At 40.2% G+C, this 124,445-nt stretch overlaps 1 protein-coding gene across 1 annotated transcript; it reads right to left on the reverse strand.

Annotated features, from left to right (window-relative positions):
- Window positions 1–46,995: 46,995 nt before the first annotated feature.
- On the reverse strand, window positions 46,996–97,845 carry CDH17 (cadherin 17). Its single transcript, XM_037803023.1, has 17 exons — window positions 97,795–97,845; window positions 92,239–92,337; window positions 81,220–81,354; window positions 80,192–80,330; window positions 78,126–78,284; window positions 77,819–78,018; window positions 73,264–73,395; window positions 72,812–72,962; window positions 70,303–70,518; window positions 69,785–69,861; window positions 68,364–68,555; window positions 60,468–60,712; window positions 56,324–56,454; window positions 53,757–53,996; window positions 50,150–50,266; window positions 49,900–50,013; window positions 46,996–47,917 (listed from the first exon to the last, which is right to left on the reverse strand). Exons 1-17 carry the CDS (start codon window positions 97,843–97,845, stop codon window positions 47,817–47,819), a joined length of 2,499 nt encoding a protein of 832 aa, XP_037658951.1. The 3' UTR covers window positions 46,996–47,816.
- Window positions 97,846–124,445: the final 26,600 nt, after the last annotated feature.

Genomic DNA, 124,445 nt, shown 5'->3' on the forward strand with positions numbered 1-124,445 from the left:
ATGATATTACATGTCATAGTGAAGAACCCACTATATATTATTTGTTGAATGAAACAATCACCTCTTTGGAGTTTCTTTTTACTAACATATTAATTGGGAAATTTTGTTGTTTGCTTTTGCTAAATACTAATCAATATAATATGAAAAGTAATAATTTCCTATAATTCCAATACCCAGACATATCTACTGTTAACTATTGGTGTAATATAGTTGCGTTCATATGATTTGTTTTTTTTTCTTTCTTTATTCAAAAATATACTATAGTATACTCAAGGTAAATAAAAATTTGTTGTAACATCATTTTAAGGTCTTCATAATATCCTATAATCTACGTAACATTCCTTTGCTATTGTACATGTAGTTTTTCCTAAAACTTTGCTATTATAAATAGTGCTGGCACTGAAGATATTGGGGATAAAATGTTATATTAGCAACTTACTTTCAAATATGGTAAAAATTGTTATCAATAGTTGAATCTAGGTGGGTGGTTCATTGTTAACTTTTCTGAATGTTTGAAATTTTTCATAATAAAACATTGAAAATAATATTGCAACGATGAACCCTTTTGTACAAAAATTTTTGTCTGCTTCTCTGAATTTATCCTTGGATTTTAGGCTTATAATAAATTCCTAAAATAGAACCATTGGGTCAAAAGTTATGAATATTTTTAAGAATCCTAATACACATTTCTAAATTGCCCTCTTGAAGGGTTGTACCAACAGTGTATGGGACTGTTCATTTCATTCAATACATGTCAACATTAAATAATGTTTAATGTTTTTAAACATTAAAAGTACACCATTGGATTCCTTCGATTACTAATGTGCTTGAAGACTTTTTTTCTTATTTTCATTAGCTCTCTGTATTTATATTTTTAATCACAACTTTGACCCTTCTTCTATCAAAAGAATGTTTTCTCATGTCCTTGAATGAATTTTTTAAATTTAATGTTTATCTTCTCTGGTGTGCGGGTTTGAATCTATTATGTACCCCAGAAAAACCATGTTCTTTTAATTCAGTCTTGTGGGGGCAGACGTATTGTGGGTGGGAACTTCTGATTAGATCAATTCCATGGAGATGTGATCCCGCCCATTCAAAGTGGGTCTTAATCCTTCACTAGAGTCCTTTAAGAGAGCTCCAGAGAAAGAGAGTTCAGAGAAGCTGAGAGACATTTTGGAGAGAAGCTAAGATATGTAATCCAGAGTTTGCCCCTGCCAGAAGCTAAGAGAGAAGCTAAGACAGAAGCCCAGAGACGTTTTGGAGAAAGCCATGGAAACCAGAAGCTAAACCCAGGAGAGGATCAGCAGACTCTGGCCATGTGCCTTCCCATGTGACAGAGAACCCCAGAAGCCATCAGCCTTTCCTCAGAGAAGGTATCTTACTCTTGATGCCTTAATTGGGACATTTTCTTGGCCTTGGAACTGTAAATTTGTGAACTAACAAACCCCGATTGTAAAAGCCAATCCATTTCTGGTATATTGCATTTTGGCAGCTTTAGCAAGCCAGAATATCTGGGTAATAATTGAACATAATTTAAACATTCAAAGATGTATAATGTGAAATAGTAGCCCCTGCCCTACTTCTCCCCATCTCCAGAAATGACTTCTTTAAAGAGGCTTCTTTAGAGAGCTTCTAGTGTTTTCTCTAAATCATTTGCTTTTACCAATATTTCTTGCTTTTTTTTTTCTTCAGTTTTATGCACATTATCTATTGGCTTCATACTTTGGAAAATAAGCCTTATTATACTCCTCTGCCATCTCAATTTCCCCTTAATACTGTCCTCCCAGTATATTTATATCCCAAGTTTTGTTTAAATTACTATTTCGTGTTTATATTTTTATGATCACACAGACATTGGTTACTTAATTTCCTTTCCAGTAGAACATTTTGTTCTTCCTGGAATTAACGATTGTGCTATTTTTGCCCCCCTTGATTTTTTATGCACTTATTAATTATTCCCAGGCGCACTTCCAAAGCTGTAAAATTACCTGCACCATGGTCGAACACATCAGGTCACCTCTCAGTCCCACTTTTCCCCTGGAGACAGCCTCTGTCCTCTTGCTCATGGCTCTGGTTGCTGTCCAGGCCTGCTGCAGAGCTATGGTCTTGGAACCTGCTCCCACCATCATGCTGATTATTCTCTTTGTCTCTTTCCTGTGTTGGGTTCCCTATTTTCTAGATCCTAAGTCTTCAATTTCTTCAGATCTTGTGATCCTTGACTGCCTGTTTATATGTAAGAATGGAAGCTATATGTCCACACTGGGGGTTGTCAATGAAAAGACTGATTGCCTATCATATCCCAGGCCCTGTAGGGTCCATGAGGCTTGAAAGAGAGATGAAACTCTAAGGGAAATAGAGACAAACATACAATTGTAAATCTAGAACTATAGATATGATTACAGTGTATTTATAAGGGATGATGGTGGCACAAAGCAAGGAGCAATCAACTCCTCTTGGACAGCCTTCCCATCTAGAATATACCAATAACGATCATGATAAGAGTGATAGCCATAGCCAGCATTATGTACAGCTCCTGTTCAGTGCATATTTAAGACCAAAGCTTTCCTTTGGTTTTTTTTGTTGTTGTTGTTGTTTTTTATTTTGAAATAAATTCAAAGTTATATGAACAGTTGCAAAAACAATACTAGCCCCATACACAGAATTCCATCATACCCTGACCCCCCTCCCCCAGTAGCTCAATCCACCAACTTTAACATGCTGTCACATCACTATTTCTTTCCCTCCCTCCCTCTCTATCATCCATCATCTATTGCTCTGTCGTCTGAACATATGAGAGTTAGCTGCACACATCCTTGAGCATTCACTATAATTAACTTATACACTTCCCATGAACAAAAACATTCTTTCAAGCAATCCCATTAAGCACAGCTAAGAAGTACAACAGATTCAACAATGATAAAAAGCTTACATTCTGTATTTCCTTTTCCTTATGTCTCAACTGTGTCCCTTTGAGCCACCTGTCCTCTATCCTCCTGTCCCATCCAAGTTCATCCTTGGCATTCAATTGTCATCTAGTTAGACTGACTTTTTTTTTTTTTTTTCAGTTGTGGAAACATATATACAGCCTAAATCTTCCCATTCCACCCGCTCCCTAGCCTTCCATTAGTGGGATTAATCACCTTTAGAATGTTGTAATGCTCTTTCCCACCATCCATTACTAGAAATTTCCCTTCACCTCAAACAGCAACCCTACACTCATTTCTTAACTTCCCATTGCCCCTTCCCCCATTTCTCTTAAACCAAACTCTACTTTTTATCTCTATGGTTATATTCTCTGATAATTTCTTTGTGTTTACTGTGGAGCTTAAAATTAACCTCTTAAATCCATATCAATCTTGTTTTTCTTTAATACCACTTTCACTTCAATAGGACACCTAAACTATGTTCCTATACTCCTTCATTCCCCCACCTTTATATAGTTGTCTAAAATTACATATTTTACATTGAGTTCAAAACCACTGATTTGTCCTTAAAGTTTGTGTATTTTATATCATGTAGGAAGTAACTAGTGGAATTACAGTTCAAAAATTATTGACTTCTGTTTGTATTCCATTGTGGTTGGAGAATGTGCTTTGAGTATATTCAATGTTTTTTTTTTAAATTTCTGGAGGCTTGTTTTATGTCCCAGCTTATGGTCCCTTCTTGAGAAAGATCTGTGATCACTAGAGAAAAGTGAGTGTCCTGGTGATTTGGGATGTAAGGTACTATATATGTCTGTTAAAATTCTCTATATCTCTTTCTCCTTTCCCTGTCTCTCCTCCAGCAGGGCTCCCCTCAGAATCTGAAGTAGGGCAGGTCTTTCATCGGCAAAGTCTCTCAGCATTTGTTTGTGAAAAATTTAAGCTCTCCCTCAAATTTGAAGGAGAGTTTTGCTGGATAAAGTATTCTTGGTTGGAAATTTTTCTGTCTCAGAATTTTAAATATGTCGTGCCACTGCCTTCTTGCCTCCATGGTTGCTGCTGAATAGTCACTACTTAATCTTATGTTGTTTGCTTTATATGTGGTGAATTGCTTTTCTCTCGCTGCTTTCAGAACTTGCTCCTTCTCTTCAGTATTTGACAGTCTGATCAGAATATGTCTTGGAGTGGGTTTATTTGGATTTATTCTATTTGGAGTTCACTGGGCATTTATGCTTTGTGTATTTATATTGTGTAGAAGGTTGGGGAAGTTTTCCCCAACAATTTCTTTGAATACTCTTTTAGACCTTTACCCTTCTCTTCCCCTTCTGGGACACCAATGAGTCTTAAGTTTGGATGTTTTATTTTATCTATTGTATCCCTGAGATCCATTTCGATTTTTTTTATTTTTTTCTCCATTCTTTCTTTTGTTCTTTCATTTTCTGTTCTGTGGGCTTCTAGGACACTGAGATGTTGTTCAGCTTCCTCTAGTCTTGTATTGTGAATACCCAGAGTCTTTTAAATTTGGCCAACAGTTTCTTTTATTTCCATAAGATCTTCTATTTTTTTATTTACTCTTGCTATGTCTTCTTTATGCTCTTCTAGGGTCTTCTTTATGTAGCTTATATCCTGGGCCATGGTCTTCTTGATGTCCTTTAAATCCTTTGCCATGTTTTTGTTCCTCGATTGTAGATCTTTGATTAATTTTGCGAGGTATACTGTATCTTCTGATATTTTGGTTTGTGTGTTTGGAGTTGGATTCTCCATATCTTCTGGTTTTATCATATGCATTAAGATTTTCTGTTGTTTTCGGCCTCTTGGCATTTGTTTTGCTTGATAGGGCTCTTTCAAATTGTAAAGAAAAAGGGATATCGATCTAATTTTTCAGGAACACAGTTTGGTGACATACACTTTCTCTAACTAACCAGCAGTTGGTGTCTGTGAGTCACCTATATCCCTCAAGTCAGTTCTCAACCTTTTTTCTGCTTTGTGTGGGGAAATGATTCTTGTGGGTTCAGTTGGAGAACTCAGTTTGGGTGTGTTGCTGGAGCTGTCTGCCCTGAATGTGGGGCGTGTGTATGGGTAGCCAGGGAGGACGGGCAGTTCTAATGATCAAATCCCCCAGGATCCCAGAGATTCAAGGCCGCCACAAGAGTCTAAGCCTTTGTTTCAGTTCAGCCCCAGCCTCTCTCTCTCACTGATCCATAAACCACCAGACTTGGCGTAGCACCCTGGGTTCTCCTAGCGGATCCCCCCTTCCAGCCGCTCTCCTCCAGTAGCTCAGCCAAGGGAAGGCTGTGCTACGTCATCAGTGCATGCCGTCCCACAAGGGAAGCCCTGGGCTGCCGGGCTGTGCAGTGGCGCACTCCCAGCCTGAAGCAAAGATGGCCGAGTGGGGTGTCTCAGCCCCCTCCTCCTCACACAGTTCCTCCTTCCCAGCTCCAGGACAACTGGCGGGGCTTTGGGCTGTGGGCACGGCCCTGGGCAGGAGTTTATCCAGCCCTCCGGGGGCCAGCTGCTAGCCCAGCCCAGCCCCCTCTTGCTGTGTTTTACTGCGTGTTTCCCACAATTGCTACTGGAGCCGCTCCTTTTTTTTTTTTTTTTTTTTAAACAGCCAGCTGGTCTCCATATGCTGAACCCTGGCTTCCCCAGCCCGCCGCGCGGCTGCGGGTCTTCCAGCCAGCTCACTTACTCGTTTCAGAATGCCGACTCCCGGTTTCACCAAGTATACGGCCCCTCTGGAGCTAGGATCCCTCATCCAGTTGGTGCATCGCTGTAACCGGTATTCTAGGTCACTTTCTGGTTTTAGCTAGTGTTTTTCATGGAGGCGTTTTTTTCACCCTGTCTCAGCTAGCCACCATCTTAGTTCCCCTCCTTTGGTTTTAAAACACCAATCTTTTCTGAAATAAAAGAATGATTTTTTTATCTTGGGAAGAAAGAATCACATGTCAATAATATTAGAAGAGTCAGCACAAGTTCGCAAGTGGTATTTTGGTATTTGAATGCCAAATGTTTCTCCTTTATTCCCTAAGCATCTTTTAAATGAGACAAAGTTACCACTTCATTAAAAGAAGAGCCTATATGCAGGGAGATATGTGTAATATGATATCATTTGTATAAAAGATGTATAGTACATATTTTGCATAAATTGCATATTTGGGAAACATTTTTCTAGGAGGACATGCAATAAAGTGTGGCAGCATCTCTGAAAGGGTTGGGACATGCATGTGTATATGAGTTGGAGGGGAGTTTTAAACTAAGTTTTATATTCTTCTGACAGTTTGAACTTTATAACCATGTACAATTATATTGCTTTTATAATTAAAAATCAATTTAAAACAAAATGAAAATCTGATCATCTGAAAATATGTGATAACCCCCTGGATGTGAGAAGAAGAATTATAATGGAATAAACCCCATCAACTTGATTCTCTGTAGTGCTATTTTTAGGGCTGAACGTCTTAAGCCGCTGTCAAGGGAGAGGTAAGGGGCCCTGAGACGGTGCTGCTTAGAGCAGGGAGGAGAAGGAGAGAGAAAATGTGATGAAATGTCATGAAGGCAGGTTTGGGGAGCGTCTCTAACTATTGATCTGCCTGCCGCCCTCTGTTCCTCGCCGACTTCCATCCTGCAGGTGGTGGTGTCACCAGGTCAGTGCCAAATCCGCCCGATTCCACCTCATCACTGTCACTGCTTTCTCCCTGACCTTCCCTCGGGAGCAGCGGTCACCACCAGGACTACAGCCAGGGCCAGCCACCTCAATGTTAGTGTCAGGCGGTCAACAGGATCAGCGATCTGAGGGACTGACTGGGCAGAAATGAACCCACCTGGCCACAAAACCAGTTGGTCAGAACCAGGAAATCAGGAGTGATCAAAGCCAAGGTCCCAGCTGCATGTCTGAAAGCAGAAATCTAAGAAAATCTAAACTAACAAACAGCAGTCCAAGGATCTCAGATGTTTATTGAGTGTTTTTCATAATAATGAGAATTAACATTTATGGAGCATTAATTAAGGGCTAAGGGCTTTACATGTATCACTCATTTAATCCTCCCAACAATTCTATGAAGTTGACATTATTCTAACCCCATTTTTATTTCTTTTTTAACAATAGATTTTTCAAATTCAGTTTTATTGAGATATATTCACATACCATACAATCATCCACAGTGTACAATCAGTTGTTCACAGTGCCATCATATAGTTGGGCATTCATCACCACAATCAATATTTGAACATTTTCCTCACTCCAAAAAAATAAAAAATAAAAATAAAAATAAAAATAAAAGTGAAAAAAGAACACCTAAAGCATTCCATCCCCCAATCCCACCCTATTTTTCATTTAATTTTTTGTCCTCATTTTTCATCTGTCCATACACAGGATAAAGAGAGTGTGAGCCACAAGGTCTAACCCCGTTTTATAGATGCAGAAACCGAGGCTTAGAGAGATGTAGTGATTCACCTAAAGTCATGCAGCTGGCAGGTGTTAGAGAAGATTTAAGTCCACTAGAGCCAGGAACTGTGCTAAGGCTAGGGATAAAACACTCATTGCATTTCCTACTTACTTACCACCACTCAGTTTGTACACACATAATTACTGACTGACGTATGCGATCCAAAGAGAAGACTACAGTTTATAACTAAAATATTTGACCCACTCTTCAGGTTTAGGTAGGGCTTTCCTGATGAAGGGAAACTTGAACTGAGATTTGAAAATTGAGTTTTCTAGGTGAAAGACTGGACAGAGGGGAGGCAGGGGAGGAAGAGGGTTCCAGAGATAGGGAAGAGCCTGTGCCAAGGTCCTGTGGCAAAAGAGAGAATATTGAATCTGAGAAAAGACAACATAGCAAGTGCTGTCTGCTTCTGGGGACTGAATGAGCCTGTGACAGGATCTTCTGGAGGTTTGTGGAAGTTAAGACTTGGATTGTTTTCACACCTAGAATTTCACTCTGGCAGGAAGGACCTCAGGCTTCCTGTGGGGATTCAAAGTGATCATGTGTGTCAGCGTCTACACTCTGCTTGCCCACTGACTGACCCAAGTCTGTTTTCTTCTTCCTCCTTGGGATCCTCTTCCTTCCGTCCTGCTAAATCTCTGATTCTGTGGCAAGGCTACAAGTGATTAATAATTCCCAGGTTGCACAAAGAACTGGGATGTGGTGGCCCAAGCTCCACTACATTCTTTGAAAGGAGGCATCCCTCCCAAGCTCACCTCCTCCCCCTGTCCAGGTGACTCACCATAGCAGAAAGGCAGACAGAGAAAGTGTCTTTGGCTGAGGCCAGTAGCACATTGTGGGGCAGGGCTCATTGGCTTTGCCTACCCTGAGCTTTCAAAATCAATTCAAATAAGATCCAGGTGCCAGAGTCCATTCATCTGTGCCTGTTAGGATTGAGGTGGATGTCAGCCGTGTCCCCATTTGGCACCGCCCTTCTCCACTCTGCCAAGAAGGCACCAGCGGGCGAATGCCTCCTGGACGTGAGATGGAAAGCTGGCTGTCTGGATCGCACACTCCCTTGGTTTATCTGGGTCTCCGCACTGCAGCATGGCCTCCATCCATTACAGAATTGCCATGCTCCGGTTGTTCAACTTTGGGAGTTTTAACTTGTTTTTCATTTCTCTGAGTAAAAGAAAATTATTCACTTAATACTAAGAGGGCAATTGGTTATTCAAGAACATTAACTGCTAACATTTATTAAGCTCTTAGCAGGAGTGAGCCACTGCACGAACCAAGCACTATCTCATTCAATCTTCAGAGCAACCCCTGCGGCAGCTTTTATTCCTCTGTCTGCTCTATAGATGAGGAATCTGAGGGTTGGCAGGTTAAATGCATTGCCCAGAGCCCCACAGGTAGGGGCAGAGCCAGGGTTGTAAGTTGGCAGAGACCCTGCTCTATACCAGGGATCAGCAAACTATGGCCCTTGAGTCCCATCCAGCCCACTGTCTGTTTTTTTTTTTTTTTTAAATAAGTTTTATTGGAATATAGCCAGGCCTATTTGTCTGCTACTGTCTGTGGCTGCTTTCCTGTTGCCATGGCAGAATTGAGTAGGGACCCAGACACCATAGGGTCCATGAAGCCTAAAATTTTTACTACCTGGCCCTTCATAGGAAAAGTTTGCTGACCCAGTGTCTCAACCACTACACTAAACAACCTCTCTTCCCATTAAACCAAAGTCTCCCGGAAAGCACCATTGCCTCATTCATCCCTGCCGCCCCCTCAGTCCCTAATCTGAGATTCCATTATCGATGGTTACACATCAATGCACTATAAAAAGCTTGCTCCATTAAATAGATTTAATCTGAATTTAAACAATGATAAGCCTCCTTCTAAAAATGTAAAACTTCAGGCAAAAATCATATTTACTGCGACCTTTATTGGGAGAGATGATGGCTAGCAGCATCACAAAGACTCTAGAATAAAGTGCAGGCTACATCTATAGCAATATCTTCTTAAAATGTGTTATTTCTGTGAACAGCTCTGCATTAAGCTGCCTGGCAAAAGAAGACCATATTTCTTTCAGCATTTTGGAAACTGGAAAGTGCACATAAGCAAAACCTCAAGAAGGCAAGAATAAATAAGAAAAGCCTACACTAAATCCCTGGCGTCTTGCAGGCAGCCCAGAAAGGAGAAGCAAAGGATGAGGGATGAAGTGGGTGCGCATTTCCAACAGTGGGAGGGGATGTAGCTTGTGGGGGTCTTGGAAGGGGTTACCCACTCCTGCATGGTGCCTCAGAATCAAGGGAGACCAATACCCCAACCCTACCCCATCTTCCATATGGGGTTTGCCCTATTTTGAGTCTTGAGAGAGGCTGCCGTGGTGTGGGAGAAGGAGCCCTGGACTGGAGTGGGAGATCTGTGCTCGCGTCCCAGCCGTTTTATCCTCTGATGGCTTCCTAGCTGTGTCATATGGCCCAGACCCTGACAAAGGAAGTGAATGAATGAATAAGTCAATGAACATGTTTTGGGTGTAATGAGATGAGCACAAGTATTGGAGTCAGAAGGACAGCCCTGTGTTTAAATCCCAGCTCTTCCTTTACTAGCTCCCATGTCTTACATAGTAATTTATAAACTAAAATTACAAACTCTTTGGATGTAGGAACTGCATCTTAATTATCCTGGCATTCCTAGTATCTTGGAAACAATAGGTACTCATTGTGGAATAAATGAATCTCTCCAAGCTTCAGTGTTACTGCAAAGATTAAATGTGACAATGAGTGTCAGGCCCAAGCATTTAGCAAATGGTCAGTAAGCAAGAGCATCATGAAAAGGACAATGAGAATGATGACAGTGATGTCAAATCAACTTTTTGGGCCTCAATTTCCTTGACTATAAAGTGGAATAATAATAATTGCTTCACAGAATCACATGGTTGTAAGAAATTAAGGATAAAATGAATACAAAACTATGTTTTCCCTCCCACAGAATTTTTTACCTCTCTCTATTATAGTAGTTGTTTTGCTACATCACAGTTACTTGTTTATAATTGCTCTCTCATTCAGCATAGTGCATGGAAAATAGTAGGTGCTCAGTAAATGTTTGCTAGATTAATAACCTTTGTAATACAGAGTAGCATAATCATGCAAATGACAGTGCAAAATGTAACTTTCAATTTTGAACATAGCGAATCTTTATAAATGCAAACAAGTGGCTTACAAATTATTATTTTATGCCAATGTAGAAATTTATAATATTGTCTTGCCCTTGCCAATGTCTGGGAGTTTACCCATCAATAGAGTCAGTATTTCAGATTGGTGTGCCTTCCAGATATTGGTTCATAGCTTTCCTGAAGTGGAAAATAACTTTTTTTTTTGGTCCAGGATTCTCACACCTTCAATTTCACTTGAATTGTTTCATTTATGTTGCTAACAATTTCCAAACTTCATAGATTTCTTAAATTCCATCCATTCATTAGTCTTCCAGGTCACAGAAGACGTTTCTAAGTTTCCCTCACAGAAGCCTACTAAGCACTCCACAGCAGTTAGGGGACTGTCATCCGTTGCCTTCTCTCACACCCAGCTAGTTGGCAAGCCCATGACATGTATTTAGCTGAGCCAGTTTAATGAGGAAATATTCCAAGAATCTTTGTGCAATTCAAGATGCAGCTAATTTACTTGACTGCATCTGTCATGTTGCTAAAAACAACAAAACAACAACAACAACAACAAAATGGTTAGGGTTCTCTCAGCTATAGGAAAAGCCTAGTAGAAAACCACAAACACACCCTCAGGCATTGACCTGGCACAGAGTAAGGGAGCCCCAAGGCACCTTGCTGGGTGATCTGCCTCAGCCAGCTCTGGCAGGCACTGTAGACCTCGCAGAAGTCTGGCTGTGATCCCGGTTAGGACCTTCCCTGGGGATCTGCTTAGCAGTACTCTGTGAAGAGTTATCTTGCCCTTGCTATCATGCAGTCTCTCAGATACTTCTGGGTGGGTCCTGTCAATGCCATACCAGAACCACAAAATATTATCATGCACTTCCAAGTTGATGTGGCTGCGCCCAGGCTGCCTAGGGCAGGCACCTGCAGAGGGGCCCTTCCCACAGTCCCTTAAAAGCAAGTATCCCTTGTCTTGGGTGCTTTGTTCAATTTATCCTGTGTGCCTCCCTCTTCAGGATGGAGCTCAGAGAAGGGAAATCAGGGGACACATGTTTCTTTCTTCTACCATCTTCCTCCTACAATTCTTGTTTCCTATCCTCCTTGCTCTCTGATTCCAGTTAAATCTTAGGGTTGGGAAGGGCCATTCCCTCTATTTCACAGAGAAGGTCTATCTGCTTGGATACATTTCCAAACAGCCTGGCTTGTAAGGCTACTGTCTTCTTGTATAATTGTACTGTTAGCATATCAGAGGCTAAAAATTACCTCCCCATTTGCTTTCCTTTTGTAACAAAGCCTACTCTCCACCACCTTCTCTCCCAGGAGATGGATGGTGGACTGCAGTAGTGCTGCTCAAGTGTGTTCCAGGGAGTAGGAGCATCCACATCACCCGGGAGTTTGTTAAAAATGCAAAGTCTCAGGCTACACCCCAGACCTACTGAATCAGAATCTTTGGAGGTGGAGCCCAGGAATCTGTGTTTTAACAGTTTCTCCAAGAGATTTTGCTACGGTTGGAGAAGCATGGAATTAGTGCATAGGGCTTATACTATACTCAAAAGTGCAAATGAGAAAAATGCAATACTTATGCAAATTAGGAAAGTTCCATAAGTCTATTAGCAGCATGGCAGCACTGCATACAGTTATTTCCACACTCTCAGGCTGCTGTTCCACTCCAACAGGAAAGAGCACTGCACCGGCAATCAGGAACCTCAGAGGCCAGCCCCTGGGTTTTGCCACTCTGTGACTTTGGCAAGTCATTTAACCTCTCTAGATCCAGTTACCTCACCCATAAAATTGGTACTTAGAATAGATCATCTCTAAAGTTTCTTCCAGCTTCATCATTCTGTGATCCTGTTCATTTATTACAGTTCTAATTAAGAATGCACCAGCTCTCCAGATGTGACCATTGCCTCTTAGCATCTATTACAAAAATATGAGGCTATATTATTTGATTGGCCTCCACCATGGTTGAAGCCTCTTGACTATATGGGAGAGCATGGGAGTCTGACATTACAGGAGCAGTGTCAGTGCTGCTAAGTCTACTATCACACACCAAACAATTGACCCTGAGGCCAAACTTGGCCAAGAGTGTTACTTAGAGGTCAAGCCCAAGCACATCACCGGTCAGCACTTTTAAGCTAGTGACTGTCATATGACTCTAAAAAGCTTTATTCTGCACCTAGCTGCTCACCCTCATTGTTCCTTCATGATTGGAGTTTGGAAAATACGGCTTTGGATTAAGTGGTCAATTTACATGTCCTCCATGGCTCCTCATCTCTGCTCCCAAACCCTAAAGCTCTTTCATCTTTACCCATTTCCAAACAATTTTTTTATCCAAGTCATGCTGCTGTGTCTCTGTGCTGACAAGCAATTCTTCAGAGACATGAGAACGAAATAAGTTGCTGTGGTAGGTGTTAGGTAAAACTCCCCACCCCCAACACATACACAACACACCCTTAGAAGCTCTCCCACAACAGACATGACTGTTTACATGAAACCCAGTCTTAGCTAATGTAACAGTCTGAGCAAGGACAAAAACAAAAATATTCCATAACGTAATAACCTCTCTAACATCAACTACTTATCTTACCCTGACATCAACTCCTTATCCTACCCTGAGCAAACCAATTCCCTGACTCAACTCCTTACTTCTCTATTTTGCCCACAATTATTCCCCCAAACCCCCTCCCAAAAAGCTATAAAACGGTACTCCCATGTTTGTTCGGGGCTGTTGCCACTCTTAGGCTTCAGCCTGCCTGCTCATGGCTACAATAAAACTTTCTCCAGTTGGGCTTTGATTTCTTCTCTTCCTGGTCAAAAAACCTAACAGTAGGCAGAATAATATCCCCCAAATGTATCCATCAATAGAACTGTGGACATGTTACCTCCATGGCAAAAGGGACTTCACAGATGTGATGAAATTACAGATCTTAAGATGGGGAGATGATGCTGGATTTTTGAGGTGTACCCAATAAAATCACAAGGGTTCTTATAAGTGAAAGAAGGAGGCAGGAGAGCCAGAGAAGGAAATGTGATGGCATAGGGAGAAGTAGGAGTGATGTGGGGCCCCAAGCCCAAGAAGGCAGGCAGCCTCTAGAAGATAGAAAAGGCAAGGAAATACAGTGTCCTCCAGAGCTTCCAGAAGGACCCTTGATTTTAGAACTTCTGGCCTCCAAAACTGTGTGTTATAATAAATGTGTGTTGTTTTTAGCCACTAAGCTTATAGTAATTTCCTACAGCAGCCCTAGGAAACTAATCCAGTTGCCTCAATTCATTATTCTTCTCTGAGTGCTTATTATGCCCAGCACCATGCAACTCACTTGACATGAATTATTTCTTTTAATCCTCAAAATAGGAGACAATAACTGTGCCAAGTCAACAGCGAAGAGGCAGCAGAGTCTGACTGACCCAGAATATAACTCAAGACCATTTACATCATCATCTATTTACTAAAGCAAATGCTTCTTGACATGGCTGGCAATCTTATAATTTTTATTATTTTTAAAGATAACACTGGAATAATTAAAAATGATTCTGTCACAGTATCTGGCATAGCACACTGCTAACAGTGCATTTGTTAGACACTCCATGTTCTCTGAGGCAGTGATCAGAGCAAAAAAAAATGAGATGCAAACCTGTTGAGGAAAGGCCACTTCTCTCACTGACTGACACAACTAAGTGGATGATTTCTTTAGTATCACTGGAGTGGGGGACTCCATTTGTTGAGATTGTAGGGTGGAGCCTAGTTTTAATTTGGTGCTTCAAAGCTTTCCATGCTTTTCTCTAAAAGACTCTGCATCTTTTGGATTGAGGAACGTTAGGGAACCTAGTAGTGACTGACCACTCCACGAATGCAGCACTTCTCAATAATTAATCCCAAAGGGCGAATGGAAAACACAAAGGAGATTGCTCTATCTTCTCTGTAATGGTCTCCATCAGGGCAAAAACCCATACAGGAAAGGGAGGCACAGTCCACTGGGTTTCTGTTTTTCAGAGAGGAGATTATGCTCACTTGACTACTAAGTTGCTCTCTTACTCTCTTATTTCTTTCATCCAAAAGCATGTATGGAAAAGGGACAAGCTGTATGGTAAGCAAGCCCGGCCCAGTGCTTATGCAGCGTGCGTGGTTCCAAGGCCCCAAGCCTGTGCGGTGGTTCTAAGCAAACCTAGTGGGAAGCAGCTGAGCCAGCACAGGGCACTCGCTCCTCAGTCAGTGCTTACTACCGGGGTCCCGTTCACCAGGAGTTAATTCTGCAGCCAGGAGCAGCTGTGCGGTTTGGGACAACCAGAGGGCAGCAGAGGGCCAGGGGTCTACGCGGAGGAGCCAGCTGGGGAGGGGTTTGCAGCCCCGGGAGGCGGGGCAAGGTCAGAGAAGGTGGCAAGGCCAAAGAAAGACGCCAAGCATGAAGCAGTGGAAACAGGCGAGAGTTGGGGCTCAGTTTCTGAAATATCATTAGAACTCAGGAGAAATTTTAGTCAAGAACAAGACCCTGTATGTGGAGAAGCCACAACGGAGGTTAAAATGCAGAGAAGATGAGATCCGTCAGCCAGAGAGACCAGGCCAGAGATAAGGGAGCAAGCTCCCATCTACGATGGTGGTGTGTAGCATGCTCACAGGGAAAGGGGGGTTGGACATTGAGGTCCAAGGGCAAGCCAGCCCCTCCCATGGCCTCCACCTCTGAATTTATTGTTTCTTGATTTTCTTTCTGACAGCAGGCTTGGCTACCACTGCGGACTTATCTATTTCTCAAGAAGAAGTCTAGGGACTATAGCACTTCTGAATGGAGTACCCGTCAGTTCCAGGCAAAGGGTTGGTGTGCCGGTTTGGAACTTGTGTACCCCAGGAAAGACTATGTTCTTTTAATCCAGTCTTGTGGGTGCAGACTTACTGTGGGCGGGATCTTCTGATTAGGCTGTTTCCATGGAGATGTGACCCTGCCCATTCAAGGTGGTCTTAATTAGTTTACTGGAGTCCTTAAGAGAGCTCAGGGAGAGAGAGAACTCAGAGCTGACACAAACCCAGACTCTTTGAGATGCACACAGGAAGAAAGACTTTTGAAGATGCTAAGTTAAGAGATGAAGCCCAGACTTTGCCCTGGAGAAACTGAGAACCCACAGATGCTTAAAGAGAAAGCCTCTGGTATCAGAAGCCAACAGATATCAGCCATGTGCCTTCCCAGCTGTCAGAGGTGTTCTGGATGCCATCCGCCTTTCTTCAGTGAAGGTATCCTGTTGTTGATGCCTTGGTTTGACATTTTTATGGCCTTAGAACTGTAAATCTGTGAACTAATAAACCCCCATTGTAAAAGCCAACCCATTTCTGGTGCTTTGCATTACAGCAGCCTTGGCAAACCAGAATAGTTGGGTACCAATGTGTCATCTTGATGAGGGGAAAGATCTCCAGGGAACAGGCCTTTGCTGTTTCAGAGTTGCTGTTCACTAGGAAAGGGGAGGATGAGAACAAGCAGGCCTGCCCAAGGATGGCAGAAGGAACAAGCCTACAGAAGAGAAATGTAAATCTCATAAAAGATGACAATGGCTGCAGCGCAGGGTGCTGCAAGCCGGCCCTTCCAGGGGTGTGGCATCGGGCGATGCAGCCATTCTGAATCTCATTCACTCCTCGGTAAAGGGTAGATGGTAACTCTCGTGGGGGCCCTAAGATGATGAAAGCTCTAGCAAACACCATCTATTGCCTTCTCTCCCACTCCGCTCAACAGCTGTCTGAATGTTGTGATGTGTAAGGGAACACCGTCTTTTACACATTGAATAATAGGAGAAAGACAAGCAAGGAAGGCGTCACCTCTGAGTTCTGCCAGGACGTCCCTTTAAAATAACCAGGAATCATTTCAGTGAGCAGAGAGAAGCCTGTCCCAGGAGGAAGCACCACGAGAAGCGACCCCTCTCCCCGCCCCAGCCTCCCTCCCCTGTCTAGCGAAGGCAGGCCGTGGACCTGACGGTAAAGATGCCCGAATATTGCAGGCGGGACCTCGGCGCCGGCCACGCCTCCACAGGGCCACGCGGGCAGCTCTGACAGCCGTTATGCAAACCTACACCAAGTACTTACCTAATATTTTTGTTTAGGTTTTTGGCTACTAAACTCTAGCCACAGAATCTCAGAGCTACTGACCAGGGAGGTTAATGTAGTAAGAAATATTAATGCCTCAGGGGAAAAAGAAACCAAACCAATTCTTTAGTAATATAATTAGGAAAAAAACTTTCCTTTTTTTTTTTTTTTACAATTTTCCAGCCAGGTTCCATGTCTTAGTTCAAAGTTATTAGAAGCGACAGCACCTACCAAAGTCAGCTTGCTTTACTTAAAAGATAAAAGTAGCTGTACCCATGGAATGGAATACTGTGCTATCGTTTTAGAGTTTAATAGTATGTTTATGGACATGGGACAGTGTTTGCTTGAATATTATTAAATGAAAAAAGCAAATCACCAAATAGTTTTGATTGTATGAATCCTATTGGGGAGAGACAGAATGATTTAGAGGAATGTGAACCGATGCATTGATTGGGCAGATGGGATTATGAGTTTCTTATTTTCTTCCTTTTGCTTGTTGATTTCTTCTAATTTTCAGGAAATTAGCATACATTCCACTTATTAAGTAAAACAAAAAAATCAGTGTATTTTTTAATAGTTGTAGGCAGGAACAGGGAAAGAGCCACTGTGATGGAATTCTCTGGAGTCATGATGCATGCCAAGCATCAACTATCAGCAGGTGTTCAGGTATCCAAAAATTATTTCTGGAACATCGGGAAAACTTCATTTAATAGACTAAAAACTCAAGGCTCCCTGAGAAGCATTTGAGAGGGAGTGATCCTACCTTCTGAGAAAATTCAGACATGAAGTATTTGCTCTGAGAAATGTCAACAAGGCGGCCCAGGGGACGTCTGGAAGGCGCTGGCCCAGCCTGCTCTTTGTCATTCCTTGGAGCCGACAGCCACTTGGTTCCCGGAACTTGCTGATGGAGCGCCTCTTCCTTGTGGTCTGTCTCTGCTTCACTGAGGAAGCGCATTCTTATTTTTTTTTTACATGGTTTTGTTTCATTTTGTTTCTACAAGTAAGTTGGATGTGGAAAGATGGGGCAACAGAACTGCGAGGCGAGAACCAAAGGCTGTGGATGCTAGGTGGGGTGTGGGCAAGGCCCCTCTCCTTACATCTGTTATTGGGCCTCCTTCTTACAGTGATCCACGGGAGCAGTGTGGTTTTTGCTTTCCCATTCTATACTCAAAGACCCTACAGAGAAATTTTTTTTTTAATTTTAATGCATTTAAAAAAATCAAACTTGCAAACTGCTGAGTGGAAAAGGCAGGATTCAAACCTAGAGTTATTTGAAGACAAGCACCTGCCTTATAAGGATGTTAGGAGAATTAAATGCTTCATATAAAGCATTTAGCATAGTGCCTGACATAAAAGAAGTGATATCGTAATAAATGCTAGCTGCTAATAATTTCTAACTCTATTTTTCCTTTTTTTAACATAAAATAAATTTGCTTACTTTCCAAATCCTGTTTATTTTGAATAGTTAAAAAGTTAGTTTAAATAATTCTTGTTATATGGAGACAAGAGTTCTCAATCAGCAAATAAAGCTTATTTTGTTTACCCAGGCATAGATTCTTTTTTGTTTTCAAATTGATTACCCGGCTTGATTTCATTCAGGGTTTGGAAGTTTGGAGAGTCCTTGCAATGCTACCTGGCTCTGCCAATCTTAAAGTGGTTCCCTTGTATGCCAGGAATCAATGAGGTTCAATCTTTACACTTTTTATTTATTTCCATTAGTGTCCTTATTCCCCCTGAGATCCAGTAGTTGTATCCTACTGGATTTTGGATGGGGTTAACTCAGGGAAGTTTGCTCCAGAAAAGGACTGTTGCTGATGATCTGCCTTCTCCTGACTGTGGCATGGTATAAGAACACAACTTCTAGAGACATCAGGGGAGGCTATAATAAAGAAAGCAAAGCAAGGACCAGAAATGTCAGTCCAGTCCAAAGATGGCTCCAAAAGATGGAGGTGAAGGATGGACATGTTTTTGTCTGTAAAGGTCTCTCTGGAGAAACATCCTTCCCTATTCTGAATCCTTGTGGTTCAGTTATCATGTGTCCCAGCTCTGTCCAAAGATCTCTACCCACCTGGAACTGTTGGGAAAGAAGCACTTCCTTCCTTCCTTCCTTCTTTCCCTCCCTCCTTTCCTCCTCCTTTGTTTCCCCTCCCTCCCTTCCTTCCTTCCTTCCTTCCTTCTCTCTTTTGCTCTTTCTCTCTTTCACCAGGATTGTTAGCTGTGAGCATTACGTAAGCCTAGAACTGCTGGTTGCTTTCTTTGCCTTTATAAGGAGTGATAGGGAAACCTTCTCAAGAATGATGCTAACAAGGAGCTGAGCAGTGGGAAGAGTTCCCTGAGAGCATCTTATGAGGTGCTGGGTCTAGCTCTGTGAGAAACAAGTTGTATCCTGGTGTTCACAGTTACAGGGGCCAATAAAAGTAAGTCTCAGTTGGTTCATGCACTTGACAAATGAATGAGACCTGTCTATTACAATGTTTATTGAGCAAATATTTATTGCTTTCCTTCTTTGTGCCAGGCTCTGTGCTGTGCTTGATGTTGAGAGGTTTTCAATCTACTTCGAGGCAAATGAAATATCAACTTTCTGCAGAGAGTCCATGGAGCCCAAAAGTATTGTTTGACCTAATCCTTGGATATTCATTGAATCTTGAAGTACGAAAGATATACTTGTCATCAGCACATCAGATTATTCGGAGTTTAACCAAAAGGAAGAGTGCATCAGAAGCTATTGCTGCTTACGTTGCAAGAGCGTCCACATCAGTGTACCACACGGTACTTTCGAGAGTTCTTAGCTGACCTTGCTCCATTACTTTGATGTGGAGTTCTCCAGAAAGCCATCGGCTTCTTGGCAGGACCAAAATTTTGGCTCAAGGAAAATCCCTTCCAGTGAGATTATTTCTCTTACATGAAACAGAAATTAAAGGTAAAAATTCTAATAGGAATGCTTTGTTTTTAGAGTGAACAAAGAGCTCTTAAAAACCAGGCCAGGAGAACTTAGGAAATGTAAGCTCCATTATATCTGCATTTACATTTAGCCATCCCAACTTCTGCCTAGCTGACGTATGGTCCTGCTTACAGATTGCGGGAGGGAAAGATCACCTTGAGAGAGATTTTCATTCAACATGAGTAGTCATCAAGGAAATTCAAATAGAAACCCCAATAAACTACTACAACACACCAAAGAGAATGGCTAAAACCAAAGACTGACAACACCAAGTGCTGGCAAGGATATGGAGTGACTAAAACTCTCAATCACTGCTTGTGGAAATGTATAATGGTACAACTGTCTTGGAAAACTGTTTAGCAGTATGTACTAAAGTTAAACATATGCCTGTCCTATGATTCAACAATTCCACCTTAGGTATATACCCAAAAGAAATTAATGTGTATGTCCACAAAAAGACTTCTACAATACTGTTCATAGCAGCTTTATTTATAATGGCTAAAGCTAGAAATGATTCACGTTTATCAATAGAATAGATAAACAAATCGTGGTGTACTCATATACAGTAGGACCTCATTTTATGCAAACTCAACATACACTAATTCAAGTTTGTATATTTTCAATATGTGTTGGCAATTGAAAAAACTAAAGGCAGAGGGAGAATTAAAATTTTAAAAAATTATTTCTATGATTAATTTTGTTTACTTATTGTTACTAGAGTGTTTTATTTATTAAAAATTCATGATAGGTGTATTTGTATAAGAAATACGTATTAAATAATGGGGTTTGCTATTATGCATGATTTTCAATTTATGCAAACGGTCTTGGAACATACTGGTTGTGTAAAATGAAGGCCCTACTCTAATGGAATACTATAAAAAATAAATTATAGCTAGAACAACAAGGATGAACCTCAAAAGCATTCTGTTGAATTAAAACAAAAAAGCCATAATCAAAAGAATATACACAATGTATGTTTCCATTTACATGACGTTTAAGAACAGGCAAAATTAATTTATGTTGATACAAGTCAGAAAAGTGGTTACCTCTGAAGCAGGGAATATTGACTGGGAAGAGACATTAAGGAAAGATAGAAAGTCCCAGCAGATGGTTAAAAGTTTGAAAAGTCCTTCGGCCTGACAGAAGTCTGTCTAATGTTTGGGACGGAAGCATGCGAGGACTTCACTCAGAAGTCTATTTTCTGATAACTTCAGTAGCTCATGATCTCAGCTGTTTAAAATCCTCTGACCCCTTGGCTTTGGTAAGTAAACCCTGTGAATTCATCAAATTAATATAATGCATATTTGGTGTTAGCTTTAGAAATAGGTGCTGTCTTGTTTTAATTTTTATGGAATCTTTGTATATTTTTGAGAATATCAGAAAGATCAAGAGAATTGGATATTTGGGTTTTATATATATATATATATATATATATATATTTATATATGGTATAAATTATTTATTGAGTAACAAATATTCGTTAATGTCTAAGTGAGCACCCCAAGGGGAATCTGTGACAAGGACTTTCAGGGCCAAGAATGTGTTCTGGATGCTGCCTTGCCTACAATGTGCTTTGGTTTTTTTTTACTATAAGTATGAAGTTTTGCTATAAACCATAGAAATAAACAGAGAAGGAGGTTTCTTGCCTCTATAACCAATACTTTTGTACAAGTTCTGAATAATGACAAGAAATGCTGTATTGCCACGTTAATCAGCCTCAGAGGTGATCTTGCCGGAATGACTTGCCAATAGAATTATTGAAAGCAAGTCCTCTCGGCAGAATTTATATTTCTTGATTGGTGTGTTGGTTTTGCTACATTTCAAAAGGAAACAACAAATTTCTGACCACCTGTGTCAGATGTAGAATAATATCTATTTAGTTTGAATGAAATTTCCAATTGATCAGGTTGAATTATACCCCTATTTTCTGTTTATCACACATCACACATGTTGGAGTAGAGACCATGGCAAAAGTAAATAACTATAAAACTAACCTTTTCCTTCAAACTTCCCGTAAATCTGAAGTGGTAGATAAAATGACTGTATAATCCAAGGCTATTCAAGAAAATTTTCCTGAAGATGAATTTTGAGCTGCATCTTGAAGGAAGGGAGGAAAAAAAATGGAAAGCAGAGAGAAAATAAAGACCCTCATAGGTAGAGAGAATAATGCAACAAAAACAATGGGACAAGAGAAAAGAGGGAAGGGGTCTAGTGTGGGTGGAGAATTCCTTCATGGGGGAATTATCATGGGATGCTGTTTTGCTTTCCCCCCAGCCGGGAAGCTCAAGGAATGTGTCTTTTTAAGAGCAGGCATTTGAGACAGATGGCCGTGTAAAAAATAACACATTTTAAACTTTGGTAATTCTGATGTGGAAACCAATACCCAAGAATGGACTATGAAAAAAACAGTATCTTTGCTATTTTTAGAAGCAACCACCCTCTCCTTCTCTGGGTAATTAAGCTTAATGCTCAGACATGTGACTCAAGGACTGCAGGCAAATAAAAACTGTTCAGATTAATATTTCCAGAATATTTTCCTTGTTGCACTCACAGTTTGGCTCATAATAAAGCTAGCAAAGAAAAAGGATAGGTAGGCCTATATTCACATGGTTTCATTTGCTGGAGAAAGTTAGCGAATAAAGCCAAGTGAGGGCTGTGTGTGGTGGCTGTGAAGGTAAAGAGCTGGCTGGCTGTTAGGCCAAACCCTTCCAGCTATAGAATAACTTCTAAGGATTTCTGCCAGGCTTTCTCCACCCCAAACACAGCAGACCATGGGGCTGCTGGATGGACACCCATAACCACTATAGGTATGTATGGGTGTGATGTGAAGGGTTTTATATCACCTCTATTTAAAAGTGTCTCCCTACAATTCTGCTTGATAACAGGAACTGCCACATTTTTGCAATGTCCCCATGACCACATAGCTGGGTTCTGAGGTAGCTGGATCCAGGATAGAAACAATTTGATGGGAGAAGGAAAAAAGAGACCACTATACTAATAGTTTGTTTATTAAGCACATACTACCTGTGCCGGTTTGCATATATTATGTCCCCCAAAAGTCATGTTCTTTAATGCAATCTTATAGGGGCAGATTTATTAGTCTTCTGATTAGGGTGGAACTTTTTGATTGAGTGTTTCCATGGAGATGGTGATATTTTTGATTAGACTTTTTCCCATGGAGTTGTGGTCCTGCTCCTTCAGGGTGGGTCTTGATTAGTTCACTGGATTATTTAAGAGAGAAACTAAGAGCTGACCCAGACTCAGATGCTTGCTGGCACATAGGGATGGTTGGAGATGTGGACAGAAGATGCTAAGCTAAGAAGTGAAGCCCAGAGTTTGTCCTAGAGAAGCTAAGAGAGACCCAGAGACATTTTGGAGAAGGTCATTTTGAAATACAACCTGGAGCAAAGGACCAGCAGATGCCAGCCATGTGCCTTCCCAGCTGACAGAGGTGTTCCAGACGCCATCGGCCGTTCTTCAGTGAAGGTATCCTCTTGTTGATGCCTTAGTCTGGACACCTTTATGCCCTTAGAACTCTAAATTTGTAACCAAAGCCCATCCATTTCTGGTATTTTGCATAACAGCAGCATTAACAAACTGGAACACTACCTTATTTCCCTTAACCTCATAACCACCCTGATAGAGGACTACCAGAAGAAACTTTTGGTTGCCCACCCAACATCCATTTTGCCCTTTCTCCTCAAAACTGAATCTCAGTTTTATTCCTTCCTAGTGCAATCTCTGGTAAGCCAAATCCATCCCCACATCTCAGAATGAGCTGAATTCATTTCAGGGTAACCCCATCCATTCACAGTGGTTGGGTCAAGAATGGGCAGGTGCAAACCTCCCATCTGCAAAGTGAGGTGAGAGGAGAGCTCTCCTGGAGAACGTCTTAGGAAAGTTTCCTCAATCTTTGATGCCTGCATTGGTTGTAGCCATACAGCTAACAGCCTGTGGGCAGAGCCAGTATGGAGATGGCAGAGAGGGAGAAAGGCTGGATTCCCTGATGGCATGGTAGAGCTGCAGAATCAAACAGCCCTGAAACCCGAATTCTTCTGGATTTCCTGTTATATAAGACAATCAGGGTCCTTAGTGCTTAAGCCAGTTTGAGTTGGATTGCTTTGCCACTGCAGCCAAAAGCATCCTAACTGATACACAACTATTTTTTTTCCTTACTTAGGAATTGAGACCCAGACAGGTAATTAACTTGCTCAAGGTCTCCAGCAAGTGAGTAGAAGGCCAGGGTTCAAAGCCAGGTCTCTCTGTCTAATACTCAGCTCTAACCTGCTGCACTAATCTGAGAATGGGTAGTTCATGCCAAGGAGGAGATCTATGGAGCCAATGATCTATACCCTCATGGAGACTGGATATCAGAAGGGAATTAATCCAATTCCTCTTTGAGTCCCTCATCAGATAGGGAGAGGGAACTGAGGCAGGATGTCCTAAGTGGCCAGGGTGACACAACATCCTTGGGACTTTTTGGATTAGTGGGTGTGGGTTGTATGGAAGAGGCCCCGACAAGTCTCTTTAGGAGTACTAAAGGAAACTTGACCAATTTCACAATATTAAAAATAACATTTTTTTACAGAACTTTTCCATGTACAAAGTGATTTGAGGACAGGGGATGGAGGACATACCAAATTACTTTATTTGAAGGGATAGCACAAATCAAAGAACTAGGTGGGTGTGGATACAACCTATAGACAAGGTAAAGGTAAGCCCGACATGCATGTATGGCCATCGTCACCACAGAAGTCACCCTGTGGCTCTGGGGAAGCCAGCCTAAGGCTGAGCTCTGGTCATCACTGTGTCCCAGGGTGAGCTTGTCAAAGATACGCTGCCAAGCCAGATTCCGGGGCAGGATGGGGGGAGCATCTTGCCCAAGTGGATTACATACTCACCCAAGTTTTTCATTGATTTCACCTGCTTATTGAGGTAATGAATCTCAATGAAGTTACGCAAGTGGTCATTTTTGTGTAGTGGCCAGTTTGTGTATTTTTTGTAGGGACTGAGTCACCTTTTTTCCTAAATGCAATGCAAACTCCATTGTGTTCTGCACGCTTTCCCCATCCTCATAATCTGGATTCCGGATATCCTGAAGGAAGAGTCTGCCACTTTGCTGAAGTTCTGCAGCTCTGCACATTTCTCAGCCTCAGCATGCTCCCTCTCCTCTCCTATTGGTGAAGAAAATATTTGGCAAAATCTTCAAGGCCACATAATCATGGTCAGTGTATTAAGACATGGACGGGTGGACATAGAGGCGACGGGCTCCAGGTTGACCTGGAGGTTGACGGTGACCTTCAAGTCCTGGATGTAGCTCTGGCGCCCCTGTGATGGGGACGCAGTGGTCAGGGCAGGAGGCCGAGAAGCAGTGGGGTGGCTGTGTGTGGGCGGCATGGGCTGAGGGTGCTGGGGGCAGGGGCAGAGGGCCCGCCACTCCAGGCACATGGGGAGCGCCAGTTCCCTTCAAGAACTGTTGAAGCAGGGAAATGTGAGCACTGTCTGAGAAGACATCTGTCCACAGGGTGATTTTTTTGATAAATGATTTTAGTTGATATGATTCTTTTACTAATCTTACCAGAACATGCATTATCCTCCACTTTATAGATGAGGAAACTGAGCCCCTGAGAGTTTAAAGGACGTGCCTCGTCTCTCAGCTAGGTGGTGGAGCTGGGGCGTGAGCCAAAGTCTGCCTGAGTCTAAATCCCATGTTCTTCCCATGTCACTGTGGTGGTCAGTGTGGCTCTTGTTCTTGTGGGTGATGGGTGCGAGGCCACATATTTTAAAAGCTTTTTGTCAACTTGGAGAATGGGGGTTCACATGGCTGAGGCAATGGCTGTACCTACCTAGAGGGAGGTCTAAGCCTCCCCTTCTAGAGGGGAGAGAGGAGCCGATGGCCCCAAGCTCTGTGCACCTGGAGTCAAGAATCCTTATGGTCTGAAAAAGAAGTCCTTCTGGGCAGGCTGGAAAGCCTCAGGCAAGGAGCCTCTTGGGCAAACCTCCTAAGGACTAGAATCCTGATGCACACATAGAGCTTCAATTGAAAAGCTCTTTGCGCTCCACTAGCTCACTTAGGTCACGAGGGAAGACAATTGTTGGAATGTGTCTAGGTACCTGGCAAAGAGGCTATGTGGAGAAAAACTGTCGTAAGTCAACGGAGAAATTCAGGTTATTGGTCTTCTAATGTTACTAGCTGGGGTTTCTCTTTGGTTATTTTTAAAGATGATTATAAATTGGGTTGCCTCAAGCAAGACGCACCCATCCAGAACTGCTCTGTTTTCCTCACAAGCAGCTGTGTGCATTGCCAAGAGATCCTAGGGTTCTGTGGGTGGCCCTTCCATGGCGTTGCCTTGGGATGGTCTTCTCATGTCCGGTGTTTTAAAATAAATTTATTGAGCACTGATGGAGCACCAGGCACTTTACATTCCTTCAATGTTCACAACCCTGTGACAGCAGGTGTTATTCCCATTAAACAGATGAAGAGACTTAGGTCCAGGCTGATTTGCTCGGAGACACACAGCTAGTTGGGGTAGAGAAGAGACTGAGTCTGTGAAGTTCTGCCTGCACTGCAGGTATGAGGCCAATTACGATGACCAGCCCGTGGTGGTCAGGTGGCAAGAGCAGGATTTCATAGCAGTCCTAGTATCTGGCTCATCAACTGTGCATACATATTACGCTAGTGCTTGGTAGCATCAGGGACTTTGGTCTCCAGTATAATGGAGACAGATATTGTGAAAGATATTTGTCTTCTTTCTCCCCTGCTTCTAAACGGATAGAATATTTAGGTGGGTGCTAAGCTAAACATTCTATTCCCCAGCCTGCCCTGCAGCCTGGAAAGGACTGGCCAACAATGAAGTCTGGCCAATGGGACGTAAGAGGAAAGGATCTGTGCAATGCCTGTGTTGTGCCTTTAAAAAGAAGCCATGTCCCCCTACCGCTTCCTCTTCTCTTCCTTCCTGCTGCTTGGAATGCAGACATGATGGGAGGAGCTGGGGGAGCCATCTAGAACCATGAGGCGGAGGCCACATACTGAGAATGGCAGAGCACCAAGATAGAAGAAGTCGGTACCTGATGATTATGAAGTTGCCATATCAGCCCTGGACCATCTCCATGGACTTTTATCTGAGGAAGAAATCAATTTTTTTCATTTAAATCACCGTTATTTAGGTCTCTTTCTTAAAGAAGTCAACTTTATATTCCAACAAATAGAAATGTGAACGTAAATACCTATAAATCAATGCTAATTATTTATTACATTTTTTTAGCTCTTATTGGTACAATAACAGGACCTAAGCAAAGTGCTCCCCAATTACTTCTGCCTACAACCAGCTTGTTACTGTGCACATTTGCTCTAGTCTTCCTTTCCTGCTCCCTCTCATCTATACTGTCTGGAAAGCCTTTCCACAGAGCCCGCCATGAGAAGTCCACACCCAGGCCAAGGGAGTCATCTCCCCCATTTCCAAACCTTCCAGGCTTCTGGATGAAAAGAAGTGCTGAAGTGCTTTGCAAAGTCCAGAAGGAACTCTTGCATTTCTGACCACTCTGTCTCCTTGGGCATCAGGGCAGCTTTACCCAAAGCCCCTCCCGACCCTGGTATCAACTTCAGGCCCTCCCTCTTGACCACTGGCCCTAGGGGAACAGACACCAAATCATCCCTTCCCTCTTCCTCCTCTTCTTCTCCATCCCTTCACCAAGACTCCTCCCCCTCCACTATTCACCAACACAAAACTGATATGAATGTGAATAAAGGTGAGTAGATGCACTGGGTGTGTGTGTAGGGGTAACACTGGCAGTAGCCAGGCAAAGTTGAACCACACACACAACCAAAGCAGATTGTTTCATGTGTTTGTGTGTGTGTATGGGTGCAGGCATATATCAGTGATGCAAAGTGCTATAGGGGCATAGAAGAGGGAGTTTCATTCTGGCAGGAGCAACCATGGAAGGCTTCATGGAGGAAGTGTTTTCTCCAGCTCCAGACCATTTAGACGGAGTTCAGAGAAGACTGCCAAACTTGATTCCCTTCAAACTCTTAGTAGGTGGCCAGGTGACAGAGCTGACAGGAAAGCTGATGGCCAAACTGAAGAGTCCTTCCTTCCTTTACTCTGTTGTCTTTGTTTATTTATCAAGAGTTCACAAAACTAAAATGTGTAGAGGGCCCGTGAAAAAAATGTCAATGAGTGAGGCAGAAAGAAAGAAGAAGGAAGGAAGGAAGGAAGGAAGGAAAGAAGGAAGGAAGGAAGGAAAGAAGGAAGGAAGGAGGGAAGGAAGGAAGGAAGGAAAGAAGGAAGGACTGACCTTAAAATTATTTCCATGGAAATTCATTTAAAGAAGAAATCTTTTTGATTGCAGGAAACATTTTTGCAAAAACGGGTACTCAGTGAAAAATTTTAAATAGGGTTGGAGGCAATACAAGTATTACAAGCTTGGCTAAAGATGAAATCAAGGGTGGGATTAGCATTAAGTACTTCCTAGGGAATGGAAAAAATGTTCTAAGAATCCAAATTAATAAAGTGGGGTTATCTGTGGGACAGAAAGATACCCTATGACTCTCTAGTTATGAGACAGAAAAACAAAAGGATAAGAACGCCTTAGATGATTTTAGGAAGGACTGGGAACGTGCCCATTGCAGGAGCACTGCTTTCCACTGTCATAACTCCCTCCGCCAGGGCAGGAACTGTGCATTTGTTCCTCACCTGGGCGTGGCTTTAGTTTTCCCTTTATGCTGTCTCCATATCTGGCTTGTTCTGGCTGTTTCTCCTCCGAAGGTCCCCAAGAAACACCTATAATGTTACTATCCCCCTAACTTGGATTTCAATAGAAAGTGTCAATGCTTTAATTTGTACCACTTTTCCACTCATGACCACCAATAGATTTCTGCAATTGTTTCTCAGGTGACAGCATCATAGATAGAAGGTGACCTGATAATAATAACAACTGGCCTTTACTATGGCACACGCTTACTAGCACCAGGCAAGAATCTCTATATTACCTCAGTCAATCCTGACAGCAGCCCTCTAGCTAATCTCTGCTGCTCTTCAGCTGTGTAACCTCAGGCAAGGTTCTTACTCTCTTCAATGTTTTCATCCTAAAATGCAATCAGTAATAACAATAGAGTCTCTGTCATTAAAGTTGTGGAGAATATTAAACATGTTTAATATATTTAAGGTATTTAAAACATAGTAATGCATGCAGTAAGCTCTCAATAAATGTTTAATGTTATTTCCATTATTATTATCATTGTCATTTTTAAGGAGAGGTCATTATTATTGTACATGTTAGGAAATTGAGGCACAGCATGTTTAAGTTACTGCCCCAGTGTCAACACAGCCAGCTAGCTAACGGATGGGTGGTGCCATGTCCTTCTTTTTGTGTAATAAGCCAGTTAGGAGGGTGACGTAGAACTCCATGCTTCAAGAAAGAGGGAAGGGAACATGGTTGTGTGGATTCCAGTCTCCTTGCTCTCCCCCCTTCAACCAGAGTGGCGAGTGACTACATCTTGCTCCATTTTTATACGTGTGTGGTTTTGCCTGGGCATTACTATGCTTTGAAATTTTGAGAGCTCCCCTTTTTTTCCAACCGGAGAGAGCAGGGCCATTTAAGGGCAAAATTCTTCACTGAAACTTGACCACTTGTCTCTGCTGAACAGGGAGTTCTGAAGACTCCTTGTGGTTCATCATGTGAAATGAAACATGGGTCATGGTTCATGCTGAGTGAATCACAGCAGCAAAGATGGATTCAGGTGATATATTGCCACAGACTTCTGTTGGAGAAAAATGGGGTGTGCTTAATGACTTCTTCCAGTCCTCTTAGGAGTTGGCTTTGTCTCAGTGTATGTGCCTCTAAACAATGTCACGGCTCTTCATATTGATGCTAAAACTGGTGCTGATTGAAGTTCTAATATGCTGTATGGAGAATCACAGCCTAGATTTAAACATGCTGATGTGTAAGGACATCCTGTGTTGCCATATCGTCTCTCCTTCTGGTGGACAAAAGAGGTTCTGAAGATGCTGCCTTTTTCCCTCTCAGCACTGTCTGATTTTAATGTAGCCACTCCGGCTTTCTCATGCTTAGTGTCTGCATGACATATAATTATCAACCCTTTTACTTGTACCACTTTTATATTTAAAAATGGCTTTTGTGTAGGCAGCACATATTTGGGTCTTATATTTTAATTCCGTCTGACACTCTTTTCATTGTACTTTTTAGATTATTTATTTTAATTTAATTATCAATGTAGTTGGGTTTAAATCTATCACCTTGCTATTTGTTTTCTATTTGTCCCATCTACATTTTATCCCTTTTTTCCTCTTTTCCTGCCTTTTTCAGATTGAGTATATTTTTAGTATTCCATTTTATCTCCACTATTGGCTTATTAGCTGTACCTCTTTGTTGTATTTTTAAAGCTTGATCTAGGATTTATGATGTGCATTGTCATCTTACAGTCTGCCTTCGAATAATACTATACCATTCCATGCATAATGTAATATCCTCTCAGCTGTGTACTTCCATTGCCCGCCTCCCATCTTTTGTACTACTTCGTCGTACATGTTACTTCTATACAACACATGGTTATTATTTTTTCTCTAGACAAATATCTTTCACAGAAAAACTTAAATGTATCTATACATTATCTATATATGTATCTTTAAATTATTCATATGTTTACCATATCTAGTACTCTTTATTTCTTTTTATATGTCCAAATTTCCATCTGGCTTCAATCTTTCTTTTGCCTGAAGAACTTCCTTTAACACTGATTGTAGAGCAGATCTGTTGGTCTCCCTCAGCTTTTGTTTGTCTGTGAAGTTGCATTTTATCTTTATTTTTAAAGAATAGTTTTGCTGGTTATGGATTCTTGATTGATGGTTTTTATTTCAGCATTTTAAAGATGTCATTTTACTGTCTTCTGGTTGATATAGTTAATTCTTATCTTTGTTCTTCTGCATTTGTTGTGTCTTTTTCTCTGGCTGCTTTTAAGATTTTATTTTAATACATTTCAGGAATTTGATCATAGTATACCTTGGTGTCTTTTGTGTATGTGTTCATCAATTTCAGAAAATTTACAGCTATTATTTGATCAAATACTTTCTCTCTCCCTCACTGCTTTTTGTCGGACTTTAATTGCACAAATATTGGACTTCTAGATATTGTCCTATGGGTAATTGAAGCTCTGTTCATTTTTTAAAATCTTTTTTCTCTGTGCTTCAGTTTGGATAAGTTCACAAATCTTTTTCCTCTGCTGGTTAGTTTGCTGTTAATAGTATCCAGTGACATTTTTATGTCAGATAATGTGATTTTCATCTCTAAACTTTTCCATTTCATCTCTAAACTTTTCATATGTTATTTACATCTTTCACTGATTTCCTCACTATACACTTTCCTTTAAATACTTGAATGTAGTGATAATAGCTGTTTTAACAACATTTTTTCTAATTCCTTTATCTAAGTCTTTTCTCATATACACATTCCTGTGTATGTATAAACTTTTTCTCCTTCTTTGGCATGTTTAATAATTTTTGATTGGATGTTGGACATTGTGAATGTTACCTTGTTGAGTGGCTGGGTTTTATGATATTCCTTTAGAGAGTATATGGGCTTTGTATTTGAAGCCAGTTTTTAAGCTTTGCTAGGGTGGGTCTAGAGCATTCTTCACCCCAAGGATGGTTCAGCCCTACTACTGTGAGGTAACTCCTCTGGGTTCTCCACCAAATGTCCTCTCTGATCAACAAGGACTCATCAGTCTGATTGGTCAAAGCTCAAACTTCTCTTTCTGTGCGAAATCTGGGAATTCTTCTTTCTAACTCCCTGGACTTTCTTTTTCTGGACCTGTAGAATTTCACATTTTATGTGTGCACAGCCTAGTACTCAGCAAAGACTTAAAATGCAAATTTTTATAGTACTTTTCCTGTGTTACTCCCTCCTTTCTGTAAATCTGTCCCACAATTTCAGCCACCTCAGCCTCCTTAATCTCTTTTCTCCATCTCTTCCAACTCAGCAAGTCTGCTGTACGCTCCTTGGATTCCCTCTCTTTGTGTTAGTAGTTTATAAATTGCCTTTGGACAGAAAGCTGGGGCATTCTCAGGGCTCACATGGTCTGTTTCCCTTCTCTGAGGGATCATAGTCATGTGCTGTCTGTAGTACATTGTCTGAAAATAATTGTTTCATATATTTTATTCAATTTCCTAGTTGTTTACAGAAGGAAGTTAAGTCTGGATCTCCTTACTCCATTATCACAAGAAGAATAAATTTCTCCACATGATTTTCAATATGCAGTCATGTCTTGGGAATCACTGATGTTAACAACTTTGGCATTATTCTTAAATTGTATCAACATTATGTGTTAATGATGTTATTATTAATTAGACCCTCCTAGGTCTAATTTAAATAGCCATTTCTGATAATAATACTGATAATACATAATATATTGTATCAGGAAGTTTTCTAAAGACTTCATATATATTATTTCATTTAATCTAAGAAATATTATTACATCCATTTTGCAAAGGAAAAAAACTGAGGCTCAAAGATATTAAATATATTTTGCCCTAAGTCATACAGCTAGCAGATGTATGACTAACCACTATTATTATAATGCATCCTGGGCAGCCTATGGGATGGCATATAAACTACACAACTGCTGTCCAGGTACATTCAAAGCTGGAAAACCACCTTCACGGAGAGTTATGTTAGTGGAAAATGCTCATTCTGAGTAAGGATGCTATGAAGTCTGCAAGGCAAAGCAATGTTAGTAAGCATAGTATGCTTCCAAGTACTTGACATTTTGGAATGGCCATACTGATAATTAGATTATCATCATGTGCCAAAAAAAAAAACCCAACTAAAAATCTTCATTTAAAAAATCACCCTGTAATATTGCAAAATTGGCATCCTTACCCTATTCATAAATTTCAACCCATCATCAAATCTTACCCAGAAACGAACATCAGAGTGGTCTAGGATGGAGGAGGGTCAGGGGGAGGGAGAGCCAGAAATATGTTGGGTACATCATTTGGTAATTTAAAAAAAGAAACAATAGTTTTTCATTTTGAGGAATCATCAAAACACTGGGATCAAAACATCTGCATCAAAATATTCCACAGATCACAATAACCATATCTAAATCTGTGTTAAATCAATTCTGTTAAAATATTTTTCTTCAAGTGTGTGTTTTTAAAAGAGAAAGTAAGATTAAAACAAATCCCATTTTAAAAGATCCCAATTTTCAGAAACATTTTGTTTTGGCCTTTCATTACCTATTTTGTCTCTTCAGTCAAATTGGATTGGAATTTTCCAAACAGACCTTGAAGCAATGGGCACAGCCATGAATTAGGAGGCTAAAGAGTAAACTGAGTGTAAGAAGACATCCATCTTCGCTGCACATTTAGGCAAGGATGTCTTCTGTGTCCATCCTTAAGTCCAAAGGACCACAGAGCATTGCTGTTACTGAGAGAATGGCTACCATGTGCTCTTTAGCAATAACACAGCAAGTCTTCTTGACATAAATGGAAGGAAGACATGTCTACTAGTGCATATTGTTAACTTTATTCTCTTTATCAGATATAATTTATTCATGTAACAATGGAACGAATGCTTACTGAGCATCTATCATGTATTAGGTTCCTGAGATTTACCACTATAATTGGCAGAACTATTTAAGGATTAAACTCCTTTGAATCTGTGGTCCAAGATTTCTATATTCACCTTATTGGCTCAGAGGTAAGGCATACTGGAGATCTCTTTGGACTCCACTCTCCTCATACTAAATTGGAAACCACCTCCATGAGCAGGTGGGGTTGGAACAGACCATTCAGCTTTACTGTTTTCCATTTTGCTTTTGGAACACATGATGTAGTTTTGAAAAGCTGCTAATGTTTATCCTGTATTTGCTCATCTGAAAATGATTTGAGTTGCGCAATTTAATGATTGGAACATTTCAGAGCTTTTCCAGAGCACCAAAACTCTAACATGGTTTATGAATTCTGCAGCACTCTCTGACTGACTGTTCCCAGCTGTTGGGGAGCCTTTACCAAATCCTCTGTAGGTCCTCAGATCTGGCCTCACAGAGATGGGTTTCTATATCTTTCATTTCCTTAAAATGTTTTCCTGTTGTTCTTAGGATCAGGCTGTGATCCTGTGAGCCTGGTGAAATACCAGACAAGAGTGGTCCAAGGTGGGCAAATATTACCATAAATATTTGCTTACTAATCATTCTGGTGGAAGAGTCCTCAAGTCTGGAGTCTGGGAACATCCGGCCTTCCTTCCATATGAAGTTCTGATGGTCTCCTCAGCAAGAAGAATAATTGAAGGAAACTATAGGAAGAAAGGCTGTAGTGGTTTTATCCTATTAAGGATAAAAAGTATTAAACAGTTATTGTGATTTAAGTGAATAAGGTATGCATTAGAAGAAACAATCCTTAGTTAAATCCAGTGTACCTTAATTCAGGGAACAAATAGCATGTCAGCCATTGAGATGACTCTTTGGATGAGGCTCTCATTGACAAAGCAGGTTTCATCATACTCTATCAGGGTGAAGGCTCACTTGCCCTTAACAAATGCTTTCTCTTTTACTTTTCTCTCTCCTTTCCTTGACCCTGATCATTTTTCTATGTTTACTTTATATTTCAGACATGATTTTATAAAGAGGCTATATGGGCATTACTAATGTTCAACTGTATTAAAGAGCTGGGCATATGTCAAGGAGAAAACCAGGCAGGCTTCCAGAAAACACATACCCAAATAACTTCATTCCTCGCTCAATCACATGGTGTTGTCTTTGGCCATAATGTGGCGATTAATATTCCTTTCAGACTCTGAAATAGCTAGAGCTTCTTAAAGGGTTGGGATTTGAGGCCAGGGGTTTTACTTAGATATTTAAACTGTTGTTTCATTATAACAGAAAGTTATTTTCAGTGAGTTCTTTATTCTTGTTCAATCACGTCTAATCTTGGGTAAAGAGAGGCTTCCCAAATAAAGTCACAAATCAGTTAAGGTTAAAACACAGATTTTGATTTGCATGGTTAATGTGTGACAACTTTGGGCTCAAGTGAATTGAGGCAACTTGTACTGCTAAAAAGACCAGGGAACTGAACTTCTAGAAGGTCTAGGAATTCTTCAGTTGTAATTCAGCATTTTCCAAGAAGCTGTTCTATTGAAGATTCTTTGCTGGCAGCAGAGTTACAGTGGTAATAAGGTAAAGTCTCCTGTCCTCAAGGAGCTTAGAGTGTGTGCTCAGTGGGGATGAGGTGGGGAACAAAACATGAGTAAATAATAAAAATAAGGATTGAACTTCCACAGAGAGACATCTAAAACTTTATCTCTGGCTCTTGTTAGGAAAGTAAGATAAATAAATGCCCATTGAACATCACTCAGGATATGTAAAAAATGGTAACAAGCCTTTACCTTTATTTGTCTTCAAAATAATATGGTACAGAAATGCATGAAATTCTAAGACACTCTCCTGCACATGGCACAAGGAATATTCAAAGTCGTGCAAGTACATAATTCAGTGAGTGAATCAAATGATGTGCTCTATTAAATATCCGTGTGGGGAAAAAACAGGAACAGCAGACTGAACACACTGTAATTGGGATGAGGCCTTTCTCCATTTCTAAAAACCTGGATGAGACTCTAAAATATGGCCATCTGAGAGCCTTTCTTTGTGTGGGAGAAGTCCTTTGTCTATGCAGAGTAAAAGTGAGGATATCCTCTGTGCTGGCCTGAAAACTGTTATGGACCCCAGAAGAGAGGCATGATCTTTCAATCCAATTTTGTTGGGTGGAAACTTTTGATTGAGTGTTTCCATGGAGATGTGACTCACCCAACTGTGGGTGAGACCTTTGATTAAATTGTTTTCATAGAGATGTGACCCCACCCATTCTGGGTGGGTCTTAATTAGATCACTGGAGTCCTTTAAGAGAGTTCATGGAGAGAAGGAGCTCCGAGAAGCTGAGAGAGACATTTTGCAGAGAAGCTAAGATATGTAATCCAGAGTTTGCCCCTGGGAGAAGCTAAGAACCGACACAGACACAGATGCTTGGAGACACTGTGAGACAGAGATGAAAGAAGTTTGAAAATGCTAAGCTAAGAGATGAAGTCCAGAGTTTACCATGGAGAAGCTAAGAGGGGACTCCCAGAGGCTTAGAGAGAAACACCCCAGGAGAACCAAGCAGAAATCTGAGAGAAGCTAAGAGAGACAGAAGCCCAGAGACATTTTGGAGAAAGCCATTTTGAAACCAGAACCCCGGAGTAAAGGACCAGCAGATGCCAGCCACGCGCCTTCCCAGATGACAGAGGTGTTCCAGACACTATCAGCTTTTCTTCAGAGAAGGTATCCTCTTGTTGCTGCCTTAGTTTGGATGCTTTTATGGCCTTAGAACTCTAAATTTGTAACCTAATAAATCTCCTTTATAAAAGCTGATCCATTTCTGGTATTTTGCATAACAACAGCATTAGCAAACTGGCATAGTTTCCTCCTAAACATCCCCATTTCACGGCTGAGGAGCCATGTGAGTTTGGTTTCAATACCAAGGGAGCCCTCCAAGGTACTTGGGAGAAAAGGCCACACTATTGGTCATTATGGCTTTAGCCTCATGTTCCAATGGGTAGAAGGTGGGGCCCAGGAAGGGAGGAAAGCTAGGGTGACTTCAGAAAAGGGAAATTTGGATGTAGGGTCAGATAGATATAAGAAAAGAGAAGAGGGCCCTGTGATAACAGAGGCAGAGATCAAACTGCTACAGCTGCAAGACAGGGGACACTAAGAATTGCCAGCAACTACCAGAAGCCAGGAAGGGGCAAGGAAGGATTCTTCCCCAGGGCCCCAGACACCTTTATTTCAGACTTCCAGCCTCCAGAACTTTCAGAGAATGAATTCCTATTGTTTCAAGCTGTCCAGTTTGTGGTCATTTGTTGCAGCAGCCCCAGGAAACTAAGACAATCATTCATTGAACATTTGGTGCCAGGCCCAGGAGTTCCTTCTGTTAGTTCCCTCAGTGCCTAGGATAGACCTTTGCTTGGCATAAACATTCAGCAAATACTTGACAGTTGAAATGACTGCAGGGTCCCAGTCCTGCACCAACACATCCAGAAGCTCCCTGCACATCAGTCATCCTGTACCTAAGTTCAATATGTGTCAGAGCTCCCAAAGGCCTCTCCTCATCTGCTACGTTTGATGGATCCAGCTCTCACTCAGGCTTCCCCCAGGAGATGGAGAGCTCAGTGGATGAGGATTTGGGGGAGCACATCTCATCATGACATTCTGAGAAGCAGTCCAGCAGACTGATTGGGGTCTGAGACTTTGGAGGCTGCTGGAGATATTTATCCTGGCTCCATTGACCACTAGCTGTGCACCATTGGGTACGTCAGTTAACCTCGGGAGCCTCAGGTTCCTTTCCTGTAAAATGGGTCTAATGAGAGTTATCTAAGAAAAACTTTCTCATAGGGTTTCTGTGAGAATTAAATGGGATGATGCATGAAAAGCCCTTAACACAGTGTCTGGCACATGGTGATCACTCAATAAATTATGAGCAATTGTTATTCTTATAATTACTGTTAGCATTAGTGTTAGCATTCACAGACCCTTAGAATACTTAGAATTTCCCAATTTCACCCTTCCTTGGATATTTTGAGAAGCCCTAAGGTTTGGCCCAGTGCCACTTCCTCTGGGAGGGGTTCCCAGATGACTGCAGGCAGAAGTAATGATTCCCTCTTGAAGTGGTTTGGAACTCTATGTACCCCAGAAAATCATGTTCTTAAAGCTAATCCATTCCTGTGGGTGTGAAACCATTCATTGTAAGCAGGACCTTTTGATGAGGTTACTTCAGTTAAGGTGTGGATCAGGATGGTTTTTAATCCTTTTACTGGAGTCCTTTATAAGAGAATGTAAGTCAGACAAAGAGAGAGAAAGCAAAGGAAGCAAGGAGCTGAAAGCAACAAAACCAGCAAGAGAAGGGAGAGACCAGCAGATACCACCATGCGCCTTGCCATGTAACAGAGGAGCAAAGATTGCTGGCAGCTGGTCTTTGGGAAGAAAGCATCACCTTGATGATGACTTGATTTGGACATTCTCACAGCCTCAACTGTAAGCTAATAAATTACCACTGTTTAAAGCTAACCCATTTCATGGTATATTGCTTTCAGAAGCCTAGCAAACTAAAACACTCCCTCTCTGCCTCTGCAGCAATTTGTAGGATTCATAAGCACCGCTTACATGGTACTTGATACTTACCACATTGCATGACAATTCTTTAGGTCTGTCTCCTCTACTCAGTTGGAAGTCCTTGAGAGCAGGGACACTGTCTTTGTGTAATAATCATCAATTCTAAGGCTCACATTTATTCATTTTAATTACCTCTGAAACTGAAGATGCAGCTTACCAATAATGGCATGCTGAGATTAATTGATAGTGCTCTTTTCTTTCTTAGTGGTCTAGAAAATAACAATCCTTCTTTCAAGTGATGGAACCTTAAATTAGATAAAATATGGTAGTTATAAGCATGGGCTTTAGAGTAAGACTGCTGGGGTAATTTATTCAACATGTGACATTGAGCAAGTTACATAAACTTTCTGTGTCTCAGTTTTTCATGTGAACAATAGACAAAATAATAGTATCTACCTCATACAGCTGTTGTAAGGATCAATGATACAGTATGTTGTAAAGTATTTAGAATTGTGCTCAGTACATTGTAAATGCTGTGTTAAGTATTAGCTATTGTCATTCGTGTTCCCAGTGACCAGCTCAGAATCTGGCCATAATGGAACTCAAAAGGTATGCGATGAATAAAAAAAGAGCAAAACAGTAAGCTAACTATGACTGCTAGAGGAGCACATGCTCAGATCTTCCTTCCAGAGGACCCTGCCGGGGGGAGCTGGCTGATTGACAGCCCGCAGCCGCCACACCTTCTGGATTCCTTCCCAGCCAGTGACCCAGCACAGCAGGGGTCCTAGAGCCATGTGATTCCTGCCCAATGGGCAATCTTTGCTCTGAGACTCCTCTTTGCATCAGCCAGGCCCAGACTTCCTCAGAGCTGCCCTGTGGCCTGAGACTCTTCCTATCAATCCTCCTTCCTTCCCTCTCTTCTTTAACAGCTGTCAGACTTCCATCCTGGCCCGAGACTCTTTCCACTTATTTCTGCTCCCTCCCCTTTGTCCCCCACAGGTTTTCCCTCCATAAATCTCTTGCATGTCTAATTCCATTTTGGTCTCTGTTTCTTGGAAGACCCAAACTGACCTATTAGTGAACCTATCAGAGAATACACTAGTGCCTCCCTGGACCAAAGCAAAACTTTCCAAGTTTCCTGCCTAGACAAGTGTGGTAATGCCAGAGGAGAAGCTAAGCTGAGAGAATGTAGGACCAGCCCAGAGGAAGAATTTAGCCCCAATGGGAACCTTACCCCAGCCAACATTTGACACAAAATCCACCAGGACTTCGAGGAGTATGTACCAGGCCACGGGACCCTGGGGTCAAAAGACATTTGCTTACCCGGGGAAATCTCTGCCCTCTCTTCCATAGGCCCCAGGAAACCTGAGCTCTCACTGTGTAAGGCAGCAACGCAGCAGGTAACCCTCAGCCAGGGCCTTGCCCCTCCTGTCCACAACTGACCTGGCCACTTTGAGACCCTTTTGCTTTGTGTCTGCCATGAGCCAAGGTGATGTCTGACTTTGGTTGTGCCTGAGCAGATAAACAGCCAACACTGCATGTGAGATCTTTTCTTGGCCAGCAGCCAAAGAGGCTCCGTTTTGGCTTCTGTCACCAAGAATATATTGTTTCCTCCCAGTCCTATGCTTAATTCAAGAGAGTAACTAAAAATGCTGGGTAAACCTGCTATTTTTATTCCCTCCTCCCTTGTGCCCACCTACCTCCTCTTCCAAAAGCAGGCTTTAAAATCCTGGACTCATACATCAGCCCAATTGTTGCAATGGAAAAAATGAGCATGCTTTCCCTCAATCAGATGAGCCTTGCTTCTATACCCCACCCCTTCCTCAGCCGCCCTTCCTGCCTCATAACCCAGGTCCCCCAGAACGAGGAATACATGAGAACAGAAAACTTCGGTTTCTATCCAAAGAAACCAATGATATTTGGAGACTAAACAACACATGGAGGCCAAGAGATGACTTGTGCTTTAGCCATCAGCTTTATCAGACCTGGATTTCAGGGGAGCCCTTACCCTTCAGAATTACCTCCTATTTTAGGAGCCATCCCCCTTGTCTTAAGAGCCCCAGATGGCTTACAAATGACTAACACAAACCAGACACTCAGGAAATTGTTTTGAAATGTTGAATGGAATTTGCATCATGCTAATATGTAAAAATACAGACATGGAAAATCAATAAAATGGCAAGTAATTATATTATAAAAAGACTTAAAAAAAAAATCTTGGCCAATAATATTCCTCTAAATAGCCAAGTTTCCAAACACATGCTCAAGAGGATCACTTTACACAAATGTGGATGTTTAAGGTCACTTTTTAGAGAGATGTTTATGGTGAAAATGAGGCATTGCTGCTCATTGTTCAGCTCTGGCCTACAAAGGGGTTTGCTCTCCTGCAAGTGAGACCAGCTTCTTCTCGGCTCCACGGTTGGGGCTGCAGTCTCCTAGTGATGGTGGGGTGGCTGGGCCTGCTCTGTTAGATGGCTGCGGCATCTCTACAGGCCCAGGGGGGACTCTCCCAACAGCAGGCACCTACTGCCTTGCCCTGAACTTCAGGTCCAGTCTGCATCAGCCTCAGTCTGGGAGAGGGTCTGGGCAGGACTGGTTAGGGTTAGAGATGCCCAAAACGTTGAGGGGATTGAAGAGCTGAAGTTGCTCAAGGAAGGATCCTGATTCAGACCCTAAAAGGAATCCTATTCCACACTGACCTGGACCTAATGTGGCCCTGCAGGGACACTTCTGGAAGGTTTCTCAACTGTGGTTGCACATTATCATCACCTGTGGAGAGTTTTAAAAATATTAAGGCTAGGGCCTTGTTTCAGTTTGCTAAATCTTCTCTGAAGAAAGGCCATTGGCATCCGGGGTTCCTGTGTCACATGGGAAGGCACATGGCCAGTGTCTGCTGGTTCTTCTCTACCAGGTTTTGTTGCTTTCAGGTTCTGGCCCTTTCAGTTTCTGTGGTCTCTGCTAGCTTTTCCTGGGGCCTTTTTCTCCAAACTCTCTGGGTGTTTGTCTCTTGAGCTCTCTCGGCTTTTTTTTTTTTTTTTGTCTTTTATCCTCGTAAAGGACTCCAGTAAAGGATTAAGACCGATCTTGAATTGGGTGGGGTTGCATCTCAATTGAAACAACCTAATCAAAAGTTCCCACCCACAATAGGTCTGCACCCATGGAAATGGATTAAAAGAACATATCCTTTTCTGGAGTACATAACAGCTTCAAACTAGCACAGGCCCCTTCCCCAAATATGCGAATTCAATTAGGGGTGGGGCTCTAGAAAATATTTTTTAAAGCTGCTCCAAGTGTTTCTAACATGCATCCATTGAAAGCCCCTCTTCTGGGCAATTGATCCAATATCAGAACACACTCCTTAGGGAACAAGACAGACTTTCATGAGGAGCAATGTGTGAGCAGTGTGAGTGTGCATGGATGTTTGGGGGATGCATGTGCATTGTGTATACATTGTGTGTAGTTATTATTTAGGTTTACACATTGTGTGTGGGACATACAAATGCAATATTCTCCTCACTGAGACAAAGTCGAGGTTTGCAAGCTATTTTCTCTCTTAGTTACTTTTTAAAAATCTGTTTTAAAAGACTGATATTGTAAGATATTGTATCTTTTCAGGTAACTTTTAAGGTTCCAAGTTTAAGAAGCTACTATGATGCATATAGCATTGTACAGATCCTAGCAGCAAATTGTTCCTTCTTGCAGTAGATACTTCAGAAGTAATCTCAGCTTCCTGCCTGTGAATTACCTACACCATGCACCAATACCCTGAGATCTCCACTTCTGATTTACTGCTTCCCGGAATCTCCTGAGACTCTCTACATAGCTGCTGAAAAGAATCTCTACTTTCCTCTCCTTGCCCTCAAACACCCTAGGTCTAACAGCTATTTTTTTTTAATGTTGGTAACATATATAGAGAGAGATTAAGATCATAAAATTTTCATTTTAGTCTTTGTAAGTGTACAATTCAGTGGCATTGGTTACTTTTCCAATGTTGTGCTACCATCACCACCTTCCATTACTAAAACTTTTTCATCACCCAAAACAGAAACACTTATTAAGAAATAACTCCCCACTCCCCTTCTTCTTAACCCCTGGTAACCTCTAATTTACTTTCTGTCACTGTGAATTTGCTTATTCTGGATATTTCATGTAAGAAGAATCACATAATATTTGTCTTTTTGACTGGCTTATTTCACTTAGCATAATGTTTTTGAGCTTCACTAATGTAGTAACATGTATCAGAACTTCATTCTTTTTTATGTCTGAATAGTATTCCACTGTACAGATATACCACATTTTATCCATTCATCCACCAATGACCACTTGGGTTGTTTCCACCTTTTGGCTATTGTGAATAGTGCTGCTATGATTATTGGTGTACAAGTATCGGTTTGGGTCCCTGCTTTCAATCCTTTGGGGTATATACCTAAGACTGGAATTGCTCTGTCATATGGTAATTCTACATTTAACTTTTTGAAGAACAACTGAAGTGTTTTCTACAGTGGTTGCACCATTTTAAATTACCAAAAGCAATACACACGAATTCCACTTTCTCTACTTCCTTGCCAACATTTGTTATTTTTCATTTTTCAAATAATAGCCATCCTAGAGGGTGGGAACTGGTATCTCATTGTGGCTTTGATTTGTACTTCCCTAATGGCTAATAATGTTGAGCATCTTTTCATATACTTATTGGCTATTTGCATGTCTTCTCTGAAGACATATCTATTTGAAGTCCTTTGCCCATGTCTTCACTAGGTGTTGTTGAGTTGTAGCAGTTCTTTATATATTCTGGATACTAAACACTTATTAGAAAAAATGGTTTCCAAATGTTTTCTCCCATACTGTCAGTTTTTTTTCACTTTCTTGATAATGTCCTTTGATGCACAAAAGTTTTTAATTTTGATGAAGTCTCATTTATCTATTTTTTCTTTTGTTGCTTGTGCTTTTGTTATAATCTCTAAGAATCCATTGCCTAATACAAGGTCCTGAATATTTTCCCCTATGTTTCTTCTAAGAGCTTTACGGTTTTACCACTTATATTTAGGCCTTTTGTCCATTTTGAGTTAATTTTTGTATATAGTGTGAGGTAGGGATCCATCTTCCTTCTTTGCTTATGGATATCCAATTTTCCCAGCACCTTTTGTTGAAGAGACTATTCTTTCCCCATTTGAGTGTACTTGGCAACCTCGTCAAATATCAATTGGTGATTTCTGGGGAAGATGGCAGAGTAGGGAGCTCCAGGATTCAGTCCTCGCACCAAAAGAACCATCAAACAGGCAGAACTGTCTAAAACTTTTTTGAAACTCCAAAGACCAGAAGAACATTGTATATCATCCAGGGAAGAGCAGGAGGAAGAGGCAGATAAATGATGGTAAAAAACTGTAAACTGCTCTTTCCACGTGGCAGCTGCTGGTGCCCATCATCCAGTCTTATAGCCAGTCACCTTGGGTTCCAGCCCTGGCTAGCTGCTGTGACAGAAGGGCATGTATAAATCAGCTTCCCCAAGAACAGGGGAGGGCATGCCCAGGCACTGATCACAGCTTTTGGTAAGTGAATTCAGGACCTCTGCATAGTGGCTATGAGGGCAACAATTGTTTCAACCCTCACCAGACAGAGAGGGAGGGGGTGGTGATCTAAAGATGCTGCACTTCCTCTGGGCTGCAGGGGACAGTTAGATGAAGGGCTGCATTTGCAGGGCAGGCCAGGAAGGCTCAGCTTTGGAGAGCTGTCAGAGAAGCTTTTGGCACCTTTCCTGATCCCCTGCCAAGGTCACTTTGGAGCTGGTCTGCGCCCCCTTCATGAGTCCCTGGCCTTGTTTTGGCTGGGAAATCTGACTTGGGAAAGTCCCCTTGGGGATGACCCTCCTCCCAGAATTTGCCCCCAAGGCAAAACCATTGTGAGGCTGAAAGGAGTATAAAAAACTATAGAGTGGACAGTCTAGGACAAAGGCCTGCCAGCATCAAACATGCAGGAGAGGGAGGTCTGTCTCCTGGGAAACAGAGGGGACAGCTGAACTCCTTTGAACAGTGGAACTCCAAAACAACCAGAAAGCAAAAGCCCAGGACAAGGCAGGCCCAGAAAGACAGGAAAACCCCTGCACACGGGCATTAGCCCTTGGGCAGACCTTCCTGATAGGAGGGCTGAAGCTCAAGAAAATCTCTGTCTTATCACCATCTATTTACAAAACCAAGAAACGGACAACATAAGGAGTAAATCCTAGAGTTAACATTTTAAAATATTAAAATGTACGGTGTGCAACAAAAGAATACAAGACAAAGAAACAGGAAATGATGGCTCATCTAAAGGAAAAAGATAAAAATATAGAAAACACCAATGAAGAAGATAGAAATGTGGACATACTGAACAAAGTCTTTAAAAAATGATCTTAAAAATGTTCAAGGAGATGAAGGAAAGTACAGGGAAAGAACAAAAAAGATATCAGGAAAACAATGAATGAACACCATGAGAGTCTAAGGAAAGAGATATAAATTTTAAAAAGGAACCAAACAGAACTACTGGAGTTGAAGACCACAATAAGTGAAATGAAAAATGCCCAGGAGGGTTTTAAGAGCAGATTAGAGCTGGCAGAAGAATCAGTGAACTCGAATTCAAGACACTTGAAGTTAGTCAGGCTGAGGAGCAGAAAGAAAAAAATATTAAAAGGGAAAATAGCCCAAGACAACTATGGTACATCATTAAGCACACCAATATATGCATTATTGGGGTTTCTGAAGGAGAAGAAAGGGAGAAAGGGGCAGAAGGAAGAGTCAAAGAAATAATGACAGAGAACTTCCTAAACCTGGCAAAAGATGTGAATATGCAAATCCATGCAGCTCAGAGGACCTCAAACAGGATAAACATGAAGAAAAACATGAAGAGGAGAGAATTCTAAAAGCTCCAAGAGAAAAGCAACACGTTATGCACAAGAGAGTCCGAACTAGCTTGGGTGCTGATTCCTCATCAGAAACCATGGAGGCAAGAGACCAGTGGACTGAAATACTTAGAGTGCTGAAGGAAAACAACTGTCAGCCAAGAATTTTATATCCAGCAAGATTCTTTCAAAAATGAGGGAGAGATTAAGACATTCTCAGATAAACAAAAGCTGAGGGAGTTCATCACCTCTAGACTGGCACTTTGAGCAATGCTACAGGGAGCCCTTCAGACTGAAAGGAAAGGATACTAGGCAGTGGTTCAAAGCAGCACAAAGAACTAATGACCTGCAGTAAAGGTAACTTTCTGGGTAATTATAAATGCCAGTATTGTATTGTTGGTATGTAACTCCACTTCTTGCATTTTTTGGACATCCCTATTTTTTTTTAAATTGTTTTGTCATCTAATGCGAGATAAGGCAGGAGAGAGCCTTACCCTTTAGGAGGTTTCCAACAAGTCTCATGCGGAAAGGCATTGTGGTGGTTTGAAGTTGTATGTGCCCCAGAAAAGATCATGTTCTTGAAGCTAATCCTTTCCTGTGAGTGTGGACCCACCGTAGGTAGGACCTTTCGGTGAGTAGGATTTTTTTTTTTTCAGTTTTATTGAAATATATTCACATACCATACAATCATCCATGGTGTACAATCCACTGTTCACAGTACCATCATATAGTTATGCATTCATCACCACAATCTCTTTCTAAACATTTTCCTTACATCAGAAAGAATCAGAATAAGAATAAAAAATAAAAGTAAAAAAGAACAGCCAAATCACCCCCCCCATACACCCTATTTTTCATTTAGTTTTTGTCCCCATTTTTCTACTCATCCATCCATACACTACATAAAGGGAGTGTGATCTACAAGGTTTTCACAGTCACACTGGGTGGGTAGGATCTTAACTTGAGATGTGACCCTCCTCATTCAGGGTGGGTCTTAATCTTCTTACTGGAGTCATTTATAAGAGGATAAAAGACACAGAAAAAAGAGAGTCTAAGAGATGAAATTCAGAAAAACACAGAGAGAAACTAAAAGAGAGAAAAGCCAGAGCAGCTGAGAGACAAGGATACATAAAGACTCTCAGAGAGGAGGCCACTGAAGCAGAAGCTGGAAGCAGCGAATCCCGGGAGAGAAGGTGAGACCAGCAGACGTCGCCATGTGCCTGGCCGTGTGGCAGAGGAGTTCAGGGTCATGGTAGCTGGTCTTTGAGGAGAAAGTATCCCCTGTTAATGCCTTGATTTGGGCATTTTCATAACCTCAGAAACGTAAACATTTAAGCTAATAAAGCCCCATTGTAAAAGCCAACCCATTTCTGGTATATTCCATTTTATCGACTTCAGCAAACTGAAACAGACAAGTAGACTAGTTTAAAGCACAGTATAATCTTATACAAGAAAACAAGAATGGGTCTTAAAACCAATGTTTGGGTACTTTCTTTTGTTTGACTATTTGCCCTTAAAAAATATAATAGAACCCCACAAAGAGGATTATTTATGGAAATCACAAACCCTCACAACTGGCTCCAACAGTCACTGTAGGAGCACCTTTTCACATGTTGAGTTTTTTCTTGTGGTTGAAAGTTCTGAGAGGTTGTATCAAATGCTTCCAAGGTTCAAACCAGGAGCTGGACAACAGCTGCAGGCCTAGAAATGCTTCCAAATCTCCAAGATTCTTTTATTTAAAATTTGAAAATTTCCAGTGTTTCTACTTTGAATACCTCAATCTACAGTTACATCAGCAGCGAATTTTTATTTCGTTTTAGTCTCTTCCTCCTTGGCTAATTTACATGGTGTGCCAGTTTGAATGTATTGTGTCCCCCAAATACCATTATCTTTGTGGTCTTGTGGGGCAGACGTTTTGGTGCTGGTTAGGTTTGCTTGGGGTGTGCCCCACCCAGCTGTGGGTGATGATTTTGATGAGATGTTCCCATGGAGGTGTGGCCCCACCCATTCGGGGTGGGCGTTGATCAGTGGAGCTATATAAATGAGCTGACTCAGAGAGAGGGAACTCAGTGAGTGCAGCTGTGAGTGATGTTTTGAAGAGGAGCAAACTTGCTAGAGAGGAACGTCCTGGGAGAAAGCCATTTTGAGGCCAGAGCTTTGGAGCAGACACCAGCTGCCTTCCTAGCTAGCAGAGGTTTTCTGGACGCCATTGGCCGTCCTCCGGTGAAGGTACCCGATTGCTGGTATGTTACCTTGGATGCTTTGTGGCCTTAAGACTGTAACTGTGTAGCGAAATAAACCCCCGTTTTATAAAAGTCTATCCATCTCTGGTGTTTTGCATTCTGCAGCATTAGCAAACTAGAACACATGGGGTGAATTTTGATAAACAATCAGTAGCCACTGTTATCCAGTCCTTCCCCTCCCTCAACAAATAAAAATAACCAGGAATCAGAGCCAAAGAGATTAGAGAAACAAAAACAGCCACAACCAGCCTTTATTCTGAATTTTTGTCAATATTTCTTTCATGTTTCCTTATTTGTCTTCACATATTAAATATGTAGTAACCAAAACCCTTATTGACATGCGCAGCATGTAAGCCTGGCAGGTAGTGAGCAAACCTGGTTAGCTGTTGGTTCCTGCACCAGGGTTTATAAAGTGGGCCTTTGAGGAAACATAGCAGCTGAGTTTGAATACCTTCTGCGGGTATTCAGAAAAAAAATAACTCAACTGAAGAACAACATAATCAAGCACACTGGGCTAAGGAAGGCTAATTACAATACAGAAGAGCTTTTGCTCAGACCAAGGGAAAAGGCTGCTATTTTATTTTTTCCTGAGGCCTCACTTTGTTGTTTTCCTCTGACAAATGTTTAAAAATCAATGAAATACCAAACGAGACCTGGATGAGAGGGACACAGGACGGAACTGGAGAAAGTATAAATGGAATCCAGGAAGTTCTGTGATGGGTAATTGATAAATCTCCTTGAGGAAGAAAAAAAAATCTGCAGAATATTTAATTAGCCTATCTTTCCCTAATTGTAAAAAACACATGCAGTTTTGTTTTGGGGTAAGTAAATAAGGCTTTTGCGGAGGTGAAAAGTATCATGGGAAAATGGAAAATATTTCTAATGTCTAAACACATGAAATATTTAACAGTAGTAAAAGAGGGCAAGAGGGAATATCTAAAAAATACAGTGCACATGTTGGATGCAAAGTAAAATTATGGGGTTAAATGGTTGTGTTGTTAAACTGCCACTTGGTACATAAAGTCAACATTCTTTTCAAATTCAGCTTCTCAGAGGATTGACTTCAGATGCCTGAGCATTTTCAACATTAGCTTTGCCTTTATTCTTCTTCATACGAATAAACACAACTGCTAAAATTATGCCTAAAAGAGAAAACCCATGGTTAACTAGATGGAATCTTAAAATGTACTGTCACATTAATTCATAAAAGTGTATCATGGTAGGAAAAAATGACTCATGTAATTTCATTTTTGTTGGTGGCTCAAGAGAGTTTTGTTGTCCGGGTGAATAAGGACCTCTGGACACTGGCTTTCTTGGACAAGTGAGTTTTCTTATTGTCAGTAAGTATGTATCAAGCTCCAAATCATCCCTAACCTGGTGGCTGCCACTGGGTATCTATCAAGGAATATATGATCTAATGTCCCTCACTACTCTGAGGACTAAATAAAAGGAGCAGATAGGCATTTGGCAGAGTGCCTGAATTTTGTAGACACTCAATAAATATTGATTCTAGTCCCTCTTCCCCTCCCCTAGGAGAAACAGTCAAACAAGAACAACTAGAAAGCTGTTCTCTGACCTGTTCACCTACTTAAAGCCGACTTTCTTTGGCTTCACATTAAGTATCACATTTTCTTTGGTGTCTTCCTCATGACTCCAGCCTATGTTTTGAGGGACCCTGAGTCAACTACCTAACTTTTCTGGTTTCTTCCATCTCTGAACTCTTAGAAAATTACATGGTGCATGATAGCAACAAGAGAAAGGGAGTTGTTAATGTTTACAGGAAGGATCATGACAGGAAAGACTGGATGCTCAGAGACCTGTTAAAAATCTCATAATAATCCCAACCCCATTTTTAAAAGAATAAGGATATGCAACTGTAATATCCATTACTTCTACCTCTGTAGCCCTGAACTCTTCCAATCTTTAACTTGTGGTAATATTATGGGATTAAATGGTTGTATTAGAAAAATGCTATTTGGGGCATAAACTCAAAATTTCTTTCAAGATAGAGGGGCAAATAGGATTAACAAAAAAAAAAAAAAAAGAAAGAAAGAAAAAAAAAAAGCATAGAGATAGAGGGAGCTTGGTGAGTGAGTGAGACTTCAAAAGATCAGCCCAATTAGTAGGCAGAAATGGTGGTCTAGGGAGAATGGGAGACTAGGGAGAAATGGGGACCAGGGAGAAATGTTGGTCACCACACACATGCTAGAATGGGGAAGGCCATGGCACGAAGGCTCTGCCAGGTCATAATGCAGAGTTTAGACTGAACACTATAAGGGAATGAGATCCCTCTTTTGTACCTGTGACTCAGAGTCCAGTATACAAAGGTAGTTACAGGATAGATTGTGGGAGAAAAGACAAGATGCAGAGAGAACAATTAAGAATATTTAGAATAATCCAAGGCCTTCTTTTAAAAGAGAAAGGATGTAAATCTGTATAAACACATCTAGTTCTCTGTCTATCCCTAAACCCCTCAATTGGGTGCACGTGAATTGATGACGTATCTACTTCCAATCTTTAACTTGTGGTGAGGACAACAGTTGAAAGAGGGTAATTACTATCACAGGCACAGAGCTCTTCACCAAAAAATAGATAAGCCAGTGTCCAAGGTAGAATCAAGGCTGTGATATAATGACATGAAAGCAAAAAAGGAAGTTCTGCAACCTTTCAGGTATGTTAGCATTTCCACTGGATGGCTCACATCTACCTATTCCAACAATAGCAAACAAGGCCATAAACCCTCTGGAAATACATCATGTGTATGTCTTTACCATCACTGTCAGGTCACAGTGGCAGGTAGCAGGGGCATGGATACTCCATTTCTTACTCCTTCATCTCAAAAGCTTGGTAACTAGGCATAAAATATAGTGATTTGTGCTTTAAAACTTATTTTGTTATATTTCCCAAACTTACCCATATGTTGATAATGGATGGAGAGAGGTTCTAAAGCAGTATCTCCAAGCAGGGAAGTTAGATATGCTTTACTGGTGATTTATCTTCTTGACTACTGCCTAGGATGCCACTTGAGCAGCTACCAGCCCAGCCCATGGAAGAGAGCCCCCATGGTGAGTGCATGTTTTCCAGACCAGGACAGAAATCTTTGGATTTGAGAAAGTTTACTCACCAATGACCAATAGGGTACTTAGGAGTATTCCAACAGCCATGCCCACTGTGGGCATCCCAGACTGGCGACCTGCTGGCTGGAAACATCTTTCTTCCACACATGTGCAGAAAGTAACTAGAAAGCAGAAGAGCATTTGGTAGGATAAAGTTTCAAGTGAAAAACTGCAGAATCCCATATCAAAGACAAGAATTCCCTCAAACCATCCTAGGTGACCAACACTATCCTAAGTTCCCTGCAACAAAATACTGACCTGGTAAAGAGACAGTCCCTTCCAAGGGTGGCCGACCCCTATCACTGATGAGGATAGGGATGTCATAAACTCTCTCTTCAAATCTCGTGTGTTTCGTGGAGAGTCTGGCATAAGTGCCTGTCAGAACAGGAAGAAACTGAATGGCATGAAAATACAACTTCAGCCCTCTGGATCACCAAGAATAAAATTCATCTTTGCATCATATTCTAAGATTGACTGGAAAGTTAAACCATCCAAAGTATCACTACTGCACATGGAGCCTCTCATAATGTTAAAAAAAAAAAAGCCTAAGAATTCTTTGTGTTCTCAATTCATGATTTGTTTGTAAACATAGGATATTAAATATATAGAATGGTGACTGGACAGTACCTGGGACAGACATCTGTACTTGATCCTGAGTTGCAAATCTGCCACTCATTAGCTATGCAACATTTGGTAAGTCATAATATCTAAGTCTGAGAACTACTTCAAGTCCTGAAATAAGGGGATGAATGATATTTTACCTGATTTTCAGGGTATTTACCTTCTTTCTTTCTTTTACAGAAAATTAAGAATGTAAAATAACACTAAGGCTCAAATTTCTAAAGTCCATTTTGGACTTATTGCAATGCAATCTTCTTATACTCTTCCCTTTTCATATATATATACACAGAAATTTTCCATAATTTGGGGGGATATTTTCATACTCAAAAAATAGTTATGGTCCACACTTTCACTCTCAGACAAGTTGGAGTAACAGAGACCAGATTTACCATCCTCCCTAAAACAACTAAAAGAACAGATAAAATACATGAAACCATGGTTTTAAAGATAGTGGATATATGGTGATGAAGGACAGTGATCCCTGAGAGAAGATAAACAAATAAGGTTAGTCCTACAATTTCTTAGCTTACTGTCTAGAGAGAATATCCAGATCTCAGTGCAGAGAGGGGGAACCCAGGCAGGGCTCACTGATTTTCCTGCATTGAAGAGATGGCGCTGGACTAAGGGGAGGTCAGGCCAGCTGGAGTTCACAGAAAAGAGTCTCAGAGGGAAGACAGATGCATAGAGAGCGAGCAAGCCATGGAGATCTGCAAGGGGTGGTCCTTGAAAACTTCAGCTGAGTACAGAAGAGTATGTACATGAGGGAACTACCTAAAATTGGGAAAAGAACAATGCTTGGTGCTCACAAAGGGCCAGGAATAGTGTGCTGGTTTGAATGTAGTATGTCCCCCAGAAAAAGCCATATTATTTGATGCAAACTTGTGGAGCAGACATAATAGTGGGGATTAAGTTGGAAGATTTGGATTAGGTTGTTTGCATGGAAATGCGCCCCACCCAACTGTAGATGATGACTCTGATGAGATATTTCCTTGGAGGCATGGCCCCACTCATTCAGGGTGGGCCTTGATCAGTGGAGCCATATAGATGGGCTGACAAACAGAGGGAACTCAGTGCAGCTGTGAGTGAACTTTTGAAGAGGAGCTACAGCCAAGAGGGACACTTTGAAGAAAGCACAGGAGCTGCAGATGAGAGACAGTTTGAAGACTGCTGTTGAAAGCAGACTCTTGCTCTGGAGAAGCTAAGAGAGGACAAATACCCCAAGTGCAACTAAGAGTGACATTTTTGAGGAACTGCAGCCTAGAGAGGAATGTCCTGGGAGAAAGCCATTTTGAAACCAGAACTTTGGAGCAGACGCCAGCCACGTGCCTTCCCAGCTAACAGAGGTTTTTCGGACACCATTGGCCATCCTCCAGTGAAGGTACCCAATTGCTCATGTGTTACCTTGGACACTTTATGGCCTTAAGACTGTAACTGTGTAACCAAATAAACCCCCTTTATAAAAGCCAATCCGTCTCTGGTGTTTTGCATGCTGGCAGCATTAGCAAACTAGAGCAAATAGTTCTTGTCCCCACCAGCCAGAGTAGAAAGCTTCATAATTCATGGAGTATCAGGTAGAGTATATAAAAGTGTTTTGCCTTAGTAGTTGGGAAAAGTTGGTCTTAGACTCATTGTGTGAAGTAGGCATTTGCACGGGGCAATTTGCAAAGACTGGGAAATGTGTTTTTTTGTTGTTGTTAGCTTCTGGCATTCAAGGAAAGCTCTGTCATATAGCAAGATATAAGCTTAAAGAACAGAACCTCAGAGTCTAAGGTGAACAGAGCCTGAGGAACCTGTGGGACGCCATCAAGTGTACCAGTATATGCATGGTAACTACAGAGAAAATATCAGAGCTTATGCAAGCTCAGAGACAGAAATTAGAATACAGGCTGCCAGGGCCAGGAGCAGGAGAAATGGGGAGTTAATGTATAATGGGGTGTAGGGTTTTTGTTTCGGGAGATGGGAAAGTTTTAGTAATGGAAGGTGGTGAGGGTACCACAATATTGTGAATGTGATTAATCCCACTGAATAGTATGCTTGGGAGTGGCTGAGATGGGAAAGTTTATTTTGTAGACATGTTCCCACAATTAAACAAAGAAGAGCAACTAAAGAGACAATGACAATTACATGCAGTGCATTATCCTGGATGGGATCTAGCAAGGAGGAGAAAAGGGACATTATTGGTACATATGTAAAAAAAATTCAATATAGACTGTAAGCTTTATGTCAATGTTAAATTTCTTGAACTTGATAACTATACTAAAGATGGTTACATAAGTTAATATCTTTGTCCTTAGGAAATGTACGTGGCAGTATTAGGTGTTCAAGGGGTACGATGTATACAGCCTACACTCAAGTGCTCAGAAAATAGATTGGTAAGGAAGGAAGGGAGGGAGGGAGGGAAGGAGGGATGGATGGATGGAGGGAGGGAGGGAGGGAAGGGAGAAAGAAAGAAGGGATGATACAGCAAATGTGGCAAAATGTTAAAATTCATGGATCTGGGTAACGGGTGGAAGAGGGATATGTTGGACTTCTCTGTGTGGGGTTTGTATTATTTTTGTAAATGTCCAGTAAGTTTGAAAGTATTTCAAAATAAAAAGTTTTTTAAAAAGGAATTTATTGATACATGTAACAATGTAGATAAATCGCAAAATAATTATGCTAAGTGAAAGAAGCCAGACAAGAAAAGAATACATACTGTATTATTCCATTTAGATAAAATTCTTGAAAATGTAAACTAATCAATAGTGACAGAAAGCAGTTAGTGGTTGCCTTGGGACAGGAGATGATCAGAGAGGGGTGGAAAGGAGGGATTACAAGAGGGCATGAAAAAATTTTGGAAATGATGGAAGTGTTCCTTAATTGTGATGATACTTATAAAATTATACACTTTAAATATGTGCAGTTTACTGTAATGCCTATTATATTTCAAGAAAGCTAATTAAAAATTATCATGAAATCTGTTTCCCAGCTGTCAGTGGAAATTTTGCAAATGCAGCTCAGACTGTCCAACTGTCCATCTGTCTACACTAAGGGGGAGGCCGTGCAGTAACGATTGTTCCTCCCTGCCTAGCCCTGGGCATTCTCCTCTCTGGAGAGCATCCCTGTGCAATTTTCCAACAGCATGAACTTTCCTCCTGGACCACAGAAGGGAGCTCTGAGTAGAGTCCAGCAAGCCCACCAAAGCAAGTGAAACCTCACCTCATCATCCAACAGTGTTTTTCTCCACGTACTTTTGACAACTCACCATTGATTTTGGAAACTTCCCAGTCGCCTTGTAAGCTTTCACTGCCAAGGGAAAATGTAAATTGTGGACCCCGAAATGACTGCTCGTCGTCATCAGCGGCTTCGAAGATGAGACTGTCAGGTGCTTGGAGGGGATGGCAGAAGAACAAGCCCGTGTACTCCTTGGCTAGCCGTGGGGGGTTGTCATTCACATCCGTGAGGCTCAGGTAGGAATCTGCCACGGAGCTCAAGGAGGATCCACCTAAGGAATTGAATGACTGAAACATGGGATCAGCTCTCTAATTTCCTCTTAATCAGAAAGGATATTTCTCTTTCTTAAAAAAAATTACATTTCAAGCAGTTACGTGTACTGAGGTAGCTTAGTAAGAACACATGCTTTTGGAATCAAGAGAACTAGCTTTATTACTGGTTAAAAAGTCTTGATGATGACAGTAATAGCTTAAGAATTATGTGCCAAATGCTGTGCCAATATTTTACATGCATTTCTACAGAACAACTCTGATGTACATTTACAGATGAAAAGATTGAGGTTCAGAGAAGTTTTGTGACTTGCCCAAGGACACACAGCTAGTAAGTGTCAGAAAGACCTTCAATCCAGAAGAAACTAGAGCCCATATCCTCAATGGCTCCTTGACACTGCTTTAGCATGTTAGTCAAGTTTTTAGGCCTCATTTCTTCAACTGTAAAAAATCACGATTTTGTGAGGGTCCAACAGGTAGGGGAATGTACTCAGGAAACAATTAAGGGCTGTGGTGTAGTGATGAACTAAGACTGTGGAACCCAACAATGAGGTAGCTATATGATCTTGGACAAGTTACTCACCTTCTCAGTGCCTTGGTTTTCTCATCTGTAAAATTTGGTCAATTCTAGTACTTGCCTTATTTACGTAAGAAGTAAATACACTAAGTGCTTAGAACACGGTGAAACATAGACTTCAGCCAGTATCATTATTTTTTCCCTGGCATCAATCACAGATACTGTTTCTACAATTTCTGACACCTTTCTATTTGAGTAAACCCTGCTTTCTCACTTTTCTCCTCAACTGTCTTTTATGTCCCTGACTACACTTAACTAAAGGAGAAAAGGCCACTGCAATCGTGACTCCATTTCATCTATTTGTGCCATTTCAGAGCTAACTGGAAATGGAGCAGGGTTCTGGAGCCTGGTTTTGATTCATGGAACTTCTAAAACGTGAGGCCCTTACAAATGCATCCAAGGAGAAGTGTTGATCCCCTCAGTATGTTGTAGGGGAGTGCACAATGCAAGGGCTCAGCCCGAAGCTTCCTGCTGATTAATCGGGAGCTTGTAAATCAGGAGTCAGATGCATACAACGTGAAAGTGGAATGTGCTTGACTTGAAGTACACAAGGCAGACAAAGTCGGCTCCTTGGCAAGGCCGGCTTGCTTACACACAACGGTTCCAAATTTGGCAGAGAGTTCTGCATTTCTGCCCTCTTTGGTTTAACTTGACTGCAGTGCTTGATTTTTCTTAAATCTTTTCACATGCAGAGTCCGTTTCTATGATTCCCTTCTCTGTTCCCCATTCCAACTCCCAATCCAGGGCCTCACATTTTGACAATTTAGTTTTTTGTTTAAAGCTGTATTTACTTAGTAATCATTCATTCAATTCTCATTTTTTTTGTAAACCAAGCATATATTTACTAGTTAATTAGAGCATTTTATCAGCATAAGATCAACAAAATGCCTACTCTAACTTGGCACAATTCCATAAAATGTAAAGAAACTCAATGTTTTAATTTCCAGTTTTATCACTGGTAAGAAAATTATTTCTGTAAGCTTATTTTTATTTTAATATTAAAATTCCCTGGTATTCCGTGTTTGGAGCCAGTGGGCAATATATATCACCACACCTGAATTAAATGGGATGCAGAGATTATACAGGAATGGCTCAAGCATCCTTCCTTTGGCTTATCTATATAACATTCTTTCTTTCCAAAAGTTCACCTTATTCCACCAAAACAAAAGGTACCCAGGTCCACCCAAGACCTCCTGAGTCAGAAACTCCAGGGTGGACTCCTAGTATCTGTGATTTAACAAGCTACCCAGGTAATTCCAACAACATCAAATTTTGAGAACACTGCATTAAAACATTTTCTCTTTCAAATGATGAGACCTGAAGAGTTGCAACTGAAGGCTGAAGGGGCAAATACTGGTCTAGGTCAGAGGGCAGTTGTTTTTTTTTGACTCCCAGGAGAAATGTCACAACCACTTTGGAGGAAATAGGAGTTTAGCTTAGGACTCAGGAACCTACCAGAAGCAGCTGTACCTCCTCAGGAAACCACAAGAGTGAGCAGCATCCCAGAAGCTAGCCAGCCTCCAGGTACAGCTGGGCCCCAAGGAAGCCATTCTCAGGGGCACAGGTGGCGCTCATCTTCAATAAAACCAAGAAGGCGTGAGGACTCCCCTTCACTTTTGCATCCTTCTTATCCTTCCACTTTAAAGCAGTGATATTTTGGCATTTTAACCTAGTGAGCTTTCTTGTCCACCCCTCCTCCCATTTGTACTGATGTAGCTCCTGATTACCTATGGTAAAAATTTTTTTTCTTACCTATTTCGGTAGCCACCACTTGCACCCGATACAGACTTTCAGCTTCCCTGTCCAGTGGAGCGGCACTAAAGATCTTACCAGTGGCGGGGTCGATTTTAAGCCAACCTCTCACATCACCCCTCAGTGAATAACTTCATAAAGTGAAAAAACAAAAGAAAATCTGCATTATTCTACATGAAAATGTGAAGATATTCATGTACCAGTACACTATTATACAGCATTATCATTTATACATTATTTACAATATATTTAAAGGATTATTATCTAATATTTTTAATGCTTTATTTACATATCATCAAAAGGAGGATTTGTTCATCCCTACATGGTGGTGACTGTGCTTGGTTTGTTAGAAAAGTAATAGTCACAAGCCTGGAAAAAAGTTAAACTTTTCTAGTAATCAATGAAATCAAATTACAGCAAACTGGAGTTATCTTTTAAAACCTATTAGCAAATCACCCCCTCCAACACAAACAAGAACACTTGAGCACCCAATGCTGGAGACATTGTATGAAATGGGTGATAACCATAGACTGCAGGTGGCACACTGAATTCTCTCATTCAACATTTATTGAAGGCTTAGCAAATAGCAGCAACAGACGAGGGAAAGATTACAAAAAGGGGCTCCAGGGCAGTGGACAAATGCATAAACAGATAATTCCAATATGATGTGGTAAATACAACGGGAGAGGTATGTACAGGGCCCTGTGGAATCTCAGAGAACTTTATAGGGATCAGAATCCCAGTTTATGGAAATCAGTGATGTCTTTCTGAGGGAGTAGGTGTTAACTACAGCTAGAAGAAAGAAGACTGAAAGGCACTTGGAGCATGGGGGATTACTCGAGCATATAGGCCAAAAAAATAGCTTGATAGGTACAGGGAAGTCACGCATTTCAACAATGTTGGGATATAAACGGGAAACAGTGGATGGTAAAAGATGAGGCCAGAATGTTTGGAAAGAGCCAGATCATGGAGAGCAACAGGCAGCCATCAAATGGTGTTAAAGCACGAAGGTGACCCAGGCAGATTCGTGTTTTCAGTGTAATTCAATGGTAGCTGTGTGAAAGATGAATTTGAGAGAGAAAAGACTAGAACCACAGGAAAAAACTCCAATTGGTACAGCCCGTTGGAAAGCAACAAATCATAACCATAAGGATGTTCATATCCTTAGACCAAATAACCTCAATCCAGGAAACTTTCCTAAATAAAACCAATTTAATAGAAGCTAAAAAAAAAAAATGAATTACATGCACACATATGTTCAAAACATTTTCTATAAAAATAAATTATGGAAACAAACTACATATTTAGAAATAAGAGAATATTTAAAAGTTATGATGTACTAATTAATTTTCTGTTTTTAATTTTTTTTTTTTTTTAGTGTATTCCATATGCCAAGCCCTGCATTAGACTGTGTGTAAAGTGATGAACAAGAATCCTCTGTACTCAGGATTTCATCTTGAGTGAGCTGGCAAACCTTTGGAGAATTTTGAGAGAGGAGTCATATGATCTGATTTACATTTTTTAAAAGAACACTCTGACTGCAGTGTAGCAAATAGACTAATGTTGGTGGGGAGGGAAGAGGGGTGGGGGCAAGAAAGGATCCAGAAGAGATGCTGTGTCTTGGTCCATGATGGAAGTGGTTGTTAAGAAGCAGTTGGATTCTGGATATATTTCAACGGAAGAGTCTATACTATTTGCTGATGTATTGGATTAGGATCCGTTGGATGTTGACGGATTCTACATTATGGGGCTGAGAGAAAGGGAAGAATTAAATTGCTCAAGCTCAAAACACTGGAGTCATCATTAATCCTTCTCCCCCCAACTTTCTGTTTTGAAACAATCTCAAATATATAGAAAAGTTGTAAATAGAGTACAAAGAACATATTTTTCTCAATTATTTGAGAATGAATTACTGACCTAGGCTCTATCACCCCCTAGTACTTTTGTGTGCCTTCATCCTTAATTCTTAGTTGATCTATAAGTAGCATGTAAACTACTGATAACTCCTCATTTCTGAAACATTTTCTTCTTTCATCTTCCAGGACTGTATCCTATAGGACACCCTTCTCAGTCTCCTTTGCTAGTTCTTCCTCGAATTTCTGACCTCCATGTGGTGGTAGAGATAGTATATCTTTTCCTTGATCCACTAGAGGGAATTTTCTTCCATCTCATATCAAATTCCACATTTGTTTTCCCCACTCATAAACTCAGATTCTTATTCACTATCTTTGAGGAATGATTTTCATAGCACTCTCATGACATAGGTAGAAGCATTTGTTAAACAATAAATGGCTATAAATGTTTAAACATTTTGCTGTACATCATAATTTGTGACTCTGATATGTAGGGTAGTATTTATACCATGTAGTATAGCCACCACTGTTCTTTCCTCTCTTGTTTTTATCTTTATGGATCTAGAGAAAAGGTTAGAGAATAAAAGAGTAGGTAGGGACCTTATTCTTTGACAATCAGAAAAAAAAGTCCTAGAACTGATTCCAAATACCTAAAATACAATCAAATGACAGCTTGAGACTCCACTCAAATGTTTACAGAGAAATTTAAGGAATTCATAACCACATGTGTTGGTTTAAAATGTGCTAAAATATCTGTTACAAACAGTAGGGGCTAACGTTGTCCAACAGAAGCAAAAGATTTGGATTCACGTCCTATCTAAGTATTTATTAAGTAAATGACCTTAAAGGTGTTACAGGTATTGATATAGCTATGGATATACTCATATACATATGTATCCTGGACAAATGTATTATGACTACACATTTTAGGCCAAATCTATGTAGGTCCTATTGCACTTAAAATAATCGAGAATTGCTAAGATGGAAAGATTTACACATTTTGTAAAACCACCTCATTTTTAATAAAGGAGCAAACAGGCACAGCAAGGTTCAGTGACTTGCACATAATTATCCTTTGAGTTAATAGTGGGGCCATAACTAGAACCCAAATGCTTTCCTTCCACAGCCCATGGGCTCTTCATGTCTTGTCTTGTCTCCCTCCCTTACCCCATGGGTTCTGTATGCTCCCAGAACTTGCATATTCCTTCACCTCTGACCTTTGCACATGTGTTTCCTAAAGCATACTTCTCCCCTCCCTGTCCCTACATATATTTGTACTGCCTAATGTCTCTGGATCCTTTGCGTCTTGGATTAGATGTCACTTCTTCCATGAAGCCCTCCTTGCCACATCAAATCCTTGTTAGGGGCCCCCTCCTCCACAGCCCTCATAGCCCTGTCATGTCCTTTAGTGCTGAATTGCAATCGCCTCCGTATTCATCTTTGCCACTACTAGACCGTACGCTCTGCTGAGCAACAATGAAATATTTTTCTTGCTTTCCATTATGTCCCCCTAAGTGAGCCCAATGGTTCAATACTTATTGAATAAATCCAATAAATGACCACCTCCAGAAGAAGCAGGCAGCCATCTATGCCCTCCCGACTGGATCCCTGTTGCCCTCACCCCACTCCAGCAGGCTCACACTTACCCCAGCACGGAGGTCAGCAGCCTGAGCATTAGCCTCTCCTGGAGTGGGGTGTGGAATGTGTCCTGCTGTCCCAGATCTGCTCTCTGAAGAGCTGGGGCATCTATGTACCCTATATCCAGAAGATTACCTTAACCCTATCAGGTGGCCTAGTCTGTTCTGTTGGACTTTTGCCTCATTCCTTCAGTCTCAATCTTTAGTCCACCCTTTAGTTTCACCTAGCTGAAACTCTTCCCCAAACCCCAGCCCACATGACTGGTTCAGACACAGGGCCTGCTCTGGCCAGCCCAGTACCTGGAGGGTGAACTGGCCACCTGAATTCACAGCTCTCAGCTGGGACCAACTGTGAGTGGGCTGGAATGGAAGCCTGATTCTGCTTCCCACCTGCCTTAGCCTCGATTCTCATTGGTGAAACTCACCCCACCCCCTCCTCCCCCTTGGAATGCCCCCTTGAGTTACTGACACCTCCTGGAAGCATGGCCAAATTCACCATGTGCACTGGGACTCTGTGCTCCAGATTGCTGGCTGCTCCACTGGGGAGAGCCCTGGAGTCAGGCCAGCTTCCCTGCCCCTCCCAGCCCCCTGCTCCTCCCCACAAGCCTTGGTTGCAATCTGCAGCTGGGCCTGCTCAGCACTGCTCTCCTTTACCTTATCTCCAGACCTTCTGGATCTTTGGCAGTCACGTTAACCAGTTCAGTGCCTATAGCTGCATCCTCACGGACTTTTGCTTGGTATGTTTTTTGGGAAAATATGGGTGGTTCATTCACATCTGTCAAAATAAGCTTGAATGTGGCAAAAGAGCTCGCGTTGTATTCTACACCAAACACCAGAGGCTCGGAATTTTCTGCCTTGAATACAATGTTGTAAACATCTCCCATTTCAAAATCAAGAGGCTGTATAAAGGAAAAAAGAGGGAAAATTAATTTTTGGATGGTTAGTGACTTTAAAAGATTTATTTTCTATGTTCCTTAAAAGACTCTCGAAAAGAACAGCAGTTCTCAGTCTAAAATCAGCAAAAACCTGCTTCTCAGTCATGAAAAGTCTTTACTGCAGGACTTATCAGAGCATTTAACATGTTAATGTGCTTCATGAGTCTCTGAGAAAAAGAAATAGAATGATATAGCATTCCTCAAAAATTTTTTTAACAGTGGGACACTTTCTTTATTCATGCAACAGAAATTTATTGAGCACTTATTGAATGTCAGGCACCTACAGAGATGCTGGGAATAACATTCAGGAATATAAGTGAACAACCGAGACAGGGTCTCTGCTTTCATGGAGCCTCTAATCCAGCAGTGTAGCTTTAAGACACTTTTTTCCTGGCATACCTATAGACATATTCTTGATTGGGAGTCTCCCAAGACAGTTCTCAGAAGATAGTCTGGGAAATCCTTAAATAGAGATTTCCACATTGTAGGGAGAATGATTTCCCAGGGACTTCAGGACCCAGATCCCAAAATAAAAGAACTCATGGAAAGGGGGAAAGGTGAGCAGAGATGATCAAAAGATAAATGACCCAGCTCTTGTTCCAGGCCATGCCAGATGGAAGCAGGGAACAGAAATCAAGAAACCAATTTTGGTATAGTGTGAAGAAGAATTTAACAGTTAAGCCTACCCAAGATGGAAAGAGTTGCCTCCAAAAGCAATATATTTCCAACTCTGAACGTTTTCAAGCATAGTTGTTTAAAGAACACTTGACAGGCTAGCACAGGAAGGAATTAAATGTCACATAAGCAATTGGCTTTACATGACTTTTTAAGGTGCTTTCAGGTCATAGAGTCCATATAAAAACCATAATCATAGACACATGCTGAAATAGTGGAATAGCCCCCAAAGTAAGGTTTCTTACCTGGGATTTCAGGGCACCTGTGAACCCCTAGGAACTAAAATTGAAATATTGTGTGTATGTTTATATATTCCTTTTCCAGGGCTGTCATAACAAATTACCATAGACGTGGTGGCTTAAAACAACAGAAATGTACTTTCTCACAGTTCTGGATTGTAGACTAGAGGTGTGCAATCCAGGGGTCGGCAGAGTTGATACCCTCTGGAGGTTCTCAGGCTGAAACCATCCCTGTCCCTCTCCCAGCTCCTGGTAGCTGCTGACAATCCTGGTTTTCCTTGGCTTGCAGCAGCATCACTCCCATCTCTGTGTCTACCTGCACGTGGCCTTCTTCCCTGTGACTGTGTCTCTGTGCCCTCACGTGGCCTTATAAGGACACCAGTCCTTGGATTTAGGACCCCCCAATCCAGTTTGACCTCATCTTGACCTAACTAATTACAGCTGCAAGGACCCTATTGGCAAACTGGCAAATGGGGTCACATTCAGAGGTTCCTGGGGGAAGGGGGGTGCTATAAACCCAGTATAGTGCTATGTAAATTTTTTTCTAGGGAGAGGGTATGTAGTCGCTCAGAGGGACTCAAGACCCCAAAAATGATTAAAGAACCGAAGCAAAGCCCAAACAGCACATCACGGATTATGGAAACTGAACAATTTTATTCAGTCTCCCAGACCTGGAGGATCCAAGACCCTTTGGTAAGCTCATCAGTCCTGTAACTGTAGTTTATTTCAGTTCAGTTCCTCATTTGTAAACAGAAACGAAAATATCGATCCATGAAGAGAAAAATTGGCATGTGATAGCTTTGGCTTCCTGCCCTTCCCACCATCGGAAGGCATTTTCCCCTTCTGGTAGGGCTCAGCTCATTGTCACCCTCTCCATATCAGCTTCCCTGATTCCCACCTCTATCCCCAATGGACAAGCTCTACATCCTCTATAATCTCGCAATCCCCAACCCTTTTTTTTGCATTGTTTGTTTACCTATTTTAGATCCTCATGACCAAGAGGAAGAATGGAGTTACATTCATCTTTGTGTCTCATCTCTTCCCTGACACACAGTACCCAGAGTTGAGAATGGCTTGGTTCTTCAGGGCTATGGTGGAGCAGAGTTTCTGGAGAAAATCCCCACTCACCAGAAACTCCTCTCCTCAATGCACACATAAACAAACACAACACTATGACCCAATCTCTAGTTCACAAAGTTTCTTCCACAAGATTGCTCATGTAGAAGAAAGAGGATTGTGTGTAAAGACTTAAGTTCATTTGAGATAGAAAATAAGAAGCTATTGACATTTTTAAAACATACAGGATATACAACATACAGTCATCTTTGTACACCATCTAAGATATAGGAGGAGAGGTTGGCCACAGAGCTAAACACACCTGGCATGCCCTGAGATGACCCTTGATCACTGCCACATGGTCAGATAGCGCTCCTGACCTGGAGCAGGGGCCTGAGCTGGACCTTCTGACTCCCAGGGACCCACTCCCCATCTCAGGCTATGACAACAGAGGCTTCAAATTGAGATAAAACCCGGCAGATTGAGCAGAAGACAAGAGTGCCCACCACAAGCCTGCAAGGTAGGCAAAGGACCAGCTCTCAATTCCTTGCTGGTCCACCCACACCCAGACTCAAGCAGACAGCATAGCACTGTAAGCCCAGGCAGAGAAGGACATCCCACCCTCACCACCAAAGATGTCCTAAGTACCCTCCCTGGCTTTCTCATCCCTGGCTGTGGCCCCTACAACCCCAGGGCTGAAGGGGGTGGTGCTGATCATTTCCTAATCTCCACTGCTACCTCCGGTTCTGCCTCAGCCTCCTTAACAAAGGAAGGTGGTCAGGCTTCTTCACCAGAATGAGAACTAAGACCTATATCTCTGCCCCTAACACAAGACTGGGAACAGCAGGAACAAGACCTAGGGTAAAGAAATGAGATAGTATGTCTGGAAATGACAAGCAGCCTGTGTTACCAGAACAGAATATCAGAGGCAACAACGAGACAGCAAAGAAGACTGTGCATGTCAAGCTAAGGACTTCATCCTTGATGCACAAAGAAGGATGTTAAGTACAAGACTGCCAAGGTCAGGTCTGTGTTTTAGAACAATAACTCGGCAGCCGCTACGGAAAGGATGGCTTTGAGGCACTCCAGCCCAGGGCAGTGAGACCAGTTAGGAGAACATGTCAGTGCTTCTTAAACACACTGAATGGAAGAACAGATGGAAAAAAGAGCTGCCTGCAATTGATCAGTCTGTCTGCTTAACTGCCACACCTGGAAAAACACCAAAACAAATCTTCCAGGGGGAAAAAAAAACAAACTAGAAATGGATGACACTAAATTAGTAGATGATAATCAGCAGAGTCTAATCAAAGGAAGCCTTGCCAAACTGTGTGCACTGCCCTCCATGATGCAGGTATGTGCCTGCAAAGCCAAGTCAGGAGATCCATCACAGCCCCTTGAGACGACCTTGGGTCCTGCCAGGCACCACACAGTCATCAAACAAGCTGAAAAAATATGTTCACCCTGTAGTTCCTCTTCTGCACACAACTGCTTGAAAGGTCAGACCCAGTGATTTAGATTCAACCTGGAGGCAGAGAAAGTGCTAAGGGAGAGGGGTTCAGATATGGGCATATTTAATATTTTCACCAAAGACTGGTGATGAGAAAAAATGTATACATTAGTTTTCCAGATGACTCACCCGCTGTGTGAAAATAGGTAGTGAACTGAGAATTCAAAAGGACCAGCCATACTGGGATGCAACAAAAATCTTTTTTCTGATTAAAAACAAAACAAAACCTTGAACCTAAAGCCCAGTGGTGACAGGAAGGAGGGGTCCCAGGGCAATTACTGATGAGCTGAGCAGGGCCTTCCTGCTCCTGACACCTATCACTCCCAGGGGAATGAAGACCCACCATGCGACAAGCCAGAGCTTGGGGCAGCAGTAAAGAAGAGCAGGGCAGCATTTATGAAACTTGTTTAATCCTAAGCATCACTTAGGGGCACTTTGTTAAACTACAGGTTTCCAGGCTCCTCCACCCCCTGAGATGACTGAGTCAGCTGTCCCAGGTACATGCTGGGACTCTTGGATTAGGGAACTTTGACCCCCTTAGGCAAGAGGGGAAAGCACACTGGTTCCGGAGGCAGTAAGACTGACTTCTAGCCCTTTGTCTAGTTAATCAGAATTAAGAAAATCCTGACATGTATTGAATTTACTACCTGCCAAAGGCAGGTAACCCCCCATATCCCGATTAAGAAGGTACTACCATTCCATCCATTTTTACATTTTGGAAAACTAAGGCCTCAGCAGTTACATCATCTGTTCAAGATTCCAGAACCAGTGAGTGGCAATGCTAGGCCACAGCAGAAATTGTTTCCTGAAAGGAGGCAGAAGGCCTGGGGTCAAGTCCCCATCTCTGCCATTCCCTTACCGGGGCACCTACTGCCTCTCTGGGGCCTGAGCCCCCACCTGACCAGCCGGGCTGATCTCTGACATGGCTCCCTCAGAGTCAATGCACCAAGCAGGGGGCAACACATGCGGAAGTAAAATGACTATGGTTGTAGTTCTGCAGTGAATTTTATGTGAGATTAAAAAATTTGCAATTTGGATAAACAGATGCTGATGGAACTGTGATTAAGAAACTTAATTTAAAGCCTTAAAAATATTAACACAGTGGTTCAGAAGCAATAATAGTCTTCTGATGGCTTAACCAGCAGGGCCTTAGAAAGAAGACTAAGTCACACACAAGACTACAGATTAGTCTGTAATTTACTTTGAAACTCTTCAGTAAAAACTGTGTGTATACACAGTGTGCATATCTGTCATAGTTTATTCTACATTCCAGGGGCAGTTAGCTAACATTTGGTATACATTTTTCAAGAATCTACAACTCAGGATTTGTCATTGCTTAGCTTTTGAAAGACCTTAATCAGGGATCCACACTCCAGGTAGCTACTACAGGCCTTTAGCTAGTGCTATCTTAATCCGCATTAGAGGATTTGTTAATTAGCAAAATGATCTTTAAAGTAGCTTTTCTTGGTGACCTGACTGGTGTGCAAGATATAGTTTGGTTAAAAATATCTCTGTCTTGGCCACTGCATGAACAAGAGTATATGCATCTGGCTGATCCAGCAGCCTATACCAGAGTTGGAGGATTGTTTTCATGCCTACTTGTTAATAACTAAATGTGTGACTGAATTCAATTATTCATTGAGTCAAACAAAATTTACTGAACCTCTACTATGTTCCAGACAATATTGTAGATGCTTGGAATAAAACCACATACAAAACAAGATTCTGAAGAATTTGGTCCAAGGCCTGCTCTACTGTAACATACCTCCTGGTGTCAAGGTTGTGCAGAAGGAAACCTGTAGTTCTCATCTACTGCTTATTGTTGGAGCTACCAACATATCTCCACAAGAGCTCATTAGCCACAAATGGTAAAATTAGCTTAGGTCAGTTCACAACAAACCACCAAGAAATAAATGTTGACATGTGAGGCATTGTTTATACTGGGATAGGCAGGTCTCTGTCTTCCCTTAGATCCCTAGGGAGTCCTGGTCCTGGGGGAAGATGGGGGATTATCTGCCTCTCTCCAGTCCCCTTCAAAAGAATGATGCCATCATGCTGCCAGGGCCACCCACCGCAAACTCTGAAAACTGCCCTGTCTTGTAGCCTTCCCTTCTGAGTACCCTTCTCTCCATATAGACAGCCATGAGCCAAGGGAAGTTGTACTGGTGTCTTTTCCAAATATCAGACAAACAGAATGCTAGAAGTTTGAGTTGGTCCACATGCTAACCTCCAGTGGGAACAAGTTGGGGTCCCTTTGCTCCTGAAACTCAGCGAGGTCCTTGGTCCAAGGCAGAGTATATCATATAAATGGGATCAGAATTCCGAGTCTGCTGAAGCACTAGCACTTTTCTCCCTGTACTTTTATCCCTTTTCTCTGGAATTATTCTATTTTGTCCTCGTTGTCTACTTTCAGGTTTCCTTTATTGTAGCCCCAAACTGTCCTCCAGAATCTTTTTTCTTTCTTTCTTTCTTTATTAATATTATTTATTTTATTTATTTATTTTTTTGCAGCTTCCAGCATACTGTGCTGCAAACCTTAGACACTTCAACCACACTTGCATGGCCTCTACTGTTGCAAGTTTGATTCCTTTTATTGAAGGAAATTTCAATCTCTCCCTATACAGGTTTGTATATATTATGTGCCCCAGAAAAAAACATGTTCTTTGATGCAATCTTGTGGGGGTGGACATATTAGTGTTGATTAGATTGTAATTCTTTGATTGAGTGTTTCCATGGAGATGTGACCCACCCAATGGTAGGTGGTGACTCTGATTAGATAATTTCCATGGAGGTGTGGCCCCGCCCATTCAGCGTGGGCCTTCATTAGTTTACTAGAGCTCTATGTAAGAGCTCACACAGAAGGAGCTTGCTGCAGCAACCTACAGACACACTTTGCAGATAGCCATTGAAAGCAGAGTTTTGCTGATGTTTTAGAGGTGTTAGCCCAGAGTTTGCCCGAGAAGCTGCAGCCTAGAGACATTTTGGGGAATGTCATTTTGAAACACAACCTGAGAGCAGCTAAGAGTGACATTTTGGAGAACTGCTGCAGCCTAGAGAGAAACATCCTGGGAGAAAGCCCTTTTGAAACCAGAACTCTGGAGCAGATGCCAGCAGTGTGCCTTCCCAACTAACACAGGTTTGCCAGATGCCACTGGCCATCCTCCAGTGAAGGTACCCAATTGTTGATGCCTTACATTGGATACTTTATGGCCTTAAGACTGTAACTGTGTAACCAAATAAACCCCCTTTATAAAAGCCAGTCCATTTCTGGTATTTTGCACAACAGGAGCATTAGCAAACTGGAACACTTCCCATTGAAAGTATTTTCATTCTAAGTATATTATACGAGATTGGGTACTGTTTCCTATTGAGTATCTGGTAAACCCTCCACATGCTCTGAAACATAGATGCGGCAGCCATGGAGAAAAGCATCAAAACTCAGGTGTACATGGTGGACAGGAGTAGATCAAGGAATTGGGGAGATATTTATAATGAAGTAGGAAAATGGTATTTAAGACAACTTCTAGACTACTCAGTCCTTACAGTGATTCCACAAGTATGGGGGCAAGAATAAAAGAGTAAACTTGTCTCAGAACCTTGAAGGGGGACCCATCAATTCTCTAGTTACCTACTATTTAAGAGTAGTCTATGGATGATTTTGTTTTAGGTTCATTAGAATACAGTTGTTTGAATAAAGGAAACCTACAGATGAAAGAGTCCATAGAGCTCATCAAGCCCAATTCCCCACATTTGCAAATGTGACACCCTGAAAGGTTAAGTGACCCCCTCAAGGTTGCCAGTCAAATGTGAATCTCAGACCAATGAAAAACAATTTTTTTAGTATATGTATGTCCCAAATATTATATGAGATATTCATATATTAAAAAACTGCCCTGTATTTTATGTGGCAACCCTTTCTCCTCCTTCAAAGGTTAGTTGTCCAGTTAGTGACAGGCCCAGGACTGGAATCTCAGCTTTCTGCGTTTCAGGAAGACAAGAATGACCGAGAGGGCTCCAGGAGTCTACTGCAACACCTGAAAAGTCACTATGAATACATCACCTCCGATGATAGGTCCTCACACAATCATAAGTCAATTAATGCACAAAAAAGACAAATTCCATGAAGTGGGCTATTTACCTTTTTAACCTTGACGTATCCAGCATTGGTTTGGGGATCTGTGTCAATCTCCAGTTGCCCCTCACTATCTCCTTGTATAATACGATACAGGATTTTAGAACTCCCAGTAAATGGCTCATCAGCATCAGTGGCCTGGATGGTCAAGATGATGGACCCAACATTGGTGTCTTCAGGAATAGTCAGGCTTCCATACTAAGGAGGATATGGGGGAAGGAAACAATAAGAATGTCTACTGTTATCAGGCAGCTTGTGCTGTCCCCACTCTGCCACTGGGAATCCCCCTAGTCCTCCCTCTTGGCATTATGACCTTAAAGACGGTGACAGGTAGGATGCAGGAGAGGACCGTGGCAATGACACAAGCAGGTTCCTGCTGTATCTATAACCCAGATTTGCATCTCTGAGCTACAGGGACCCTCTTACCCCACAGCCCTCCCAAATAAGGATTCTTACTGCCATTCTAAGAAACACCTAGATGTAATGCAGGGAAATCAAAACACAGGAAAGAATAAAATGTCCATGAGAATGGAGGCTGAGAAGAAATGGGTTCTTTATTTCATGCTTGCTTAACCTCAGTGTGTGTTGTACAAGTTGTGTTCAGTCATACCTCTTACCACCCCAGGCCTTCACAGAAATCAGTTCCCTTTTTTGTCATGACGTTGTCCCTATTTTGATTTATGAACATCATCCCAAGGCTCTGGGCTGCTTCATAACTGACTTCAAACATGACATAACAATCTAGTCAAATGGCTTCTCTCTTCTTCGAAATAGAGACATCCCTTTTAAGGGAAGCAGTGATAAAATCAAATGTCTGAAGCCCACATCAGAAATAAGCAAACAGTAATCTTTGTTCCTGGTGTTCCAAATTGATCTTTTTCTCATGCTCTTTCTGCTCAGTTCTCCTAATTCTGGCAAATATCTTCAGCACATTTTTCTTTGCTTAAACCAGAGATTTTTTTTTTTTTTCTCCTGCTTCTTTTCTCTTACCCAATTATTGGAAAATGAGTTTAAATCACCAATATTCCAAATACTAAATTTTTGACTAAAAATGCTTGTTTGAGACCTACTAGTAGTGTATTTATTATCCTAATACTCGATGATGACAAAATGTAAGCAGCTATTCAAATCCTTTCAATTTGACAAACATTGTGGTTGTAACTTTTAAGCAGTCCTTGGAATAAATGACTCATTGGCTAGGAGTTTATAAACAGACATTTCCAGATACTAAAACAATGAATATTATTGTTGTTCCCTGAAGATCTTCACTGAAGTTAGTGTCTGGATTTGTCACCTGGGCATTAACCAAGACTACCTATTAAGCCTGGCATTTTTCCTAACTACTATCTATGTCTGTATCAAATAGTAAGTCAGGGTAAAGTAATGGGAACAAAGTAAGGAAAAATGAAATGGTGTCCACTACTCACATCTGATTTTTCAAAGATGGGGATCTGATCATTGATATCAATAACATGAATTTGCACAAGACAAAGGGTCTTGAAATCTGAAAATCAAAAACACATTATACATCACAAAAACTTTCACTGAAAATGATGGATTAAAATCAGAAGTTGGCAAGAAAAAACCCAGTTAAGTGAGGTGACAGCCATAGCTGCAATTTCACCACTGACTTGTGATTCAGGTGGAAAGAGGATTCCCTGGCCGTCTCCCCACCCCCACCTGCACACCCAAGCATTGTAGCAGGAGCTAAGGGTATCTGCTTCTTGGTGGACTCAGACCAACACCACAGTGTTGCATGAGCAGCAACTCTGGCCTTTATGATGTTGAACCAGTACTGCTTCTATGTGGCATGTGTGTTTTACACAAGAAGCAAAGAATTCATAAATGGCACCATTCTTTAATGTACCTAGGAATTGAAGCAGCCTAGCAAATCATAACTAGAAGAAAAAGAGTTCTTTTTACTCACAGCAGAAGTAATACTCACCTTTGTCAGATACCTCAACCGTTACATTGTACTGAGGAGTATCTTGCTTCTTCAAGGACTGCTGAGCTAACTGGAACACCCCCATGTAGGTTTGGACCAGGAAGAGTCCATCTTTGGGAATCATGGGGATTTGCTGCACAATTCTGTACTCTAAAATGCTGTTGGCACTGTTTTCTTGATCCATGTCATGGGCAATGAAAGTCCCGATATTGCTACCTGTAGAGAAGGAAAGAAGGAAATTTGTCCATTACAAGGTCTATTGAATCTATTAAAACTGATTTCACTGGAGAAGCAGGTCCCTAGGAAACACTGTTAGTAACTTTGGGTAGTAGGCCAAGACCCTTAGATTTACTATGGCTCTTTCCAAGGCACATAGTATGATAAACAAGGAGAAACCAAACCTAGGTTGCTTGTATGGAACTTTATGGAATGATTGCAGAGACTGACTCCACCCCAAAGATGACACAGGGTAAAGAACAGGTACGCATCTTCTCTGGCAAGCTGCAGTCTATGGTCCTATGTATTTTATTCCTCTCCACGTCTCCCGCCAGGGAATGCCAGAAGTCAGTGGCTATGACTCGGTGTTCCATTCAGCTCTGGGTGGGTCCTAATTGGTTTCAGATCACTTTGTTCTGTAAAATGGGTTTCTTTACACACGGCAAGAATCTTACCTTGGAGCTAAAACTTGAGTACACCTCATTTATAGTTTGGTTACACCCTCTGCATCCAGTGATTAATATGGAAATTAAGAGGTCTTTTGTTTGGTTGGTTGGTGGGAGGAGAGAGGTATAGACAAACCTAAGCATTAATGTGAAGGAGCTGGACACACACAGTTGTGTCTCAGGGGCTGGGTGGGGAGTAGGGCATCACAAATAATCTAGACCACTAACAATGACTACCATACCACACTCAAAACTAAGACTGTCCTCCTTCTAATTGAGGTAGGCAGCCTCTACAATGGCTCCCAATGATCCCCATCTCCAGACAGTCACACCTTTGTGTAGGGCCTTCCTTTTGAGTGTGGGAGCCTACTGATTTGCTTCTAAAGAACAGAATATGGCAAAAGTGATGGTATGTCACTTCCAAGATTAGGTTACATAAAGAACTGTGATTTCTGTCTTGCTTGCCTTCTCTTGTTCTTTCTCTCAGAGCCCTCACCTTCACTCTGAATCAGAGGTGCTCCACTAAGCCATGCCCAGATTCCTGATGCACAGAAGCTGTGTGTGAAACAATAAATGTTTGTTGTTTTAAGCTGCTAAGTTTTGGGACCATTTGTTACACAGCAATAGACAACCTATATGCTAAATGTTATGCATAAAGAAAGGTCTTCAAAGATCTTCTGCTTTCTTTCAGCATCACACAGACCATCCCAGATTGCCCAAAAAGGTGGTACCACAAGTGTTTCTTGACTATTCATTCCACTTATAAGGTTATAAGGTTCTTCCTTCAAGCTGTCATTTTATTCTTCCTGTTGTAGCAAGAGTCTAGATAACTGAAACAGAGAGGACCTGAGCAGAACACACTGACAAAGTCCTAAAAGTGGTAGTCTTCAGAGGCTACAAGGCTTATTAGCCTCTGAAACACACAGAACAAGAGACCGAAACATTTCAAGAAACTCCAGCCTGCTCAGTCAATGGGACAACAGCACAGGAAATCAAATGTTGTCCCAAATTCAGGGAAGTCATAATACTTCCAGATATAACAATGTTCTCACTGTAGTTGTCCCTGTTCAAACTAAAGCGGTCACAAGACACATCAAAAGCAAACATAGTAAGTCAAGGCCAACAGGACAACAACAAATGGAATTTGAACTTCGTCTACTAGCATCCTGAATTATTATCAGCATCCAATTTTGACCAAGGGTCAAAATTCAATGTACAACTTACACTTTCATTGCTTACTTATTGCAGGGTATCTGACATTGGGTATATGTGTTTATTTGAATTATTTAGCAAATTTGAAGATGATTTTATCTGTTAATTTTATCTTATTTTATCTCTACTTAAATATATATACTTAAACATTATATTCATATTATATATCTATTTATATCATAATATAAATATATGCTATATATAAATGTTGTATATGTTATATATGTTACATAGGTTACATGCATTATATATTATATATATATATATATATATACTGGATACTGATATAGGTAGCTATGGAACTAGTGGTAGTGGTGAGGGTGATAGCAACAGTAGTAATAGCAGTGACCCTAACAGCTAACAGCAGCGGTAGTTATTTGACAATAGAGGCAGTAGTGGTGGTGGTAGCTATAAAAACTCCAATTTAAGAACACTACCCAGATATTGTTTGAGCCCAAATACTATACCTTTGTGACTACCAAGGTGCATTCAACCTCTATGCTGTGCTACACAGGGACCACTGATCCCGGATCAGGTCTACCTGCTCACCTTGAACTAGACAGATGGAAGAAGGGATTATAGAGTTATGATAGGGAGGGCAGTTAGCACATCATTCAACAGCTCTCATTTCTTACCTATTTTTTCATTCTCCTGGACCTCAAATACTGTCTCTGTAGAAGGGCATGTAGGTGGATTATCGTTAATGTCTATAACTTTAACATGAACTTCCAGTGGGAATGCAAGTGGTTTTCCATACTCGTCCTTTGCAACCGCATAAAAAACATACTACAACAGGAAGGTCAGAGTTAGATGTGATTCCCATTGCTTTTAAAAGGTAGAGAATATAGCTGTTTCATGTCTATTTCATTTACTCCCTTATTTTCCACTTACTTAGAATTGAGAAATGAAAAAAAGTGAAATGGGGATATGTGGGGAAGTTATCGTGTCTTTCGAGAACCAATAACATGCTGGGTTCAGAACACAGTTGTTTTGTTTTGTTTTGTTTTTTTAATCCATTTTAATCTCAGCTATAGATGGACAAAGCACTTTGTTTTATCACCCCTGAAACTTTTCCCATTTTACTCACTGAATCCTTTTCTTCTCGGTCCAAGGGCTGAGTCACATAAATATCTCCCTCCTGGTCAATTGAAAATGGGAACTTTGGCAGCTTCTCCTTTTCAACTAAGGAATAACGGGCACCTGGCTCGTTCCACCGCACCTACAAGGCCCAAAGCGAATTGTGAGGAAAGATACAGCTGGACCAAGAGAACTGGAATGGAAATAAGCAATTTGGTGGTTTTTGATTGGAATTTTCTGAGAACCTCATTTGTGTGTCTGCAGTTTCTTATAGCAAGTGAACTACAGTTTTCATTTTCAACCTAAAAGAAGCCCATTTACCAAGTTTATTGCTCAAAATAGAGTACCCCAGGAAATTTTTCTTCAATAAAGCAATGCAATATGAACCTTCTAAATGGTTTTTGGGTTGTTTGCTTTTGGAAGTCTGATTGCGTAGGCTTCATATCAGTGAAACACCAATATGAGAAACAAAATGTACTTTGTAGCTGGCACAAATTATCTAAGGAACGAAGCCATGATCCATGACGACTTCTAAAACTCAGCAGTGAAGACGAATAAGAGGAACAGGAAACACTTCAAATTATTCTCCAAGCTATTATTTAAGTAAGATAAATGAGACATAAATAAGGCAGATTCCCCTCCCAAATATTTAGTCTTAAAGACTTCAGGGATAAGAATAATTGCCACCTCCCAGAGTTGTTTTGCAAACAATCTGGCAAAAAATAAATAAACACAACAGCAAGACTAGTCTTGCTACAGATCCAGGCCAGCCTCAGATATACTAAGACTAATAACAACGGACTGAAGGGTTACCATGTGCCAGACACATTTCTAAATACTTTTAGGTACAATCACATTTCATCCTCAAACAACCCTATGAGGTAGGGACTATCGTTATCCCCATTTTATAAAGGAGGAAACTGAGACTTTCAGTGACTTGACCAAGGTCGCACAGCTAGCTGAAATTTCCACAGCAAAGTAGTATTCTTCTAGACCAGCCCAGGAAGGGTATCAAGGAACCGTCACTGTCCTCTGCTGGTTGTTTAAGCACCACCCATTGACACTCCAAAGACCAAGTTCTTGGTGCTTGAAAACCCAGCCCAAGTTCTCTTCTGGGATGCCCCCTCCCACTCTTCTTGCTGGGTTTATAACCCTCAAAGCACCTTTTCCAGGTCTAGATATTGGGTGTGGCACCCAGAACTTCTTCTCTCGACAAACAAGCATATAATTTCTTTATAGAGTTTACAACAATTCCCTACGGGAATAACCTAAATAACAAATAGGAAGACTTTAGTGAAAGGCCCCAAATCAGAAATTCTTGTGGTAGTGAGACCTCACATGCTTTCTTAACTAGTAAAGCAGAATATATTTGCTTTCATTCTTTTTTTTTTTTCCCCCTGAAGGTGAAGATCATTAATTCAATATTCAATAATAGAAGCTTTTTTAGGTTAAAAAATAGGTATGATAGAATGGGCCATTTCAGGGCCCCTTAATAATAATGTCATGTAAAAAAAAATCCTAGGGCAACTGCAGACTGGGATTCTCTTGTAACAGTAACACCTTTTACCCTCCTTCCCAGACACTACTTCAGTTAATCTCCACAACAACCCTGAGAGTTGTTATTAGGCCAACTTTACTGATAAAAAAATGAGATTCAGAATAGTTAAATGACTTGCTTGTGTTCAGTCATTAAAACAAATAAGGGATGTGGTTTTGTTCTTCTGTCTCTAAATCCAGTGCTTTCTCACTAACCTACAGCTTTCACGTCAAGGAAACTCTGGTCTTCCAGAAAAAGAAATTTGTTGATTACTCCTTCTCATTAAGCTCTTATCAATAACAACACGAGTTTTTTTATATCATTTATTAGAGCTCTTTCCTCTGGGACCTCTAGTTTAAGTGTTGGTGGAAGGGAAAAGAGAAAGGTGGATTTAGGCTATGACAGGCCTTTGGAGGTGAACAGGACTGTGGTGCTCAGAGTGGATTTCTAGGAGCTCAGTGGGGACGGGGCCCCAGGGGAGAGCACCAGCAGTGGGGAGTAGGTTGGGGAGGGGGTGTGGCACTTGAAAGGAGGGGAGAGACATACACAGGAGATGTGGTGAAGGGGGGGGACTCAAAGGTAAAAGTTACCTACTTGAAGGAAAAAATATAAAAGAGGTAAAAGTGCTGGAGAAAAGATGGAGAGAGGGATGTACCCATTTATTGTTGATGAGGCAGAATGGTGTAACCTTTCTGGAGGTCACTGTGGTGGCTCCACATGAAGCTGAGTATGTGGGGCCATCGGGTCCTGCGACCTCATTGTGGGGTGTATATTCAGAGGATCTGGGAGCAGAGACATGAGTGGACACTTGCACACTGGTGTTTGTGGAGGTAATGTTCATGATTTGCAATGGGAGGAGGTGGCCTAAGGGTACACTGACTGAGGAACAGAATGATGATCTGTGGTGTATGCATACAACGGAATACTGAGCAACTACGAGAAGGAGTGAAGCTGTGAGACACCCAGTGAGGTGGATGGATCCTGTAGACAGCTTGTTGAGTGAAGCATGCCAGAGACCTAGGCAAACACTATAATGCTTCACCAATATGGACTAACTGCAATGTGTAAACTCAGAATTAAATCTCAGAGCATAGCCTAACAGGGAAATGATTATTGCAATGGTCCCTAGATTTTACGGCAGTCAAATCTATTCTTGAATTGAAATGGCTATCTCCAAACTCTGAGATGTTGATCCCTTAATGTATAACCTGATTGGTCTCTAGAACACTGGGTATCTGTGTTACACCTGAAACTCAGAGCTAGAGCTCAGCAGATATGAATATCAGTATTTACGCATATAGCAACTGCTAAAGAAAAAAAAATAAAAAAGCTGAAATACAGCCCAGACTTCAATTAGAGATATTAATAAAGCAGATCTGGTTAAGACTAGAGCAAACTGGGCCAAAGGGTAAAGGTTGAAACTGACTGTGTTCAAACTTCAACTTCCATGTGAGACCAAGGGAAGAGATGTTTATTTGGTGTAGGATCTATATTTTCTAAACAATATAACTTCTACAGTCAGTTTGTTCAAACACTACAATTACATGGAACTTTGAATAGGAAGTGAACTATGGTAGGTCTGTATAGATTAGAATGAAATAGCAATACATCCTAAAGTAATTTGGGTAGAGAATAAAAATATATATTCCGGGCCCCCTGAAGAGCTGGGGGATAGTGCAGAGGTGTTGGACTTTCTCACCTGGATTGTTACTGATGTTCTCACAAACATTGGGGACTGAAGCTTGATATGCTGTGCCCTCTGTCTTGGGGCCTGACTCCATGAAGCTTGTTACTGCAAAGGAGAGGGTAAACCTGCCTATAATTGCGCCTAACAGTCTCCCCCTGAGTGCCTCTTTGTTGCTCAGATGTGGCCCTCTCTCTCTAACTAAGCTACCTTGGCGAGTGACCTCACTGCCCTCCCCCCTATGTGGGACCTGACTCCCAGGGGTGTAAATCTCCCTGGCAACACAGGATATGACTCCCAGGGATGAATCTGGACCTGGCATGGTGGGATTGAGAACATCTTCTTAACCAAAAGGGCGATGCGAAATGAAACAAAATAAAGCTTCAGTGGCTGAGAGATTTCAAATGGAGTCGAGAGGTCACTCTGGTGGACATTCTTACGCACTATATAGATAACACTTTTTAGGTTTTAATATATTGGAATAGCTAGAAGTAAATACCTGAAAACTACCAAACTCCAACCCACTAGACTTGACTCTCAAAGACAATTGTATAACAATGTAGCCTACAATGGGTGACAGTAAGTGTGACTGTGAAAACCCTGTGGATCACACTCCCTTTATCCAGTGTATGGATGGATGAGTAGAAAAATGGGGACAAAACCTAAATAAAAATAAGGTGGGATGGGGGGGGGTGGTGGTGATCTGGGTGAGTTTTTTTTATTTTTATTTTTATTCTGATTCTGATTCTTTCTGGTGTAAGGAAAATGTTCAAAAATAGACTGGGGTGATGAATGCACAACTATAAGATGGTACTGTGAACAGCTGATTGTATACCATGGATGATTGTATGGTATGTGAATATTACTCAATAAAACTGAAAAAAAAAGTTACCTACTTGAGTTTTTACTTTGGCCAGTTTGTCTCTGGTTCTCAGCCTCTGATAAGATGAGTCTATTGGAGCAAGTTTTGCCACAAGAATAAGAAGCGGCCTTTCAAAAACCTTTGCAACCAAAATTTAAGCCATGTACTTGATGGATGAATCAGATACAACCCACTTAGGGTAATAATATCCCATATTATAGACAGGAAACAGCAAACATCAGTGGTATTGATTTTGAGGTAAAGATCAATGAAATTCTCTTTTAAAGCTCAAATATATATCTGAATCCAAGTTCTTCAGAGACTTTGGGAGTTTGGAGCCAGAGACTTTGTCTATTTAATTGCTCTATAATTTTGCTTCTGCAAAATGTACCTAATAAATATGTCAGTGAAGACAGTGAGGGTGGGTCCCTACAAAGTGAGGGCATTTGTCTAGTAGTTTTTAGGTGTTTCTTGGGCATTACCTGAGTGATTTTGACGGGATGATGGTTAGTTGAGTTTTCTACAATCTCCACAGGTTCTGGTGCTTTCCAAATATTCTCCTTCACCATAATATCCACAGATGTGGTATCACTAAAGGAATTCTCATTCTGGCCTCCCATGTCCTTCACTGAGACCACCAGATTGTAGGAAGGATTCTTAACAGGATCTAATTCCCGAGATCCTATGGGGAGTAGAGGAGAAGACGAAAGGAAATGTCTCTGAAGGTGACACAGTCCTAGGTCTCTTCTTCTGACTCAGATGGCCCTGTGAGGACAGCCCCTAACTTACCTTCTAGGGTAAGAGAGATTGCCCCTGTCTTGTTGTTGATCTGAAAATACATGACATTGTTGATCTTGGGAAGCTGGATGACAATTTCATAAGTAAGCTGGCCATTGAGAGTGGCTGGATCATCCAGGTCTGTAGCATTGACATACATGAAAGGCTTCCCTGTTTAACAAAATGTACCCAGAAAAAAAAAAAAAAAAGATAATTTAAAACCCAAACCAACTTTCTCCTCCCAAAGGGTAGAGAAGAATAGGAGAAGTGTTGTAATTCATAACGGTGGGAAAATAAGTCTTTATTCTGCACCCTTCCCCTAGAACAGAGTTTCTCAGTGTATGGTCCAGGTCAGTTGGGAGGCCCTGAGGCTGTTTTAAGGATCTATGAAGTAAAAAGTCACATATGCATAAAAAATCCATTCCACGTACAAAGTAATCCAATGGATTTTAGTATAAAGGAGTATTAAAAAATGTCATTCTTAAGGTTTAGGATTCCACCTTGCAGCTAACCTTTAGGAAGTTTAAAGTTGTTAAGTTTTGGAATAGTATCAAAGAATATCCACAATTACTTAAAAATACTATTAATATACTTTTCCCTTTTCTGACTAAGTACCTCTGTGAGGCTGACTTTTCTTCATATACTTCAACCAAAATAGCATATGACAACAGAATGAATGCAGAAACAGATATGAAGCTCCAATTGTTTTCTATTAATCCAGACATCAAAGAGATCTGCAAAAAGTAAAATTCCATTCTTCTTTCTGAATACCTTTTGGTTTGGAAAATCTTGGTTATTTTTCCATAAAAATATGTTTATAATTGCTATTATAAATGAATTAATAAATATATTTTAAAAATTTCTTAGTTTTAAATTCCAATATGGTAAATATTGACAGATATAACCAGGAGCTAGCCCTTGAGAGGCAATTGTTAAATTTTCAGAAATTTTGTGAGCTGAATAATAACACCATTGGTGGGAGTATTTATACCACTGAAATTGGCAAATGCTAAAAATCAGGGCTTTTCCCCCCAGAGAAGCAGTAACTAAATATTTACCAGCACACCACTGGACATAACCCACATATCCAAAAGTTAATGGGAGTCCTCAATATTGGTAAGAGAATAAAGGAATACTGAGACCAGAAAGTTGAGAATCACTGCTCTAGAAGATCCTATTGGTAAAAAGAGGAAAGGTAAAACCTGGAGAAGGTTTCTTATTTAGCAGGATTCGTTAGTGAGTCTTTGATATGCAATCTCAGGGACAGGGACAGTGAAACTATATATGATATTACGGGAAGTGGGCATTGAAGAGTGAAAGAAAAACAATATTAAATAACATAGAGCGAAGCTTGATTGTTAAGTTGATGGAACTGGCCAAGAGACTTTTTGAGAACGCAGAAGTCTAATATTCATCTTTATTTTGGGCACAGCTACGACACAATGCTCCTTTCATCTCCCCAAATCTCCAGTAAAACCTGCTGAACACATTTATACTTTGGTGAGGGGCTTTTGTAGAAATGAAAGAAACAGCTGATGCAGCATAGAGAAAGGATGAGCCACAGCTGGGAGTGGAATGTGAGAAGAGAGAAAGAACTGGGAGCCAGCAGTGACCATGAGAGTGTAAATTCCTGGGAGAATATGGGATAGTAAGCTCACTCTTCCCTTTCCCATCAGCCGTAGTTCTACCCTATACAAGTGGTTCTCAACCGGGGGTGATTCTGTCCCTCCAAGGGACATTCAGCAACGACTGAAGACATTTTTCTTGTCACAGCTTGATGGGAAAGGGGGATGCTGCTACTGGCATCTGGTGGGTCGAAGTTAGGAATGCTGCTAAACATCCTACAATGCACAGGACAGCCCCTGACCAAACCAAGTAGTTTCAGGCCTAAGATGTCAATGGTGCCAAGGTTGAGAAACCCTGCCCTAGGGCCATGGGGATAATAAAATAACTCCCAGAGGATTGCCATGAAGTTTAAATAAGATAGCAGGTGCTGCATCTGTTAGCCACACAAATATGCCCCTTCTGCTTGATACCCTTTGCCTCTCCTTCAACCTCTCTAAGCTCCTGCGTATTACCTGGGCGAGAATTCTGCCTTACTGAGCCCTCATACTTTGATTGCAGAAACATGGGCCGGTTGTCATTGATGTCCTTCACTTCTATGGTGATGGTGACTGGGCCTTCCACTGTGGTTCCACGAGCATCCAGGGCTGCAACCTGATGTTGAAAGGAAAGGAAAAGTGTCCTGGTGAGACTGGACTTCATATCACATGCCCGCTTAGAGCTCAAAGAACCAATGGCCTTGTGACTGTAGGGGAGAAAGACACCCCACAAAAGCCCAAAATATGAGCTGCCAAAATAGGAGCCCTACCAGTGAAACCTGGCTGTCCATGACTGTGATTTTCTGGCACCAGGGTAGGTGCCGGACACAGGACATTCTTCTGTTCTAAACGGTTAGAGTTAGTGAAACAAGAGCACTTTAACCCTTGAGGCTATGGAAGTACCCTGTCCTCTTAGAGAGCCATTATGTTGATCAGCCTGCAGAGCTAATAACAGAAAGCGCCAGAAAGGAAGCTTTTGGTGTGCTGTTTCTCTCACAGTTAGCTCTCTTTCATTTCTGGGTCTGCAGATACTGAACTATGAAAATTCTAAGGGGAAAAGAAAGTGAAAGGGCTCTTTCGACAGCCTCTGATGACTAGTTCCTTCTGCCTCTTCTAAGGCCCAAAGGGGCCCAATGCTACCTTCTTTCTGGGTCCAGAGCCCCAAGATAGCCACGAGCAGACACAAGAGAAGTATCAGAGAAGCACTGGCCTGGTTTTGACCTAGGTACCTGAGCATGACTGTACTTAGATGAATAATTCTATCTGAGGGCCTTGGTAATAGAAGTTGGGTTTCTTTGGTCAAAAAAGCTAAGGAAGAGGATACCTTTTCCATGCCCCTCTGCAGTTGGTTGAAATGAACATAAGGGGTTTGCAAAGGATGCCATCAGCATCAGGAGAGCTGTAAAAAGATCCCATGCAAGGGATGAAGGTGCCAGTGATACTTCTGAGGCAAAGGGGTACTCAGAGAAGTTGGAGTTAGACCCCTTTGTCTGGTCTCAACACACCTGGAGTTTGTGAACAGCTCTTGTTTCCCTGTCCAGGGCTTTAGTATGATACAGCAACCCATCTGCTTGTATCTGAAAGATACCATCTGTCTCCCCAGTTAGTGTGAAATTCACAGCAGGAGGATTGGCCTTAAACTGGAAAGAAGCAAAAAGTGGATTAGGCCATAAGTCAAAACAAGTAGTATTTGTAGAAAGTCTCTGATTTCAAGTAAAGTTTCCATTTGTACAATCACTAAGAACTCTGCTTTTAGTGATACATTATAAATTTTGCTTTCAAGTTAACTAACATTCAAAATACATTTTCCTCAAGAAATTATATATACTATAAATCTGTACATCGACAAAAGTCAACTGATGCTTTAAATTTGTAGCTGGTGTTAGATGAAATTTTCTGGAAATATCTGAAAACAATGACAATACTAGCTTTTAAGAAACATTGAAAAGGGTATTGTTATTGCTAGGATAAAAAGATGTCATTTAGTACTTCTAAAAAGTGTAACAAAGACTAAGAGACATTTTAATGTCAAGAAAAACTATTTAAAAGTAAATTCAACTTGAAAAGATACTACATAATAGTCTCATTTTTATGCTGTTCCCTTTCGGGCTTCATGCAAAGACAATTCTGTGTAAATGTACAGTTAACTCTGATTTGGAAATCTGAAAAATCAGTCCATCCTTTTTATAAAATTTTTTTTACAATTGTAATTATATTGGTGTTCATATTGTGTAAAATAACTCATTTAATAAAGCAGTACTTTGATTTTACAACATCACAGGAAAAAAGTTTCTTCACTTTTCAAAAGTGAAGAAAATATCAATCATTGTTTAATGGACAACTATAGTACTTTTAAGATCACAACAATAGGCAATTCACACAAAACTAAGCAAATATACATATTGTTACACCTCATCAATAATCAAAAAAAGAAACGCAGCATACACATAATGAGATTCTCAGAAAGGGGTGGAGAATGTGAGTGCAGTGGGGAGAAAGAATATTTGAAGAAAAAATAGTCAAAACTTCCCAAATTTGATGAAAGACATTAATCTACATATTCAAGAATTTCAATGATCTCCAAGCAGGATAAACTCAAAGAGATTCAAACCTACACACATCCTAATCCTGTCTTTCAATTCAGAATCTTGAAACCAACAAGAAAGAAGCAAGTCATCACATGCATGAGATTATCAATAAAATTAACAGCTGATCTGTCATCAGAAACCACGGAGGCCAGAAGGCAGTGGGAAAACATATTCAAGTGCCGAAAGAAAGGGAATGTTAATCAGAATTCTATATCCAACAAAATTATCCTTTGAAAATGAAGGTGAAATTAAGCTATACTAATATCAGACAAAATATATTTAAAGGCAAATTAGTTATTAGAGACAAAGAAAGACATTCCATAATGATAAAAGGGTCAATTCATGAAGAAACTATAACAATTAAAAACATATAAATGATCCTCATTATTCATGGATCCCATATTTGTGAATTCACCTACTGACTAAAATTATTTGTAATCCTAAAATCAATACTTGTGATGCTTCAGCAGTCATTTGCAGACATGCACACAGCAGCAAAAAATTTGAGTCACCTGATATGCTCCTAGCTGGGGTCAAATGAGGCAATGCACTGCCTTCTTGTTCCTGCTGTCATGTTGTAAACAAGTATGCTTTTCATGGTATATTTAGTGTCAAATTTTCTCCACTTCTGGGCTTTTTGTTGGTGATTTCACTGTTTGTACTGCTGCTGATCATGATTTCAATGTTAACGAATCAATATATATTAAATAAGCTGTCTTTAAACAGAAAGATACATCAAACAAGGTTATGTACTGATTGGTTGACCATGACCAGAGGCTCACAGGAAATTAACCTGTGTTTCCCTGTAGGGCAAAATTAGTATTTGCTATTTCAGTGTTTATGGTGACTGTAAAGAATATAACTACTGTGAATATGTGCACCTAACAACAAAGCCCCAAAATAAATGAAGCAGAAATTGACAAATTGAAGAAAGAAATAGGAATTTCAACAATTACAGACAGAGACCTCAATACCTCACTTTCAATAATGGATAGAACTACACAGCAGATCAACAAAGAAACAGATGACATGAATGCACTATAAATCAACTAGATCTAATAGGCATATTAGAACAATCCATTCAACAAAAGTAGGACATACACATGGAACATTGTATGTTCCTCAAGTGCACATGGAACATTCTCCTCAAGTGCATATGGAACATTCTTCAAGACAGACCACACATTAGGCCCTAAAACAAGTCTCAGTAAATTTTAAATGATTGAAATAATACAAGCTTGTTCTCTGAACACAATGGGATGAAATCAGAATTCAGTAAAAGAAGAAAATTTGGGAACTTCAGAAGTATATAAAAATTAAACAATATACTCCAAAATAACCAATTTTAGGAGTCAAAGAAGAGTCAAAGAATAAATCAAAAGGGAAATTATAAAACACTTTGAGATGAATGAAAAAGAAAATAAATACCAAACTATGGGATGCAGCTAAATCAGTGCTTAGACGGAAATTTAGAACTGTAGGTGCCAAAATTTTAAAAAGAATAAAAATCTCAAATCAATAACCTAATCTTCTATCTTAATAAATTAGAAAAAGAAGAATAAACAAAGCCAAAACTAGAAGAAGGAAATAGTAAGATGAGAGTAGAATATAACAAGATAGAAAAGCAAAAGAGAAAATCAATGTAACTAAAAGTTGAACAACAAACTGAAAACCTTCAACTACACTGACCAAGAAAAATAAGAGAGGACTCAAACTACAAAGGTCAAGAATAAAAGAGGTAATATTACTACCAACCTTATATAAATAAAAAGGATTAAAGGCAATACTATGAATAATTGTAACCCAACAAATTAGATGAACATAGGTAAAATGGACAAATTCCCAGAAAGACACAAACTACCAAAACTGACTCAAGAAGTATTAGAAAAAAATGCATAGACTTGTAACAAGTAAAGAGATTGAGTCAGTAAACAAACAAACAAAATTCCCACAAAGAATGGTATTACTGGTGAATTCTACCAAATGTTTAAAGAAGAATTAACATGAATTCTTCTGAAATTCTTCTAAAAATTAGAAGAGGACAGAATATTTCCCAACTCATTCTTTACGACTAGTATTACCTTGATGCCAAAGCCAGACAAAGATATCTATGAAAAGAAAAACTACAGAACAATATCCCTTGTGAATAAAGATGCAAAAACCCTCAAAAAATACCAGCAAATTCAATCCAGCAACATACAAAAAGGATTATACACTAACACCAAGTGGGATTTATCAGAGAATCCAAGGTTGGTTTGACATATGAAAATCAACTAATTTAATACAAAGCATTAATAGACTAAATGACAAAAACACATCATCATCTCAATAGACAGAAAAAGCATTTGACAAGTCCAATATCCTTTCATAATAAAACATTCAACAAACTAGGAATAGAAGAGAGATTCCTCAAACTGGAAAGGGCATCTATGAAAAACCAACAGATAACATCATACTTACTGGTGAAAAACAAAGTTTTCCCTAAGTTCAGGAATAAGACAAGGATGTCTGCTCTTGTCTCTTCTATTCGATATTATAACAGGTTTCATCCAGGGCAATTAGGCAAGAAAAAGAAATCAAAGGCCTCCAGATAGGAAAGAGAGCATAATCTTAAAAACAGAATATCCTAAAAGATACACAAAATACTACTAGAGCTAATATTGAGTTCAGTAAGATTGCAGGATATAAGATCAGTATACAAAAATCAATTGTATTTCCATATATTCGCAATGAACAATACAAAAATGAAATTAAGAAAACAATTCCATTTACAATAGCATCAAAAAGAATAAAATATTTAGGAGTAAATTTAACCAGAGAAGCACAAGACTTGTACACTGAAAACTACACACACCATTAAAATAAATTAGATAAGACCTAAATAAATAGAAAGATGTCCCGTGTTCATGTACCATAAAACTTAATATTGTTAAGATGGCAAAGCTCCCCAAATTGACCTACTGATTCAATGCAATCCCCATCAAATTTCAGCTGCTTTTTTTTTTTTTCAGAATTGACAAGCTAATCATAAAATGCATATAGAAATGAAAGGGACACAGAATAGCAAAAAAAAAAAAAAAAAAAAAAAAAAATCCTGAGAAAGGGAATAAAGTATTTGAAGAACTCACATTTCTTGATTTTAAAACTTAACACATGGAGTAATGAAAATGTTTTAAAATTGATTGTGACAATGAATGCACAGCTATATGATGATACTATAAGCCACTCATTATACACTTTGGATGGATTACATGGTGTGTGAATACATCTCAATAAAATTGCATCAAAAAAAAAAAAAAAAACTCAACACAAAGCTATAATAATGAAAACAATATGATACATGCATACAGATAGATAAATCCATCAATGGAGTCAAATTGAGAGTCCAGAAATAAATCCTTACATTTATGGTCAATTGATTTTTGACAAGGGTATCAAGATAATTCAATGGGGGAAAGTATTTTTTTCAACAATTGTGTGGGGAAAACTGCAAATCCCCATCAAAAGAACAAATTTGGACCCTTATCTCAGACTCCTATCTCATACACCATACCCAAAAATTAACTTAAAATGGATCGAAGACAAAATTATAAGAGCTAAAACTAACTATAAGACTCTTAGAAGAAAGCACAGGAATAAATCTTGATGACCTTGGATTAGGCAGAGGTTTCTTAAATATGACACCAAACGCACAAGCAACGACAAAAAATAAATAAATGGGACTTTATCAAAATTGAAAACTTTGTACATCAAAGGACCCTATTAAGAAAATGAAAAGACAATCCACAGAATGGAAGAAAGTATTTGCAACTCACATACCTGATAAGGGACTTGTATTCAGAATATATAAAGAACACTTACAACTCAACAATAAAAGGGCAAATATCCCAATTAAAAATAGGCAAAGGATTTAAGTAGACATTTGTCCAAAGAAGATAAACAAATATCCAATAAGCACATGAAAAGATACTCAACATCATAAATAATTAGGGAAATGCAAATTAAACCCACAAAAAGATACTACTTCATACCCACTAGGTTGGTTTAACGCAAAAGACAAATAATTACAAGGATTAGTGAGGCTCTGGAGACATTGGGAATCCTTGCACATTGATGTGAGAATGTAAAATGGTGAAGTCGCTGTGGAGAACAATTTGGCAGTTCCTCAAAGAGGTAGAGACAGAATTACCATATGATCCAGGAATTTCATTCCTGGGTATATACTCAAGAGAAATTAAAACATATGCCCACACAAAAACTTGTACACAAATGTTCATAGCGGCGTTATTCATAATAGCCAAAGAGTGAAATCAACCTGAATGTTCATCAGTTGATGAATGGATAGAAAAAATGTGGTATATCCATACAATGGAATATTAATTCAGCCATTAAAAAGAATGAAATACCAATACATGCAACAAAACAGATGAATCTTGAAATCATTACACATTAAATGAAAGAAGCCAGGCACAAAAGACACATATTATATGATTCCATTTATATGAACTGTCCAGAATAGGCAAATCCATAGAAACAGAAAGTACATCAATGGTTGCCAGGGGCTAGGGTGGGAGGAGGGGAATGGAGAGTGACTTCCAATGGGCATTGGATTTCTTATAATGAAAATATTCTGGAATTAGATAGTAGTGATAGTTGTGCAACTTTGTGAATACACTAAAAATCTTTACTATATTTAGAACTGTACATCTTAAAAAGGTGAATTTTATGGTATGTGAATTATAACTCAATTTCAAAAAATGGAAAAAGAAAAAGGCCTGTCTCAGATTTGCATCATGCTGTTTATTATCTGGATACCCCTAGAGAATACTGCGTTGTGTCTGGTTGAACATCCCTCAGTGAAAGAAACCCTTATGGCTCCTTAGTTCAGATGGTTGGAGGATATGTTTTAATAAAGCCAAAGACTGACCTCAGGGGTAATGAGTTTTCTTTGTGTCTCCCTAACTCCAGGCAAGAGTATTTCAAGTGGTGCCAGGATGAGAGGATCTGTACATTTCCTCCTCGCCACTGTAATAAACAGCTCAAAGCACATCTTGCCAAGATAGTTCACTACATCATCTCTACGTAACACAACAGAGTGAGATGATGCATTGGCTAGAAGTCAGGAGATCTGTGTTCTTGTCTCAGCTCTTCTGTTAGCCTCTTTAAGCCTCAGTTTCCCCAAGTGTAAAATAAGAGGTTGGTATGAAAAGTCTCTAAGGTCCTTTCTAGCATTAAGATTCTATTATTCTAGAAAGGAAATCTAGAATATGATTCTAGAAGGAAATCCCTATCCTGCTCACTGCCTTCCCCTACATACCCACTCACAAATAAGAAACATTCAGCCATGACAACAGGGCTATCATTTGCTGCTAAGAAGGGATATGCCTTGTAGTGTGGCTAGTGGGGAAAAAAAAAAAAAAAAAAGAAATGAAGCAGCCCAAGGAATGATTCTTATTAACTTGGATTCTCAGAGACTCAGGAATGATTCTTATTAACTGGGATTCTCAGAGACTCAAGCAGTTTTTAGGTCTGTGATGTCTGTAAGTTGAAAAGCTTGTAAACTGGGGACTGCCTCTATGTATAGCCCTGACTCCAGTGAATAGAACAAGGACCTATACCCCCAGAACCCCTACTCTATTCTGCCCGAGTCTTCTCATACAGAGGTTGCAGAGGTAATCACACACTGTTAGGGCCACAGATTTGTTTTGTTTAGCTTTGTGTAGGTGTGTGTAAGTTTGTGTTCCAATAAAACTTTATTTATGGACACAAATTTGAATTTCATAGAATTTTCTCATGTCATGAAATACTATTCTTCTTTTGATTTTTTTCCCTAATGTTTTTTATTAGAGAAATTGTGGGTTAACAGAACAATCAGGCAAAAAATACAGGATTCAGCTTCACCACCCCACCACCAACACTTGCAATGGTGTGGAAAATTTGTTACCATTGATAATAACACTTTATTTTTTTGTAATTCTACCATTTTTTTTCCATTTTTTTACCTTCATTTTATTGAGATATATTCACATACCACGCAGTCATACAAAACAAATCGCACTTTTGATTGTTCACAGTACCATTACATAGTTGTACATCCATCACCTAAATCAATCCCTGACACCTTCATTAGCACACACACAAAAATAACAAGAATAATAATTAGAGTGAAAAAGAGCAATTGAAGTAAAAAAGAACACTGGGTACCTTTGTCTGTCTGTTTCCTTCCCCTATTTTTCTACTCATCCATCCCTAAACTAGACAAAGTGGAGTGTGGTCCTTATGGCTTTCCCAATCCCATTGTCACCCCTCATAAGCTACATTTTTATACAACTGTCTTCGAGATTCATGGGTTCTGGGTTGTAGTTTGATAGTTTCAGGTATCCACCACCAGCTACCCCAATTCTTTAGAACCTAAAAAGGGTTGTCTAAAGTGTGCATAAGAGTGCCCACCAGAGTGACCTCTCGGCTCCTTTTGGATTCTCTCTGCTACTGAAGCTTATTTCATTTCCTTTCACATCCCCCTTTTGGTCAAGAAGATGTTCTCCGTCCCACGATGCCAGGTCTACATTCCTCCCCGGGAGTCATATTCCACGTTGCCAGGGAGATTCTACCATTTTTTTAACAGTAGTTACATTTGTTACAATTGTTGAAAGATTATTAAAGCAGTGTTACCACTGTCCATAGTTTATGTAGGGGTATTTCCCCCCATATTTCTGACTGATTATTATTTTTTTCATGCATGAATTTATTTTATTACTCATCTACCCATACACTGGATAAAGGAAGTGTCAGTCACACGGTTTTTACAATCACATGGTCAAATGATAAAAGCTATACAGTCATACAATCATCATCAAAGATCAAGTCTACTGGATTACAGTTCAACAGATTCAGGTATTTCCTTCTGGCTATTTTGATACACTAGAAACTACAAAGAAATATCTATATACTAAGTTGTGATGGTTAGGTTCATGTGTCAGCTTGGCCAGGTGATGGTGCCCAGGTGTCTGGTCAAGCAAGCACTGGCCCAACAGTGAAGGACATTTGTGGCTGGTTAATAAACCAGAAAGCTGGTTTATTAAATCATCAGTCAATTGACTGCACCTGTAACTGATTACATCAACGAAGGGCTGTCTTCCACAATGAGAGAATTCAATCAGCTGGATTTAATCCAATCAGTTGAAGACTTTTAAGGGAGAGAGAGAGAGGACCTTCACTTCTTTGGCTAGCCAGAGAAGCATTTCCTGAAGAGTTTATCAAACACCTTCATCAGAGTTGCCAGTTCACTGCCTGCCTAACGGAATTTGGACTCGTGCATCCTGTCCTATGGAATTTGGACTCATGCATCCCCACAGTTGCATGAGACACTTTTATAAAATCTTATACTTACAGATATCTCTTGTTGGCTCTGTTTCCCTAGAGAACCCTAACTGATACATAATCATTTATCAAATCATTTATCAAATCCTAATTTCTCAGTTACACTTTTTCCTTCTCATTTGATCATTCCCTCAATCTTCAGGGATATCTGAGCAATGACCCTTTCAGGTTTTTCATGCTGGAAAGGGGTGTTGACCTTGTGGGGTAGAGGAATGAAACTGGCTGATGTTCTTGGAGAGACTGGTACCTCTAGGTTTCAGGGTTTATCTGGCATGGAACAATCTGGAGGCCTTAAACTTACTAAGTAACACATTTATAGTCCTAGATAGAACCCAGGGTATACTTTAGGGTTTTCAGGAATACTGTTGGTTGGGGCTTGGTATACTGTGGCAAATCACAATACATGGCTGGAGCTTACATAAGAGTAACCTCTAGAATGACCTCTCGACTCTATTTGAAATCTCTTAGTCACTGAAACTTATTTTGTTTCATTTCTTTTTCCCTTTCGGTCCAAGAAAGGTGTTCTCAATCCCACGATGCCAGGGCCAGGCTCATCCATAGGAGTCATGTCCCACATTGCCAGGGAGACCTACACTCCTGGGGGTCATAACCTATGTAGGGGAGACTGTTTAGATTTTATGATGATTTTTTTTTTCTTAAATTGTGCCAATATTTTAAAACAGGAAATTACATAAAAATCAAGATTTCTGGCTTTTCTTGAAAAATCATATTACCTAGCAATACTGAACCCAAATTCTAACTTGTGAAGATTGTCTAGAACTGAATTGGGCCTATCCCCTTTTGATGTGCTCTTCAGTTTGCCATAGTCCTCAATACTCCCTATTGTCCCACATGTTGACAACAAATTTACCGTATGCTAAAGACTTTCAATTTCATATCTGCAGGGATTTTTTTATACCTGTTTTTTTGCTATTGTTTTTTTATTCCCAGATAGCTCCATTCATCACTTGCCTGCCCCCTCCATATGATCACCATCTCCTGGACATCCAGCTGCCCCACAGATAACTTCAAACTCAATAAGCCTAAAACTTATTCATTAATTTTTCCATAAACTGTTTGCTACAATAAGTCTTTCCCTTCCCCCTCTGTGTGCCTCCCACCCGTGGCAGAGGCAGGAGGCAGGAGCAGAAGGATGGAATGAGAAGATTTCGGGGCACAACACACACCTGGGTTGCGGAATAAATACATGCCCTAGAAGAAAACATACAAATTCACAACAGAGGGACAGGGAGAAAAGGACAGGGAATGACTGAGGGAGAACACACACACAAAAAAGGCTTACTTTTTTTCAGTAATATTTTTCTCTTTTATAATTAAAAAACAAGAAGCTAAAAATGACTAAACATTAATTTATTTTCTTTCTGGGTGGTGGTTATGTGTGTGTTTCATTATATAAGTTTGTGTACTTTCTTTTTTCTTAAATGTATTTTTTTGAAGGGAAAATAAACCCAAGACATAGACAAAATGATAAATTCCTGAAGATCCTGCTCCACTGATGCCCAGTACTATAAGGTGTCATTCTGTGCATGTGTGCTCATGCTCCCTCTGTCTCTGTCTCTCTCTCCTTCACACACACACACACACACACCACTCTCCAGAAGTCCCCAACTCCTTCTGCAGGGCTAGACAGAGAGATCCACGGACACCACTGCTGGCTTGTACTCTGGGACCCCTTTGCACTAATCTGGGTACCAAGTGAGAGAAAGAGCAACAAGAGACGGCTTTTAGCCTCTCTGTGTACAGGAACCATCCCACAAAACAAACACTGGGCAATTCAAGGAAGGCACCCTCTTTCATAGGCAGTGTAGCAGCCATCGCTGCTGCCCCAGGAGGGGGTGGGGAGGGTTCACAGGTGCAACCCAGAATCGGAGCAAAGCAGCTTCCAACCACTCTGGAGCAAGCACACTCCTGGAGGGATTTTTGGTACACGCATAACACATTTTTCTCCCTCTCCTTTCCAGGATTATTTCAGTGACCTATGTAGCAGAAGTCCCTCACCCCACCTGCAGGTCACCCCTCAATCCTGATACTTCTCACAGTTACCTAACCAAGTGAGATATCCGTCTCCCAGTGTGCTGTGGTCAACCCAGAGGCTTTGAGCTTGAAATGGCAGCTTGGTCAGACGGAGAGGCCATTCCAGAACTGACGCCGAGAATCCACATCTTCAAATGCTTCAAACAGGAAGCACACTGGACAGACAGCCGGGATGGTCAGGTAGCCTTTCCCATCTCCAGAGACTAATTCCTCCTTCATTCCATGGAGGAGGCGGAGCCTACAGGCACCATGCTCCCTGCTGGGTGGATAAGAACACTTATCCCCTCCCAGAAGACAACTGAGGGTCCTGAGTCCAGATGTCAGGTGCTACTCCTTACAATAACGAGGGACTCATCTCTCTGCTTAACTTAGCTTCTGAACTCATTCTTGATAACAGGGTTTGCCATGCCTCTTATTTCCTGATCTATGTTAGATAAGGGACTAAAGTCCACCAAGAGAGCATGCCAAAGGAAAACAGCAGTGTGCAAGGGTAGCCATTACCTGGAATATAATTTGACTCGGTTCTTGGCCTTCAAAAATAGAAAATGTCATGGCTTTCAGGGGCCCACTAAACTTCCCCTCCTGGCCATTTCCAGTTATCTGTTAAAAGAAAAGAAAAAGAAAGAGGGACAATTAGCATCACCACCTATTTTGAATGTATGAGTGTTGCTTGCTGATTTTACTAGGCCTTCCAGGACCAGTATATGAAACATAACCCTGGCTCAAAATAATGTGCAATCTGGTCAAAATGGGTAGAAATGGGTCTAACATTTGTTGAGGCTCGACCGGATGCTTTGCTGCTGCTTTTGCTTTGCTACCAGGTTTGCATTGCTTTTCTCATTTAATCCTCTGAGCAGGAGCCCTGGGGGAGAGTATTAACATCTCCATTTACAAAGGAGGCTTAGAGAGGTTTAAGCTACTTGCCCCCAGAGTAAATCGCTTAAGTGGTTGACTGGCTTGGACACTCCAGGCTGAGTGAGCCAGAGCTGGTGCTCTTTCCCCAAAGCCACTCTGCCTCCTGACTTCCATAGGACTTATTCCACCTTCTTAAGACACCCACCTCCTCTCCTGTTATTTATTAAGGATGTTAATGGCAGATACCCAGAGCTCCAGAGTTCACAGGGGTCTCAAGGACAACTGAATTTATAGGAAAAACAGCAACAACAAAGAATATATAGATGTGTTTTAGTACAACAGCACATAGTTACAGTTAAGTGGGGAATTGTAGACAAATCTGAATCTGAAATTGAACTAAAATTTGAAGAAAAGCATACCATTTTAACATTTTATCTATACTCATTTGGAAAAAAAAAAAAAACAGGCACAAAATGTTTACCCCAAGCATTAGCCCCAAAAGGTTCTAAAATCCAAAGACCTTAAACTTGAAAGCATTTCTAGACTTCTATTATTTAGACAATTTTAGAGGGATATCTTTCTGTTTATCTAAAATATTTTAGACTCTATTTAGATTTGTGCCTTTGGCTGCCTTTTGGGGTAGTTTGATACCACCACCTGCTGCATTAATCCATGAGTGGCTACTCACTCAAACCCTCACCCAACACCTCCAACCCTCCCAGCACCAGGGCCTGCCTCTTTCAGCCCCAACCCTGTGCCACCCCCCGCCGCTGCCCCAACCAGGGGTTTCCTGCCAAAGGACTCCCTGGTACACTTTCTCCTATTCTTCAGACAACACCATTTTATTCTCAGCTCACATCACCTCATCAGAAACTTGTTCCCTGATCCCTCTACCTAAATATTCTCTCCCTCTGGGCCTTATAATTTCCGGCACAGCATTAATTGCAGTTTGCAATTATTTTAATTTTTTACTTACTTTTTGTCATTATGTCCCATTGTGAGCATTAGGGTTTAATTTTCCTTGTTTACCAGTTTACAGAAAGTAACTGGCATACGAGGTACCCCAGTACATTATATTTATGGGATAAAATAAGGTATCATATACTGTGAGCCACTGATTGTATACTTTGGATGGTTTGTATGGTGTGTGAATATATCTCAATAAAACTGCATTAAAAAATAAATCAGGAAAAGTATTTCTTTTTCATTAGTTTCAAAGCAGCTTCTTCCATATTATTCATATACTATTGATTTCAAATATTATGTATACTTATTAGTCCATTTTTGTACATTTATATAGTACATATTTACACTTTCACTGGGTCATATTCGACATATTTAATGGATGCCTAACTAATAAGGATTAATACCAGCTTTAAACACTGCATATTGGCTGTATATCAACTCTGAATACACAGTCATATTTAAGAAAATTGTTAAGGTTATACAAGATATTAATATTGGTTTTTCTCTAGGTTATGGGATCACATTAAATTTTAACATTTTTACTTATTTGTAGATTTTCTACAATGACAGCATATTACTTGGGTAATTAATGATACACATTTTCAGTAAACTTTAAATGCTACCTCGATAAAATTTCAAAGGATTCCATGAGTTTGAGAGCTTTGAGATTTGTCCTTCCCCACTCAGAGTTGTCACAGGCCCTGTGGATTGGCCATCCCAAGCCATTGCTAACCGCTTCTCCCTTCCTGCCTCCATCCACAGAGGCTAGGATGTCAAATGATCTCTTTCCCAAGTTCCCTTGCCATTAGGAGGGCAGCTGAGTGACCCCATTCTGATTCGTGAAATAAAAGGGGAGTTCTGCTGGCGTGTTCTGGTCAATCTTTTGTTTTCCTAATGAAAAAGAACGCATGTGGCTGGCATTGCCCTTTGCTTTGCCCCCATTTTTCTTGCTCTGATGGTGGACCCCATGTCTGGAGCTGGGCAGCCATCATGAAACCACAAGGGGATAGGCCAGCTTAAAAGACAGTGGAGCAAAGAGGGAGAAGGAGCCCAAGTCTCTGACAACATCATAGAGCTGCTAAACTCACCCAGGACTGCCCACTTCAGGCTTTCTGCTATCTGAGAAAAACAAACCCCTAAATTTAAGATGCTCTAAGTTGGACTTTCTGTTACTTGTAGCTAAAAGCATTCTTACCTGGCACAGTAATTTCAGACTTTGAGCCCTTCCCCTCATTTCTAAGTTTATCTTCCCCTGGCACCTCTTCCTCCCTTCCACTCCTTTTCCACATCCTCTCCAGCTCCAGGGGGGTGGGGAGTGGTGTGGGGGGCAGACATCCAGGTGCTCTGTGGTTGGCTCTAAAGCAATCTGTGGGGTTACTGCTTAACAGCAAACTGCTGAGGTCAACTTTCCGCTGCATCAACCTTTCAGTTTGCCTACCAGTGATGGCATCCAGAGAAAAACCACACTAGTCAGGCAAACCTCATGAACGAGCCTGCCTTTCCCCTAAGCTGTCAAGCTGGCTCACCCATCAGGAGAGGATGACAACTAGAGCATTGTGTCTCAGTTGAAGGGTGCAAAGTTGAGTTCTCATATCAAGGCAACAAATCTCTTCCTGCCCATTAACATGACTACATGAGCTATAAAGATTTCAAAATGCATATGCTTGCTATGAGTCATCAAGATGTACTGCCGGACTGGGGAAGAACTGTTGGTGGAAACTTGCAAAAGGACAAGAGGATGGATTTATGCAAGAGTTGAATGGACTAGCACCCACCTCCTCACACAACACAGCAAAAGGAAGGGAAGAGAATGGAATTGGCATTTGTGAGTGTCTCCTGTGGCAGCTACAGGAGTAGACCCTGCGCATACATCATTTCTTCTGATCCTCACAGCAATACCATCAGGAAACTCTGGAGAATACCCAAGCAAAGGCAAAGCCCTCACAGACAGTGTGACAGCGGCACTGGGGTCAGCTGGGTTGGGCCACCAGGCCCCAACTCATGAGCACATTGCTACATTGCCTTCCAGGCCAGCAAAGGACTGGGCAATTGCCAGGTCCGCCTGTCTGGTAGCAGCCCTCAATGTACTTCCAGCAAGAGTTCTCTGCCTTGATTATGTAGTATTTATGCCAAATGCTTCTTCTTCCTTGTCCTTGCATAGTACCAGTCAAAACTCTGAAATGGTTGTTTTCTCCTTGGTTTTCCCTGCCTCCCTATTCAGCACCCTTTTCCACCCCTTGGATCGTTCCCTCACTTACTCACTCACTGACACCTGTTCTCACTCTCTCTCCAGTGCCCATGCAATATGTTCGTGCTCTGTTTCCAGCCCCCTTATGAAAACCAGCTCCCAGGAAAGAATAGGAAAGCCACACACAATATGGAATAAATGACTGGCAATCATTTAAAATTACTGCCTCCGCTGAATAAGCCTTATGTTGAAGGTAAGAAGTTCTAACTACATATCCAGTCTTCAAGAGGAGTGGGTTTGGGAGTAGGGGTGGGTAGAGGCAGAAGAAAGAATTGGCTCCATCCCAATACATCTGAAATCCCAGCACACAGCTAGCACCTCCCTGCCTGCATCCAGAGACAGCTCTGCCTGGGGCTCATTTCCTGGTCAAGGCCCCTGCTACAGGCAATGGGCTGGACAGTGTTTCTTGGTCTGGGTAGAAACCTCACCAAGAGTAGGGAAAAGGGAAACTTATTTTCACGTTTCAGCCCGGAAGAAAAATGCATGTCCCCTTCTCAGACACAAAGCAAATGAACCAATATCAAAATATTGTGATAGAATCATCTCCTCTCTTAGATCTAACTGTTACTTCTGAATATAAGTCCATAATCATGTATTTAATGTCTATCCCATCCCTGGCACTGTGCTAAGTGCTGAGGCTGCAAAGATGACTAAAACATAGTCCTTTCCACATGAGGTCAGGATCCATATGGGTGTAGACACTGAGTATTTAAAATGCAGTAGCAATGATAATAGCTAACATTTATCAAGTATTTAGACTGGGCCAGTCATTTACCCAAGAGCCTTATAAATGCATTATCTCATTTAACTGCCACAACAACCCATAAAGCAAGTACTGCTATTAGTCCCATTTCACAGGACAGAAAACTGAGGTTCAAAGCTTAAATTAACTCACCTAAGTTCCTATCACTGGTAAGTGGCAGTGCCAGCTTGAACCCAGGTCTGACTTCACCACCCCCCTGTGATAATGGAGATCACAAAGGACATCTGAGAGGGCAGGAAGAGGAGGGCTCTGAGCCCCGGTCTCTAAGGATGCATGCTGCTCGTAAGGCTTGAACTGCAGGTTTTTACCACCAAGGGGAAGGCTCTAGTGCTTTTCCAAGTTTGGCTCTATTTCACTTTGCAAATATTTTGCACTGGGTGCACTCTAGGGGCACTCCTGGGACTTGACATCAGTGTCACTGTTTTTGGTTCTCAGAAGAAAGAACCAATATTTGAGGTGTAAGGATCTGGTAGCTTCTTTCTAAAGAGAAAGAAAATGCTTCTCCTCAATCCTGCTTCACAACATCACTTTTTTTTTTTTTTTTTTTTTTTTTTTGCCAAGTCTATAACTTTTATGGGCCTCAGGGGCCTTGTGAGTAAACAGGGATGACACCCCACTATCTACCCAAGGTCTAACTCTGGGTCCCTCCAGATACCTTCTAGCCTATCAGTGGAGCTAAATAACAAAAGGCTAAAGATGGATCCAACCAGAAAACTCCAAATCCGGAAAACAAACTATACACGGAAAGAAAATTACAGAGCAAGGCAGCGTTGAAAAATAGAGAATCTGCTTTTCATAATGCTTCAGTAATAACTTTTTATGGCCAAAATTTAAAAGAAAACAATTGTCAAGCTTAAAGGACATAGACAAACAAACGTATCAGTCTACTTTTCTTTCCAGATTCCCTGAGCTATAAGTAAAGGTCTAAACTTGAAAAAAACAGATTTGTTTTAAACCTTGCCCATTAAGTGTTATTGGCTTTTAATTTCTGAGTAGAAAGTACCTTTCCTGGTCCTGGTTGAAGGTCAGACATATGTAAGTGATTTGTAGCCACTTCATCTAAAATAGTACATCAGGGCAAACTATGTGTCCTTTCTGTTAAGTGATTTAATTTTGGTAGGCTTTTTTTAAAAGTAATGATGACCACTGTTTCCCTGGTATGGTTCAGTAGGATGGCAGAAAATATTCCAGTAAAGAAATAGAGAAGAACACCCTCTTCTCTTACCAAATAAAGTGTAAGGAAAAACAGGGAGTGAAGATGGCCTTGAGTCATCATATTTTTCTTTATTCAAACTCCTGTGAATAAACCAAAAATAAAGTGATTAGTTACCAGTTTGTTAAAATCACATCTTTCCAAACAGGAAGGATCACTGTATGGTTTCTAGTTATAAACCTAGGAGAACCGGAAAGGCCAGACTCTCCTCTGTAAGGAACATTCCAGTCTTTCAAGATATCTCATCCAGACAACACACAAGTCAGCATCCCCAAACAGCAAGCACTCATTAATTCCATTTCTTTAAATCCTTCGCTGTTAGAATCCTCTTCATTTAAGGTACTTAAGTGATAGCAGTGAGTAACAATTTCACTCTTATATAGATGGGGAAGATATATTTTAGTACATCCCAGGATAACTAGAACTAAAATGCAAATACATGGAAAGAACCAAGGAATTTCACAAACCTTCATTCAAAAACCTTACCATCTGCCTCTCTAGTCTTCTAAACATTGCTGTCATCTATGTAATACACCCAAGAAAAAATACACTTCTTATTATTCCAAAAGGAACCAAATAAGAACAAACTCTGCCCTTTTTTCTCTTCTGTTCATTACTCCACTCCCCCCTCCCCCTTCCGCCTGGTAGCTTCACTTTTCATAGAAATTATGTGAAATTTTCACCCTGAGACATCGTGACTGAACGATTTTAAGGTCTGAGATAAATTTTCCACATGGCCTGTAAAGCAGGGGTGTTGTTTATCATAATACTGGACCACAAGAAAGAAAAAATCAGGGGAACAAAAAATGCATTCATTTCACTAAAATTCCAACCACTTCAATGATCTTGGTATTCTTCTTCATGTTTTTCTTTATTTTTTAAGCTTTTCTACATTGAACATACATCAATAATATAATCAGCATGGAAAATGGTTATTAAAATTCCAACCACTCTGAAAATTTAGACCCTGAAAATTTTAAATGCTTTTTATTTGGATAGCTTACATTTGTACTTTAGAAAGGTACAAGTGCCATCCCGTTGTAAACTCACAAATGTCCTGGGAGATAAAGAAAGAAACGAGCCTTTATTAAGCGTCAGTTATGTGCTAGACTTGCAGAGGGGCCTGAGAAAACAGCGAAAGGATGGTGCAGCGTGTGGGTTCTGAGCCAGAGAGCCTGGATTGGAACCCCACTCTGCTGTTCACTAGCTCTCTGGCCATATACCCCTTAAAAATTTCTCTGTGTCTCAGTTTCCACAACTGGAAAATCCATAGCAATTACTAAATAATTAATATGTGCTCTTAGGATTTTTTTCATAAACACAATTAGTTAGGCATTATTACTGCCATTTTACAGATGAGGAAATTGAGGTTCAGAGTTAAGCAATATGCGTAAGGACAAACAGCTAGTAGGTGACATAGCCAAAAATCTCTTTTACTCTTCCTACTATACCTTACATAGTATAATATCTATATAGATACAGATGTAGATGTAGACATAGACAAATATAAACGATATACATATACACACATATATGTATATATATTTTATACATATTATATAAATTAAGCAATTTGCTCCAAAGGTTCCACAGCCGTTTTAAGGAATCACTAAGAGTAGGCTTCAGGACTCTTAGATTTATAAACTTCTTGAATGTTTAAAAATTAGCTTTTGCAACAGAATTAATTTGGTTGATGCATCCAAACATCATTTTATTGGCTCATTATGTTAAGCACAAGAAGGACATTTTTGTACTGCCTTAGACTGGTTATTTGGTTTGGAGTTTTCACCTCCTTCAATTGAAATATAAATGTCAAAGAGTATGTAAACATACAGAAATTGGTAATGATCCCAGGTTAGAGTATTTTGCAAGATGAAATGTGGATTACTGAATAAATTGGTATTCTTAAGTCTCACTAGTTTTTTGGGGTTTTTTTTTTTAATATATTAGCAACATGCACATGCTCAGTTATAAACCAATATTCACTTAACAGAAGGAAAAATATAAACAATAATTACCCATTTGGGGATGTTTTCTCAAACTCCTCAGCATTCAAGACCCTTCAAATGCTGGTCCCAACCTCCTCTCCAGCCTTATCTCCCACTCCCTTCTCACGCCCTGTAATGCTGTGGGCCCAAATGGACTTCGCACCCTGAGCTTTCCTCACTACAGGTTTATGCACAGATGATGTCCCCACCTGGCACGAGGCCTGGCCTGAGTAAATGGACTATCAATATTTGCTTAATTAAGTAGGACAGAGATTGTCCTTCCTTACCTCCACTTCTACTGCTCATTTCCTATCTTCTAGGTCCAACTTATTCATTTCCTTAAAAAGCATTGAATTAAGTTTCTATTATGTGCCAGAGACCGAGCTAAGCACAGAGATACCAAAATCAGGGGCTTGGAGTCTGCCCTCTTGAAGCTGGGATCTAAATCCCATCTGCTCCATAAAGGCTTTCCTGATTTCCAGCCAGAAGTATCTCCCTCTCAAAGCCCCCAGTACCTCTCTAGGTACCTCTGAAAGACACTTTTCTGCCCCACATTTTATCTTTTAAACATGTATTCACCTTACTGTGGTACTGCCTCCCCTAGAAAATAAAATTCTTCAGGGCACTGACCTTATTTTTAAGTTCTTATTTTTAATTGCCATTTCTCTATTGTAGTATGCCTTGCATATATGAAGCCCTCATAGATATTTATTAAATTCTAAAACATTTTTGATTGTCTGACATTGATATACTATTAATTTGGGCTCATCTATAAGAGCTTTCAGAATAAACCTGAAATGTTAGAGAAAACTAATTTGAAGTTTAAAGATTTATTTTGATGCCAAGAATTTTATTGTTGACCAAAAGGGCTGTTTCTCTAACAGATTTCTGCTCTGAAAATAAGTTAAGAACTGAGTTCTTTTTAGCACTTTTAATCTCCCAGAGAAATATAAGCTGAATGATAGAAAAGCAAAGGAAAATAAAATAAATACCTTATTTATTTTACTGAGATGCTCAGACAGGCCACTGTCTGGGGTCTTTTAATGGAATCTAAAACGTAAAAGCAGAAATACACTTATCCTTTATTTTGTCATTGACATTTAGTGTTATCCCTCAGAGAAATAGAAATAATTCCTTCCACTACTATGCCTAGGATTCCATGGCTTATTCGAGAACAAATCTAGCATGCTATGCTGTTGTTAGGAGGGTGGACCTTGGAGTCAGAATGTCTAGTTGGATCCTGGCTCCTGCATTTATTCTCTGTGAGACCAGGGCTGCAGTTTGCTCATTTGTAAAGCAGAAATAATAGTATCTACATTGGAGAGTTATGGCATTTAATGAGTTAATATTTAGAAAAATCTTTGTCAAATACATTCATTCTGCCTCTCAAGTTTTCTTAGTTAGAACTTTAAACATGAACTTATGGGACATCTCTTTTCACAATTCCCAGCCTTCAGCAGCCCTGTTAATAAGAATATTCAAGAAATGGCCTCCACAGAAACATCTACCACACCCAGCCAAATGAAGCACCAAGGCAAAGCCTTCATCTGAATGAGTCAAGGCAAACTACACTAAGCTAGGACTGTCAGAAGAGGACTTTGCCTTTCAAACAAGTCTTGGTTATACTTCCTCTTTGTATGAATACAATTCCATCAACAAACATCAAGTCTGGATCATAATGATACTTGAGGAAACTCACAGTTTCTACCTGAAATTGCCCCAAACCCCTAAGCCTTACACATATGATTGGTTTCTTCACAAACATTTACTTGGAAAAAAATTGGGGTAGATTTCCAGACATTTCGGTGACTTTTTATCTGAACAACCTGAAACAGTGAGCCAACCACCTGCTCGGAATTTTGGCTATCTGTCAAGGTTTCTCTCAGGTACAAGGACTAAATTCAAACAGTTTCCATGGCAACCACCTGAGAGGCCAAACATATACTTAGCACCACAGGTCAAGGGAGTGACTTGACAAGGAGACCTCAGTCCTAAAAACGTGGGATGAACCTCACTCAGTGGACATCATCTCCCTTTGACCATGGAGACCAGGGCTTCTAAGGCCTTACTGTCTAGATGGGATGCCCTCATTTAATCCACCACAGCCCAGAAAACACTGAAATCCCTCCACCTCTGATAACCACACAACGGCAGCTAACATTTTTTTAAAACATAATGTTGCCACTCACAGTGCTGAGATCTTTATATGAATTACCTGATTTCTCATAAGAACCCTATGAAGTAGGTACTATTTTTATAATCTGCCTCTTAAATATTAAAAAAAAAAAAAAAAAGGATGAGGGTTGAAGAGGTTAAGAGACTTGCCTAAGGTCACAATGCCTGGCTAATTTCAAAATCTCTCTCTTAACCCATAATGTATGGTAATAAGACACAAGTATCACTTAATCCATTACACAATTTTCCAAAAATTCAAAAAAAAGTGTTTTCATTCTGTATCTGTTCTTTCTCCAGATGCTGACATGACCCTCACTTGCCAGAGGAAAAGGGTGTGTCAGCCTAGGCAGTTTAGTTCCTTCAGCTCATGAATTTCTGTCTTATCCCTTCTCTCCCTTTCCTTTTCTGACCTTCACCTCAGCAGCTTCCCACCTTTTAATCAAGCCAAGGAACTCTGGTTTTAATTGTGTAAGGCACTTCCAACCCACGACAGAGGTGGCCACAGATGGAGCGACATGCTGTAATTTTACAGGCAATGCCCAAGTCCTCCCACGGGCCAGCTCAAAGGTTGACTGAGTCTCCTGCTGGGCTCCAATGCCTCCAAGAACCTTTAAGACATTTTTAGACATTCTTGTCATTTCTCCATTTATCTGAGTAAGGACAGGAATCTCTGGGTCCCCCGTCTCCAAATCTGCAAGTAACTCAACACACTGATTTTTTTTTTCCCTTTCCAAAATGAAGGATGGGCAAACCTTACGTCCATCATCTCTCATCCTTTTTGGAAAAAAAAAAAAAAAAAAAAGCAGCACTAAGGTCTCTGAATTAAGTTCAAACTAATTCACTCAGTGCTACGGTGGAACCTTCATCTCCAAACCAAAACGGCCCAGAAGTAGAGAACTGCAAAATGTGTCTTAAAATAACACAGGTTCTGTGGGCAGGAAAGGATGTGACTGGAAATCATAACACCAGCAGTCCCAAACCACACCTAATATCCTGCGCCCTATTTATTTTACCATGCGTTGTATATTGCTAAGACCACATAATTGCAAAGCAAGGCCAGATATGAACAAGGATCAGATTAAAAGCTTGCTCACACTATTGTTCATTAAGTAATGTTCAGATAAATCATGTCCATCTTTTTTGTCCAGCTCAAAAATCACTGGCACCAATTATATCACTTAAGCCTTAGAAAATCACAAGAGAATATGACTAATTGCACTCTTGACAAATTAGGGACCCAATTAAAGTGGCCATTAATAAGCTAGAAACAAACAGGCAGGTATAAAATTAAGGCTGCTGCCTCACTCTTCAAACTGTTTACTCCATTTGAGGCGAGGAATAGGCAAGGTGGAAGGTTTGATTTTAGAGTTGGGAGGAAGGGAACAAGGGAGGGAAATGTGGGGAGAGTGGGGAGACACACAGAGACAGAGCCACACACACACACACACACACACTGTTTAAGTTCTTGTTTTCTCTCACTAAACTCAGCCAATGAAAAATCAGGGTGATTGTTTTAATAGGTTCTTGGTAGAGTGGATGGGTTCATGGAAGGAAAGATGTCTCCTCTAGAATGCTTAAAATGTTTTAAATGTATATGATCAATTTAAATACAAATTATGAGCATAATTATTCTCATGGAAAAAAAAGAATAACACGTTCTAAAGAATATTTTGAGACATGTGCTTATACTCATTTCTTGTTGGTGTTTGTTCCACGCCCCCACTCCCCCAAAGAGTAAGGGAAGGGTCAACTGGGGAGAAGTGCCCTCTCCAGTCCTGCATGACCTGCCAGCCCTGAATGGATGGGTGGTCCCGAAGGGGTCAAGGAACGCTATCCACATGGGGACAACAGGCAGCTCTCCTGCTTCGGTGCTTCCCTGATGTCTTAAGCAGGTCAGCAGTACGGACTTCAGCCCTGAATTCCCTGAGGTGTGCAGGTTTACACCGCAGACCCCAGGAAGGAAGCAGGGAAAGGACTTTCCTTCCCCCATATCTAGCAGAACAATATCACAAGGGCCTTCCCTGGTCTAAAGAGGAGCATGGGAATCACTATTTCTCTTAGAAGTTGGCTTAATTCTTTTTGACAACATATTTCTTCCTGTATCGTAAAATAGTTCACTTTTTCCATGTGTAGATGTGTAGTCTGCCAAGATAAGGAAATCATATATTCTAGCCCTAGGAATTCAGTATGTGGTAAGCCTAATTTAGAGCACATCCCATATAGTTTAGACACTGAAGGATTAAAAAAAAAATGCTGCAATACTACCTCATTCATAAAGTGACTCTTAGGCAAGGATTCTAATATTGAAAATTCACAATCATGCTCAAATATGGCAGGTTACCCTTCTGAATCCTGTAATTAAATCATAACTGACAAATGGGATTGGTAGGAGAGCAAGGAAAAAAATGAATATAATTCTATCTTGATAAAGAATACCATACCACCATGAAATCTAACTCATGCACTGGTTTTTTATAATTGAAACTTAAAAAAAAAAAGCATTTGTTGAAACTTACTAAGTTAAGCACCATGGACAACTTATTTCATGTAAAAATCATAACAATCCTATAAAGTGAGTCCTGTTGTCATCCTACAGGGCAAGAAACTGAGCTAGAAAGGCTAAAGAACTGCATCAATCTGACTGCAGAGAGCAAGCATGGAACCACTAGGCTAGAAGACCTCCAATAAGGAAGATGTTTTCATCTCTATTTTTAACATTCTTTAAGAGCACGAATCTACTATTTTGATGCCTTTATTGTCCCTTACTCAAGAACTACAAGTTCTAATGTTGTAAAATAATTAAAATATGGTAAGAGATTCTTGATTCAGAATATCATGGATAAGAGAACCGAATATGTCAGACTTACAGAATATTGTAAGAGAAATTTAGTTTCCTTTGAGTCACATGCACAACCAAATATAGCTTAATCTGCTACTTTAATGAAGAATCAACTTTAATTAATATGACAACCACTGGATGAGTATCTGCTTTTATTAAGATAATGTTTCTTGTACTTAAGTAAATATTCCTGTTTGTTCTCATAAGTAACAAATAGGTGGAAAGATACTCCCTAGCAAAACCCAGTACTTCTTTCCTCGTTTAGATAATCCATGAGTGGGATATAGAACTAACTTCATTCCAAATCCAACACCAGTGATGTCTGAACTAATGCAGTTTTATGTAAACGAATAAATCTATATATCTTTACCCCTGTAAAACAGCACCGTAAAAGCACTTATTTGTGAGCCTTTGGAGAAAGAAGCATGACCAGCCCCACTTTTCCTTCTCAGAGTCTCTCTCAGCACAGGAGAAAAGTGAGGATGTGTTCTCCTTTCCCAAAAGTGTTTCTGGCAATAGAACAAGAGTTTGTGCTGGTGCCAGCACATAATTGGCCTTTTGAAAGAGAAAGGAGGAGGTGCCGGAAATACAGCCTTCACCTTGAACAAGGATGACTTCTCTCAGTGGTTCTTTTAGAGAGTTTCAAGGGATGCCACACCCACACCTGACATGAAGACTTAAATGTGAAACATTAGACAGAATTTTCAGTGCCTCATATAAAAGACAAAGCCCAATAGCTTTATCATTCTCTTTTTATATTGTTGGATCCCACTTCCTTACCACACAATTAGTTGCTCTTTTGCACAATGGATGTAGTTATTATGGCATTACTGGGTTGTTGTTTCCTAAAGAATGAAACAGCAACTTCTTATTTTGACCTGAGTCACTTTCCTGAATTTTCTCACGGAAAAGAGCTAACGTTGAGTGTCTACCCCGTGCCAAGCAATGTACTAAGTCCCTTATGCGCTTATCTAATTTACTTCTTACAACTATCCCCATAGGCAAGTATCTCTGTTTTATGGATGAGAAAATTAAGGATCAGGGAGTTTAAGCAATCTGCTCAGTGTCCATCCAGCTGGTAAATGATGAAACTGACCAAATCAATCTGCCCAACCCAAAGCTTCTTTCCACTATAAATCCTCCCTCAGTAAAGGACTCATTTTGTTTTCTGGTGAGAGCTGTCATACATTTCCCCTGTCATCTAAACATGTGCTTTCCTCTTCTCTCAAACTATGCCTCACTTGTTAAATATATTTTTGAAGAGAAATAAAGAAAGAAAATATCAGAGACTTCTCTGCCCTTCTAATCTCCTGTTCCTAAATCTGCCATCACAGAGGGCAACTTTCCCCAGAAAGTACAAATAATAAGGAAAAAAACAAGATGGGGGCAGAGACTGGATCTTTGAAGACACCAATGAAGCTGTCCATGACTTATCTAAAGATAATCACACATTAAAAAATGGTATGCCCACCAAGGTCAGAAGAAGTACCAGGTGCTGACCAACACACACATCAAGCTGCTTCTTTTCCTACTCGGGAAGGCAAAGTGAATGGAGGTTAAACTCCATCTTCAATTCTTATTCTAGTCCTTTTTTTTTTTTTAATAGCTCACTTCCTATTCCAAGTTCCATGTAATTGTAGTGTTTGAACAAACTGACTGTAGAAGTTATATTGTTTAGAAAATATAGATCCTACACCAAATAAACATCTCTTCCCTTGGTCTCACATGGAAGTTGAAGTTATAACACACAGTTATCCTAGCACTTTTAAAAAGGGCTCCTTCCTTCCTATGCACTTCCCCTCCCCTGCTGTATCCCAGACAGCAATTTTAAGTCCCTGAAATCCTAAATTGATTCTTGTTTTCTAAGAAATAGACAGAATTCCCAGTTTTTTGAAGACCACATTTGAGAGACGACATACTTTGTGAAAATTAGATCTCAACTCCAATTCTAGAATAGCGGGAGCCCGAGCATCTTAAGGCTAGACAGTTTAAAATACTAATTGCAAAGAATAGATCTAATACTTGTTCAAACATCAGAGAACTCAATCTTTCCTTTAAATCTACTACCACACTTGATTCAAGTGAAGCCACTCATCAAATGAATTTATCAAATATGGGCTAATGAAAACAAACTGTGAAAGAAATAAAGTGTGTTCTGTAAGCAAAACTTACTGCACCAGGAATGAACTGCCCTTCCCAACAATTCAACATAGCACTCCTCAAGGAAAAAATTTCTCCAGTAGCTTTTTAAGCAACACCCTCCCCACCACCTATTTTGCCATTCTTGAAAAAAAATATTACCAACACAGTTAAGATATGTCAAGTCTTACCTTTCTGAAAGTCAATAACAAAATGGTTGTTAAAAATTATTTTCTTCCATTCGGTTGCTGAGACCTTTGCGGAGCCTTGGTGACCTGCAGGGCTCCCTCCTCAGCACTGCTTGGCTTCCTGAGCCTCTCCCTCCTCCACCTTCTGTCAAACATTAACCATGGACATTTTTATTGATTTTCAGTAACCATCAGAAGTCATAAAAGGTATCATTACATTCACTCCAGGAAAGAAATGAGTTTATATCAAGAGAAGTTAATTCACATCCAATACATTGCAAAACAAACACTTCTTAAATTTTTTGATGTAGATAAGTCAACAAGAAGACAAGGGGAAGCTAATTTAGAAAATTTTCTGTATATTCAAAGATCCCTAGACTGTGAGCTCCATGACATCAATGATAGAGTTCTAGTCATATTTTGCAGCCCCCACACTCAGCATAGTATCTGCACAGAAGACACAATCGACAAATATTTGCGTAGACTCCATCTCAAACACAAAAGACGGGGCACCAAGTCTGAGCAATTACGCAGTGCACGGATAACCAGCCACAGAGACATCATAAATGACTCAGAGGCGAAACCTGGCTACACCTGCTTCTGAAATTCAAGAGTCCCCTTCAAAGTCTGCATGAAACAACCAATAGTAACCTCTCCCCAAAAGACAAACCAAGTAATCTCTTCACAATTCCAAGAGTGGATTCATTTAAAACCAAGTGTGTTTGTCTTTCATTAAAAATGAAGTTTCTGATTAAAAAATAAAAATGAATTTCCCCAGATTTCTTAACTCAAGGCCTCTTTTAGACAACAGACCCTGATTCCCACACTTCAGGCACTTTGATAATCCACACTGAAGAAAAGAATCAATGTCATTTTTGTATCAAATGTGTCACGCTTTGCTCGTTTCTGTTGGCCTTCCAAGGTTCACTTCTAGGCTTCTCCGAAGCTGGACTGTTTTCCATCTGACCTCTAGCTGTGCATCTAGCACAGTGGAAGCACAAGAGTGCAGCCCACTCTCTAGATGGGACCCCTCCATCCCATGTCCTGTGAGAAGCTGTCATGAGTGCTCTAAGCCACTGGGAACCCTGAAAGTGAAACAGTCTAATCACATGCCAGTGGTTGGCATTCTCGGTGGACCGGCACGTCCAGGAAGAATCCCTTTTCCTTTTTCTCACAGCCAATGTCACTGTGTTTAGGGAAGTGAAATCACTAAGGCCGAGCACTTCTCAAATTCTTACATCTCTGCCCTTCCATTAGCTGAATAAAATGAGATTGTTCTATAAAATCAAATAGCTTTCACACCACGTCTCACTTGCTGGAATCAACAGCAAATGTGTTTCACAGCATTGCTCCGAAAGGAATTTGCTGCTGTTTTGAAAACTTTTTCATTATGTACGTAAAAAGTGCTTTTAAAACTAAGGTAAAAAAATGTAAATGCGTATATGTATTATTTTTAGTCATTGTTTTCCAGTAACTTTATACAGCTATGTTCACGGCATGTTGGCAGATCAGTTTAAAATGTTTTCTCATTTCATCTTTACAACATATCTATGGAGCCGATTCCAGCTAATAGCTAAGAAAATGGAGCTCAGCTAGGTTTAACCTCTTGCCAAGTTACATGGGCTGGGACTACAGAATCAGGACTTCCCTAATCTGTCTGACTCCAAATCCAACCTGTTCACCACAACTGCAGGGGCTGCCTAAGTATTTTCCTGTCAGCTCCATGTGAGTAATAAAAAATCCAAAGGAGGAAATCCCTGTGTGTGACCCCATTCCTGTTGGGAGATGGTGAGAGAGAGCCAAGATCCTCAATTGGGGTTCCTTGTACATTTTATGCCATTTCTAGCCTCTAGCTTCCAAGTCAGAGAATCAGGCAAATAAAACTTTACAAAGGCCAACACCATCCATCAGAGAAATTAATGGGTGATCACATTTCTGAATTATAGAGGCTTTTCTTGCATTCTCCAAGGTAACAGACTAATGTGGTTCTGAGAGTTGTGTGTTTCATCATTTATACCCTCTTCCAGATTAAATGCAAATATTAAGAGCATGCATGACATTTTGCCATGTGTTTCAAGGTGAACACAATTGCATTTAGGAATCATTTTCATGCAAAAATGAGACAGTTCTAGTTCAGTAGTTTAATATTGATGCCTAATAAGAATAATAGGGACAATAATTTTTTTAACCATTTCTCCAACATCAACCTTAGAAAATATGTAAGTAATGTTTAATTTATGATAACTAATAAGAAATAAAGCCTGGGTAGCCTTGCAAAAAAAAAGTTTATGAAAATGTGGAATTTTTCTTAAAATTCAAAATAGGTTATATTTCCAATATTTTTATTCTTTAAAACTCAAAGCAAATAAAATCTATAATACTAAACTTTGATTTTTCATGTGCTTGCATTCTAATATATATTTTATTTATGTTACATTATGTATTTTAAGAACATTTTACCATGAGTTTGTAAACATGCAATACTCATCTAACAAAAGTATATACTAATATTTGTAATTACTGATTTAATATCTGTCCTGCGGTTACGTTAAGGAGGGCAGAAATGCTGTCTCCCATAGGGACTCAGTAAATACTTTTTAGAATTGAACTCCTTTTATTATTCCATTCAATAATTCCAAATAGTCTGGATTTACCTGCAGGCTCAAGCTAGGCTGATGGGAACCCAGACAAGTGAATGATGTTGCACCCCCTTGAACCAATATTTGTGTTCCACATTTACTTAGTGAAAAGAACTGAGCAATTTAGAATGAATCAGAATCTTCCCTAATTACTTCCACTGGCCAGGATAGTGTCTATTCTCTGATAAATTTAAGCCACACAGCTTCCACTTTTATATAGCTCTTACACTTGTTTCTGGGTTCTTTCATTTTTTTTACTTTGTGTGTGTGTGTGTGTGTGTGTGTGTGTGTGTGTGTATGGCAATTTTCCAAACCAGAACACTTGGAGAATCATTAAAGGTTTTAAATTTTAGGTAACAAAATAAATCACTAGTTCCAAGTAAGAAACACTTTAAACCATACACGACATTGTTTCAAAATGTTAGTTAATGGCTGCCATTAAATATATCCAACAAAGACAATTTGAAGCTATTAATTTTTTTTAAATTTCCACTATCTCCTTTGACAAAAGTAGACACAGTTTGCAGTTTTTTATTCCAGGAATATTCTAACTCCATCTACAGATGGCTACTCCAGGCAACTGCCCAATAGGTGAGACCTCCTTAATCTGATTCTGATTACCCATGTCATGAAACTGCTGGAGAATCTTGCGAATGGAATGTTTTTCTGAGTGTCTACATTGTCCACCATAAATTGGAAAAGTACCACCTAGAGCTGTCAAAACCTGGAGAGTTTATTAAAACTTGGCCTTACACCTTAAGATTCTGGTTCAGTAGGTCTCAGGTGTGCCCCAGGTATCAACGTTTTTCAAGCACCCTGAGTTTCTGATGCAGGTGATCACCTGGGCCCTTCTGTGAAAAACACCAGCTTAGAGATGCTATGCTTCATTTGCCAGTAAATGTTCTTTAGCAAGGCCTTCTTGTACTTAATAGAGATTAATCTTTTTTTTTTTTTTTAACCTCTGAGTAGTATCCATTTCTGCAGTAATATCCCAGACAACAATGCAGTTACTTTGCTTTTGTACTTGCAGGCTGGATTTAGCAGATACAAACATGCTCATCTTCCCTCAGACATTTTTTTGCAGTCAACGGAATTTTTTATCTGATCTGGCATTTTCTTTAAATTCTAGGAAATTACAATAATCTTGTTGGCTTTCTTAGACCTATCTCAACATAATTAGTCATTAGTCATCACAGAACTGCAAATCAAAAACCACAATAAGAAACTACTACTTCACACCTGCTAGGATGGCTATATTCAAAACGATAGATAATCACAAGTGTTGTCAAGGATGTAGAGAAATCAGAACCTTCATACACTGCTGGTGAGAATGTAAAATGGTGTAGCCACTTTGGAAAACAGTCTGGCAGTTCCCCAATATTAAACATACAGTTACCATGTGACCCAACAATGTCACTCCCAGGTATACATCCAAGAAAAATGAAAATATATGTCCACACAAGAACTTGGGTACAAATGTATATAGCAGCATCATTCGTCATAGCCAAAAGGTGAAAGCAACCCAAGTGTCCATCAATGATGAATGGATAAACAAACTATAGTATATCTATACAAAGGAATATTATTTAGCCATAAAAAGGAATTAAATACTAGTGCATGCCAAGACGTGGATGAACCTTGAAAATATTATGCTAAGTGAAAGAAGTCAGATACGAAGGGTCAAAGGCTGTATGACTCCCTTTATATAAAACGTCCAGGATAGGCAAATCCATACAGACACAAAGTAGATTTATGGTTTCCAGGGATTGGAGTTTCTGGGGGTATCCAGGGAGATACCAAAAGGGTACAGGGTTCCTTTTGGGGGTGATGAAAACTTTCTAAAGCTGACTGAGGTGACACTTGCACAAGTCTGAGAATATACTAAAAACCACTGAATTGTACATTTTAAATGGGTGAACTGCATGGTATGAGAATTATATCTCAATAAAGCTGTTACCAAAAAAAGTTAGAAGTATTCCCTGAAACTAATCCCACCCTCTTATAAATAAACAAGACATGGGCTAAATATTTTCAGTCACTTCACTCTAGTCACCTCAAGTCAGATAACTTATGTTTTATTATCATATAGGTATGGGAGCATTTTAAATCACTTAATTTATTTTCCTTTAAATATATTAGTTTTTACTTATTTCATTTATTTATGTTTTAATTCTTAAAATGTAAATAAGAATGTTTCAGTGCATGAAGATTATCTCTGCCCTGAGCAAAGAAAGAAAGAAAAAAATGACAATATGACCACAATGGCCCTTCAGTCTCTGTCACAGCGTTCAGCTCATCCAGTTCAAGCCCTGGGTAAACCCTTGATCTCAGTGCCTGCCCAAAAGGGAAGAGCATTTTCTTTCTACGTGACTAAATCTAACAACCAGGAGACTAAGAGGCCAAACTTTCCTCCCTCTGGTCTTCCCTCTCAGGATAACATTAAGCCTAGTGCCAGTAACAACCCAGGAAAATTGCTGGAAAATCCCTGTTATCTCAAAACTGGAATTTTCCAGTTGCTATATGAGGAAACACAGGAACTGAAATCTCCCTTTTGCAAGCCACTTAATTCCCCTGCCTCTGCCAGTGCACAGGACCAGCTCACAATGCAGCTCAGTGCAAGATCCTTTAGGTTTATCAATGAAAGATCAGGCACCTCCAGGTCTCCATCATTACAAGACTGGTAAGAAGGCCCAGCAGAGGATCCTTAATTAAACTTCTGGGATCCACTTACCCCATCTACCCCTGGTTTAAACCTGATTAGACTGAGCAGCTTCCCAATAAGGCAGGACTTCAGAGGGGTTTTCTTAGTCCCAAATCTTCCCAGTTCTGCTCCCTAAGCATAAGAAACAAAGGGGATTATGCCCAAAAGGATTTAAAGAGATGACTGTGCCTTTTCTAAGTTACCATTTTAAACAAAAGAAAGCCAATAGTACTTATCAACACTGGATTTGACCAAAAATTAACCAAAATCTGCCAAGAGTATTCTAAGCATATTGACTTTTCTATGCCCTAAAAGAATTTTCTAGGTAATAAAATTTTAGTACAGTGGTTCTCAATCCTGGCTGCATAGGGATTCTGATTTGGTCTTCAGTGGAATCTGACAGCAATGTGCCACTAATAAATCAGTAAATACAAATACAATCAAAACAGAATATCAGTCAACACACCCTAAAACATTCTCACCAGCTGTGCCTCCCACTCAATATATTCTGAGAGCTGGAGCACTGGGAATCCTGCCCCAGCTGAGGAAACTGCTCAGGTGGCATTTCCATTAACTGGAAACATCAGCCACTTTATCCCATAGAGAGTTTTCTAGCCAAGTCTCCCCTCCAGCTGATATTGTCTTGTATTTCCTCCTGATCCCCTTTGTCAGGGAGCAGTAGCATCACCTGGCTGAACTCATATCCAGTCCTCTCTGTCAGCTGGTCCAGAGGCCGTTCATACTTTCCCACAGCTAATAAGGAAGCTAATAAGGAAGACAAGTCAGTAGGCTTTCGAAAGTATATCCTCCACTCAATGATTGCAAAGCCTCTGCAGGATTGGGGTAGGAGTTGGCTACTAATACAACAATGCTGACTTGTTGACTTTGTTTTGGAATTTAACATTGATCTAAAGGGATGTTGGACTTTTGAAAAAGAATGTTCTTAAGAACATCTTTGAAATACAGGCTCTTTGTTCCTTTTCCTTTTTGGTCAAGAAGCCTAGGAATATAGGGAGAATTACCAGGGAGCCAATCCCACAGGTTTCAGTGTCAATGGCACATTTCCTGAGCCTGACACAGGCAATGTGAACTTATTTTTCACCATCTTTATTCAGCTCCCTGATATTAATCTGGTATTCTTTAAGGTACAGTGTTTAAAAACACAGACTTTGGAGTCTGGCACATTGGTATTTATATCCCAATTCCAACACCTACTATCATATGACCTGTATATTCATGACCAACATCAATACAGAAATCTTAGACTAACTTCTCAATATTACACCCCCTACTCCTTTTGTAGTAATGACTGCAATGGCCCAGTCAAGGGGGTAAAACAACTAAGATGGATTTGGGGACCTTGATAGGGAGCTGTGATCCCTATTTGTGTAAAATGGTACCAAGTTACTTAAGTAGGTAGGTAGGGAGAGGAGATTCCAACATTTTAAATAAATTGTCTAAAGATCCTTTCACCTCTACTCCACCAGCTTTAAGAGTACTTCCTCATCCTCTGCCAGCCTGACTCAGACCAAGAACCCACAGCAGCTCGCCTCATCTGTCTCAAGCCTAAGCAATGAGGAGACTGAGTGCCCTATTTTTTGGTATTACAAAGCCTGCTAGAAAACTAAAATAAAACCCGGTGTTGTTAACATATCAAACCTAATACAAAGGGAGTTGCATAAAGTTCAAACCTGTACAAGCTTCTAATTAAAAATTAAAAACAGTAAATAGTGAGAGACCTTGAGATCAGCTGTTGGGCATCATAGGGAATATGATTTGGGCATATCATTTCTCACCAAATGGCTTCTGGAAGCATGCAGGAACTCCAATTTCTGTTGGTAGCTGACCAGATAGTTCACCTGGCTTTAGAGACCTGCAGCAACTTCATATTTTGTGAAACCTAGAACTCATCACAGCAGGAACCTTGCACACTTTTCAAAAGTAGCCTATGCGATTGTTCCAGAAGATAGTCAAGGGCCCAGGAGGTGTTTTGTCACCAGAAGTGCTCATGTACTGGATTTAGGGATGAGTCCCAGCTCTTGTTTGAATATTTACTCCAGTAGTTAAACAGTTCCTTCGATGGCCTCTATTTAGTTCATGTCTATTCTGTTCCAGACACCGAGCAAAGCACTTGGCTTAAATTGTTATCCCTAATGTGCACAGATCTGAAAGGTAGGTCACATTATCCAAGCCCTATTTTACAGTTGAGGGAACTGAGGCTCAGAGAAGTCAAATATCCTGCTCAAGGTTACATAGATGGTAGGTGGTGGAGCCAGGATTTGAACTCAGATGTGCTGACTCGAGACCCTTTCCACTATGTACATGGCTTCTCATCTTTAAGGACACAGCTTCTACCCTGGATGCCATGGCCACATCCTTACTCTCATCACTTGGCCTTGCAGTGGCTTTATTGCCACCAACTGGAATGGCTTCAGTTTTCCACCAATTCTATTTTACAAGAGCCTAAAAAAACTTTTGAAAATTTATGCCAAAACTAAAGTCAATGCTTTGGGCAAACTCTATAACGTTCAAATAGACAATATTAGACCAGTCTTATTTACTCACAGGCTCCTATTCCCTTAGGGTCATATTTATATAAATTCATCTAGACTGCCCCACCCAAATGCAGTGCTCTGCATTTCAGAAGCTTCCAGGAGTCACTAAATTTCCCCTGAGGTTGAGAGAGGCAACTGGTGATAGCTTCCCTTAGCATATTCCAGGCTTAAATCATGTCAGTCACGCTCTATGGAGAGGAACTCTAGGCTCACAAGGAAAAGTTGCTCTTATAGAAGTCTTCCAGCTAATAAATGAAAATGGAATGAGAGAATTAAAATATTACCATTTTGCAACCACCTACTGAAATAATGGATTTAGGCAAAGATCATCAAAGGCTGTTACATCACAAAAAGAGAAAGAACTGATCACCACATGCCTTCTGACAGAAGCACTCAATACTACTTATGAAGGTTTCTTACTAAAAAACTTGTGCTTAAATCAGATCAAGCCTCTGACTCTAGAGTGTAGACCTAATAATGTAAGAGTAGATCTCTTTTCAGTAATTAGATAAAATAATGCATAAACATTCTATGTAAGGCTATGTTGTATGTCTGCCCTTGGTAAAAGCAAAGGATATAACATTAAAAGGTAACTTGGTAAAGACTTTTCCATGGGGATGTAAGTTAATGAGGTCCATCCAGGATGTAGCTTTCTGGTGATTAATTTGATTCATGGATAGACATAAAAGGCCCAGAGGAGTATTTTTAGTCAGATACCAAATGCCTCAGCCAGAATGTATGTGTGACTTGAATTTTCTCATTTTAACTTTTTTAAATAGGAACTTTCAAACATTAACAAAAGTAGAGAGAATAATCTAATGACCTCCCCTGTACCATCGCCCAGTTTCAGCAATTATCAGCTCATACCGAATTTTATTTCATCTGTGCTTCCCCTGCAACCCTCCTAACCTGCCCCCACGCCCCCCACCCCCAACACACACACATTATTCAAGCTGCCTTCTTAAGAGAAAAAAACATCGTGGCTTTGTCTGGAAGCCATCCTCTGGTCCACTCTGGTAGAGATGGAATGGCTTTCCCTCCACCTGGAATACAGGCCAGACTTACCAATTCATAAAATAGCATGCTAGCTTTGGTCCCTGAAGTGCTCTTCTACTTATGAACAGGCTGGGTTCTGGGAGGTCCATTTGCGCACAAGTCTGAAGCAGCTCATGCAATTTACTTCTAATATCACCTGCTTGTAGTAGACTATTTTGAGGAACTTTTGCTCTGACTCTTAACCACAGAAGTCATGGGTTGAGGATATTTTCTCTATGGCTACCCTCTTCAATCAGCAACTCATGGAATTGTCTCCTAGTCCCTAACCAAATAGCTGAGTCTTTGCCAGGCTGCTGCTACACAGTGTTGGTCAAAAACATTAATGAATATGGAAAAAGATCCATTCCTCACAACACACACCTGAAAAAATTTCAAATACCTCAGAGATTCAAATCTAAAAAAAAAAGGAGTCATGCAAGTACATGAATGAATTCCTCTATTACCAGGGAATGAGAAAACCTACTTTCCTAACTATAACTCAAATTCTAGATATAACAATGAGAAGACTGATAACTTTAATAATTACATTTGTTTTTAAATGTGCATGGAAATGAACACTAAGAGCAAAGTAAAAAGAAATGATAAACTGGGTAAAAACATGCAACATATAACAAAAAATAGTGTTAATATCTTTAATATGGAAGAGCTTCTAAAAATAGAAACAAAAAGACCTAAAACAAAAAGACAAATGGACAAGAGTTATGAACAGCAGTTCATAGGAGAAAAATGCAATGGTCCTTAAATATATGAAAAAATACACATTATTATCTCACTAATAATAAGAAAAATGCAAATTAAAAACTATACATTCCTTTCCTTAACAAAAATCCAAACTACATGCCCTGTTGAAAAGGCTATGGGGAAATGTATGAGTTACTCTCATACATTGCTAGTTGGAATGCAAAATGATACAACCCCATGGAGGGGAATTTAGCAATATTATCAAAATTACATGTATCTTCTGTCTTAGAAAGCTTACTTCTATGATATATCCCAAAGTTTTCAAAAGATGTATGCAAAAGGTTATTCATTGAAGTACTATTTATCTTACCAAAAAGTTGGAAACAACCAAAATGTCCATCAGTAGGATTCTGGTTGAATAAAATATGGTACATCCACTGAATGACTAGATGGCAGCTGTTAAAAGGAATGAGGATGATTTCTATGTACCACTACGGAACAATCTCCAAGTTATACTGTTAAGTGAAAAGAAGCAAGGTAGAGAAAAAAGTATATAGAGTGTCTGTAATGGTTAGTCATGTGTCACACGTCTAGGTTATAGTACCCAGTTATTTAATCAAACACTAATCTAGGTGTTGCTGTGAAGACATTTTGTCAATGTGGTTAAGATTTACAATCAGTTGACTTTAAATAATGTGGGCATGCCTTATTCAAGCACTTGAAGGCCTTAGGGGCAAAAACTAACATTTCCCAGAAAAGAAATTCTGCCTCAAGACTGAAACATCAAATCCTGAGTTCCAGCCTGCTAGCCTGTCCTATAGATTTCAGACTTGCCAGCCTCATAATCAAAGTGCCAATTCCTTAAAATACATCTCTTTATATATATATATATATATATGTGTGTATATATATATATAAAGTTTCTTTATATAAATACATAGATACTACATATATATATCCTGTTGCTTCAGTTTGTCTGGAGAACCCTGACTGATTCAGCATGCCACCATTTATATAAGTATCTAGTACCTAAGAAGGGGAAGATACAAATATCTTTACTGGTGTGGATATAAAATATGCATATATATAATGCATATATATGTATATTTTCTTGTACTTTAAAAACTAGAAGGATAAACCACATTTGTTTAAATAATTCCTGTAAGAGAGGGGAGGGAAAAAGTGGCGATCACAATAACAGAAGTTATAACTTCTCTGAAAATAAGTTATTTTGTAGATTTGACATCAGAACCATGAACATATTATACATAATTATAAAACAACATTAAACCAAAATGAAAAGAAAGCAATTCCCCAAAATTGAAAGCAAAATGAAACAAATCAACCTAACTGTGTATTGAGCTGGCAGCATAACCAAGGAGAGCAATTGATCCAAGTAATTTTGAGGCAGTAATTTGACTAGTGGGATAGTTCCTAAGGACAAAAAGAACTTTAAAAATCTTAAACTGTTTTCAGAAATCATCTTCTTAGCTATGATAATGGTATTGTTATTCTGAAACATTACTATGTAGATAGTAAAGCAAATAAGTAATTATGTCAATATTGTTTGGAACCAAGATTTTAAGCAGAACAGAGAAGATATGCAAGTATAAAATTGTATAAATTAAATAAAAAACCCTAAAATACTAAATTCTAATTCAAAATTTGAAATATGAGTATTGAATTCATGATGCATTTTCCTCTTTTTTTTCCTAGTTTTGTCCACGAAAAAAGCCTAAAAACAAATGACCAATTCTTTAGCAATGGGCAGCTGTAAAGCCTACCTGGTGATCTTTAAATATCATTGTCCACAAAAGAAACCAAGCCTCCTTCAAGAAACTGCTGATTCTAGGTCTGAGGCAGGAAATGTACAGGATGCGCCTAGAATATTTTTCATACCAGACAGCAAGGAAGCTATCAAAGATTACTCAGGTTGTGTCAAAGGATTCAGAAGCCAACAAGAAGAGGCTATCAATGGTAAAAGATGGGAAAATTGAGAACCAATAAGATTAATGGCTGCAATGAATCAGAATACATCAAATATGTAAAAATCCATGAGATCAACGACAAAAACTCATTGATCACCTTTGGAGGTTGCTAGGTAATCAACATAATTATGTAAATAAAGGGAAAGAATCAAGGACTTGACTTGTTCTTCCTGTACAAACTATATTTCAGGGTAACCAAATAGATTTCTTTTTCATATTTAAGAACTCTTTTTTATCAGAGAAATTGTGGGTTTACAGAAAAATCATGCATAAAATACAGAGTTCCCGTATACTACCCTATTATTAACCCCTTGCATTAGTGTAGTACAGTTGTTACAATTCATAAAAGAACATTTTTATAATTGTACTATTAACTATAATACATTGAAAGAACACATTTTGATAACAGTATTTTAATCTAATTGGCTCCCTTTTTATTTTTTAATCCAATTTTATTGAGATACATTCACACAACATAGAAACCACACAGCATAGAAACCATCGAAGTATACAATCACTGGTTCACAGTATCATCACATAGTTGTGCACACAGCCCCTTGATCAAATTTAGAATATTTTCATTACTCCAGAAAAGAAATAAAAATAAAAAAGAAGACCCTAATCTTTCCATCCTCCTTATCCACCCATATTTTCAACCCATAGTATTGGTGTGGTTCATTTGTTACTGTTGATGAGAGAGTATTAAAATATCACTGTCAACTACAGTCCACAGTTTGCAATAGGTATATTTCCCTCTCATATACCTTTACTCCTTATAATAGTGTCATACATCTGCTTTAGTTCATGAAAGAACTTTTTATATTTGTACAGTTAATCATGGACATTGCGCACCACAAGATTCACTGTGTTACACATTCCCATGTTTTAACCTCCAACTTTTCTTCTGGTGACCTACATGTCTCTAAACTTCCCCTTTCCACCACACTCACATAACATTCAGCACTGTTAATTATATTCTCACAATAAAGTGCTACTGTCACCTCTGTCCATTTCCAAATGTTTAAGTTCAACCTAGTTAAACATTCTGTACATATTAGGCAACCACTCCCCATTCCTCAGCCTCATTCTATATCCTGGTAACCTATACTCTATATTTTATGTCTATGAGTTTACACATTATAATTCGTTCATATCAGGATTGGACTAAATTTTGAAACTATCTTTGTCTAATACATCTTTTCTCCTCCTCTAGCCTCTAGAGCTCTAATTTACTTAAACGATATATCCTTTTAACCTTAGTCCTTTCCTTCCCTCCAGCTTTCTCTACACACACACACACACACACACACACACACACACACATCCTGACTTTCTCTACCTTCTCGTTCTTGTTTCCGAACAGAGGATCTAGGCCACTAATGGGTGAATGATGATTTTTTTTTTTTTTTTTAACAATCAAAGCTTTACTTCTTTAAGGATAGTAACAAATGCATTCTTCTGGAAAGCTGCCTAATTAGAGACTATGAAACTATAACACCGTGAGCTAATCCTATTTCACATGCTAGATATGATTTTTAGAAAATATGAATGAAGTCTCCTGAATTAGAAGGTAAATCTGGAGGTAAAAGTACTAAAATATTGGTATTGAAACATCAGAGCTGTTCTGCCTTGTCACCATCTAAACAATTTAAAATCTCTCATCTGAGCTTGGTTTCACATTCAGTCAGTACACAGTAAACAGAAATAGCACACACAAACACAGGAGCTGAGGACCCGGGAGCTTGAGAGGGCAAGAAAGGGACCAGGCTGTCCATTTGAGACTAGGCCTCAGGAATCTGAGGAAACTGTGGGAATGTCTTTAGACTTTCACAACGTGATTCAGAGTTTTACCTGAATCATAAACAGTCAGGGAAATCTGAGCTGATGACTGGGTTACAAGTGATTATACTAATTGCCATTTGGGAAATATCATTTCAGATATTGTACTAAGCATTTATACTAATCATCTCATTTACTCTTCATACCTCCCCCACCCCTGCCCCTGCTAACACATAGGTATTACCACAATTTTACTAATAAAAAGAAGGAGGTTCAGAGAGATTAACTTGCTCAGAATTACAAGTCAGCAAGTGAACAAGCTTGTCCTCTAACCTAGGCGATTCTGAATGCAAAACAGTGGAAAGTCACTGTTTGGGTCCTGCAGGTCACAGGGCAGTATTCTGTGGACACCACTGGTTGGTGTCTCTGCAGGGGCAATGCAATGATCGTTTCCTGGGTAAAAACTGTAACTCTTGAAATAAAGGCAACAGCACCATCTGGGAAAGGATGAATACTCTTGTTACAGAAGACAACTCATACATTAGTCGTTTACCTAGAGAGCAAATCCACAACAAAAAGGTTGAGAGAGCCTGGCAGGTGCTGGTGGACAATGAGTAAGGAAAACATCTACTTCACAGCTCCTTTTTCCCACTCCCTTATATCACTTTTAAATATATCATGAGCAATATTTTTACAGACAAATGCAGCTCCTTTCCCCTGTGGCAAGTAATGCAATAAAAAGCTCATTTATTTAGCACCTTATTGATTAGAATATAGTGATACAATACAATGAGAATTGATGACTGTAAACATGACCCAGAAGCACCAATATATCCTAAAGAGGTTTGTGATTCATCAAATATGCAATTACATTCCAAAGAGGGAGGGCATAAATATATCTTACTGCATTCAATTAATCTGACAATTGTTCAGCCACATATGGTTATGTGAAACCTATACAACCATGATACTTGATTTCCCACAATAACACATTCCCCAACCATTCTGGCTTTTCAGCCACTGGATCTGGGTAAATGTGACCTCCATCATACATATTTACTCTGCCATTTGAAGATTTTGCAGAGGATCAACTTAAAACTGAACTGGAAAGAATATAGTAGAAAATGATCTGGTAACTGCCCTTTCAAAAGATATTTTTAGAGAGAAATTAAACACAATTTGGGGACTTCAAGGATTTCTTGGTGCATTTGATGAGACCTCTGTGGCCTACTGGCCACACCTTGCCCTGAGCTTCACGTTGCCCTGAGCTCCGAGAAGGTTTTGTGATTGCTGGTTGGAGCATCAGAAGGAATCAGAGTTTCTTGCAGAAGAATCCTTCTTATCAAAAATTGTCTTGGACAATTTTTGATAAATGCATTTTATTTATTTATAATTTATGTGTATATTACTCTACAAATACATTCTGTACATTATAAGACATACATAAATATAAAAATTACAAAAGGATAAGATAAAAGTAAATATGAGTAAAAGTTCTAATATTTTCTTCCTGCACAACCCACGTGGAGACCACTAGTCTAAGGCCATTTCTTGGCTCACATAAACTTCCATCATATATGTTTAGTATTCTATCTTTGAATGCCAGTCTACTGACTGCTGGTTCATTATAATCTTTGTATCCAAAACTATAGATCTATCACAATATAGTATAAATATACATAAGTGTTTTTCTCATGTTCTGAATGCTATTGTAGGTCCTCAGCCAATGAAGGCCAACATAACCAAACAGACTGTCTACCATTAGCCAAAGGGTGGTCTCAATGAATACTGCAATACTCAGGCAATGAGGGTCTCACCCAATTCTACAAACACTCTCAGCCCATGAGTGGTCTCAACAAACACTACAAACACTCTCATCCATCCTGATGTGTTCTGAATGTCTGCTGCTTACTCTCATTCTGTCATTTATGGCCTATATCTGAATATAAGGCTATCTCAAATGTAAGACCACTCCTCCACTGTCTTCATGAGAAGAGGTGTATTTTGAAGTTTGGGGGAGCCAATTTTAATACAATAGTCAAATGTCTACAACATGATTAGATTATTATATGAAATATTAATACAGAAATTTTGTTTTCCAATATCACATTTCATGAAATAATTTTTGCCCAACATTTACATACATCTTAAACATCATCTTCATCATCCCTAGCATCATTTTTGAGAGGCAACACCTTTTGAAGCTGTACATGATATTGTCACCAGAAATTTTATCCCTAGATACAAGTACTCATGTGCATAGCATGAGGACAGTTGGTTTCTCATTTGTCCTGTAGGTGAATATCATGATTTCCACACATTATGTTACTTTTTAAAGTGGTAGGCATAAGGTATATTCACTACAACATCTAACAATTGGAATTATTGGCCATAAACCAGTAAAAATAATAAGAGATTTCACAAAAACTCAAACGTTAAGGCAACTCACTCTTTTCTGAGGACTAATTGAAGGGAGAAGTGCTGGGGTAGGGGAAAGCTCTCTTATACTCATGCCTGTGCAATTCATAATCCCCTGTATGCATACAAAAATATTTGAAATGTTTTTTAAAACTTTGCTTTTGAAATGTTTTGGCCACAAGTAACTCATTTAATTTGCAACTGGCTGTGATTTCTCATCAATCATTGCACATACTCAAAAATTCTTGAGAAGTACAAAAAAACTAACCTATAAATTAGTTTTCAATGTAATGAAAATTTTACGAATTTAATGCTAAAATAACAATTAGTGAAGATGAATAATGTTATTTTATTGACATTTAATTAAACACATATTAGTTTTGATGTTTCAACTTCCCTTTTAAACTCTGGAGCCAACATTTTTTTTTGACGTTTGAACCATTGGGGAAGGGACCTTGGATAGGCCTGAGCCCGTAGCACCAAGCAGATGAAACTGCCCATGTCGGGATTGGGAAAATCTCCTGGAAATACTTTTGTTTAAGGGAAGATCTAAAGAATAGGTGGGAATTAACTGGGCAAAGGAAGAGAAGGATGGGTGTGGGCGTGAGTGCAGGTGGTGAAAGGAGACAATGCAGACAGAAAATAATCTTAGTGGTCCCAAGGTGGGGAGTGGGGGGAGCAAGCTCAGCAACAAGCAGGGGAGTGGCCTGACACGGGAACCTTGTTAAGGGCAAAAGGAAGCCTCTGAAGGGTTTTAAGCTAAAGAGTAATGCAACCAGATTTGCAATTTAGAAAGATTACTCCCCTTGAAAAATAGTTTGCAGAGCCTGGAGTGTTAAAGAGTGATCTAAGGAAGCATCAGTAATCTTTAGGAACTATTCTCTGACTACCCTGTGTCCTCTTCCATCTCCCCAACACATTCTCCTCTAGGCAGGACATAATTTGCAGGGCCTGGTGCAAAATAAAAATGTGGAGCCCCTTGAACAAAAATTCCAAATTTCAAAATGACAGCAGAGCTTTATAACAAATGCAGGGCCTTTCTGAACACAGGGCCCAGTGTAACCATACAGGATGCTTGCCTATGAACCTGACTCCACTTCTAGGACTTCCATTCCTAGCACAGTCTTAATTCTAAATTAATCCAGCACTGGCTAGAGAGGAAGGGCACAGACTCACACCAAACCATAGACTTAGTGCACTGCTTTCTTATTCCCTCCCTCCCCCTTCTTTCCCACTCTCCTAAGGATCACTGTACCAGGTGCCACCAAGTTCAGCTAACCTTAAGAATGAATTTCCATCTGAAGCTTCAACACACACCTTCTTTCCCCATCACCCCCATAAGCTCCTCTGTGAGAGCTCCTGGCAGCTCCTGAATGGTGGGATGTTGCATCTGGTCTCTTCCCTCGGCCACCGGGAGGCTTTTAGGAATCTACCTAGTGCCTTCTTGGGACATGGAAGCACAGCACTGATTGGGTCAGTGGTCTGAGCCTAGCAACCCAGAACTCAGAACCTCATTG

Source organism: Choloepus didactylus, chromosome 14, assembly GCF_015220235.1.
Source record: "Choloepus didactylus isolate mChoDid1 chromosome 14, mChoDid1.pri, whole genome shotgun sequence".
Taxonomy (NCBI): Eukaryota; Metazoa; Chordata; class Mammalia; order Pilosa; family Megalonychidae; genus Choloepus; species Choloepus didactylus.

Bases quoted from the DNA above. Each gene is read 5' to 3' on its own strand.
- CDH17 (XM_037803023.1), bottom strand. From the start codon at position 97,845: ATGATGACTCAAGGCCATCTTCACTCCCTGTTTTTCCTTACACTTTAT. The intron at 78,285-80,191 runs GTAATACGCAGG...TTTGTTAAACAG, and splicing joins AAGGCAGAATTCTCGCCCAG to GGAAGCCTTTCATGTATGTC. The intron at 68,556-69,784 runs GTGAGTAGTGGA...TATCCTCCTTAG, and splicing joins CCATCTTTGAAAAATCAGAT to TATGGAAGCCTGACTATTCC.